This window comes from Ranitomeya variabilis, chromosome 5 (genome assembly GCF_051348905.1).
Source record: "Ranitomeya variabilis isolate aRanVar5 chromosome 5, aRanVar5.hap1, whole genome shotgun sequence".
Lineage (NCBI taxonomy): Eukaryota > Metazoa > Chordata > Amphibia > Anura > Dendrobatidae > Ranitomeya > Ranitomeya variabilis.
The window spans coordinates 14,855,701-14,999,879 of NC_135236.1; the positions used below are offsets into that span (position 1 = coordinate 14,855,701).

The 144,179-nt window shown below is 45.7% G+C and overlaps 1 protein-coding gene across 1 annotated transcript; it reads left to right on the plus strand.

The window, feature by feature from the left end:
- The first annotated feature begins 60,902 nt into the window (after positions 1-60,902).
- Positions 60,903-61,832, plus strand: LOC143774628 (olfactory receptor 11A1-like). Its single transcript, XM_077262381.1, has one exon. It carries the CDS (start codon positions 60,903-60,905, stop codon positions 61,830-61,832), a length of 930 nt encoding a protein of 309 aa, XP_077118496.1.
- The last annotated feature ends 82,347 nt before the right edge of the window (positions 61,833-144,179 follow it).

Sequence of the window (144,179 nt, forward strand, 5' to 3'; positions counted from 1 at the left end):
GCTGTGGACTCTTCTGACCCCTGAGTACAATAAATGGAGGCTATGAAATGAAAACATTTGTGACGTTATGACTTCATATAAGGCATCACCTAAGACTTGCTCCACTCATTGATGTCAGAGGCGTATTCGGTGCTGGAAGCTGAGTGATAATTCACAAAAAGAAGGAAGAAAGAAGAAGCCAGATTATGCCGAATACAAGACTTGCGACTTGGTGGCGGAAGCAAGATGGGTGAGTGACGAGGGCACCATTAATTTGTTTTTAAGACATTTCCCAATCCTCTGAAATTTAACAAAATGTTGAATTCACACAAAACAAATTCAAAAATTAGAATTCAATTTTTTTTTTATTTAAAGGGAATCTGTCACCCCCAGGACATATATGACCTATTAATATGGGTATTCAGGTAATAGAAATGTTACACTAGTTGTACCTGTCTGCCTCATATCAACGGTCTTGTTGCTGAGAAATGTTATATTCTGTCTTTATACTAATGATTTCTTACAGGCTCTGGTCTGTGCTGTTCCTGGAAGAAATCCCCGCCTCCTGTCTTCATTGTATCCACCTCCTATGCATGTCAGTTATGGCCCTGAAATCCCACGCCTGTGCCCTGCACTCCCTTAGAAATACATACCTCATCCTCCCTTCTATGGGCACTGCATTCAAGGATTTTCTGCACCGGCGAGTCACTGTAACCTCTGGTGTGCTCGTTGAAAAGGTGATCTCCCCACTTGCTCCCTTCATAGTCATCTCTAGGAACCATGTGTACATAGTGATGACTATGCAGGGAGGAAATGAGGAGAGCACCACGGAGCAGAAGTCGCCAACGCCTGCACAGAAGATCCCAGGATGCAGTGCCCATAGAAGGGAGGAAGAGGTACGTATTTCTGAGGAAGTGCATGGCGCAGGTGCAAGATTCCAGGGCAACAGCTGATGTGCAGGGGGAAGTGGTAGCATTAAAATGAATGGAGGAGGCAGGGATTTCTTCCAGGCACCGTACACTCAGAAACTTAAAGAAATCATTAGCATACGGAAAGAATACATGTTTTATCAACAACAAAACCACTAACTTGAGGCATACAGCTAGAACTAGTCTAACATTTCTATTACCTGTATGCCCATATTAATAGGTAATATACGTCCCGGGGGGGGGCAGATTTCCTTTAAAACAAATTTAATTTGCTTAATTTTGCTAGTGAATGTACAGCTTGCTTACTGTAACTGATGGGTCAACCAGTAGGTAGCAAACAGAGGGTTGGCCAATATGTCTGAGGGTATGGAGAAATCACGGGAGTTTTGCAAAAATGACAGCGCAGTGTGAACGGATGGTGACACACAGCAAAGGGTGGTGGCTTTTAGGGAAAGAAGCCAAGCACAGCCTAGGGATAGGTGCACAGCAGATTTTAACAATTTAGGGACCTTTCCAAAAGAAGAGTTAGCAATATAAGAGGATGCTTAGCATGATTAAGACTGGAACATTAAAGGGGTTATCCTGGACTTTTACATTGGGGCCATTAGGAAAACTCATCAATATATGATTTGTGGGGTCTCAATATCCTGCACCCTTGCTGATCAGTTGTTCCTGGTGAGTGGAAGTGTTCAGTTGCGAAGCTGCACAGAGTAGCTCCATCAACAGTATAGTGCTGTGCAGTGCCACAACCCCGCATCAGTATAATGGTCACAGTCGAGTACTGCACATCTGCCCCCAACTCAAATCTGGCAGTAGAAAAGCTGATTGGAGAGTGTTCCAGGTGTCACTCCCCCACTAATCAGATATTGATCACCTACACTAAGGATGGTCCATCAATGTAAAAGTCCTGGACAACCTATTTATGTCCTTTTTGTGTACTCAACATCTCTTTTCAGGACCATATCCCTTACAATCAAGTAGCAGATATACAACAAATGATAAAGATGTTCATCAGTTCGTATAGCTCCTGGGTGATCAGAGTGAAGAGAAAATGGCCCACGATAAGATTTTACAGTGGACAGCTTGAGAAAAGAGAACAACCTTTAGGTGGGAATTAGAAGGAGAAGAGATTGTAGCATGGAAATGTTTAGATGTAATTACATGTGAGTGGGCATCTTCAGAAGCATCACATGTTTCAAAGGATCAGGAAAAGGTGCAAGTCCTGCATTTTTTTTCTGTAGGACGGCAGGTGAGGCTGACGTCAAACCATTTAAGAAAAGAGATGATCACACTTGGCGGGGACTCAGCAGAGGGGGTAGTTGAACATTTTCCAGATGTTTGTAGTCAGCATAGATGGTCATTGGGATTTTAGTTCCTTCATCTAGATGTTGCCATTCCTCAAAGCTAATTTTATGGCTAAGAGCTCATAATTAGTGATGAGCGAGTGTACTCGTTGCTCGGGTTTTACTGAGAACGCTCGGGTGGTCTCCGAGTATTTATGACTGCTCGGAGATTTAGATTTACAGCTACTAGACAGTTTGAATACTTGTAGGGATTTCCTAGCAACCAGGCAACCCCCACATGTACTCACGCTGGCTAGTAGCTGTAAATCATTCAGCTGAGGTGATGAAAACTAAATCTCCGAACACTAACAAATACTCGGAGGCCACCCGAGCGTGCTTGGGAAAGCCCGAGCAACGAGTATACTCACTCATTACTACTCATAGTCACTGATGGAATAATTCAATTCTGTTTTTTACAGAAGAATCTTCAGAGATGATTTTGGACTCCAGAGGAATTTCATGAGAGAATTGTTCCACTTCAATGAAGAATGGTCTGCCGACTTCACGATGGTTTAGGGAAGTAGCAGTAGAAAAATGAGATGTAAATTCCTGAAAGGCTTTAGTAGAGGAATTCAACCAGTTTCGAAAATTTGTGCCTTTCCGAGTTAGGGTCATAAGAGGAACAACCTCTTGAGGGTAGCTTTTAATGAACCGGCAGTAACAATTGGCAAAACTGAGGAAGCAGCAGGTTGCAGAGTGAGATGAGTCAATAGATTTTCAGAATATCAGGTTCTAACTAAAGTTCCTGAAATTTTAAGATTTTGAGCGTTTTGAGATTCAATTTGCTGACACAATTTCCCACACCTATAAAGCATCATCAAGTGGACTAATGTTTTTGACGGCAACGTTGGCTTCCCCATAATTCCCTGCAGCTGTGACATACCGTTTACATTATTACTGGCAGTTTATATGGCTGAGTTGAATTGCATATACAGATGTCACAGAGTAGATGGAATATACATGTGGAATAACCTCTCTTTCTTCTTCTCCTATGCAGATATAGATACCGGCGGCTGCTGCTCCAAATGCTGGAATAAACATGCAGCAAATGCAATAGAAGAAAGAGATATATGGATACATTTCTGCTCTGCTGGTCACGAAGATATCCAATGGAAATAATGGAGTTGCACAAAGAACAGTTAAAGCATTTAGCACTTGATGAGTTAACTTTTTTAGACCATGTGGATGTTATCATATAGCTTTCACTATAGGTGTTTACTTCTTCTCCCTGTGTGATAGTGACCAATGATAAGCAGGCAGCAACTCACAGGAGAAAAAAGAACACCCCCACATTAGTTTAGAGCAGGTTTCTCACTGTGTGAGATGCAATAATTAACTGCTGATCTGGTCTTATCTCCTGCATGAGTCAATGTCTGGGGAGGGCAGCACAGCTGAGGTCAGCTGAGTCACATTACAAACCTTTTAATCAGCTCTCCTCGTCTCCTATAAGGGTATGTGCACACGTTGCAGATTTCTTGCAGAAAATTCCTGAAGAAAACCGGAAATTTTCTGCAAGAAATCCGCATTTTTTTTTTTGCGTTTTTTTTCCGTTTTTTTCGCGTTTTTTTAGCATTCTGCAAGCGTAATTAGCTTGCAGAATGCTAAAGTTTTCCCTGCGATCTGTAGCATCGCTTGGAAAACTGACTGACAGGTTGGTCACACTTGTCAAACATAGCGTTTGACAAGTGTGACCAACTTTTTACTATAGATGCTGCCTATGCAGCATCTATAGTAAAAGATAGAATGTTTAAAAATAATAAAAAAAATAAAAAAATGCTTATACTCACCCAGACATCTCACCGGCGTCCGTTCCGTATAGCTGGTCTGTGCGCACAGGACCTCCCGTGACGTCACGGTCACGTGAGCGGTCACATGACCGCTCACGACCAATCACAGGACAGTGACGTCATTCGGCGAGGTCCTTCAGCGCACACCAGGTACAGAAACCGAACGGCAGCGTGCGAGGAGGCGGCAAGACATCGAGGGTGAGTATAGGACTGTTTATTATTTTATTTCTTATTTTTTGACCACTTATATGGTGCCCAGTGCGTGGAGGAGAGTCTCCTCTCCTCCACCCTGGGTACCAACCGCATATAATCTGCTTACTTCCCGCATGGTGTGCACAGCCCCGTGCGGGAAGTAAGCAGATCAATGGACCCCTAGGTGTGCGGAATCCCTGCAATTCCGCATTTTTAATGAACATGTTGCTTTTTTTTCCGCTATGCGATTTTTTCGCGGAAAAAATCGCAACATTTGCACCAAAAATGCGGAATACCCTGTAAATAATAGGAGGCTTATGTAAGCGTTTTTTTTCGCGTTTTTATCACGTTTTTATAGCGAAAAAACGCGAAAAAAACGCTAACAATCCTGAACGTGTGCACATGGCCTAATTGTTGTCTCTCCAGCACACCACATTCGGGAAGATCTGTCACTAATCACATTTAAGTTTGTTGTGCACAACTGTATTTGTTCTGCTATAAGAGCAGAGCAATCTGCCATTACATATCACAAAAGACTATTACAGAACAGACTGCTTATGTGCGAGATGTAATGAAAGTCCAGATCTCTGCAGAGAGATTACAAGTTGCTTGAGCACAGCAGACATGAGTATGATCAGATGTACTATTAATCAAGAAATTGGGATTGATACATGAATTTTGCTATTGTTTTAAACATTGCAAACATAAAGTGCTCAGCGTTTTTAGATCAAAGAGTCTATATGTTTGTCACATAGAGTGCTTGTGCACCTGTATATTAATGTAATACTAAAGGTGTGTGGGATTTATTATTATTATTATTATTACCATTATTATTATTGTTATTATCATTATTTTACTTTTTTAACAAGTATGATTACATTTCACACAATGAGAACCCTGCTGTAAGCTATGGTGGGGGTGTTCTTCTTTCCTTTGGGTGTTGTTGCCTGCTTATGATTGGTCAGCATTATACAGGGAGAAGAAGTACACGCCCTCATGTAAAATCATTTGAAAACTTTCCCTTGGACTTAAAAAAGTCAACTCGTTAGTTTCCAAATACTTTTATTGCTAATTTCTGTACAACGAGAGGCAAATTAAAAAAAAAAAATTTTTAATACATTCTGCAGCCTCTCCTACATCCTGTGCTTTGTGCAGAATGAAAAAATTGTGAAAACTTCTCTTTAAATGCTGTCTTTAATTTGTTGTCCTCTTAATGAGCATGATGATTGTATATATTGAATGTACATATATTGTGTAAGTAATAAAAAATAAAAATGTCACTGTATATATTTTCTGTTTTTTCTAGCGACTATGTGATCAAGACTAGGGTTGAGCGACTTTCATTTTTTTAAGATCGAGTCGGGTTTTGTGAAACCCGACTTTTTTCAGAGTCGAGTCGAGTGCAGTCGGCCGATTATCGCTAAAAGTCGGGGATTGACCGAAACACGAAACCCAATGCAAGTCAATGGGGAAGCATAGTTGGCAGTGAGTGGAGGCCAGTAAAACACCTACAGTGCCCATTTTAATGCCAAAAACATCCATTCTTGTTTCTGAAGCTTGTCAATCTTAATTAACTTTATAATAATAGTTGGGCATTGGAAATTGGGGGTCATTTGGCAAAAGTTGTGGGGGGGTAGGGCTGGTTCAAGGTTTTAGTGGGCCCAGGAAACGTGGACTACGTCACGGCGGTGGAGCAGGGAGAGGTAAGTATTTCAACGTTGCAAGTGCTGTGATCCTGAGCAAGCAGGGGGGGCCCACTCGTTCGCATTGGCACTGGCACAGGGCCCCTCAAAGTACAGCGGTGTGTTTGCACGGCGGGGCGCCTCCCACCGGTAGCGACACTTTTGTGTCTGAGGGGCCTTGTTCCTGTGACGTCGCCAACGAGTATGCCCACTACCTGCTAAAGAAACCTGCACTTTCATCTGCACCTTCCTCTTTGTCCCTGTGTAATGTGGTATAGTATGCGGGAAGGGGAACCTTACTTTCAGCAGGGTCAGATTGTGGCTGTGTAGAGTGCAAGGGGAATGTAGTGGTCTAGGTCAATGTACCAGCAGACTCATCTAGCAGTGGCTGGGCAATGGGCAGGATGAGGAGGAAACACAGATATAGGGCCAAAGAATAAAGTAGGCTAAATGCAGTTCAAAATTGGTAACAGAACTAAACAGGCGGCATTGCTTTGTTCAGTGGAGTAGCAAACCCAGGAGCAGCAGACACTGTTTTAAGGGCCCAACCACACTAGTAGGCCAAATGCAGTTTAATATCTGCTACTATAGGCCAAAAGCCTAAAGACTGAAGCTCAGCTTTATTCAGTGGAGGACAACACCAGGGAGTGGCAGACACCGTTAGTAGGGCCTAACCACCAATTTTTTAAAAAACAGCACTTAATGAGAGCCATAAGGTTGAAGCTCAGCTTTATACAGTGGAGGACTACACCAGGGAGAGGCAGACACCGTTAGTAGGCCCTAACCACCAATTTTTTAAAAAACAGCACTTAATGAGAGCCAGAAGGTTGAAGCTCAGCTTTATACAGTGGAGGACAACACCAGGGAGGGGCAGACACCGTTAGTAGGGCCTAACCACCAATTTTTTTAAAAAACAGCACTTAATGAGAGCCATAAGGTTGAAGCTCAGCTTTATACAGTGGAGGACAAACACCAGGGAGCGGCAGACACTGTTAGTAGGCCGTAACCAAAGTTGAAGGCCAAATGCAGTTTAATATCTGATACTATAGGCCGAAAGCCAGAAGGTTGAAGCTCAGCTTTATACAGTGGAGGACAACACCAGGGAGCGGCAGACACCGTTAGTAGGCCCTAACCACCAATTATTTAAAAAACAGCACTTAATGAGAGCCAGAAGGTTGAAGCTCAGCTTTATACAGTGGAGGACAACACCAGGGAGGGGCAGACACCGTTAGTAGGGCCTAACCACCAATTTTTTAAAAAACAGCACTTAATGAGAGCCATAAGGTTGAAGCTCAGCTTTATACAGTGGAGGACAAACACCAGGGAGCGGCAGACACTGTTAGTAGGCCGTAACCAAAGTTGAAGGCTAAATGCAGTTTAATATCTGATACTCTAGGCCGAAAGCCAGAATGTTGAAGCTCAGCTTTATACAGTGGAGGTCAACACCAGGGAGGGGCAGACACCGTTAGTAGGCCGTAACTACCAATTTTTTAAAAAACAGCACTTAATGAGAGCCAGAAGATTGAAGCTCAGCTTTATACAGTGGAGGACAACACCAGGGAGGGGCAGACACCGTTAGTAGGCCGTAACCACCAATTTTTTAAAAAACAGCACTTAATGAGAGCCAGAAGATTGAAGCTCAGCTTTATACAGTGGAGGTCAACACCAGGGAGCGGCAGACACCGTTAGTAGGCCGTAACCAAAGTTGAAGGCCAAATGCAGTTTAATATCTGATACTATAGGCCGAAAGCCAGAAGGTTGAAGCTCAGCTTTATACAGTGGAGGACAACACCAGGGAGCGGCAGACACCGTTAGTAGGGCCTAACCACCAATTTTTTAAAAAAACAGCACTTAATGAGAGCCATAAGGTTGAAGCTCAGCTTTATACAGTGGAGGACAAACACCAGGGAGCGGCAGACACTGTTAGTAGGCCGTAACCAAAGTTGAAGGCCAAATGCAGTTTAATATCTGATACTATAGGCCGAAAGCCAGAAGGTTGAAGCTCAGCTTTATACAGTGGAGGACAACACCAGGGAGCGGCAGACACCGTTAGTAGGCCCTAACCACCAATTATTTAAAAAACAGCACTTAATGAGAGCCAGAAGGTTGAAGCTCAGCTTTATACAGTGGAGGACAACACCAGGGAGGGGCAGACAACGTTAGTAGGGCCTAACCACCAATTTTTTAAAAAACAGCACTTAATGAGAGCCAGAAGGTTGAAGCTCAGCTTTATACAGTGGAGGACAACACCAGGGAGGGGCAGACACCGTTAGTAGGGCCTAACCACCAATTTTTTAAAAAACAGCACTTAATGAGAGCCATAAGGTTGAAGCTCAGCTTTATACAGTGGAGGACAAACACCAGGGAGCGGCAGACACTCTTAGTAGGCCGTAACCAAAGTTGAAGGCCAAATGCAGTTTAATATCTGATACTCTAGGCCGAAAGCCAGAATGTTGAAGCACAGCTTTATACAGTGGAGGTCAACACCAGGGAGGGGCAGACACCGTTAGTAGGCCGTAACTACCAATTTTTAAAAAAACAGCACTTAATGAGAGCCAGAAGATTGAAGCTCAGCTTTATACAGTGGAGGACAACACCAGGGAGGGGCAGACACCGTTAGTAGGCTGTAACCACCAATTTTTTAAAAAACAGCACTTAATGAGAGCCAGAAGATTGAAGCTCAGCTTTATACAGTGGAGGTCAACACCAGGGAGCGGCAGACACCGTTAGTAGGCCGTAACCAAAGTTGAAGGCCAAATGCAGTTTTATATCTGATACTTTAGGCCAAAAGCCTAAAGACTGAAGCTCAGCTTTATACAGTGGAGGACAAACACCAGGGAACGGCAGACACCGTTAGTAGGCCCTAACCACCAATTTTAAAAAAAACAGCACTTAATGAGAGCCACAAGATTGAAGCTCAGCTTTATACAGTGGAGGTCAACACCAGGGAGGGGCAGACACCGTTAGTAGGCCGTAACCACCAATGTTTTTAAAAACAGCACTTAATGAGAGCCAGAAGATTGAAGCTCAGCTTTATACAGTGGAGGTCAACACCAGGGAGGGGCAGACACCGTTAGTAGGCCGTAACCAAAGTTGAAGTCCAAATGCAGTTTTATATCTGATACTTTAGGCCAAAAGCCTAAAGACTGAAGCTCAGCTTTATACAGTGGAGGACAACACCAGGGACGGGCAGACACCGTTAGTAGGCCCTAACCACCAATTTTTTAAAAAACAGCACTTAATGAGAGCCAGAAGGTTGAAGCTCAGCTTTATACAGTGGAGGTCAACACCAGGGAGGGGCAGACACCGTTAGTAGGCCGTAACCACCAATTTTTTAAAAAACAGCACTTAATGAGAGCAAGAAGATTGAAGCTCAGCTTTATACAGTGGAGGTCAACACCAGGGAGGGGCAGACACCGTTAGTAGGCCATAACGAAAGTTGAAGGCCAAATGCAGTTTAATATCTGATACTATAGGCCGAAAGCCAGAAGGTTGAAGCTCAGCTTTATACAGTGGAGGTCAACACCAGGGAGGGGTAGACACCGTTAGTAGGCCCTAACCACCAATTTTTGGTTAAAAAAGAACTTAATGAGAGCCTGAAGGTTGAAGCTCAGATTTAGACAGTGGAGGACAATTTGAATTAGGGACTGCAGACAGACTTAGTAGGCTGTCCCCTGTGGACCATGCATCCACCACATTAACCCATTGCGCCGTAATGGACACGTAACCTTCCGTGGCCATGCCTACAGGTCCATGCGTCTGTTGTCTGGTGCACCTTTGTACTCACAGATTGCCAGAGTGCATGGACAATGTGGTCTTTTACATGCTGGTGGAGGGTTGGGATGGCTTTTCTCGCAAAAGAAGTGTCGACTGGTTAGCTTGTAGCGTGGTACAGCGTAGTCCATCATGGCTTTATTAATATTAAATAAAATATATAAATAGGCTCAAGGCAGTTTTACATCGGTTACATGGATACATAGGCAGCATTGTGGTCAGCGGAGGAGGATTGCAAGGAGGGACCGCAGACAGGCTAACGAAGGCCTAAAATAACAAAAGATAGGCTCATGGCAGTTTTACATCGGTTACATGGATACACAGGCAGCATTGTGGTCAGCGGAGGAGGTTTGCAAGGAGGGACCGCAGACAGGCTAACAAAGGCCTAAAATAACAAAAGATAGGCTCATGGCAGTTTTACATCGGTTACATGGATACACAGGCAGCATTGTGGTCAGCGGAGGAGGTTTGCAAGGAGGGACCGCAGACAGGCTAACGAAGGCCTAAAATAACAAAAGATAGGCTCATGGCAGTTTTACATCGGTTAAATGGATACACAGGCAGCATTGTGGTCAGCGGAGGAGGTTTGCAAGGAGGGACCGCAGACAGGCTAACGAAGGCCTAAAATAACAAAAGATAGGCTCATGGCAGTTTTACATCGGTTACATGGATACACAGGCAGCATTGTGGTCAGTGGAGGAGGCTTGCAAGGAGGGACCACAGACAGGCTAAGGAAGGCCTAAAATAACAAAATATAGGCTCATGGCAGTTTTACATCGGTTACATGGATACACAGGCAGCATTGTGGTCAGCGGAGGAGGTTTGCAAGGAGGGACCGCAGACAGGCTAACGAAGGCCTAAAATAACAAAAGATAGGCTCATGGCAGTTTTACATCGGTTACATGGATACACAGGCAGCATTGTGGTCAGTGGAGGAGTATTGCAAGGAGGGACCGCAGACAGGCTAACGAAGGCCTAAAATAAGAAAAAATAGGCTAAAGGCAGTTTTACATCCGTTACATGGATACACAGGCAGCATTGTGGTCAGTGGAGGAGGATTGCAAGGAGGGACCGCAGACAGGCTAACGAAGGCCTAAAATAAGAAAAAACAGGCTCAAGGCAGTTTTACATCCGTTACATGGATACACAGGCAGCATTGTGGTCAGTGGAGGAGGATTGCAAGGAGTGTCTGACACAGTTAGTACTCACCAAAAATAAATAGATGTTAATGTCTCGCAAAACAACAAAAAAAAAAAGTGTGGCATACTTAGGTACAGGGGTGGGCTCATCTGCTGATTTTCTGACAAAGTAATTTGCCAGTAAATTAGTATTTACTGGTGTCAATATAGGACACTGACCCAGACTACTTTAGCTAGAATCATAGATGTCAACAAATTGGTATTGTCAGTGCCACACATTGAATGATGTCATCGCATAGACTAAACATTGGTGGAGCTGTGCGAGATAAGTTTGCACGTGGTAGAGCACTGTTTGAGCTGGGGGGGGGAACTCTCTTGAGGCTGGCGGTACCGCCCCAGGGCCCCTCATGTTACAACGGTGTGTCTGACGTTGGGTGCGCACCACCACCGCCAGAGACACTACATTGTACTATGAGGGACCCAGTGGCAGTGCCGTCGACCAAAAGCGGGCACACCCACCTCTTCAGACAAACAGCACTGTAATGGGTGCTTGCGCCAAGTGGCGAGACAACGGCCCCTTGGGGGGGAGTTTTCCCATTGGGGGAGTTGTAAACATGTCGTATGCTGGAAAAACAGCTGCTGCAAATTAAGAGATTGGAATAATTTGAAATCCAGGAGTGGTTCATTTTAATGAAGGTGAGATCATCCACATTTTGGGTAGCCAGACGAGTCCTTTTTTCGGTTAATATTGAACCAGCAGCACTGAATACTCTTTCTGATAGCACACTAGCTGCTGGGCAACCAAGCTCCTGCAATGCATATTCTGCCAATTCAGGCCAGGTGTCTAATTTGGATGCCCAGTAATCAAATGGGAATGACGGTTGAGGGAGAACATCGATAAGGGTCTCCTGTCACTTTGAATAGATGCTGCAGTACCTGTCCTGTCTGCGGTCATTGCGACATCACTCCACAACCTGGTCAGAATCAAACGGTCTACAAGAGTAGCTTGTTTGGTTGCTAATATTTGTTCGAGGTTCTCATGTGGCATAATATTTTGCAATTTGCCTTTATAGCGAGGGTCAAGGATGCAGGCCAACCAGTAATCATCATCGCTCATCATTTTAATAATGCGTGGGTCCCTTTTGAGGATACGGAAGGCATAATCCGCCATGTGGGCCAAAGTTCCAGTTGTCAAATCTGCGTTTGTGCTGGTTGGAGGGGCAGTTGCAGGCAAATCTACGTCACTTGTCTCCCTTAAAAAAAACAGAACCCGGCCTTGCAACGCCACTAATTTCTGTTGGCCCAGGAGAAGCTTCCTCATTCAAAAAGTACTCATCCCCATCATCCTCCTCGTCCTCCTCCTCCTCTTCGCCCGCTACCGCGTCCTCTACACGGCCCTGACCAGACAATGGCTGACTGTCATCAAGGCTTTCCTCTTCCTCGGCTGCAGATGCCTGCTCCTTTATGTGCGTCAAACTTTGCATCAGCAGACGCATTAGGGGGATGCTCATGCTTTTTATGGCGTTGTCTGCACTAACCAGCCGTGTGCATTCCTCAAAACACTGAAGGACTTGACACAGGTCTTGTAGCTTCGACCACTGCACACCTGACAACTCCATGTCTGCCATGCAACTGTCTGCCCGTGTATGTGTCTCCTCCCACAAAAACATAACAGCACGCCTCTGTTCACACAGTCTCTGAAGCATGTGCAGTGTGGAGTTCCACCTTGTTGCAATGTCGATGATTAGGCGATGCTGGGGAAGGTTCAAAGACCGCTGATAGTTCTGCATACGGCTGGAGTGTACAGGCGAATGGCGGATATGCGAGCAAAGTCTGCGCACTTTGAGGAGCAGGTCGGGTAACCCCGGATAACTTTTCAGGAAGCACTGCACCACCAGGTTTAAGGTGTGAGCCAGGCAAGGAATGTGTTTCAGTTGGGAAAGGGCTATGGCAGCCATGAAATTCCTTCCGTTATCACTCACTACCTTGCCTGCCTCAAGATGTACAGTGCCCAGCCATGACTGAGTTTCTTTCTGCAAGAACTCGGACAGAACTTCTGCGGTGTGTCTGTTGTCGCCCAAACACTTCATTGCCAATACAGCCTGCTGACGCTTGCCACTAGCTGTCCCATAATGGCACACCCAGTGTGCACCAGTGGCAGCTGCGGATGGAGTGGATGTTCGACTGCGGTCTGTGGATGAGCTCTCGCTTCTGCAGGAGGAGGAGGAAGAGGAGGAGGGGGGGCGAACGCCTACAGCCAACTCTTTCCTTGACCGTGGGCTAGGCAGAACTGTCCCAATATTCCTGTCCCCTGTGGACCCTGCATCCACCACATTCACCCAGTGTGCCATGATGGACACGTAACGTCCCTGGCCATGCCTACTGGTCCATGCATCTGTTGTCAGGTGCACCTTTGCAGTCACAGACTGCCTGAGTGCATGGACGATGCAGTCTTTAACATGCTGTTGGAGGGCTGGGATGGCTTTCTAGAAAAGAAGTGCCGACTGGGTAGCTCGTAGTGTGGTACAGCGTAGTCCATCAGCGCTTTGAAAGCTTCGCTTTCAACTAACCGGTAGGGCATCATCTCTAATGAGATTAGTCTAGCAATGTGGGCGTTCAAACCCTGTGTACGCGGATGCGCGGATGAGTACTTCCTTTTCCTAACAAGAGTCTCATGTAGGGTGAGCTGGACTGGAGAGCTGGAGATCGTGGAACTAGCGGTGGTGCCGGTGGACATGGGTGAGTGACAGAGGGTTGGAGATGGTATTCTTGCCTGTGCCCTACATGCAGTGTTTCCTACTGCTAACCTGGTGATTCCCTGACTGCTTTGTCCTGGCGACGAAAGCTGCACACATACTGCAGGTGGTGCGGGAAATGGTGGGTTTACAGTGAGGGAAGGGATGTAGCGTTGCAGACTAGCTTCATTGGCCGAGGGTGCTGCAACCTTTAAGGACATTTGGTAGTTAGTCCAGGCTTGCAAATGCATGGTGGATAAATGTCTATGCATATAACTTGTATTTAGACTTTTAAGATTCTGACCTCTGCTTAAGGTAGTTGAACATTTTTGACAGATGACTTTGCGCTGATCATTTGTATGTTGTTTAAAAAAATGCCAGACTGCACTCTTTCTACTATCGGATACCATTTCAGGCATTGCAGACTGAGCTTCTTTAACCGAATGGCTACGCTGTCCTCCAACAGGTTTTGGTTTTGCCACGCGTTTTTGGCCAGATACGTGCCCGGTAGATGGAACCTGTTGTGATGATGTTGATGCCTGCTGCGGCTCCTCCTCCTCCGCTTCAGAACTACTGCCGCCTGCACCCTGTTCCCCCAAAGGCTGCCAATCGGGGTCAACAACTGGGTCATCTATGACCTCCTCTTCTATGTCATGTGAAACTTCGTCTGTGTCACCGTGTAAGCCGGTGGTATAGCGTTCGTGACGGGGCACCATAGTCTCCGCTGGGTTTGATTCTGCCTCAGTACACTGCGAGGGCAATGTTCTGGTCTGAGTCAAAGGAACAGCATAGTAATCTGGCTGTGGCTGTGCATCTGTGCACTCCATGTCCGATTCAACTTCTAATGGGCATGGCCTGTTAACTGTTTCACTGTCTAACCCAGGAACGGTATGTGTAAAGAGCTCCATGGAGTAACCTGTTGTGTCGACTGACGCATCCTTCACTGTTGTTCTGGGTGAAGGACACAAGGAAGCGACTTGTTCCTGACCGGGAGCATCCACTGACGATACACTGCTCTGACATTTGGCACTTTCTGAGGAGGAGGCGAAAGAGCTAGAGGCAGAGTGTGCAATGAAAGCCAATACTTGTTCCTCCTGCTCCGGCTTCAAAAGTGGTTTTCCTACTCCCAGAAAAGGGAGTGTTCGAGGCCTTGTGTAGCCAGACGATGAACCTGGCTCAACAACTCGAGACTTAGGTTCTGTACTGCTTTTACCACGACCACCTGATGCTCCACCACCACTACCATCATTACCAGCTGACAATGACCGCCCACGGCCACGACCTCTTCCACTAGACTTCCTCATTGTTTGCAAAACGCAACCAAAGTAACGTTATTTGTTACTGTAAAACAACTTATAAGGTGAACTCAAACTTCTGTAGGATTTATATATACCTTTATAGGTGCCTGACACTGAAAGGAAAGTCAGGCCCAATGTTACACACTAGGTTTTCTGTGCCCCAATAATTTGAGACAGATGGCACACACAGGACCAGCACTCAAGCAGAAATGCCAATCTTAATCTCCCACTATTATTTTTTTTTTACAGGGAGAATTTACCCCCCCTCCAAAAAAATGGCCAAGTATTACACAGTGGTTTTCGGTGGCACACAATGAGAGACAGATGCCACACACAGGACCTACACAGAGGCAGATTTGCCAATATTTATCTCCCACTAATTATTTTTTTTTTAAAAGGGAGAATTTACCCCCCCAAAAAAAATGGCCAAGTATTACACAGTGGTTTTCGGTGGCACACAATGAGAGACAGATGCCACCCACAGCAATGGCACGGAGGCAGACTTGCCAATATTTATCTCCCACTAATTATTTTTTTTTTAAAAGGGAGAATTTACCCCCCCCCCCAAAAAAATGGCCAAGTATTACACAGTGGTTTTCGGTGGCACACAATGAGAGACAGATGCCACCCACAGCAATGGCACAGAGGCAGACTTGCCAATATTTATCTCCCACTAATTATTTTTTTTTGAAAAGGGAGAATTTACCCCCCCCAAAAAAAATGGCCAAGTATTACACAGTGGTTTTCGGTGGCACACAATGAGAGACAGATGCCACCCACAGCAATGGCACAGAGGCAGACTTGCCAATATTTATCTCCCACTAATTTATTTTTTTTAAAAGGGAGAATTTACCCCCCCCCCAAAAAAATGGCCAAGTATTACACAGTGGTTTTCGGTGGCACACAATGAGAGACAGATGCCACCCACAGCAATGGCACAGAGGCAGACTTGCCAATATTTATCTCCCACTAATTATTTTTTTTTTAAAAAAAGAGAATTTACCCCCCAAAAAATGGTCAAGTATTACACAGTGGTTTTCGGTGGCACACAATGAGAGACAGATGCCACCCACAGCAATGGCACAGAGGCAGACTTGCCAATATTTATCTCCCACTAATTATTTTTTTTTGAAAAGGGAGAATTTACCCCCCCAAAAAATGGCCAAATATTACACAGTGGTTTTCGGTGGCACACAATGAGAGACAGATGCCACCAACAGCAATGGCACAGAGGCAGACTTGCCAATATTTATCTCCCACTAATTTTTTTTTTATAAAAGAGAGAATTTACCCCCCCAAAAAAATGGCCAAGTATTACACAGTGGTTTTCGGTGGCACACAATGAGAGACAGATGCCACACACAGGACCTACACAGAGGCAGACTTGCCAATATTTATCTCCCACTAATTATTTTTTTTTTAAAAGGGAGAATTTACCCCCCCCAAAAAAATGGCCAAGTATTACACAGTGGTTTTCGGTGGCACACAATGAGAGACAGATGCCACCCACAGCAATTGCACAGAGGCAGACTTGCCAATATTTATCTCCCACTAATTATTTTTTTTTGAAAAGGGAGAATTTACCCCCCCCCAAAAAATGGCCAAGTATTACACAGTGGTTTTCGGTGGCACACAATGAGAGACAGATGCCACCCACAGCAATGGCACAGAGGCAGACTTGCCAATATTTATCTCCCACTAATTATTTTTTTTTGAAAAGGGAGAATTTACACCCCCAAAAAAAATGGCCAAGTATTACACAGTGGTTTTTGGTGGCACACAATGAGAGACAGATGCCACCCACAGCAATCGCACAGAGGCAGACTTGCCAATATTTATCTCCCACTAATTATTTTTTTTTTAAAAGGGGGAATTTACCCCCCCCAAAAAAATGGCCAAGTATTACACAGTGGTTTTCGGTGGCACACAATGAGAGACAGATGCCACCCACAGCAATGGCACAGAGGCAGACTTGCCAATATTTATCTGCCACTAATTATTTTTTTTTTTAAAGGGAGAATTTACCCCCCCAAAAAAATGGCCAAGTATTACACAGTCGTTTTCGGTGGCTCACAATGAGAGACAGATGCCACACACAGGACTGGCGCAGAGGCAGACTTACCAATATTTATCTCCCACTAATTCTTTTTTTTTGAAAAGGAGAATTTATCCGCCCCCCCAAAAAGTGGCCAAGTATTACACAGTGGTTTTCGGTGGCACACAATGAGAGACAGATGCCACCCACAGCAATGGCACAGAGGCAGACTTGCCAATATTTATCTCCCACTAAGTTTTATTTTTTTTTTAAAAGGGAGAATTTACCCCCCCCAAAAAAATGGCCAAGTATTACACAGTGGTTTTCGGTGGCACACAATGAGAGACAGATGCCACCCACAGCAATGGCACAGAGGCAGACTTGCCAATATTTATCTCCCACTAATTATTTTTTTTTGAAAAGGGAGAATTTACCCCCCCCCAAAAAAATGGCCAAGTATTACACAGTGGTTTTCGGTGGCACACGATGAGAGACAGATGCCACCCACAGCAATGGCACAGAGGCAGACTTGCCAATATTTATCTCCCACTAATTATTTTTTTTTGAAAAGGGAGAATTTACACCCCCCAAAAAAATGGCCAAGTATTACACAGTGGTTTTCGGTGGCACACAATGAGAGACAGATGCCACCCACAGCAATCGCACAGAGGCAGACTTGCCAATATTTATCTCCCACTAATTATTTTTTTTTTAAAAGGGGGAATTTACCCCCCCCAAAAAAATGGCCAAGTATTACACAGTGGTTTTCGGTGGCACACAATGAGAGACAGATGCCACCCACAGCAATGGCACAGAGGCAGACTTGCCAATATTTATCTCCCACTAATTATTTTTTTTTTAAAAGGAGAATTTACCCCCCAAAAAAATGGTCAAGTATTACACAGTGGTTTTCGGTGGCACACAATGAGAGACAGATGCCACCCACAGCAATGGCACAGAGGCAGACTTGCCAATATTTATCTCCCACTAATTATTTTTTTTTGAAAAGGGAGAATTTACCCCCCAAAAAAATGGCCAAGTATTACACAGTGGTTTTCGGTGGCACACAATGAGAGACAGATGCCACCCACAGCAATGGCACAGAGGCAGACTTGCCAATATTTATCTCCCACTAATTATTTTTTTTTGAAAAGGGAGAATTTACCCCCCCAAAAAATGGCCAAGTATTACACAGTGGTTTTCGGTGGCACACAATGAGAGACAGATGCCACCCACAGCAATGGCACAGAGGCAGACTTGCCAATATTTATCTCCCACTAATTATTTTTTTTTGAAAAGGGAGAATTTACCCCCCCCCAAAAAAAATGGCCAAGTATTACACAGTGGTTTTCGGTGGCACACAATGAGAGACAGATGCCACCCACAGCAATGGCACAGAGGCAGACTTGCCAATATTTATCTCCCACTAATTTTTTTTTTTTTTAAAGGGAGAATTTACCCCCCCAAAAAATGGCCAAGTATGAAACAGTGGTTTTCGGTGGCACACAATGAGAGACAGATGCCACCCACAGCAATGGCACAGAGGCAGACTTGCCAATATTTATCTCCCACTAATTATTTTTTTTTTAAAAGGAGAATTTACCCCCCCAAAAAATGGTCAAGTATTACACAGTGGTTTTCGGTGGCTCACAATGAGAGACAGATGCCACACACAGGACTGGCGCAGAGGCAGACTTACCAATATTTATCTCACACTAATTCTTTTTTTTTGAAAAGGAGAATTTATCCCCCCCCCAAGAAAATGGCCAAGTATTACACAGTGGTTTTCGGTGGCACACAATGAGAGACAGATGCCACCCACAGCAATGGCACAGAGGCAGACTTGCCAATATTTATCTCCCACTAAGTTTTATTTTTTTTTAAAAGGGAGAATTTACCCCCCCCAAAAAATGGCCAAGTATTACACAGTGGTTTTCGGTGGCACACAATGAGAGACAGATGCCACCCACAGCAATGGCACAGAGGCAGACTTGCCAATATTTATCTCCCACTAATTATTTTTTTTTTTAAAGGGAGAATTTACCCCCCCAAAAAATGGCCAAGTATTACACAGTGGTTTTCGGTGGCACACAATGAGAGACAGATGCCACCCACAGCAATGGCACAGAGGCAGACTTGCCAATATATATCTCCCACTAATTATTTTTTTTTTTTAAAAGGAGAATTTACCCCCCAAAAAAATGGTCAAGTATTACACAGTGGTTTTCGGTGGCACACAATGAGAGACAGATGCCACACACAGGACTGGCACAAAGGCAGACTTGCCAATATTTATCTCCCACTAATTATGTTTTTTTGAAAAGGGAGAATTTACCCCCCCCAAAAAAATGGCCAAGTATTACACAGTGGTTTTCGGTGGCACACAATGAGAGACAGATGCCACCCACAGCAATGGCACAGAGGCAGACTTGCCAATATTTATCTCCCACTAAATATTTTTTTTTTTAAAAGGGAGAATTTACCCCCCCCAAAAAAAATGGCCAAGTGTTACACAGTGGTTTTCGGTGGCACACAATGAGAGACAGATGCCACCCACAGCAATGGCACAGAGGCAGACTTGCCAATATTTATCTCCCACTAATTATTTTTTTTTGAAAAGGGAGAATTTACCCCCAAAAAAATATGGCCAAGTATTACACAGTGGTTTTCGGTGGCACACAATGAGAGACAGATGCCACCCACAGCAATGGCACAGAGGCAGACTTGCCAATATTTATCTCCCACTAATTATTTTTTTTGAAAAGGGAAAATTTACCCACCCCCCAAAAAAATGGCCAAGTATTACACAGTGGTTTAAGGTGGCACACAATGAGAGACAGATTCCACCCACAGCAATGGCACAGAGGCAGACTTGCCAATATTTATCTCCCACTAATTATTTTTTTTTTAAAAGGGAGAATTTACCCCCCCCCAAAAAAAAAATGGCCAAGTATTACACAGTGGTTTTCGATGGCACACAATGAGAGACAGATGCCACCCACAGCAATGGCACAGAGGCAGACTTGCCAATATTTATCTCCCACTCATTTTTTTTTATAAAAGGGGGAATTTACCCCCCCAAAAAATGGCCAAGTATTACACAGTGGTTTTTGGTGTCACACAATGAGAGACAGATGCCACACACAGGACTGGCACAGAGGGAGACTTGCCAATATTTATCTCCCACTAATTATTTTTTTTGAAAAGGGAGAATTTACCCCCCCAAAAAAATGGCCAAGTATTACACAGTGGTTTTCGGTGGCACACAATGAGAGACAGATGCCACCCACAGCAATGGCACAGAGGCAGACTTGCCAATAATTATCTCCCACTTATTTTTTTTTTTTTAAAGGGAGAATTTACCCCCCCAAAAAAAATGGCCAAGTATTACACAGTGGTTTTCGGCGGCACACAATGAGAGACAGATGCCACCCACAGCAATGGCACAGAGGCAGACTTGCCAATATATATCTCCCACTAATTATTTTTTTTTAAAAGGAGAATTTACCCCCCCAAAAAATGGTCAAGTATTACACAGTGGTTTTCGGTGGCACACAATGAGAGACAGATGCCACCCACAGCAATGGCACAGAGGCAGACTTGCCAATATTTATCTCCCACTAATTATTTTTTTTTGAAAAGGGAGAATTTACCCCCCAAAAAAATGGCCAAATATTACACAGTGGTTTTCGGTGGCACACAATGAGAGACAGATGCCACCCACAGCAATGGCACAGAGGCAGACTTGCCAATATTTATCTCCCACTAATTTTTTTTTTATAAAAGAGAGAATTTACCCCCCCCAAAAAAATGGCCAAGTATTACACAGTGGTTTTCGGTGGCACACAATGAGAGACAGATGCCACACACAGGACTGGCACAAAGGCAGACTTGCCAATATTTATCTCCCACTAATTATGTTTTTTTGAAAAGGGAGAATTTACCCCCCCCAAAAAAAATGGCCAAGTATTACACAGTGGTTTTCGGTGGCACACAATGAGAGACAGATGCCACCCACAGCAATGGCACAGAGGCAGACTTGCCAATATTTATCTCCCACTAAATATTTTTTTTTTAAAAGGGAGAATTTACCCCCCCCAAAAAAAAATGGCCAAGTGTTACACAGTGGTTTTCGGTGGCACACAATGAGAGACAGATGCCACCCACAGCAATGGCACAGAGGCAGACTTGCCAATATTTATCTCCCACTAATTATTTTTTTTTGAAAAGGGAGAATTTACCCCCCAAAAAATATGGCCAAGTATTACACAGTGGTTTTCGGTGGCACACAATGAGAGACAGATGCCACCCACAGCAATGGCACAGAGGCAGACTTGCCAATATTTATCTCCCACTAATTATTTTTTTTGAAAAGGGAAAATTTACCCACCCCCCCAAAAAATGGCCAAGTATTACACAGTGGTTTAAGGTGGCACACAATGAGAGACAGATTCCACCCACAGCAATGGGCACAGAGGCAGACTTGCCAATATTTATCTCCCACTAATTATTTTTTTTGAAAAGGGAGAATTTACCCCCCCCCAAAAAAAAATGGCCAAGTATTACACAGTGGTTTTCGATGGCACACAATGAGAGACAGATGCCACCCACAGCAATGGCACAGAGGCAGACTTGCCAATATTTATCTCCCACTCATTTTTTTTTATAAAAGGGGGAATTTACCCCCCAAAAAAATGGCCAAGTATTACACAGTGGTTTTTGGTGGCACACAATGAGAGACAGATGCCACACACAGAACTGGCACAGAGGGAGACTTGCCAATATTTATCTCCCACTAATTATTTTTTTTGAAAAGGGAGAATTTACCCCCCCAAAAAAATGGCCAAGTATTACACAGTGGTTTTCGGTGGCACACAATGAGAGACAGATGCCACCCACAGCAATGGCACAGAGGCAGACTTGCCAATATTTATCTCCCACTTATTTTTTTTTTTTAAAGGGAGAATTTACCCCCCCCCAAAAAATGGCCAAGTATTACACAGTGGTTTTCGGCGGCACACAATGAGAGACAGATGCCACCCACAGCAATGGCACAGAGGCAGACTTGCCAATATTTATCTCCCACTAATTATTTTTTTTTGAAAAGGGAGAATTCACCCCCCCCCAAAAAAAAAATGGCCAAGTATTACACAGTGGTTTTTGGTGGCACACAATGAGAGACAGATGCCACCCACAGCAATGGCACAGAGGCAGACATGCCAATATTTATCTCCCACTAATTATTTTTTTTTTTAAAAGTGAGAATTTACAAAAAAAAAAAATGGCCAAGTACTACACAGTGGTTTTCAGTGGCACACAATGAGAGACAGATGCCACCCACAGCAATGGCACAGAGGCAGACTTGCCAATATTTATCTCCCACTAATTATTTTTTTTTGAAAAGGGAGAATTTACCCCCCAAAAAATGGCCAAGTATTACACAGTGGTTTTTGGTGGCACACAATGAGAGACAGATGCCACACACAGGACTGGCACAGAGGCAGACTTGCCAATATTTATCTCCCACTAATTTTTTTTTTTTTTAAAAGGGAGAATTTACCCCCCCAAAAAAATGGCCAAGTATTACACAGTGGTTTTCGGTGGCACACAATGAGAGACAGATGCCACCCACAGCAATGGCACAGAGGCAGACTTGCCAATATTTATTTCCCCCTAATTATTTTTTTTTTGAAATGGGAGAATTTACCCCCCCAAAAAAATGGCCAAGTATTACACAGTGGTTTTTGGTGGCATACAATGAGAGAGAGATGCCACCCACAGCAATGGCACAGAGGCAGACTTGCCAATATTTATCTCCCACTAAGTTTTATTTTTTTTTAAAAGGGAGAATTTACCCCCCCAAAAAAAAAAAAATGGCCAAGTATTACACAGTGGTTTTCGGTGGCACACAATGAGAGACAGATGCCACACACAGGACTGGCACAAAGACAGATTTGCCAATATTTATCTCCCACTAATTATGTTTTTTTGAAAAGGGAGAATTTACCCCCCCAAAAAAAATGGCCAAGTATTACACAGTGGTTTTCGGTGGCACACAATGAGAAACAGATGCCACCCACAGCAATGGCACAGAGGCAGACTTGCCAATATTTATCTCCCACTAATTATTATTTTTTTATAAAAGGGAGAATTTACCCCCCCCCAAAAAAAAATGGCCAAGTATTACACAGTGGTTTTTGGTGGCACACAATGAGAGACAGATGCCACACACAGGACTGGCAAAAAGGCAGACTTGCCAATATTTATCTCCCACTAATTATGTTTTTTTGAAAAGGAGAATTTACCCCCCCCAAAAAATGGCCAAGTATTACACAGTTGTTTTCGGTGGCACACAATGAGAGACAGATGCTACACACAGGACTGGCACAGAGGCAGACTTGCCAATATTTATCTCCCTGCAGTAATCTCAGAAAAGTATGGCAGGCAGCTATAAAAAGGACTACTGCACACAAAAGTGTGGACAAACACACAAGATAGCTGTGCAGAAAGGAAGGAACAACAGGATTTTTGCTTTGAAAAAAGCAGTTGGTTTGCACAGCGGCGTACACACACAGCAACGCAGCTATCAGGGTCAGGGAGCCTTTTAGGGCAGCCCAATGAGCTACAGCGCTGAGGAAAAAAATGTAGCTTCCACTGTCCCTGCAAACAAAAGGTGTTGTTGGACAGTGGAAATCGCTACAGCACAAGCGGTTTGTGGCTTTATGTACCCTGCCTATCACTATCCCTGCTTCTGACGAAGCGGCAGCAACCTCTCCCTATGCTCAGATCAACAGCAATAAGATGGCGGTCGGCGGGAACGCCCCTTTATAGCCCCAGTGACGCGGCAGAAAGGAAGCCAATCACTGCAATGCCCTTCTCTAAGATGGTGGGGACTGAGATCTATGTCATCACGCTGCCCACACTCTGCGTCCACCTTCATTGGCTGAGAAATGGCGCTTTTAGCGTCTTTGAAACGCGACTTTGGCTCGAAAGTCGCGTACCGCATGGCCGACCCCACACATGGATCGGATCGGGTTTCATGAGACGCCGACTTAGCCAAAAGTCGGCGACTTATAAAAAAGGAACGATCCGTTTTGCTCAACCCTAATCAAGACCATTAACTGGCTGAAATGTCATTTGCCTGTCGCTTCACCGATCAGTATAAATAAACTCTCACTTGAAGCATATCTTTCAACTCATACCTGTGCAGTGATTACATGAACTATTGTCTACGGGACCATTGGCTCCCTTCACTAGCACCGTTATACCAATTGGAGTTGAGTGCTAGCCATTTACCTTCCTAGTTGCCGCAGTCGTTGGCACCCTAGAAAGTGATATGGAACCCCCACTATGGCTTACCCTAAATGACCCTAAAGTAACCAATAAATATGACACCAAAGTGTAACAATAAATAAATATGAACCTACTCTATTAGCGTCATACAAATAAAAAAATATAATAATATCCCGCAGGATTTGCGAGATATTCTAGAAAGTACTACTTGACCAAGTAATCCTTTGAATAGCATACAAATAATAAATCACAATATGAGTAAGCTCTTGCACTTTTAAGAAACATAAGTAAGAGCTCGCAATAGAAAACGGATATATCACTTATAGATGATGCCCACATCGATACTCATTGTGCGTTTTTCCGTGCAATTGTACATTCCCCCAATTCCCAGTGTGAATAAATCTTAGCCCTTTAAATGACATACAGTGTAAATAAAAATATTTAAATTGCAAGCTTTTGAGACTACTCAGGTCCCTTCATGAGGCCTGATGAACAGACCTGTGTAGTCTGGAAGGCCTGCAATTTGTTACCATCTTTTCAGTTAGCCATTAAAAGGTATAAACCACTGAGGACTCTCAATTCCAAATATTTTTTCTATCTACTGGCTAACATGGTACCAAGATATTTATCTTTCCTATATAGAGTGTATAAGAACCCATGACAAATAATCAATATATAATGTATAGATAATGCCCCAAATTATACTTATCATGAGTCTTTTATCAGTTCATCCAGGCCATGAGGTCCTTGTTTCTGTGACAGAGGAGGATGTATGTCTGTTGGAATCCTGTCCCCAATAAAAAAGGGGGGAAACACTTTAAATAGGAATGTAAGTCTACATAAAAGATAAGCTCTTACTTATGTTTCTTAAAAGGGCGAGAGCTTACTCATATTGCGATTTCTTATTTGTATACTATGCAAAGGATTATTTGGTCAAGTAGTATTTTCGATTTGTATTATCTCTTAAACGCTGCAATATGTTATTGTATTTTTCAATCTGAATGACGTTAATTGTTTCTATATCAATAGCCAGTGGGTTATATGTGAGGCCTAAGTATTCCAGGCCACAATATTTCATGTAGATTGCCTAAATATTGTTTTTTGTGATCTTTATCATATATACGTTCATATTTATTCAACGTTACACATTGGTGTCATATTTATAGGGTACATTAGGGTAATTTAGGGTAAGCCCGCGGTGAGCAGGAGCACTATATGATTTTCTAGGGTGCCAACCTCCGAGGCAAGGCAGGGTCATTGGCCAAATTAGGGCCACATTCCCTGCCGCACCTGTAGTATAACCCTAATTCAATAATCCCTCTTTTTTAATGTGTTCAAATGAAGTTGTTGTAAATTAGTAGGTGTATTTGGATTGCAGTATTATATTCAGATCCTGATAGTCTACAAGTGGTCTCAGTGACCCTTCATTCTTTTTTATGAAGAAGAAACCTGCATCAGTGGTTTATGAAGATTTTAGGATTCTCTTCAATATAGGCAGACATCGACTCTATCTGTGGGAAAGATGGAGGATAAACTCTCCCTCTTAGTTATGTACCTGGAACAAAGAAAATGTCACAAGTCAGTCACAAGTGTGTCTCTAACTGGACCTTCAAAGGCCGAGTGAGAATTTGTCACTGAGACATTTTGAGGAACTAGCAAATCTGGATGTCAAGCACAGCAAAGGACCATGACCATGAAGGAAAAAAGTTGAGTCTGGCCTAGTGGGACCAGTGCGTAACACTTTAGAAGGTCTTAAAATTAGAGTACAACCTTAGAAGAAGAAAAACTCATGACAAAATACACTGTGTCATTATTAACCAAAAATTAGGCCAATACAAAACTCAAGTTGAGATGTTTTGGTCTAATTCCCTGAATCACGCTTGGAGAAAACCAAACAGAACATGTAAACACAAACTCTTCCTACCAACAGTCCAGCATCGAGGTGCAGTGCTCATGATTTCACATACAGGACATGGTAAACTTCTAGTAATTGTGTACATGAAGATCTTCTTTGCATACCAAAGAATTCTTAAGTCAAATGTGAGGTTAACTATCTAAAAGTTGAAGCTTGTCTGAACATGGGCCATTCAACAGGACAATTGTCCCAAACACATCAGCAAATCTACATCAGAATGGCTCAAAAAGAAAATAGGTGTAACAATCGCTGAATAAAATTCTCGAGCACAACCCAATAAAACTGTTCTGGTGGGACCTCAACCCCTTTCCAACCTTGAATGTACGCAGTACGTCATGTTCAGCTGGTAATTACTGACCTTAGATGTATTGAGTACATCCAGATGATTTTGCGAGAACAGACGCAGTGGGCCCAATCACTGCCGGGTGTCTGCTGATTCTGACAGATGTCACCCGGCATTCCAAATACTGTAATCACAGCATTTAGCAGACGTGAAGAGGGAAAGATCATAGCTGGGGCCCAATCTTTGCCATGGTGAACCAATGTTGTCATGAAAACATCTGGGTCACCAGCCTACGGCAAGTCCCTCAGACCATGCGCAGTGCATGCTCTCAGGGTCGCAGGGATACACAGGCAGCATTGGTGTGGTCAGTGGAGGACAATTGGAAGGAGGGGCCGCAGACAGACTTCCTAGGCCTAAAATAATAAAATAGGCTATATGCAGCTTCCATGATGTTGCAGGGGTACACAGGCAGCATTGGTGTGGTCAGTGGAGGACAATTGGAAGGAGGGACCGCAGACAGACTTCCTAGGCCTAAAATAATAAAATAGGCTCTATGCAGCTTAAATTTGGCAACAGGGGTACACAGGCAGCATTGGTGTGGTCAGTGGAGGACAATTGGAAGGAGTGTCTGACCCAGTAAGTACTCCCAAAAACAAAATAGATGTTAATGTCTCCCCAAAAAAAACACCCCCCCAAAGAAAAGGGTGGCATACTTAAGTACAGGGGTGTGCTCCTATGCTGACTTTCAGACATTGTAATTTTGCACAAAGTATTTACTGGTATAAATGTAGGACAGGGCCCTGCCCTGACTATTTAAACTAGCATCATGCATGTCAACAAATTGTTATTGTCTGTGCCAGGCATGGAAGGATTTCAGCGCATAGACTAAACAGTGGTGGAGCTGTGAGAGATAATTTTGCAAGTGGTAGAGCACAGTTTGACCTGGGTGGGGGAAACTCTCTCCTGGATGGCGGTACAAGCCACGCCACGCCACCACCGCCAGAGACACTTCATTGTACTATGAGGGACCCAGTGCTGTCGACCAAAAGTGGGCACACCCACCTCTTCAGACAAACGGCACTCTGACGGGTGCTTGCGCCAAGTGGCGAGACCACGGCCCCGTGGGGGGAGTTAGGCCATTTAGGGAGGTGTAAGCATGTCGTCTGCTGGACAAACAGCAGCTGCAAATTAAGAGATTGGAACAGTCAGTAACACCAATCCCAAAGCAAGACCTTTTTACAGGAAAGCTAGGTGTCAGCCGGGAAAGGTGGGGCAAAATAATTAGAAATCCATGAGTGGTTCATTTTTATGAAGGTTAGATCATCAATAGTGTTGAGCGATACCGTCCGATACTTGAAAGTATCGGTATCGGATAGTATCGGCCGATACCCGAAAAGTATCGGATATCGCCGATACCGATACCCGATACCAATACAAGTCAATGGGACACCAAGTATTGGAAGGTATCCTGATGGTTCCCAGGGTCTGAAGGAGAGGAAACTCTCCTTCAGTCCCTGAAATCCATATTAATGTGTAAAATAAAGAATTAAAATAAAAAAATATTGATATACTCACCTCTCCGGAGGCCCCTGCACCTAACCGCTGTTAACCGGCAGCCTCCTTTGCTTAAAATGAGCGCGTTTAGGGCCTTCCATGATGTCACGGCTTCTGATTGGTCGCGTGCCGCTCATGTGACCGCCACGCGACCAATCACAAGCCGCGACGTCATTCTCAGGTCCTAAATTCCTAGAATGAGGAGTTTAGGGCCTGAGAATGACGTCGCGGCTTGTGATTGGTCGCGTGGCGGTCACATGAGCGGCACGCGACCAATCAGAAGCCGTGACGTCATGGAAGGCCCTAAACGCGCTCATTTTAAGCAAAGGAGGCTGCCGGTTAACAGCGGTAAGGTCCAGGCTGCATCGGAGAGGTGAGTATATCAATATTTTTTATTTTAATTCTTTATTTTACACATTAGTATGGATCCGATACCGATTCCCAATACCACAAAAGTATCAGAACTCGTTATCGGAATTCCGATACCGCAAGTATCGGCCGATACCCGATACTTGCGGTATGTGAATGCTCAACACTAATCATCAACATTTTGGGTAGCCAGACGAGTCCTTTTTTCGGTCAGTATTGAACCAGCAGCACGGAATACTCTTTCTGATAGCACACTAGCTGCTGGGCAAGCAAGCTCCTGCAATGCATATTCGGCCAATTCAGGCCAGGTGTCTATTTTGGATGCCCAGTAATCAAAGGGGAATGACGGTTGAGGGAGAACATCGGTAATGGAGGAAAAATAGTTAGTAACCATACTGGACAAATGTTGTCTCCTGTCACTTTGAATGGATGCTGCTGTACCTGTCGTGTCTGCGGTCATTGCAAAATCACTCCACAACCTGGTCAGAAAACCCCTCTGTCCTACGCCACTTCTGATCTGTGCACCTCTAACACCTCTGCCCTGTTGCCCCCTGCAGCTCGTGTGAGAACCACCCCCGGCGCTGTGTGCTGGGAATGCCTGAATCAAACGGTCTACAAGAGTAGCTTGTTTGGTTGCCAATATCTGTTCGAGGTTCTCATGTGGCGTGATATTTTGCAATTTGCCTTTATAGCGAGGATTAAGGAGGCAGGCCAGCCAGTAATCGTCATCGGTCATCATTTTTATAATGCGTGGGTCCCTTTTGAGGATACGCAAGGCATAATCCGCCATGTGAGCCAATGTTCCAGTTGTCAAGTCAGTGCATATGCTGGGTTGAGGAGCACTTTCTGGCAAATCAACGTCACTTGTCTCCCTCTAAAACTCAGAACCCGGCCTTGCACCACCAGCAGTTTCTATTGCCCCCTGAGAAGCTTCAGGCCCACTGCTACACAGTAGGCTTTCTGTGGCAGAAAAAAAAGACAGATGACACACACAGGACTGGCACTAATGCAGATTTGCCAATCTTAATCTCCCACTTTTATTTTTTTTTCTGGGAGAATTGTGAAGAAATCAGGCACACTGTTACACAGTAGGTTTTCTGTGGCAGAAAGTGGCTTGAAGAGATATAACAAAAAAAAGGACTGTACTACAATTACTATCTCCCTACAGTTATCTCAGTAATGTGTGACAGGCAGCAGTAAAAAGGACTGCTACACACAAAAGTCAAAAGTTTGGACAAACAAACAAAATAGCTGTGCAGAAAGGAAGGATCAACAGGATTTGTGCTTTGAAAAAAGCAGTTGGTTTGCACAGCGGCGTACACACACAGCAACGCAGCTATCAGGACCCCTTATAACCTACAGAGCTGTTGCACAGAAATCTAGCCTCCACTGTCCCTGCACAGAAAAGGTGGTGTTGGACAGTGGAAATCACTACAGCACAAGCAGTTTGCAGCTTTATGTACCCTGCCTATCACTATCCCTGCTTCTGACGAAGCGGCAGCATCCTCTTCCTATGCTCAGATCAGCAGGAGTAAGAAGGCGGTCAGCGGGAACGCCCCTTTATAGCCCCTGTGATGCCGCAGAAAGCAAGCAAATCACTGCCATGCCCTTCTCTAAGATGGTGGGGACCGAGACCTATGTCATCACGCTGCCCACACTCTGCGTCCACCTTCATTGGCTGAGAAATGGCGCTTTAAGCGTCATATGAAACGCGACTTTGGCGCGAAGATCGTGTACCGCATGGACGAACCCACTCTGGGATCGGGTCGGGTTTCATGAAACCCGACTTTGCCAAAAGTCGGCGACTTATGAAAATGACCGATCCGTTTCGCTCAACCCTAGTGGTAACTGCAGGCACTTGGTGTTAGGAAGAATGGGAAGAATCTCATACTCACAATATAAGTTCACGGAACGAAGAACTGGTAGAAAAAAATGTGTTAAATTAGTTATGAAACAAACTTTTATTCTTTACAGAAAACTTTTTCAAAAGTGATAATTGCATTTGGCAAACAGAAGGCTGAAAATAGACGTCTAGATTCCCCACAGGAGAAAAAGTGATAGAAAAGATGATGAATCATATCAGTATTTGTGTATAAATATGGACAGTCCGTTTCTCTCCATTGGATATGCTCATGTGTCTGATACTATGGAGGTTCTTACGTCTATCTAAAAGCTGAACATTGGAAGGGTGTCCTGGTGACCGGGAGTCTCCTGTGGATGAAGTACTGAATCTGCCGGCAACACGTTCTCATCAATATCTGATCCAAGCATTATACAGAAGTATCAAGTGAGTGTTATGTGTAAGTATTATAGGAAATTGGGAAATTCATTGCCTGGTGTGACACTCAGTTAACTGTGGTGAAAACTTTGAAATTCAAACAAGAGTTATTAGAACAGCAGCCTCATAAATCCCTCCATCAATAGTGGCCAGTAGTTGTTAATAATTGATATTTTTCCATCAATTAGTTTCCTACTTAAATATAGGCGGTAATGAATGCAGCGCCTCATTTATTAGACTAATCCTTCCTATCGTATTAAGGAACCATTGATGGTGACGGGGATTATAAGTTACCAAATTTTAGATTACACAACACTAACATTAATTAGCTTATATATTGAGTTGCAATAAGATAAGAAGGTAAAACTGGACAGAAACAAGACCTATAGCATTCAGCATAAAAATATTTCTGTTCATTCTGCTTTTATATATTCTGGAGGAGATGAGTGAATCGATGAGAGGGAAATCAAATTTGCCTTGCATTATAAAGAAAAAAAGTAGATTTTCCAAAATGCAAACCTAATTGTGATTTGCGGCTGACGAATCCAGCATATAGTGACTGGTAGGGTGTTACAAGGGCCATGACATACACCAGGGTAGAGTGGAGTTATAAAGTGCCCTGCTGAATTAAACTCAATCCAAATGATCTTAGGAGAAAGCGGCTTAATGCCAACGCGATTCTCAGTCCATCTGACTCCTTCTTCAGGACAACCACAAATCATAAATCCATTGTACCCTGTGTCTCTCTGAAAACACTTGTGGATATTGCAGCAGCTGACATTTCCGCCCCAGCAGTGGTTGTGTCCTACACAACTCCTCCAGGTGAGCTTATACTCATTATTCAACTAGAAAAAGACCCGGCATTTTTTATCTATAAGGACCATGATGAGGTTAAAAAAAGCCTCTTATACACACTCTCCTTGGCAATCTCTACTCACCCTGCTGCCACCACAACTCTTCTGGCATTTATATTTTATCTTCTGTCTTCTATCTTCTCTTTGCTCTTACTTTAAGCCATTTCCGGACACGTCTAGCATTCACTATGCACTTGTGGGACACAACAAACATCACTAATGTAAGTGACATGCTTGGTGAATGGGGCCTAGTGTCTAGTCAATGGAAGATCCAGCCGAAGTGGCCAGAAGCTTTGTCTACCCATTTACATTGCTAAGCGTTGGGCTCACATGACACATGTCCTACCTTGCAATACTTTTGTAAGTACCGTAAAGAACTCTGTAACATTACACAAGGCATCATTTTGGTGATGCACTGACCCAATCGGCAGGACATCATAATTTGGTCCTTGTCTAAGTTGCTCACATCCTGACTCTTATCTCCTTTACACCCCAAAGTGGCTTTGCACATTACTGACCAGGCCAATTTTTACAATTCTGACCGCTTTCAATTCATGATGAGATAATAACTCTGAAATTCTTCAATGGATCCCACTGTTCTGTTTGGTGAAAATTTGTAACATTTTGCAATTTTCAAACATTGAATTCATATGCTCTTAAATCAGAGATGTGTCACAAAAAATAGTTAACAAATAACATTTCTCACATGTCTACTTTACATCAGCCACAATTTTTTAAACATTTTTTTTTTTTTAGTTAGGAAATTATAAGGTTTAAAAGTTAACCAGCGATTTCTCCTTTTACCAACAAAATTTACAAAACCATTTTTTTAAAGTCCACCTCACATTTGAAGTGACTTTGATGGGTCCCAATATGTGGGGGGAAACCACTGTTTTGGTGCACGGCAGAGCTTGGAAGAGAAGAAGAGCTATTTGACTTTTTAAATGCAAAATTTGCTGTAACAATTAATGGATGCCATGCTGAGTTTGGAGAGCCCCTGATTTGCCTAAATAGTGAAAATCCCTCACAAATGATACCATTTTGGAAACTAGGGCCCTCAGGGAACTCATCTATATGTCTGGTGAGCACATTGACCCCTCAGATGCTTCACAGAAGTTTATAACGTTGAGCAGTGAAAATAAAAAAAAATTCCCATAAAATTGATTTTAAGCCCTAAATTTTGCATTTTAATAAGGCTAAAAGGAGAAATTGCACCATACAATTTTTAGTGCAATATGTCCCAAGTACATTAATACACTATATGAAGGAGAAAACCACATTTTGGGAGCACAACAGTGCTCAGAAGGGAAGAGGCCAAAAACAAAACGAGACAGCAAAGGCCATATATAATGGGGATCACCAGACAGCATGGATGGATAAAAACTCGACTTTATTACGGTATAACACAGGACATGAACATTAAAAACATTTAAAAACAATTAGAAACAGTGCCTTGCCTGTATACAAATAAGTGGGGAAACAGATGAGATAGAGATATACAGGCAATCATCAGACTCCTATATGGACAGCATATCTAACAATGTATATACCTAATAAATGAACACATGGACCTTATATAAATCTAAAGTACCCAAGTGAAAAGTGCATATAGTATAACGATTTAGGAAGGTTCCAAAGCAGATCTGAAACCAGGCCACAAGGTGCGGCAAACAATAAATGCACATAAATTGGTGGTACTTGAATATAAAGCAGGAAAAAATATTCCAATGCATTAAACAAGCCGATAGACACTCAAAGTGCTATGCTCCAAGTCCCATATGGATAGTATATTTAGCAATGTATATATCATGTAAATAAACACACAAAACCTATGAGTCTGAGGTATACAAATGGAAAGTGCATGCAGTGTAACAACTTTAAATAAGTAACAAAAGGCCTGAAAATCAAGCCACAGAGTGTGACAAGCAATAAATGCACACAGAATAATAGTACTCAAATATATAGCAGGAAAAAAAAAAAATCCTGGATGTTTCAATGCTTAAGACAAGCCATTACACACTCAGAGTGCTGTGCTCCAAATGTGCCAGCCATCCAAATACAAAGTATGCACACCCAACATTTCCCCAAATACAACATCAGAAGGGTGGAATAACCCAATATTAGTAGCAGGCACAAGGCAGAAGCGAATACCCTACGCGTGTCGCCACTAGACTGGCTTCATCAGGGGTGTGGTTTTTCGCTACAGATGCCCATGTATAAATACCTTCAATTGCAGCATGTAAGTTGAGACAGCTGAGTTAATTCTCCTGAATACGGCGGAGCAGTTGTAGACAAGCGGCATTTTTCACTAACCAGCATTATTCATTGCGCAGGCGTCAGCGTGTCACTGCCAGAACCAACCAGCATTTAGTATCAATAGTCACGTGCAGGCTGCAAACGCACAATAACAGAAGCGGCATGCAGTAGGTTACCAATCGCAGCGGCCAGGTCTGCGCAGGCGTCAAAATCCTGGCACGCTATTAGCAAGCTGTAGCCACTGCGCAGGCGCCGGCATGTTGGAGCCAACAAATGACCAGCGAATATCAACAAAGGACGCACATACGCCACACCCCTTCTTTAACAATGGCGGCATGTAATGATATCTTATTTACAACAATTGGATATGCGCAAGCGCTGCGATAGTGAGACCGGAAATAATTGATACCAAGCAACAAAAAATAAAAAATAAATAAATAAATATGAAAAAAAAAAAATTCAATACAGACGCTTAACCTCAGCGCCTGCGTAGTAGCAGCATAAAGATGGACATCAGCACAATGATATATAGAGACAACAGACTATGTTGTAATACCAATATAAGAGCAACCAGTGGACTGCCTTGTATGCAATACAATACATAAAAAACAAACAAACTTAAATGTCAAACTGTCAAACCCACATACAACCATGTGCTCCCCAAAGGTGGGCCAGACCCAGGGGAGACACACAGTGTAGGGGTGGCCGTGCTACAAAAGAGGGGCCCATATACGACATACATAGCATTTTACTGGTATATAAACTGAAACAGAGAAGATGTAAACATGCCCTGCATAATGGTAGTTAAAGAGCACATAGTAAATACGTAGATACCCAACTCTCGCCATGCCATTAGGCACATAAAAATCATTGGTATACAGGAAGGTGAATATATGTTACCAACAAACATGATTTCTAAAGAGCCAAAAATATACCAAAAAAAGTACATATGCTGTCCATATAGTTTAGTCAAATAATGAAGACCCCCCAAAAAAAAAAAAAATATCAGGACATAAAGGATGTCAAATTGAGAGATTCCACCACCCTATATGGGGGCTTGAGTAAGGTAGCTATACAGAATCCTACCCAACACATAGAGTCATATACATTTGTAAAAGCCCGTGAACAGCAAGTCCTCATTTAGGCCCATCGGGGCCACACAGTTCAAGTCAAAAATCCACTTTGATTCACGTCTGAGTAGTTCTGAGGTGATATTACCACCTCTGATGTTTATGGGGACCTTATCCAGGCCCAAGATCCTAGTTCCATTCCAGAGCGAGTTGTGTTCCATCAAATAGTGTGAAGCAACAGACGTAAGGGTCTTTCCTTTCGTTTTGTCTCTCTTTGCCGTAGTAATATTCGAGAAATGTTGCTGGATTCTTTTCCTCAGTTCTTGCGTGGTTTGTCCCACGTAAACCTTTGGACACGGACACACCAAGGCGTAGACAAGATTTTTGGTCTTACAATTAAAATATGCTCTAGGGACAATCTGCAAATGTAAAGAGGGTAGCATAGCATTAGTATCACCAGCTGTAAAGGGGCAGATGTTACAATTACCGCACGGGAAAGTGCCACAAAGGCGGAATCCCCCACCTGTGCTCACCGTGGGACGCTGAAAGTGACTATGGCTGAGGCAATCTTTAAGATTTTTGGCTCTCCTGGCTATCACGTTGGGTCTGGGCGAGATATGTGGTACCAGCTTTGATTCACTCAATAGAAGGCCCCAGTACCTAGACAGGATATTACGTATGTCATGCCATTGGTTATTGAACGATGTTATTATCCCCAATGGTCTACCAGGGGCCCCAACCCGGGGACATAATAGATTGGCTCTGTCTTGGTCTCTAGCCACAATGTAAGCGCGCGAGATTACCTTTTTAGGGTATCCTCTTTCTTTGAACCTCGAGGTCAATTCACGAGATTGTTTCAAAAAGTCCTCTTGTCGGGTGCAGTTTCTTTTGACTCTATAGAACTGGCCTTTCGGTATCCCTTCTTTTAGGTGCTGTGGGTGGAAACTGGAGAAGTGCAACAAGCTATTGGTTGCTGTAGGCTTACGATATAGGCTTGTAGTAATTTTAGACTCCCTCAGGTTAAGTTTAAGATCGAGAAATTCGATCTCAGTTTGTGACATATGCGAGGTGAGGCGAATATTCCAGGGGTTGTCATTCAGGGTCTCGATGAAGTGTTGGCATTCATCCAGGGTGCCTGTCCAGAGGAATAAAACGTCATCAATATAACGTAGCCATTTGATAACATGTAAAGCGAATCCCTCCAGACAGTACACCCTGGTGGTCTTCCACCAACCCAAAAATAGGTTGGCGTACGACGGAGCACACCGGGCACCCATGGCTGTGCCCCTCACTTGCCTGTAATAAGCACGATCAAAAGTGAAGTAGTTTTGGTCCAGAATAAACCTGAGAAGGTCCAATAGAAAAGAGTCATGCCTTCTGTCCCCAGATGTATTCTGATCAAGGAAAAAAGACACGGCTTGCGTCCCCAGATCATGACCTATACAGGTGTAGAATGACTCTACATCGAGAGTCACTAACCAAGTACCAATGGGGACTACCAAATCTTGCACCTGTTGTATCAGGAAAGTAGAGTCTCTGACAAACGATTGAAGCGAGGCTACCAAAGGCTGCAAGAAAAAAATCGACATAAATGCACGGTCTTTCCAACAACCCACCTATCCCAGATATTATAGGCCTGCCTGGGGGAACTGCAAGGGACTTATGCACCTTTGGAAGCATATAAAAGGTGGGAATTTTGGGGTGACTATTAAACATAAAGTCCCTTTCTCGTTTGTTAATGATATTACATGAAAAGGCAGCTTCCAAAAGGCGAAGTAATTTAGCCTGGAACACATCAGAGGGGTCAGAGGGAAGAATCTGATAACAATCTCGATTGAACAATTGACGTCTGGCTTCCTGTAAGTATAAATCTATTGGCCAGATGACCAGATTCCCCCCCTTATCCGCCTCTCGAATTACAAATTCCCGATTAGAGCCCAATCTGGCAATAGCAGCCTGCTCAGCCTTACTGATATTCTTGCCCCTATGTGGGTCCAGTTTCAACTGCTGTACCTCACGTACCACAGCATTAAAAAAGTTATGGATCACTGGAAAAAGTGAAAAGGCAGGAGTGGCTTGTTAAGGCAACCTACCAGTGAACCTTCTCCTAGGACAACTCTCATCTCCCTCCTCAAGCAGGTCCATAAGATCTCTGAGGACCAATCTATCAGCCATGGGATGATCATCCAAAACGGACGGTTGATGGAATAACAGCTTAAAGGTGAGTTGTCTGCAAAACAGATAGATATCTTTTATCACAGTAAATTTATCAAGGGTACTGGTAGGGCAAAAAGACAGGCCTTTTTCCAGAACTCTAATTTCCATTTCAGAAAGAACATATTTGGACAAGTTAAGGATTTGCAGCTTACCAGGATCCACCCCAGATTCCACCGGAGCATCTAGGGCTAGTATTTCTTGTTCGATCGAGTCTCCCGCTTGTGACGAGGGGACCAGGCTCTGTAATTCCGAGAGTACTTTTTTCGGGCCGTGTCTCCTCCTACGGCCCCTCCTGTTGCGCCTTCGATGTCGCTCAGTTCGGAAGATAAAAAATCATCGCTTGATGGTTGATCATGAGTGATAGTGGTGGTTCCTTCAGTGGATACCTTGTTGCCACTCGACCTTTTGTTACCTCTGTGTACCCATTTGAAGGCCCGTCCATGTTTAAAGTCAAGCTGGTCCCTTCTAAATTTTGACTTCTTTCTATTAATAACATCCTTCTCAAAGGCATCAATCGTAGATTTTAGTTGAACCTGAAAAGGTTCCACCACAGTTTTTTTTATCAAATTTATCCAATTTTCCTTCACATGTCTTAATTTTCTCTTTCAGAGAATCCAAGTCCCATATGGATAGTATATTTAGCAATGTATATATCATGTAAATAAACACACAAAACCTATATGAGTCTGAGGTATACAAATGGAAAGTGCATGCAGTGTAACAACTTTAAATAAGTAACAAAAGGCCTGAAAATCAAGCCACAGAGTGTGACAAGCAATAAATGCACACAGAATAATAGTACTCAAATATATAGCAGGAAAAAAAAAAATCCTGGATGTTTCAATGCTTAAGACAAGCCATTACACACTCAGAGTGCTGTGCTCCAAATGTGCCAGCCATCAGCACAGTGATATATAGAGACAACAGACTATGTTGTAATACCAATATAAGAGCAACCAGTGGACTGCCTTGTATGCAATACAATACATAAAAAACAAACAAACTTAAATGTCAAACTGTCAAACCCACATACAACCATGTGCTCCCCAAAGGTGGGCCAGACCCAGGGGAGACACACAGTGTAGGGGTGGCCGTGCTACAAAAGAGGTAGCTTCTGCCTTGTGCCTGCTACTAATATTGGGTTATTCCACCCTTCTGATGTTGTATTTGGGGAAATGTTGGGTGTGTATACTTTGTATTTGGATGGCTGGCACATTTGGAGCACAGCACTCTGAGTGTGTAATGGCTTGTCTTAAGCATTGAAACATCCAGGATTTTTTTTTTTCCTGCTATATATTTGAGTACTATTATTCTGTGTGCATTTATTGCTTGTCACACTCTGTGGCTTGATTTTCAGGCCTTTTGCTACTTATTTAAAGTTGTTACACTGCATGCACTTTCCATTTGTATACCTCAGACTCATATAGGGTTTGTGTGTTTATTTACATGATATATACATTGCTAAATATACTATCCATATGGGACTTGGAGCATAGCACTTTGAGTGTCTATCGGCTTGTTTAATGCATTGGAATATTTTTTCCTGCTTTATATTCAAGTACCACCAATTTATGTGCATTTATTGTTTGCCGCACCTTGTGGCCTGGTTTCAGATCTGCTTTGGAACCTTCCTAAATCGTTATTCTATATGCACTTTTCACTTGGGTACTTTAGATTTATATAAGGTCCATGTGTTCATTTATTAGGTATATACATTGTTAGATATGCTGTCCATATAGGAGTCTGATGATTGCCTGTATATCTCTATCTCATCTGTTTCCCCACTTATTTGTATACAGGCAAGGCACTGTTTCTAAATGTTTTTAATGTTCATGTCCTGTGTTATACCGTAATAAAGTTGAGTGTGTTGCACCAATCCATGCTGTCTGGTGATCCCCATTATATATGGCCTTTGCTGTCTCGTTTTGTTTTTGATATGTTTATCTTCTAAGGTCAAGGTTGGATCCCAGCTCTGTATATTCTGTGGTGCCCCCATATCATATTATTCCAGAAGGGAAGAGGCGTTATTTTACTTTTTTATTGTAATATTTGCTGGAATCATTTAGCAGACGTCACCCCACAATTGACTCCATTTTGGAAACTAGACCACTCAAAGAATGTATTTAGATGTGTGGTGAGCACCTTAATCCCCCAAGTGCTTCACAGAAGTTTATAACATTGAACCGTGAAAATAAAACAAATCAAGTTTTCTGCACAAAAATGTAGTTTTAGCCCCAATTTTGCATTTTCACAGGATAAATTTCACAGTACAATTTGTTGCGCAATTTCTCCTGAGTGCGACGATACCCCATATGTGGATGATGGCACAGTGCAAAACTCAGAAGCAAAGAGGTTCCATATTCGAGTTCAGATTTCGATTGATTTGAGGTTACCATGTCCTATATGTGAACACATTTTACAAACTACACCCCACCAATGAATCCATCAAGGGGTGTAGCGAGCATATTGACACCACATGTGCCTCACAGAGTTTTATGCCATTGAGCAACAACGAACAATGTCCATTTTCTCCTGATTGTGCCATTGTGTAATCGGGAAATATTTTTCAGGTAAAGTGCAAAGCTCAGAAGGGAAGGAGCGCCATATTATTGTGCAGATTTTACTGTTGTGGTTTGTGGGTGCTAGGATTCACTGGGAGAGCCCCTGAGTTGCCAGAACAGCATAACCCCCCTAAATGACCCCATTATATGAAGTACACCTCTCAACAAACTCAACAAGGGGAGCAGGGATCATATTGACGCCATTGCACATGGCACCATTGTGCAGTGAAGAAAAAATAATTACATTTTTACCACCCAAATTTTTGTTTTAGCCCAGATGTTACATTTTCACACACAAAGTGGACAAAAATAGCACCGTAATTTGTCCCACAACTTCTACTGAATGTGGCAAAACCCCATAGGTGGCTGTACAGTACTGCTTAGACATGCGGAGAGACTCGGGAGGAACAGAGCGCTATTTGCCTCCTGGAGAGCAGATTTTCTTAGAATAGTGTGCGGACTACATTTAAAGAGCCCCTAATAGCTAGATGAGAAGAATCACCGCTCAAGTGACCTCATGTTGGATATTAGAACCCTCTGGGAATTTATCTACATGTGTAGTGACGATCTTGACTCTATTGGTGAAAATTGCAAAAAGCCGTTGCAGTGACCAGTATGCTGTAGTGACCAGTACATTTCAGTCATCAGTTTGTTATGCCTACCGCGTGCTTCAGGAGATATGCACTCATAAGTTAGGTCAGTTCTCATCACTTCAGAATTGCCAAACATGTGTTAGGCAGATCCCAAGCTTTGTCTGCCTCGGTACTCTCTCATTCGGGCTCTGCCGCGGCAGGTGCTGCTCAACATAGATGTCGGTCCCAGTATCTAGCTCAGGCTCATGGTATACAGTTGGTTACTACAGGCTCTCCAGCCAATGCCTTTGTAACCAGTGTTATACATGAGCAGCCTGCCACTCTGGAGCCTAAGTCCAGTGTTTTCCTTACTGAGCATGTCCATCATGGGGCAGCTCCGGATTGGCCTGCGAGTGATGTCTCGCCCGTCTGGGTGTAATTGTTTGGGGCGGAGCCTTATGTAGAAAAAGCCCACAGTGGCGCAAGCGGGCATGCTAGTATCATTTGTGTGTGGCTATGGTGGTGTAGAGCCTTCCACTATGTCTGAAAGTGTCATACAGTATGTCTGTCAAAGCTTTGGGACTGTACACATAGGCAGGCAGCTAGAGTCAGTGGGGGCAATTAGCCATTTGGCTTAGCATCTGTTACCTACATGTGTGGGGTTAGCACAGTAGTGTTTCAGAGCAAGCTCAACCCTAATCAAGGTATTATTGCTTAGAGCATGTTTTGCTTCTGTGTGCGAGTGACGCAGCTCAGTTGCAGAGCATCAGTTTTGTTTCTGTATGCGATTGACACAGCTTAGTTGCAGAGCATCAGCTTTGATACTCTGTGTGAGTGACAGACATCAGATGCAGAGCTTCTGTTTAGGTTCTGTGTGTGAGTTCAGTTAATGTGCTTGCCCTGTGCCGTTTTATCAGGACAAAGCACTTAGTACTCATTGGTAGTGTTCCTTCCTGTAGAGTAACAGAGTTTGGAACTCAGCATTCTGTTTACATTGAGTGGTGTTAACCCACTGTGTACAGGCAATCACTCGCCGTGTGTTCTGTCATTGTTTGCTATCAGCAGTTTTCCATCTCTGTACGGTGGACCCTGGGTTGTGATTGCGTTTTATTATTTTTTATTTCATTTAGCCCAATTTGCCAATCCTAACATCATGTGGGTGCCATATGTGGTTTAGGTACATTGTGGGGCTCAGAAGGGAAGGGACATTTGGATTTGGGAGCACAGAATTTGCTGAATTTATTTTGATGGGCGAGGAGTCATTTTGCTTCTCCAGAGTCTTCATTCTACCAGTAACGTGGAAGCCCCCAATATTTCCATTAACAGATTTCAGGCCTGAGTGAGGACTTGCTTTTTTGTAGATTGAGTTGAAGCTTTTTATTGGGAACATTTTACATAGCGTTTAAGATTACATTTATCCAGCTCTCTACGCTGAGCACCTACTTTGGGGTTTCCATCTAAATCCCTGAGTGACGTGATTCAGATGAAACCCCCGAGTGATCCGTTCACTACAGTGAGGCAGCACAGTTACTGTAGGCCTCTGTTCAGCATTGTCCTTTTTTTCAAAAGTGCACAAACCTGTCTCCGACAGCATTTTTATGCAATCCTAAGAAGATGGACACTGCCGGATGAAAGGTTAGACAGCGTCGACAGTTCCTCCATCTTCCAGCGGGGTTTCTATCTGAATTACGTATTTTAGAAATTTACATGGAAACCCCGGTGTAAGCGCTCAGCAAAAAGCACAGGATAAATGTGAGCTGAGCAAAACAGCAGGTGAAGAATTGGTTTTATTTATTTTTTACGTGGTTTAAATGATTAGGCGACTTTATTCTTCGGGTCGGTGCAATTACAGCGATACCAGATTTATATTGGGTTTTTATGTTTGGCTGCTGTCACTCACTAAAATATGCTTTTTATTGCAAAAACTAGTTTTTGCATCACAATATTTTGAGAACTATAATTTTTCCATATTTCGGCCCACAGAGTCATGTGAGGGCTTGTTTTTTTGCAGAACCAGTTGACGTTTTTATTGGTACCATTTTCCGACACATGACATTTTTTATAACTTTCTAGTCAGATGTTTGGGAGGCAGAATGAACAAAAAAAAGCAATTCAGGACTATTTTTATGTTGTTTTGCATGTGGAGGACAACTAGATAAGGCAGTTTTATTCTTCGGGTCAATAGGATTACAGTGATACTCCATTTACCATATTTTCCGGACTATAAGATGCACTGGACCATAAGACCCTCTTAGGCCCTCTTATCCCCATCCTGGCTTGCATGGTCCCATCCTTATCCTGGTATGATTGGCCCCCATCCCCATCGTGATATGCATGGCCCCCTCATCCCTATCCTGTTATGCAGGGACTTCATTTCTGTCCTGGTATGCATGGCCCCGTCCTTATCCTGGTATGATTGTCCCCCATCCCTATCCTGGTATGCAGGCCCCCATCTCTCTCTTGGTATGCATGGCCCCATTCTTGTCCTGGTATGATTGGCCCCATCCCCATTCTGGTATATATGGCCCCCATCAGAAAAACATTTAAGAAACCCCATAAACCATTATATTTACCTTCCTGTGCTTAATCACAGTGTCTTGTTCCGATGCCAGCAGCTGCTTTATGTTTGTAAGCAGCGCATGGCAAGGATGTAATGCGCTGCTTACAAGTCAAGGAAAGCTGCTGGAATACTCACTGCTCTCAACGCCAGGACTATATGCGTGGAGCGCAGTGAGTATTCATTGCTCTTTAGTAGTGAGCACAGTGTTAGCCGCAGCCGCCGGCTTCCTGCAGTGGCCGGGCTTTCACGTGTGCCGCTACTAAAGGGAATGAATATTCACTACATTCCAAGCCTATGGGAGAGGAAAGCAGTGAATATTCATTGCCTTAAGTAGTGAGCACACGCTTGGCAGCTGCAGGAAGCCGGCTGTTGCGGCTATTAAAGAGAAATTAATATTCACTGCTTTCCATGCTCATTGACTAAAGATGCACCACCCATTTTCCTCTACATTTTTTGAGGAAAAATGTGCATCTTATAGACTGAAAAATACGATATATCTTTTTTTATGCTTTGGTGCTTTTACAAAATAAAAACTATTTGATAGAAAAAATAATAATTTTTGCATTGCTTTATGTTGAGAGCTATACTTTTTTTTATTTTTCTGCTGATGGAGCTGTATGTCAGATTGTTTTTAGCGGGACAAGATGTCGTTTGCAGCGGTATCATGTTTATTTATATTCGTCTTTTTGATTGTGTTTTATTCCACTTTTTGTTCGGCTGTATGATGATAAAGCATTGTTTATTGCCCTGCTTTATATTTATTTTTTATAGTGTTCACTAAAGGGATTAACTAGTGGGGCAATTTCGGACGCAGCAATACCAAATATATGTACTGTTATTGTTTATATTTTTTTCATAAAAATATTAATTTTATGGGTACGATAAATTTTGATTTTTGTTTTACTATTTTATTTTTAAATATTAAAAAAGTCTTTTTTATTTTTTTTTTACTTTGTCCCACTATGGGAATTTCATTTTTTCCATGCTGATCACTTGTATAGCATTGGGATGAAGGAGCATCCTTGTACTATGCAAACTGTCAGCGCCGCACTGACAAAGTTGTTGATCATGCTCTGAGCATGATCAAGTAACTTTGCTAGCTCTGTTGACCTGTATGTCACCATGACAACATCGGGCTACCATGACAACGATCGATACCTCGCTATGACGTTGCAAGGTCTCCGATCCAAAGGCAGAGGGGCTGTCTTTCCTCTGCCTGCTCCTGGAATGCTGCCATTGAATTTGATGACAACATTTAGGGATTTAAAGTGCTGGGAGCTGTGCGGGATCGCTCTTCATACTGAGTATCGGGTGTCAGCTTTCAACTGTTGCCAAAACATATCCATACAGTACAAGTCAATAAGGCGCAGGTCACAGGGACGTATGGATACGTCTCAGGTGGGAGAGGGGTTAACCATTTTTCCGGCTTCCATAAAACCAACTTACTGAATGATAAGTGTATTTTAAGTGACTAAATAAAATACAAGAGCGCAATAGGGTCTTATAATAAACAAGTGTGGAGACACGGGGGTCAGTCGGCACTCTCGTCCGCTGGCTCAGCATTGTTTACAAAGACCGCATGGGCCAGGGCTAAGCCCACTGAACACTCGCTCTCTTTTCCTGTGGGCAGAACACTATTCAGACAATACAGGATGAGGGTAAAACAGTGTAACAATAATTTATTGAACCACCAACAAACAATAACATATAGAACATTCCCAGCAAATACCCAAGATGGTACAAATTCCAGAGTTTCACCTTTCCGCTGACTTGCTGAGTTTAGAGTAGCTGCAACTTTGGGGCATCCTGGACCGACTAAGCCCACAAATGACACCCTGCATTTGGTAGGCACCCACAGAGAGAACATTACTACATTCTTAGAGAGGTGACTTAGAGCAGAGAGGTATGTGGCCATGTGATTTGATTGTACCAACCTGGATTCTTCAAGAAGTTTCTTAGGGTTCAATGATGGTCAATAGAGCAGACCTGTGTTCTTTCAGCTGGGGCCATTGTCCCCTTAGCTGACATCCTGTTGAATTTTCCTGTCTATGGTTTTGTAAAGTCTCTCTGATTCTTCTTGCAGAACAATAGAAATACCTTTGTATACCTACATCTGTGGCTCAGGTCATCATGCACAGGTCAGGGGACAAGTGGGATGAGTTTAACTCTCTTTGTTTGAGTATTTAATTAATCTGCGTAGTTCATCCTTCTCTGTTTTGCAGGTCAACAAACTAGTAAACTACTACTACTGAATTTTTTGTCTGCCTTAATAAAGAAGAAATGCTCATGTCATCACATTCCATCCCTTCATAATTAGCCAAGGAGACTGTTGGATCCTATAGTGGATCGCTATTGATGGGGCTGCCAGACATGATAGGCTTCTGATCATCTTTCTCCACTTGTTGGGATAGTCCATTGGCATTTCCATGATATCTGACCATTTTATGGGAGGCAGAAAAATTATAGGACTGTAAGGCCTAACATACATTGTCCCCAGCAGTCCGATTTAGCCAGCTTAAAGGGAACCTGTCACCCCGTTTTTTAGTATGAGATAAAAATACCGTTAAATAGGGCCTGAGCTGTGCTTTACAATAGTGTATTTTTTGTCCCCTGATTCCCCACCTATGCTGACGAAATACCTTACAAAAGTCACCGTTTTCGCCTGTCAATCACGCTGGTCTGGTCAAAAGGGCGTGGTGAAATGGCTGTTTCTCCTCCACCTCTTGCTTATCTTCCCGGCATTGGCATAGTGGTTCTTGCATGCGCAACAGCCAAAAAAGAGCGCAATCTGTGCTATTCCCCTGGTTATCGCGGTGGCCATTTTCCTGAAGCAGAGTATCTCGGCTTCAGGAAAATAGCCGCCGCGATCTCCATCTGAGCACGTGCGGCATCCCGTGGTCATTTTCCTGAAGCCCTGGGAAGCAGAGCACTCCATCTGTGCACGCGCGGCCTCAGGAAGATGGCCACCGCCACGGATAACCAGGGAAATAGCACAGATCGCGCTCTTTTTCGGCTGTTGCACATGCGAGAACCACTAAGCCAACGCCAGGAAGATAAGCAAGAGGTGGGGGAGAAACAGCCATTTCACCACGCCCTTTTGACCAGACCAGCGTGATTGACAGGCGAAATCGGCGACTTTTGTAAGGTATTTCGGCAGCATAGGTGGGGAATCAGGGGACAAAAAAGACACTATTGTAAAGCACAGCTCAGGCCCTATTTAACAGTATTTTTATCTCATACTGAAAAAATGGGGTGACAGGTTCCCTTTAAAGGACAGTGGTCGGTGTTGAATGTAAATTAATTGCCATAGAGGTAGGGCTACAATTTTTTTAGGGCCCAGACTATGACCAAGCATTCTTTTTCTATTGTTGGCGTATGCCCTCTCCTGGTCGAACAGCATCTGGTAGCATAGGCTATCAGATGTTCCTGACCATCGTCCCCCACTTGACTGAGTGTTGTGAATTAGACTTTTTTGGCTCCCTCTAGTGGTTACTAGTGATATGACTCTGGGATTTCCTTCCCTCTGTCTGCACCCAGCTGGGTCGTTACTTCAGGGGTGTTGCTATATAACCTCCTGGAACCCTTAGTCCAGTGCCTGGCATCGGTGTTATCAGACTCATTCTGTTTGCTCCTGTTTGCTGGTCCTGGTTCGTGCTAAATTAAGCTAAGTCTTGCCTCTTTGTTTTTTGGGTTATTTGTTTGCTATCATTTTTGTCCAGCTTGTACTAAATGTGATTCCTGACCTTGCTGGAAGCTCTAGGGGGCTGGTGTTCTCCCCCCGGGCCGTTAGACGGTTCGAGGGTTCTTGAATTTCCAGTGTGGATATTTTTGATAGGATTTTTTGCTGACCATATAAGTTATCTTTCTATATTCTATTAGCTAGTGGGCCTCTCTTTGCTAAATTCCTAGCTCATTCTTATGTTTGTCTTTTCCTCTTACCTCACCGTTATTATTTGTGGGGGCTTCTATCCTACTTTTTGGGGTATTTCCTCTGGAGGCAAGAAAGGTCTTTCTTTTCCCTTCTAGGGGTAGTTAGCTCTCCGGCTGGCGCGAGACGTCTAGGATCAACGTAGGAACGTTCCCCGGCTGCTGGTATTTGTGGTGCTAGGATTAGTTATATGGTCAGCCCAGTTACCACTGCCCTATGAGCTGGTTTTCTGTATTTACTGACTTAGCATTATTCCTGAGACCCTCTGCCATTGGGGTCATAACAGTATGCCAGGCCTATATTGAATGTTTAAAGCATTGCAGAAGTGGGATAATAAGAAAGGAAATTCTGAGTTTTTTTTTTCCTTCCTTCTCTTCCTCCCCTTTACCTTTGAGTGGCGTGTGCTTGCTGCAGACATGAATGTGCAGACCTTGATTACAAGTGTTGACCAGCTGGCAGCTCATGTGCAGGGTATACAAGATTTTGTTACCAGTAGTCCTATGTCTGAACCTAAAATACCTATTCCGGAATTGTTTTCTGGAGATCGATTTAGGTTTAGGAATTTCAAGAATAATTGTAAATTGTTTCTTTCTCTGAGACCCCGTTCATCTGGAGATTCTGCTCAGCAAGTTAAAATTGTTATTTCTTTTTTACGGGGCGACCCTCAGGATTGGGCTTTCTCGCTAGCGCCAGGAGATCCGGCATTGGCGAATATTGATGCGTTTTTTCTGGCGCTCGGATTGCTTTACGAGGAACCCAATCTTGAAATTCAGGCAGAAAAAGCCTTGCTGGCTATTTCTCAGGGTGAGGATGAAGCTGAAGTGTATTGCCAACAATTTCGGAAATGGTCCGTGCTTACTCAGTGGAATGAGTGTGCTCTGGCCGCAAATTTCAGAAATGGCCTTTCTGAAGCCATTAAGAATGTGATGGTGGGTTTCCCCATTCCTACAAGTCTGAATGATTCTATGGCGCTTGCTATTCAAATTGACTGGCGTTTGCGGGAGCGCAAAACCGCTAATCCTCTGGTGGTGTTGTCTGAACAAACACCTGATTTAATGCAATGTGATAGAATTCAGACTAGAAATGAACAGAAAAATCATAGACGTCAGAATGGGTTGTGTTTTTACTGTGGTGATTCTACACATGTTATATCAGCATGCTCTAAACGCCTAACAAGGGTTGTTAGTCCTGTAGCCATTGGTAATTTGCAACCTAAATTTATTTTGTCTGTGACTTTAATTTGCTCTTTGTCTTCTTACCCTGTTATGGCGTTTGTGGATTCAGGTGCCGCCCTGAGTCTTATGGATCTGTCATTTGCCAAGCGCTGTGGTTTTGTTCTTGAACCGTTAGTAAATCCTATTCCTCTTAGAGGTATTGATGCTACGCCATTGGCGGAAAATAAACCGCAGTTTTGGACGCAGGTGACCATGTGCATGACTCCTGAACATCGGGAGGTGATTCGTTTTCTTGTTCTGCATAAAATGCATGATTTGGTCGTTTTGGGTCTGCCATGGTTACAGACCCACAATCCAGTCCTGGATTGGAAGGCAATGTCTGTGTCAAGTTGGGGCTGTCAGGGAATTCATGCGGATTCCCCGCCGGTGTCTATTGCTTCCTCTACTCCTTCGGAAGTTCCTGAGTATTTGTCTGATTATCAGGATGTATTCAGTGAGTCCAGATCCAGTGCTCTGCCTCCTCATAGGGACTGTGACTGCGCCATAGATTTGATTCCAGGTAGTAAATTTCCTAAGGGAAGATTATTTAATCTGTCAGTACCTGAGCATGACGCAATGCGTTCATATATCAAGGAGTCTCTGGAGAAGGGGCATATCCGTCCATCCTCTTCCCCTCTTGGTGCGGGATTCTTTTTTGTGGCTAAGAAGGACGGATCTTTGAGACCTTGTATTGACTATCGGCTACTGAATAAAATCACTGTAAAATTTCAGTATCCTTTGCCTCTCTTGTCGGACTTGTTTGCCCGAATTAAGGGTGCCAAGTGGTTCACCAAGATAGATCTTCGTGGTGCATACAACCTTGTGCACATTAAGCAAGATGATGAATGGAAGACTGCATTTAATACGCCCGAAGGTCATTTTGAGTACTTGGTGATGCCTTTTGGGCTTTCTAATGCTCCCTCAGTATTTCAGTCCTTTATGCATAATATTTTTCGGAAGTATCTGGATAAATTTATGATTGTTTATCTGGACGATATTCTGGTTTTCTCTGAAGATTGGGACTCACATGTGGAGCAGGTCAGGATGGTGTTTCAGGTTTTGCGTGAGAATGCCTTGTTTGTTAAAGGCTCAAAGTGTCTCTTTGGAGTACAGAAAGTTCCCTTTTTGGGGTTTATTTTTTCATCTTCTGCTGTGGAGATGGACCCAGTCAAGGTCCGAGCTATTCATGAGTGGACTCAACCCACGTCAGTTAAGAGTCTTCAGAAGTTCTTGGGTTTTGCTAACTTCTACCGTCGTTTTATCGCTAATTTTTCTAGCGTTGTTAAACCTTTGACGGATATGACCAAGAAAGGTTCTGATGTTGCTAACTGGGCTCCTGCAGCCGTGGAGGCTTTCCAGGAGTTGAGGCGCCGGTTTACTTCGGCGCCTGTTTTGTGCCAGCCTGATGTCTCACTTCCCTTTCAGGTCGAGGTGGATGCTTCTGAGATTGGGGCAGGGGCCGTTTTGTCACAGAGAGGCCCTGGTTGCTCGGTAATGAGACCATGTGCTTTCTTCTCTAGGAAGTTTTCGCCTGCTGAGCGGAATTATGATGTGGGCAATCGGGAATTACTGGCCATGAAGTGGGCATTTTAGGAGTGGCGTCATTGGCTCGAGGGTGCTAAGCATCGTGTGGTGGTCTTGACTGATCACAAAAATTTGATGTATCTCGAGTCTGCTAAACGCTTGAATCCTAGACAGGCCCGCTGGTCATTGTTTTTCTCCCGTTTTGACTTTGTGGTCTCGTATTTACCAGGTTCAAAGAATGTGAAAGCTCATGCTCTTTCAAGGAGCTTTGTGCCTGACTCTCCTGGAGTCACAGAACCTGTTGGTATTCTTAAAGAAGGAGTTATTTTGTCAGCCATTTCTCCTGATTTGCGACGTGTGTTGCAGAGATTTCAAGCTGGTAGACCTGACTCTTGTCCACCTGACAGACTGTTTGTTCCTGATAAGTGGACCAGCAGAGTCATTTCCGAGGTTCATTCCTCGGTGTTGGCAGGTCATCCGGGAATTTTTGGCACCAGAGATCTGGTAGCTAGGTCATTTTGGTGGCCTTCCTTGTCACGGGATGTACGGTCATTTGTGCAGTCCTGTGGGACTTGTGCTCGAGTTAAGCCTTGCTGTTCCCTTGCCAGCGGGTTGCTCTTGCCCTTGCCTGTCCCGAAGAGGCCTTGGACACATATTTCCATGGATTTCATTTCTGATCTCCCGGTGTCTCGGGGTATGTCTGTCATCTGGGTGGTATGTGATCGCTTTTCAAAAATGGTCCATTTGGTGCCTTTGCCTAAGCTGCCTTCCTCTTCCGATCTGGTTCCTGTGTTCCTTCAGAATGTGGTTCGTTTACACGGCATTCCTGAGAATATTGTGTCTGACAGAGGATCCCAGTTTGTTTCCAGGTTCTGGCGATCCTTTTGTGCTAGGATGGGCATTGATTTATCATTCTCGTCTGCCTTTCATCCTCAGACTAATGGACAAACTGAGCGAACTAATCAGACTCTGGAAGCTTACTTGAGGTGTTTTGTTTCGGCAGATCAGGATGATTGGGTGACCTTCTTGCCGTTGGCTGAGTTTGCCCTAAATAATCGGGCTAGTTCCGCTACTTTGGTTTCGCCATTTTTCTGCAACTCTGGTTTCCATCCTCGTTTTTCCTCGGGACATGTGGAGCCTTCTGACTGTCCTGGAGTAGATTCTGTGGTGGATAGGTTGCAGCAGATCTGGAATCATGTGGTGGACAACTTGAAGTTGTCACAGGAGAAGGCTCAGTGTTTTGCCAACCGCCGCAGCGGTGTGGGTCCCCGACTTCGTGTTGGGGATTTGGTGTGGCTGTCTTCTCGATTTGTTCCTATGAAGGTCTCCTCTCCTAAATTTAAGCCTCGCTTCATCGGTCCTTACAAGATATCGGAAATCCTTAATCCTGTGTCCTTTCGCTTGGATCTTTCGGTTTAGTTTGCCATTCACAACGTGTTCCATAGGTCTTTGTTACGACGCTACGTTGTGCCTGTGGTTCCTTCTGCTGAGCCTCCTGCTCCGGTGTTGGTTGAGGGCGAGTTGGAGTAAGATCTTGGATTCTCGTCTCTCCAGGTAGAGGCTTCAGTATTTGGTCAAGTGGAAGGGTTATGGTCAGGAGGATAATCCCTGGGTGGTTGCCTCTGATGTGCATGCGGCCGATTTGGTTTGTGCCTTTCACGCTGCTCATCCTGATCGCCCTGGTGGTCTTGGTGAGGGTTCGGTGACCCCTCCTTAAGGGGGGGGTACTGTTGTGAATTAGACTTTTTTGGCTCTCTCTAGTGGTTACTAGTGATATGACTCTGGGATTTCCTTCCCTCTGTCTGCACCCAGCTGGGTCGTTACTTCAGGGGTGTTGCTATATAACCTCCTGGAACCCTTAGTCCAGTGCCTGGCATCGGTGTTATCAGACTCATTCTGTTTGCTCCTGTTTGCTGGTCCTGGTTCGTGCTAAATTAAGCTAAGTCTTGCCTCTTTGTTTTTTTGGGTTATTTGTTTGCTATCATTTTTGTCCAGCTTGTACTAAATGTGATTCCTGACCTTGCTGGAAGCTCTAGGGGGCTGGTGTTCTCCCCCCGGGCCGTTAGACGGTTCGGGGGTTCTTGAATTTCCAGTGTGGATATTTTTGATAGGATTTTTTGCTGACCATATAAGTTATCTTTCTATATTCTGCTATTAGCTAGTGGGCCTCTCTTTGCTAAATTCCTAGCTCATTCTTATGTTTGTCTTTTCCTCTTACCTCACCGTTATTATTTGTGGGGGGCTTCTATCCTACTTTTTGGGGTATTTCCTCTGGAGGCAAGAAAGGTCTTTCTTTTCCCTTCTAGGGGTAGTTAGCTCTCCGGCTGGCGCGAGACGTCTAGGATCAACGTAGGAACGTTCCCCGGGTGCTGGTATTTGTGGTGCTAGGATTAGTTATATGGTCAGCCCAGTTACCACTGCCCTATGAGCTGGTTTTCTGTATTTACTGACTTAGCATTATTCCTGAGACCCTCTGCCATTGGGGTCATAACACTGAGTACAGCTCCCAATGCGGTATCCAATGTGTCTGTTTGGACAATAAACAAGCAGCGGAAGTGAGGAGCAGTCAGGACTGATTTTTGAGCTAGCTGGGTTTTCAACTTGAGGAATGCGGACTCGCTTTCTGTGATCCAGATGAGATTGTGTGCATATATTTTGATGGTAAGGTCAGTGAGAGGATTTTCTGCTTTGCTGTAATTGGGGATAGATTTTTGATAATAGTTTGCGGTCCCTATGATTTTGGATGGGTGATGATGACTTCTACTTTTGCAGATTTGGGACAAATGCACCCACTCCCACCTGATGTAACAGGCATAGTACCTCGTCCATCCCCATCTGGCACTTGTTAGGTCAGATGGTAAGCTATGCTTTGGCTACCCTCTGCAGCAGCTGAGGAAAGCTAAAGATGCTCTTCCCAGGAGTTGCTGAAGATAGCAATATCAGACAGGTAGGCCTGGGCAATACCCCTGAGATTCCTCTAGCAACTGATCCACCATCGTTTGGAAGGTAGCCTGGGCGTTCTTTATCCCAAATGGCATGCTGGCAAATTTATACAGGCCAAAAGGGATGTTGAATGCAGATTTCTCTTGGGACTCTTTTGTAAGTGGGATCTGCCAGTATACCTTTCTCAGATTGTTGGTAGATATGAATCAAGATCTTCCTAATCTGTCTAGCAGTTCATCCACCCGAGGCATGGGGTAAGCGTCTGTAATGGTGACCTCATTGATTCGCCTATAGTCCACACAGAAGAGAATACTCTTGTCTTTCTTGGGCACCAACACTACACTGACTGCCCATGGTGTTGTGATTTTGCTTTTTGCTCCCTCTAGTGGTCATTAGTGATTTGACTCTGGAGCTTCTGTCTTTTCCTATATCCTCACCTGGGCCGTTAGTTCAGGGGCGTTGCTATATAAGCTCCCTGGACCTTCAGTTCAATGCCTGGCATCGTTGAAATCAGAGCTAATCTGTTGTGCTCTTGTCCTATGATCCGGGTTCCTGTATTTCAAGCTAAGTCTGCTTCCTTGCTTTTTGCTTTTGTTTTGTTTGGTATTTTTGTCCAGCTTGTTCCAATCTGTATCCTGACCTTTGCTGGAAGCTCTAGGGGGCTGGTGTTCTCCCCCCGGACCGTTAGACGGTTCGGGGGTTCTTGAATCTCCAGCGTGGATTTTTATAGGGTTTTTGTTGACCAGATAAGTTATCTTGCTATATTCTGCTATTAGTAAGCTGGCCTCTCTTTGCTGAACCTGGTTCATTTCTGTGTTTGTCATTTCCTCTTACCTCACCGTTATTATTTGTGGGGGGCTTGTATCTTGCTTTGGGGTCCCTTTCTCTGGAGGCAAGAGAGGTCTTTGTTTTCTTCTCCTAGGGGTAGTTAGATTCTCCGGCTGGCGCGAGTCATCTAGCGATCACCGTAGGCATGATCCCCGGCTACTTCTAGTGTTGGCGTTAGGAGTAGCTATTTGGTCAACCCAGTTACCACAGCCCTATGAGCTGGATTTTTGAATCTCGCAGACTTACACGTTCCTCTGAGACCCTGTCCACTGGGGTCATAACAGTATGCCAGGCCAGTATTAAATGTTTAATGCATTGCAGAAGTGGGATTATAAGAAAGAAAATTTTGAGGTTTTTTTTTCCCTCTCTCATTTTTTTTTTTTCTTTTCCCCTTTACCTCAGAGTGGCTTAAGCTTGCTGCAGACATGAATGTCCAGACCTTGATTACAAGTGTGGACCAGCTTGCCGCTCGTGTGCAGGGTATACAAGATTATGTTACCAGAAATCCTAGGTCTGAACCCAAGATTCCGATTCCTGAACTGTTTTCAGGAGACCGATTTAAGTTTAGGAATTTCAGGAATAATTGTAAATTGTTTTTGTCCCTGAAACCTTGTTCGTCTGGAGACTCTGCTCAACAAGTAAAAATTGTTATTTCATTCTTACGGGGTGACCCTCAAGATTGGGCTTTTTCGTTGGCGCCAGGAGATCCGGCATTGGCTGATATTGATGCGTTTTTTCTGGCGCTCGGTTTACTTTATGAGGAACCCAATCTTGAGATTCAGGCAGAGAAAGCCTTGCTGGCTATGTCTCAGGGCCAGGACGAGGCTGAGGTGTATTGCCAAAAATTTCGGAAATGGTCCGTGCTGACACATTGGAACGAGTGTGCACTGGCCGCTAATTTTAGAAATGGCCTTTCTGAGGCCATTAAGAATGTTATGGTGGGTTTTCCCATTCCCACAGGTCTGAATGATACCATGTCCCTGGCTATTCAAATTGACCGGCGGTTGCGGGAGCGCAAAACCGCAAATTCCCTCATGTTGTTGTCTGAACAGACACCTGATGTGATGCAATGTGATAGAAAAACCGCAAATTCCCTCATGGTGTTGTCTGAACGGACACCTGATTTGATGCAATGTGATAGAATCCTGACTAGAAATGAGAGGAAAATTCATAGACGCCGGAATGGCTTGTGCTACTACTGTGGTGATTCTACACATGTTATCTCAGCATGCTCTAAACGTATATCTAAGGTTGTTAGTCCTGTCACCGTTGGTAATTTGCATCCTAAGTTTATTCTGTCTGTAACTTTGATTTGCTCACTGTCATCTTATCCTGTCATGGCGTTTGTAGATTCAGGTGCTGCCCTGAGTCTTATGGATCTCTCATTTGCTAAGCGCTGTGGTTTTATTCTTGAACCATTAGAAAATCCTATTCCTCTTAGGGGTATTGATGCTACGCCATTAGCAGAAAATAAACCGCAGTATTGGACACAGGTTACCATGTGCATGACTCCTGAACACCGCGAGGTGATACGTTTTCTCGTTCTACATAAAATGCATGATTTGGTTGTTTTGGGGCTGCCATGGTTACAGACCCATAATCCAGTCCTTGACTGGAAGGCTATGTCAGTGTCTAGTTGGGGCTGTCGTGGTATTCATGAGGATTCCCTGCCTGTGTCTATTGCTTCTTCTACGCCTTCGGAAGTTCCGGCGTATTTGTCTGATTATCAGGATGTCTTTAGCGAGTCCAGGTCCAGTGCATTGCCTCCTCATAGGGAATGTGACTGTGCAATAGATTTGATTCCAGGCAGTAAATTTCCTAAGGGAAGACTGTTTAATCTGTCGATACCTGAACATACCGCTATGCGTTCATATATCAAGGAGTCTCTGGAGAAAGGACACATCCGTCCGTCTTCTTCCCCTCTTGGTGCGGGATTCTTTTTTGTGGCTAAAAAGGACGGATCTTTGAGGCCTTGTATTGACTATCGGCTTTTAAATAAGATCACTGTCAAATTTCAGTATCCTTTGCCGCTGTTGTCTGACTTGTTTGCCCGGATTAAAGGTGCCAAGTGGTTTACCAAGATAGACCTTCGTGGTGCGTACAACCTTGTGCGCATTAAGCAAGGGGATGAATGGAAAACCGCATTCAATACGCCCGAAGGTCATTTTGAGTACTTGGTGATGCCTTTTGGGCTCTCTAATGCCCCTTCAGTTTTTCAGTCCTTTATGCATGACATTTTCCGGAACTATCTGGATAAATTTTTGATCGTTTATCTGGATGATATTCTGTTTTTTTCTGATAATTGGGACTCGCATGTGGAGCAGGTCAGGATGGTCTTTAAAATTTTGCGTGAAAATTCTTTGTTTGTCAAGGGCTCAAAGTGTCTTTTTGGTGTACAGAAGGTTCCCTTTTTGGGGTTCATTTTTTCCCCTTCTGCTGTGGAGATGGACCCAGTCAAGGTCCGAGCTATTCTTGATTGGACTCAGCCCTCGTCAGTTAAGAGTCTTCAGAAGTTCTTGGGTTTCGCTAACTTCTACCGTCGTTTTATCGCTAACTTTTCTAGCATTGTGAAACCTTTGACGGATATGACCAAGAAGGGCTCCGATGTGGTTAATTGGGCTCCTGCTGCCGTGGAGGCTTTCCAGGAGTTGAAACGTCGGTTTACTTCGGCGCCTGTTTTGTGCCAGCCTGATGTCTCGCTTCCCTTTCAGGTTGAGGTGGATGCTTCAGAGATTGGAGCAGGGGCCGTTTTGTCGCAGAGAGGCCCTGGTTGCTCTGTTATGAGACCTTGCGCCTTTTTCTCTAGGAAGTTTTCGCCTGCGGAGCGAAATTATGATGTGGGCAATCGGGAGTTGTTGGCCATGAAATGGGCATTTGAGGAGTGGCGTCATTGGCTCGAGGGTGCTAAGCATCGTGTGGTGGTCTTGACTGATCACAAAAATCTGATGTATCTCGAGTCTGCTAAACGCCTGAATCCTAGACAGGCCCGCTGGTCATTGTTTTTCTCCCGTTTTGACTTTGTTGTCTCGTATTTACCAGGTTCAAAAAATGTGAAGGCCGATGCTCTTTCCAGGAGCTTTGTGCCTGATGCTCCTGGAGTCGCTGAACCTGTTGGTATTCTTAAGGATGGTATTATCTTGTCAGCTATTTCTCCAGATCTGCGACGTGTGTTGCAGAGATTTCAGGCTGATAGGCCTGATTCTTGTCCACCTGACAGACTGTTTGTGCCTGATAAGTGGACCAGCAGAGGTTCATTCCTCGGTGTTGGCAGGTCACCCGGGAATTTTTGGCACCAGAGATCTGGTGGCCAGATCCTTTTGGTGGCCTTCCTTGTCTAGGGATGTGCGGTCATTTGTACAGTCCTGTGGGACTGTGCTCGAGCTAAGCCTTGCTGTTCTCGTGCCAGCGGGTTGCTCTTGCCCTTGCCTGTCCCTAAGAGACCTTGGACACATATCTCCATGGATTTCATTTCTGATCTTCCGGTGTCTCAAGGCATGTCTGTTATCTGGGTGATATGTGATCGCTTCTCCAAGATGGTCCATTTGGTTCCTTTGCCTAAGCTGCCTTCCTCTTCCGATCTGGTTCCTGTGTTTTTCCAGAACGTGGTTCGTTTGCATGGCATCCCTGAGAATATTGTGTCAGACAGAGGATCCCAGTTCGTTTCCAGATTCTGGCGATCCTTTTGTAGTAGGATGGGCATTGACTTGTCGTTTTCGTCTGCTTTCCATCCTCAGACTAATGGACAGACGGAGCGAACTAATCAGACTTTGGAGGCTTATTTGAGGTGTTTTGTCTCTGCTGATCAGGACGATTGGGTGACCTTCTTGCCGTTGGCTGAGTTTGCCCTTAATAATCGGGCTAGTTCCGCCACCTTGGTTTCGCCGTTTTTCTGCAACTCTGGTTTCCACCCTCGTTTTTCTTCGGGTCATGTGGAACCTTCTGACTGCCCTGGGGTGGATTCTGTGGTGGATAGGTTGCAGCGGATCTGGAATCTTGTGGTGGACAACTTGAAGTTGTCACAGGAGAGGGCTCAGCGCTTTGCCAACCGCCGCCGCGGTGTGGGTCCCCGACTACGTGTTGGGGATTTGGTGTGGCTTTCTTCCCGCTTTGTTCCTATGAAGGTTTCCTCTCCCAAATTTAGACCTCGTTTTATTGGTCCTTACAAGATATTGGAAATCCTTAATCCTGTATCCTTTCGCCTGGATCTTCCTGTGTCGTTTGCTATCCACAACGTGTTTCATAGGTCCTTGTTGCGGCGGTACGTTGTGCCTGTGGTTCCTCCTGCTGAGCCTCCTGCTCCGGTGTTGGTTGAGGGCGAGTTGGAGTACGTGGTGGAGAAGATCTTGGATTCTCGTCTCTCCAGGCGGAGGCTTCAGTACCTGGTCAAGTGGAAGGGCTATGGTCAGGAAGATAATTCATGGGTGGTCGCCTCTGATGTTCATGCGGCCGATTTAGTTCGTGCCTTTCACGCCGCTCGTCCTGATCGCCCTGGTGGTCGTGGTGAGGGTTCGGTGACCCCTCACTAAGGGGGGGGTACTGTTGTGATTTTGCTTTTTGCTCCCTCTAGTGGTCATTAGTGATTTGACTCTGGAGCTTCTGTCTTTTCCTATATCCTCACCTGGGCCGTTAGTTCAGGGGCGTTGCTATATAAGCTCCCTGGACCTTCAGTTCAATGCCTGGCATCGTTGAAATCAGAGCTAATCTGTTGTGCTCTTGTCCTATGATCCGGGTTCCTGTATTTCAAGCTAAGTCTGCTTCCTTGCTTTTTGCTTTTGTTTTGTTTGGTATTTTTGTCCAGCTTGTTCCAATCTGTATCCTGACCTTTGCTGGAAGCTCTAGGGGGCTGGTGTTCTCCCCCCGGACCGTTAGACGGTTCGGGGGTTCTTGAATCTCCAGCGTGGATTTTTATAGGGTTTTTGTTGACCAGATAAGTTATCTTGCTATATTCTGCTATTAGTAAGCTGGCCTCTCTTTGCTGAACCTGGTTCATTTCTGTGTTTGTCATTTCCTCTTACCTCACCGTTATTATTTGTGGGGGGCTTGTATCTTGCTTTGGGGTCCCTTTCTCTGGAGGCAAGAGAGGTCTTTGTTTTCTTCTCCTAGGGGTAGTTAGATTCTCCGGCTGGCGCGAGTCATCTAGCGATCACCGTAGGCATGATCCCCGGCTACTTCTAGTGTTGGCGTTAGGAGTAGCTATTTGGTCAACCCAGTTACCACAGCCCTATGAGCTGGATTTTTGAATCTCGCAGACTTACACGTTCCTCTGAGACCCTGTCCACTGGGGTCATAACACCATGGGCTATGGGGAAGAACTATGACCCTCATATTCAACATGTCTTTCTCCTCAGCCTCATCATTGCCAAAACTGGACGTGTCATCCAGTACATGGGTTTTCTGAGTGGAGTGGATACCCCTGTGTTGACATGATACTGGACCAGTGGTGTTTGACCAGGATTATTCATGAACAGGGAGACATATTTTCAAAGCAGTTTTGTTAACTGCTGCTTCTGTGATGAACCAAGCTGCTACCCCAATGGAACATCTGTTACCACCATTCACATTTTGGATTCCACCAATAAGTCAAAGATCTAGTCCGTATCTGAGTCATCTAAAGGGGGACAAAAAACTGCTAAGTTGGTTACTTCCCTTTTGTTATAAGCTTTTAGCCTGTTGACATGATAGGATTGTTCACGTATACCTGCTTGATCCAAGGCCATGGTGTAATCAGTCTCCCCACATTTCCTGGTGATGGTGAACGGACCCACCCACATTGCTTGAAGCTTGTTTTTGTGCACTAGTACTATAGTACTAGAAACTTCTTTCCACAGGTAAATTCTTAGAGTCTGGCAGCATGGTTGTAACACCGCTGTTGCCTTTCCTGATCTACTTCTAAATACCCATGGACTATGGCTATAAGGTACCTCATCTTTTCCCTAAATTTTTGGACATTCTCCAGAATGGGAACCTCTTTTGTGGGGAAAGTGCCCTTCCAACTCTCTCATACTAGCCACAATGTCCCTTTTAGTTTTTGCCTGTACAGCAATTCAAAGCTAGTGAACCAGGTAGAATCCTGCAGAACCTCCCGGTAGGTGAACATGAGCTGCTGCATATTTTTCTCGCAGTGCCCCCCATCGGACTCCACATACTAATAGCTGATTGAGCATTCCTTTGAAATGCTCACACAACCTATTAATTTTGGGATGGTAGGGAATAGTGGAACTCCCAATACTGATTCCATAACACAAGACCTTTCCCCATTTGAGACTCCAGATCCAAAATCAACCAACAACTCCTTGATTCGAGCTGTAAGTGACTAGGTTGATTTCAGACAGCCACTTGATCCTTGCTTTGGCAACTCCTCTTGGTCCATCTCAGCTGAATTTTCGTGGCCAGGTATTCAATCTATCCAAGCTGCTACAGCTCCTGTAGTTGCCATTTCTCATTGCAGCTATACATCCACTCCGATCCTCTTCCCAAGGCCAAGCTGGTGGGATTGGACATGGTGGAGTCGAAAACCTGCTGTGTATGCCTCCAATATGGTCTTCTTGGTCTGTCTATATGCCTCCCTGGTTGTGGAGCCCATGAATCTGCCAGGCTGAGTAGTGTCCCATTGCTATCAACAAGTGTGGAGACATGTCGGTAAGTGTGTGTGCTCTCCCTATGCCCTCCCTATGTCTTTAGAAAGTCCATATGGGCCAGGGCTCATCCCACTGTACACCTGCTATCTTTTCCGTGGGCAGAACACTACTTAGACAACATTGGGTGAGGGTAAAATAGTGTGGCGATAATTTATTGAACCACCAACAAACAATAACACATAGAACAGTTTCAGCAAATACCTAAGATGTTGCAAATTGCAGAGTCTCACCCTTTGGCTGACTCGCCAGGATTAGAGCAGCTGAAAATTCGGAGCTTCCAGGGCTGACTACTCCCATCAATGGCACCGGGCTTTTGACATGTACCCACAGAGAAAAGATGGCAAAAAGCTTTGGAAGCTGACCAAGAGTAGTGAGGTAGGTGACCTGATTGTCTCAACCTGGATTATGGAAATTATGCCATGCATGCATTGTGATATCTCAGGTCGCAGCCAGAGGTCCTGGACTAGCATGCAGAGTCCTGGAATTTCAGCTTCTTACCATCAAGCATTGGACAGGGAACAATGAGCTGTCATGGTGGCTAGAAATGTGAATAATGTGGTATTAGTTTTTTTTTCTTTTCATAAATAACCTTTTCACGTCCCTCTAGAGTTTAGCAAAGTTGCATTTAACTGACTGCCACTTTGCTCAATTCACATTAAAAGAATTAAAAAAAAAATAATTCTGGAGAATATTGATTCTTGTAGAATTAAAGATAAATTCAATTCCACTCTAATAAATGTGCCAATCTCTAGCTGTAATAACTAATATTAAAAGTCCAATGAAGATTTAGACTGATGAGCGAAAGGGGAACAATGTTTTGAACTTTTGACTTTCAGGCTCCATATGTCACCATCCACTACTGCCACAACATACATAAATTTAGGAGGAGGGCCACATGGGAAATAAGAAAATTAAGGCCCTTATATTTGATGTTTGATCCTGTTCTTAATAACTTGAAACAAGTCTGGTGTCCCTCATATTAGTTATGGAACTCATGTTTTACTTTATTTTTCTTCATATTCTAGCAATCGTGAAGACCTATTCACTGCCTGGATTCTTCACAGAAGTAGAAATGAGGATTAGATGAGTCTGGACTGGGCCCTCTTTCTCCAGGGTCCCATAACAGCCACATGAGCTGTCCCAATAATAAATATGCCCTTGGAGAAGGACAATATGACGGTAGTAACAGAGTTTGTCCTTACAGGATTCAATGCAAGCCAGAATAGTAGATTTCTAATGTTCTTTTTGTTCATTGTGATTTATGGGTTTACGATTTTTTTTAATCTCCTGATCATCACCCTGGTTTCCTCCAGCAAGAACCTCCACACTCCAATGTACTTCTTCATCTCACAACTGTCCATCAGTGACATCTTGTTGACTTCAGATATTGTCCCCAAAATGCTCCAGATTATGCTACTTTCTAAAGTAACTATTACTTTTACTGACTGTATGACTCAGATGTATGTTTTCGGGGCCTCAGAAACATTTGAATGTTTTCTTCTCACAGTGATGTCCTATGACAGATATGTGGCCATCTGTGTTCCCCTCCGTTACACCATCATCATGACAAGTACATACTGTGTGACGTTAGCTATTGTCTCTTGGTTGCTCACTTTTGCCATTATGGCGGTTATTATCACAACAATATTGTTGCTGAACTTTTGTGGACCAAATATCATTGATCATTTCTTCTGTGATTTCCTTCCAATAATGGAACGTTCCTGTTCAGATACCTCCATTGTTCAGCTAGAAGTTTATTTACTAAGTGTTCCAATAATTTTCATCCCCCTGATAGTAATAATTTTTTCATATGCTAGAATTATTGTCATCACCTTAAGAATCCCATCCAGTACCGGTAGACAGAAAGCCTTCTCAACCTGTAGCTCCCACCTCACGGTGGTCTCCATATTCTACTGGACTTTATTCGGAGTTTACATTTTCCCAACGAAAGGGAAATCATTGATCATCAGTAAGATCCTATCACTGCTATATACTGTGTTTACCCCTCTGATCAACCCCATCATATACTGTTTAAAGAACAATGAAATAAAGAAGGCTTTTCATAAATATTTCAGGTGCTAAAGCGAATTGTAAAAAGATATTCACATGACTGTGTCCCATCTTGCTTTAAAAACAAAGCAAAAACAAATGAATGGCATACAGGAGGACAAAAAAGGTTTCAATGATATTTTTCTCACTCCTGTAGGCTTAAACACCTGCGTATGATCTGCAAAAAAGGAACAGAATGAGATAATTTTCCAACAAAAGAAAAAAAAAGTGAACGACACTAGTGGCACATATATATCACACTTAAAGATGGTTGATCCTGTTTTACTGATGCGAGGCGGACAACATCAATCGGTTTGCAGTGCTCAGCATGAACAAATCACAAGTGCATGAAGAGTTATCCATAGAAATATGTGGCTCTCAATGGATTGAGTAAATATTCTAAAGTCCTTTACTTCACCATTTGCGGCTTGGACAGTGAGTCGGACATGCAGGTCAGAGAGGCAAAATACAAATTGCTTATAATAAATTCAGTAATTTCATTCTCTTGCTGGTAACCATTAAATATTATTAGAGGAATTCTGATAGATCGAGTCTACCATTTAGTACAAGGGGGCCTTGCGCTTTTGCTTTGTGATCCACTAAGCTTCATGCCTAAGTAAAATTTTATTGTGGTTTCCACCTTTTGGTGGATGTTTAACCACTTCGAGACCTGTAAATCTCAGAGTCTCGGGATTGGATTCATGTTTTTGCTGTATATGCCTTACAAGTCTTAAAGAACCCTTTCCAGAAGTAATTGAAGCTTATTGGCTCATGAATGCACAAGGTCCCCTTGGACTAAATGATAGACTCAATGTAATTACTGAATTTATATAATAAGCAATATGTATTTTGCACTTTATTTCACTACTGTTCACTGCATTTTCTTAGAATGGTCCAACTCCTCATAAAGGAAATGACCTCATGTAATTACTCACCTGGACCCGTTGAAGCGATCACACACAAAATGGCCGTAGTCCATTTTCTCTCTCCCCGAATGCCTCCCTGGCCTGCATGTCCGACTCACTGTCCAAGCCGCAAATGGTGAAATAAAGGACTTTTGAATATTTACTCAATCCGGTGAGTGCCAAATCTTTCTTTGGATATCCCAGAATGAGATAATGTTTGAGCTCTCCTCATATCAGTCACAAGCATCTGGGACAAAAATAGATGTGTTAAAAGTAGCATTGAGCAAAATTGACAAAATCTGACTTGGATCCATTCACTCAATACAGGGTGAAGGCAATTATGATCAAATCAAATGTATTGAGAAGGGATTAAAATAAAAAATATGCTCTTATATACACCTGAATTTCAATACCTGTCTCACCACCACATGGCCCACCAGTCCTCAGATTCCTTCTCTTCCACTCTATGGCAATTTACATCTTCTGAGTATTCGTTTGGTGCCACCATTGACAAGGTAAGACATAGCAGACATAATTGAAGAGAGTCACAACTAAAGCAAACTTGTTCGGAAAATGTTCGCCAATCTCAAATTCGGCACAAACATAGCACATTCGGATTTGTGTTCGCTTTCACGAGTATTTTTACTCAAAGTCGGCAAAATTTGGTCACAGTTTGGTAAATCATCACGTTTCTACTAATGCTTTTGTAATAACTTTGGCTAGGATAGTGGTACTTTCTGATGTGGTACTTTCTACTAACCTACCTTTGCCTGACATTGCCATCTCCATGTGCGGTTCAATCATTACTCCAAAGCAACATGCCCGCTGCCTTGGGGTTATCCTTGATTCCGAGCTTTCATTCACCCCCCACATCCGATCACTGGCTCACTCTTCTTATCTGCATCTCAAAAACATTTCTAGAATTCGCCCTTTTCTTACTTTCGACTCTGCAAAAACTCTTACTGTTTCTCTTATTCATTCCCATCTGGACTATTGTAACTCTCTACTAATCGGCCTCCCTCTTACCAAACTCTCCCCGCTCTAATCTGTCCTGAATGCTGCTGCCAGGATCATATTCCTCACCAACCGTTACACTGATGCCTCTACCTTGTGCCAGTCATTACACTGGCTACCCATCCACTCCAGAATCCAGTACAAAACTACTACCCTCATCCACAAAGCACTCCATGGCTCAGCACCACCCTACATCTCCTCCCTGTTCTCCGTCTACCACCCTACCCGTGCCCTCTGCTCCGCTAATGACCTCAGGTTAGCATCCTCAATATTCAGAACCTCCCACTCCCGTCTCCAAGACTTTACACGTGCTGCGCCGATTCTTTGGAATGCACTACCTAGGTTAATACGATTAATCCCCAATCCCCACAGTTTTAAGCGTGCCCTAAAAACGCATTTGTTCAGACTGGCCTACCGCCTCAGCGCATTAACCTAACTATCCCTGTGTGGCCTATTAAAAATAGAAAAAAAAACAAAAAAAAAACCACATAATCACGTTCCTCCATCATGTTCTCATACACTTTATGCAGTTAATAGCCCTCTGTGTCTGTACTGTTACATACTTAGGCTGATAACTGGTTCATGCAGCTTTACATGAACACCCGAGACTTACACTATGGCTGGTCCAAATAACTAAAGCAATTGTTACCATCCACCTCTCATGTCTCCCCTTTTCCTCATAGTTTGTAAGCTTGCGAGCAGGGCCCTCATTCCTCCTGGTATCTATTTTGAACTGTGATTTCTGTTATGCTGTAATGTCTATTGTCTGTACAAGTCCCCTCTATAAGTTGTAAAGCGCTGCGGAATATGTTGGCGCTATATAAATAAAAATTATTATTATTATTATTATGAGCAGGAGGATGGGGGAATGTCTTTGATGAGTGGAAGGGATGTGGAGAGGTTAGAGGAGCATGTGAGCATGCGGAGAGTTTTCCGGAGCGGGGCACTCTGTTTTCTTCCTTTAACTTTGTGTGTTGATTCTGGCAGCCAATCTATAACATCATGACACAAGGACTTCTGTGATTGGCTGCCAAAATCACATGTCCCTGTCCATATAAAAAGTGGACATCTACTTTGCTCCTGCGCTAGTGCTGCTGCTAAAAGTGAACTTGTCAGTTAACTGGATAGGATCCTGTCCTGTGTGAAATTGATCATCTAGCATAGAAATAGATTGTGCAAAAACTGTGTGGCAGTCTCTGGAAGCCCCATTATCTACCCCAAAGCATTTGTGTTAAAACTGTGTTTCAGTGGCAAATCAGAAGGTCAAATTTCCAATTAAAAATTATTAGGACTATAATTGGGGTGCAGCCACAATGCCCAATTAGCTAATCCAAATAGTTTGTGATAAAATTGTATTTCAGAGACAAATCAGACAGCCAGATGTTAGTGGTCAAGTTCCTACCTCTGCACAGGGGGAATCTTGAACCATCTCCGCTGCAGTCTCCCATTCTTCTCCAGCCGCAGAGGAGCCTGCTCAGCGGAGATGTCGATCCCAGCATCTGGCTCAGCCTGATACGGTGCAGATGGTTACTGCTGCCTTTCCAGACTCAGCCATTGTAGCCACTAGCCAGTACTGGTCAGCAGTGAGCAGACGTCTCTGGGACTAAGTCTTGCTTTTCCCCTTCTGAGCATGCCCAGGGTAAGACCTCTTATTGGAGGTCAGGGGTCACATGCTAAGGTACTGCAGCAGCTCCCATTGGTCCTCTAGGAAGGTCCTGAAGTTGCTGCAGCTATAAAAGGTTTGCATGGCCGTATGGCCATGCGCTAGTATCAACTAAGTTATGTGTTCAGCGCCAGTGTGGTCATGTGTATGTGGCTTCAGGGTTCGGCTGAAATAAGACCTAGAATACCGGCACCTCTGGTGAGGAGTTTTGTCTGTGTGGATTCAGGGCCCAGCTGAAATAAGCCCCTAGAATTCCGGCACCTCCGGTGAGTAGTTTTGCGTGTGCTATTCTGACTGTATGACCACAGTTCGCTCTATTTGGTAGCTGTGTTCCTCTGTGAGGTTAACAGGGCACAGCATTCTCTTGTCTTAAGTGACTCTGTGAAGTAACAGAGTTAACATATACCGCCATATAGTACCGTCACTTACTAGCAGCGGGTTTTACTCCTGCACGGTGGACCCTGGGTTGCGAATGCACCTATTTCTCTATAAATATATATTTGGTGCATTCCGCCAAACCCTAACATAATACTAGCACCAGGGTCTGGCTAGTAAATGGCAGATAAACAGCAATCTTTGCAGTGCATCCAGCAGCTAGATGGTAGGTTGGCGGCTCTCGAGCGCTCAACCTCAGTAGCGGATGTTACCGCAGTTGCTGTTCAGGCTGCTAGCATGGCTGCAGCAACCTTGTCCACTGCCACCATTTGTTTCGACTCTTTCTCGCCTCCCGCTGCCAGAGAAATTTTCTGGAGATAGTAAATCTTGAATGGGTTTCGTGAGCCAGTGCTCTATACACCTCGAGCTTCTGGCAGCATGCTTCCCCACAGAGCGGGCAAAGGTGGTATTTATAGTGTCTCTCCTGTCGGAAAGGGCATTGGAGTGGGCTACACCGCTGTGGGAGCGTGGTAATCATGTGGTGCAGAGTGCACCGCTGTTCCTGAGCACTCTTGAACAGGTCTTTTTAGAACTTCAAGTCACCCATGATACGGCGCTTCAACTGTTGGAATTGACTCATGGCTCGTCCTTGGTCAGCCATTTTGCCATCCACTTCCGTACTCTAGCATCTGAGCTGGAGTGGTCGGATGAAGCCCTTATCCCTATATTTTGGAGGGGGCTGGCTGACCACTTGAAGGACGCTCTGGCCACTAGGGAGATACCCGACACACTGGAGGAGTTAATAACTGTGTCCACTCGTATTGACCTCCGTTTTTACGAGCGGAGGTTAGAGCGAGCCCAGTGTAGGCAGAGGTTTTGGCTGGCTCCCACCTTCGCAAAACCTTTGGAATCTCCGTTCCAGCTCATGGTCTGTCATGTTTGCCAGCAGTCAGGACATCTTGCCACCAGATGTCCCCAGCGGTCGAGGAAACATCAGCGTCTAGTGGTAGTAAGTGGAGGTACACTAGACATGGAGACGTTTGCCTCCAAATTGTCCTTTAAGGGGACAATTACTATAGGCTCATTCTCCCACTCGGTAGAGCTCTGCGTGGATTCTGGGGTGGAAGGCAAAATTTCATGTCTTCTGCCTTCATCCAACGTCACACAATTCCCCTGGTAATGCTAGCTCAACCAGTTACTGTATGAGTGGTGAATGGTCAACACTGCCCTCTCAGATAACACACCAGACCATCCCTTTCACTATGTCCATGTCGCCATCTCATCAGGAAATTATATCTCTGCTCGTCATTCCTGAGGGAATTGGTGAGGTCCTGTTAGGATACCTTGGCTACGGTACCACTCTCCTCATATTGAGTGGTACACAGGCAGAATTTTGGGATGGGGTGAATCTTGTGGGGGTAGATGTCAGAGGGAATGTCTCTTCTGTTGGTGCTGGAGCAGTCCTCTTTCAAAAGGATGCTCAAGGTCGGAAGCATCCTTGCTTCTTCTTTTTCAAGACCTTCATACCAGCGAAGAGGAATTATTCCATCAGGGACAGGGAGTTGCTAGCAATGAAGTTGGCCTTCTCTGAGTGGAGACATCTTTTGGAGGGGGCTCACTTTTCTTTCCAAGTATTCACAGACCGCAAGAATTTGGTTTACCTACAGACAGCCCAGCATTTAAATTCTCGCCAAACCAGATGGTCCTTTGTTGTGAATTCCGTTCTGGAGCTCCCTCCTGTGGTTGCTAATGGTATTTTTGTGAGTTCTGCACTTGGGCTCCGTCTGGTGGTTTCGAGTGGAACTGCTGCTCCTTTAGGTAGCTGTAGCAGCTGCCTTCACTAATCGCCTTGCCTGGGTTTGTTATTTAAACCTTCTCTGGGCTTTAGTTCATGCCAGCTGTCAATGTTCTTGGTTGGATTTGGTTCTCTCCTTGGATTTCTCATATGGCCTGTCCTTGTCAGCAAAAGATAAGTTTTTGCTAGTTCTTGTTTGTCCATTTGCTTGGACTCTATTGCTCTGCAAATATGTCTCTTTTTGTCCAGCTTGTCATTATGTAATATTCAGGCTAGCTGGAAGCTCTGGGAAAGCAGATTTGCCCCTCCACACCGTGAGTCGGTGTGGAGTTCATTTTTGTAAACTCTGCGTGGATTTTGTAGTTTTTAATACTGACCGCACAGTATCCTTTTCTCTCTGTCTATCAAGTTTAGTATTGGCCTCCTTTACTGAAATCTGATTTCATTTCTGTGTACGTCATTTCCCTCTCCACTCACAGTCAATATTTGTGGGGGGCTGTCTTTCCTTTTGGGGTTTTCTCTGAGGCAAGATAGCTTTCTATTTCCTTCTTTAGGGGTAGTTAGTTCTTAGGCTGTGAAGAGGTGTCTAGGGAGAGTTAGGAACATCCCACGGCTATTACTAGTGTTGTTGTTAGGATTAGGGACTGCGGTCAGTAGAGATACCACCTTCTCAGAGCTCGTTCCATGTTGCGTTTTAGCCACCAGGTCATATCAGTGTGGCCTCTTAACCACCAGGTCATAACAGTCTTTGTTCTTCTCCCGGTTCCAGTTCTCCCTCCATTTACTTTCCAGGAGAAGAACATCCATGCCGACGCTCTTTCTCGCTCTGTTGTGTCATCTGAGGAGGAGGAAGAGGAGCCTCAGCTTATTGTACCTACCGAGAGTCTGAGAACTGTGGCCCTGGTTTCGCTGGAGTCTGTGCCTCCTGGCAAGACTTTTGTACCATCCAGTCTGCATCCAGAGGTTCTCTCTTGGGCTCACTTGCCCAGGGTAGGTGGACATTTTGGGTCCAAAAGGACATCTGAGCTACTGGCGAGGACATATTGGTGGCCGCATATGGCCCGTGACATCGCAGACTATGTTCGGGAGTGTGTCTCCTGCGCCAAGAACAAGTCTCCTTGTCAACGGCCAGCTGGGTTACTTCATGCTCTGCCGGTGGCGTACAGGCACTGGGAGATGGTCAGGATGGATTTTGTGGTGGGCTTACCCAAGTCTCATAGCTGCATTATTATTTGGGTAAGCACTGACCATTTTTGCAAAATGGTGCACTTGGTGCCTCTTCCATGGCTACTTTCTGCATGGGCACTGGCAGCGTTGTTTATCAAACATCTTTTGCCTACATGGTATGCCGGACAAAATTGTCAGTGACCGGGGTCCCCAGTTTAAGTCTCGATTCTGGAGAGAGCTTTGTCGTCCACTTAGCATTGAGTTGAATCTCTCCTCGGCATATCATCCCTGGATGAATGGGTTGGTAGGGAGGACCAACCAGACTCTGGTCACATACCTACGTCATTTTGTTTCTGCCAGGCAGGATGACTGGGCATCCTTGCTACAGGGGGCAGAGTTTGCGCTTAACAACGCTGTAGCCGAATCCACCGGTCAGACTCCATTCCTCCTTAATGGGCCAGCATCCGCGTGTCCCTGTGCCCATGCCCGTGTCTTCTGCTGACTCCAGGGTGGCAGAAAGGCTGTGGAGGCACGGGACATTTGAGACCACACTCACGATGCTATTCGGGCCTCCAAGGAGAGAATGAGGTCCTCCGCCGATGCTCAACAGCGCCCCACTCCAACCTTTGCTCCTGGCGACTTAGTTTGGCTCTCCGCCCGTTACATCAGGCTGCGTGTTGTGTCCACTTAGTTTGCACCTCACTACTTGGGTCCCTTCAAGGTCCTCAAATAGGTTAACCTTGTGGTGTATCGTCTGTCCCTTCCTCCATGCCTAGGTATCACTGACACCTTTCATGTGTCCCTCTTGAAGCCCGTATACATGTCCCGGTTTTCTAAGTCATCTGCCGGGACATCAGGTTTATCTACAGACAATTACGAGGTGAATAATATTTTGGGGTGCAAGGTGGTATGTGGTAAGAAATTTTATTTGGTGGACTGGAAGGGTTATGGCCCAGAGGACAGGTCTTGGGAACCTGCTGAGCACATTCGAGCTCCGCAGCTCATTGCGGTCTTTGAGCATAGCGAGGTCCAAGGAGGGGGGCCCTAGGAGAGGGGGTAATGCTAGGGGTCGAGTTCCCACCTCTGCACAGGGGGAATCTCGAACTATCTCCACTGTGGTCTCCCATTCTTCTCCAGCCGCAGTGGAGCCTGCTCAGCGGAGACATCAGTCCCAGCATCTGGCTCAGCCTGATATGTTGTGGATAGTTACTGCTGCCTTTCCAGCAGGACTAAGTCCTGCATTCTGAGCATGCCCAGGGTAAGACCTCTCATTGGAGGTCGGGGGTCACATGCTCAGGTACTGCAGCAGCTCCCATTGGTCCTCTAGGAAGGTTCTGAAGTTGCTCAGGTCCTGTAGCAGCTCCCATTTGTCCTCTAGGAAGGTCCTGAAGTTGCTGCAGCTATAAAAGTTTTGCATGGCTGCACGGCCATGCGCTAGTATCTACTTAGTTATGTGTTCAGCGCCAGTGTGGTCATGTGTATGTGGTTTCAGGGTTCGGCTGAAATAAGCCCTAGAATACCGGCACCTCCGGTGAGGAGCTTTGTGTGTGTGAATTCAGGGCCCGGCTGAAATAAGCCCCTAGAATACCGGCACCTCTGGTGAGGAGTTTTGCGTGTGCTAGTCTGACTGCATAACCAATGTTCGCTCTATTTGGTAGCTGTGTTCCTCTGTGAGGTTAACAGGGCACAGCGTTCTCTTGTCTTAAGTGACTCTGTGAAGTAACAGAGTTAACTTATACCGCCATATAGTACGATCACTTACGAGCAGCAGGTTTTTCTCCTGCACGGTGGACCCCAGTTTGCGAACACACCTTTTTCTCTATAAATATATATTTGGTGCATTCCGCCAAACACCAGATTTCCACATAAAAATTGTTAGACCTTATATTGTTGTGTAGCCTGGAGGTTCAGTTAGCTAATCCAAGTTGTTTGTGCTAAAACTGTGTTTCAGTGGGAAATCAGAAGGCCAGATTTCCACTTAAAAATCATTATGCCTAATATTGGGGTGCAGCCTAGAGGGCCAACTAGCTAATCTATATCATTTGTGATAAAACTGTGTTTTAATGGCAAATCAGAAGGCCAGATTTCACCTTAAAAATCATTAGGTATAACAGTGTTGTTTAGACACACTATCTAAGAAAATAAAAAGTGATTGTTCATTTAGTGACAGGTGACTGACAGCTATTGGCCTAAGGTTGTGAAGCCGCAGGGTACAAGAGGGGAATGGTACTTACAACATGAGTAGGAAAAAGCAAGGTTGTGGTGGAAGGGGTAATATGCTTGGTATTCAACGTGTACATGGGACAATATTGCCTTGCGCAGGCGTGTACTGCGGAGGACAGAGAATGAACTTCAATCCATTATTGCGGCCAGCATGCAGCCAGCAGGTAAGGAAAGGGTGAATCAAACACCCAAAAACCCCGCCCATATGACCCAAAACTGGTCGCGCCAAATTCAGGTGACAGGTTCCCTTTAAGTTCAGGCCTCAGGACTGCAAGCTGTTATAAAAGCCAGAGGTGGTACAACAAAATACTAGTGATGCTTTGGAGTGTTGTTTTGTTTGTTTTTCATGATTCCATAATTTTTTCCTCGGAATTTAGTGAGTCCATAGTTTTTTCCCTATGCTTGTTTAAAAAAAGGAACAAATACTGACTACCACATTTTTTTCTTGATTTCTTTTAGTGTTTCTTAAAGCCAGAAAGTTGCCATGTGAAATGACTTTAGTTTTGTGCCATGTCTGTGATCTGCTTTTTTTCTGCAAAATGAAACAACTGAATGAACATCCTCCAAGGCCGGTGATTCCATCATTTTTGTCAGGGGGTGTATATGTGTGTTATGATGCATTCACACTGTGAGGCTGGGAATCTAGCGCCTGTGCAGTGGAGCGGGTCACTGTGCTCCATTGAAGATAGTGCCAAAGTCTCACGAGACTTCACAATTCTCGCGACACTTCAGCAGTATCTTCAATGGAGCACAGTGACCAGCTCCACTGCGCAGGAGCCAGATTCCCAGCGCAGTGTGATTACATCATAGCACACTGTGGGGCTGGATCTGGGGCCTCCGCTGTGCGCAGGTGTGATATCCTGATGTAAGATCCTGGGCAGCGCGCACTGCGCATGCCCTAGAAATAATTGCAGAGCGCAGGTGCCGGGCATGTATTTTAAACACAGGAGGTGGCGCCTGGAGGACACAGGGGGATGATTGACAGCTCTGAGGCAGTTAACAAGCATTCGGTCAGTCAATTGAGATTTAGGGTCATAGACAGTGTACCACCACTCAGCAGGGGAGGAGATCGAGTCAAGATGTTAAAACAGAAAGAATTGTAATGGATTTCTAGGTTGGGTTTGTTAAAACCTAGGGATCTTAATGTAGACTACAATCTACAAATATGTGTCTCGTGAAATTTCCTGGGATTATTCTGTGGTCTTTGTTGGGTATAAGAGTGATTTTAATTGTTTTTTTTAATCTTTTTTGCTTAATTTATATTAAAAAAAGTTTTGCTTGTTTTCTTTTTTAGGTTTTTATATACATAGACGACCAAGGAACAATGGGACCATGTGTCCTGAATCTTTCTATGGTGACCTGGCCCCCCTGCTATCTGTTCGCCCCCCATTTTGCTGTGATTGAATGTGCAGTTTTATGCTATAATATTGATTCCTATGAAGTGTGTTGTATTAAGAGATTACATACAGTTGTGGCCAAACGTATTGACACTCCTGCAATTCTGTCAGATAACACTCAGTTTCTTCCTGAAAATGATTGCAAACACAAATTCTTTGGTATTATTATCTTCATTTAATTTGTCTTAAATGAAAAAAAAAACACAAAAGAGAATGAATCAAAAAGCAAAACATTGATCATTTCACACAAAACTCCAAAAATGGGCCAGACAAAAGTATTGGCACCCTCAGCCTAATACTTAGTTGCACAACCTTTAGCCAAAATAACTGCGACCAACTGCTTCCCGTAACCATCATTGAGTTTCTTACAATGCTCTGCTGGAATTTTAGACCATTCTTCTTTGGCAAACTGCTCCAGGTCCCTGATAGTTGAAGGGCGCCTTCTCCAAACTGCCATTTTTAGATCTCTCCACAGGTGTTCTATGGGATTCAGGGCTGGACTCATTGCTGGCCACCTTAGAAGTCTCCAGTGTTTTCTCTCAAACCATTTTCTAGTGCTTTTTGAAGTGTGTTTTGGGTCATTGTCCTGCTGGAAGACCCATGACCTCTGAGGGAGACCCAGCTTTCTCACACTGGGCCCTACATTATGCTGCAAAATTTGTTGGTAGTCTTCAGACGTCATAATGCCATGCCCATGGTCAAGCAGTCCAGTGCCAGAGGCAGCAAAGCAACCCCAAAACATCAGGGAACCTCCGCCATGTTTGACTGTAGGGACCGTGTTCTTTTCTTTGAATGCCTCTTTTTTTCTCCTGTAAACTCTATGTTGATGCCTTTGCCCAAAAAGCTCTAATTTTGTCTCATCTGACCAAAGAACATTCTTCCAAAATGTTTTAGACTTTTTCAGGTAAGTTTTGGCAAACTCCAGCCTGGCTTTTTTATGTCTCGTGGTAAGAATTGGCGTCTTCCTGGGTCTCCTACCATACAGTCCCTTTTCATTCAGACGCCGACGGATAGTACGGGTTGACACTGTTGTACCCTCGGACTGCAGGGCAGCTTGAACCTGTTTGGATGTTAGTCGAGTTCTTTATCCAACATCCGCACAATCTTGCGTTGAAATCTATTGTCAATTTTCCTTTTCCATCCACATCTAGGGAGGTTAGCCACAGTGCCATGGGCTTTACACTTCTTGGTGACACTGCGCACGGCAGACACAGGAACATTCAGGTCTTTGGAGATGGACTTGTAGCCTTGAGATTGCTCATGCTTCCTCACAATTTGGTTTCTCAAGTCCTCAGACAGTTCTTTGGTCTTCTTTCTTTTCTCCATGCTCAATGTGGTTCACACAAGGGCACAGGACAGAGGTTGAGTCAACTTTAATCCATGTTAACTGGCTGCAGGTGTGATTTAGTTATTGCCAACACCTGTTAGGTGCCACAGGGAAGTTACAGGTGCTGTTAATTACACAAATTAGAGAAGCAGCACAGGATTTTCCAAACAGTGCCAATACTTTTGTCCACCCCCTTTTTTATGTTTGGTGTGGAATTACATCCAATTTGGCTTTAGGACAATTCTTTTTGTGTATTTTTTATTTAAGACAAATTAAATGAAGATAATAATACCAAAAAATTTGTGTTTGCAATTATTTTCAGGAAGAAACTGAGTACTATCTGACAGGGGTGTCAATACTTTTGGCCACAACTGTATGTTTATCACATGTATTTCCCCTGTATAGAGCCATTATGTATATCTATAGTGGGCTGATCATTGGTTAGTGATAATGCTGCTTCCTCCTTGTGTGAACTGTGTAGTATCTATGTGTAAAATTTGTTTGCTGATTCAGTTCGGTGATGTGTGCTTGTTGCCATGGATACTGCCAAGCATGAGCAGCGTCCAGGCTCGGTGACGTGTGGGTGCGCATGCGCGCTCCTCCTCGTAGAGTCGGCGTCAGTATGCAGCGTTGTTTGCTTTGGGAGGCCGGGCTGTCGCGCACCTGAGCGCATGCGCCGAGGACTGCACGCCGAGTCTGGATGGCACTTATCCATGTAAGTAATGTTCATTGGTGGTTTAACATGTGCTTATTTTGGCACTCATGTCTGGCAGCTCATCCATTGGCTCTTTAGTGGTGTTTACTAAGCAACACATAAGACATCGGAAGGGATTGGTGTGTTTAGATTATGTGACATCACGAGTAAAACGTGATTGGTGGTAATCCATGTAGCACACATTGGTGCGAGTTAAGCATGTGAGGTGTTAATAAGGAAAGCTGAACCTCATTGGCAGAGAAGCGGTGTTTGCACGAGATGTTCATGGGGATTGGTAGATGGTCTCCATGGTTATGGATATGCGACTGGGGGCTGGTTTAACTACGCAGGGTTGCACTATTTATTTGTATACCACTAATGCATTATTTGTTGGCATTAATATGTGGGCTATGTATATATTGTAAACTGTATATTAGAGTATTTAAATGTTGTTTTTTGTTATATGTATTATATGGGCGGCCATTAGATGGTGGTTGGTGGATGTGAATCTCCACTCCCTATATAAGTCCGCCATTACCAGTGTATTGAATGCTTGAAAAAAACCTTATATGGTTGAAATGTCGCATCTGGCAAAATAAAGAATCTTTGGTATTTCACCTGGATTGGATGCTGTCCTTCATTGCTTTTTTGACCAGTGCGGAGTAGTCTGCAAACCAGAGGAGAATGATTGTGTCCATGGCAGGTATTCCAAACGGTACCCCCTGTCTAATAGATACCTCAGGACACTCACCACCCACCTTCGGAAACCTCCTATGGAATTCAGTGACAAGGCGATTGGCATGAATTCTCTTTCTCAGGACCCAGGACCCCTACTTTGGATTGTACCCTTTCCAGAGTAGATTAAATGTTGGCCAGAGTTCTGAATCTTCCTAAAGTCCTCAATACTCTCTACCTCATACTCTTCATCAATGTTGTCTACCACAATAGGAGTAGGAGGGTCCTGGGTAGTGTTGAGCGATACCGTCCGATACTTGAAAGTATCGGTATCGGAAAGTATCGGCCGATACCGGCAAAGTATCGGATCCAATCCGATACCGATACCCGATACCAATACAAGTCAATGGGACTCATGTATCGGACGGTATTCCTGATGGTTCCCAGGGTCTGAAGGAGAGGAAACTCTCCTTCAGGCCCTGGGAACCATATAAATGTGTAAAAGAAAGAATTAAAATAAAAAATATCGCTATACTCACCTGTCCGACGCAGCCGGGACCTCAGCGAGGGAACCGGCAGCGTTGTTTGTTTAAAATTCGCGCTATTACTTGGTTACGTGAATTCCCGGCTTGTGATTGGTCAGGTCGGCCATGTTGCCGGGACGCGGACCAATCACAGCAAGCCGTGACGAAATTACGTCACGGCTTGCTGTGATTGGTCCGCGTCCCGGCAATATGGCCGCCCTGACCAATCACAAGCCGTGACGTCACGGGAGGCTGGACACGCGCTCATTTTAAAATGGGCGCGTGTCCAGCCTCCCGTGATGTCACGGCTTGTGATTGGTTGCGCCGCGGTCAACCAATCACAAGCCGGGAGGCTGGACGCGCTCATTTTAAAATGGGCGCGTGTCCAGCCTCCCGTGACGTCACGGCTTGTGATTGGTCAGGGCGGCCATATTGCCGGGACGCGGACCAATCACAGCAAGCCGTGACGTAATTTCGTCACGGCTTGCTGTGATTGGTCCGCGTCCCGGCAACGTGGCCGACCTGACCAATCACAAGCCGGGAATTCACGTAACCAAGTAATAGCGCGAATTTTAAACAAACAACGCTGCCGGTTCCCTCGCTGAAGTCCCGGCTGCGTCGGAGAGGTGAGTATAGCGATATTTTTTATTTTAATTCTCTCTTTTACACATTTTAACATTAATGTTGTTGCGATACCCGATACCCGATACCACAAGAGTATCGGAATCCCGGTATCGGAATTCCGATACAGCAAGTATCGGCCGATACCCGATACTTGCAGCATCGGAATGCTCAACACTAGTCCTGGGTCTCCAACAGAATAACTACCTTCTTAAGCAACCTCTTATGAAAAACATTGGTAAAATCCAGGGAGGTAGAAAGATTGACCCTGAAGGCCATGTCATTGGATATTTTAGTAATAAGGAAAGGTTCAATTAACCTGGGTGCCAGATTGTGAAAAGGCACCTTAATCTTAAGGTTCTCAGTTGGCACCTAGACCCTATCCCCAACCCTAAATTTGAGCCCTTGTTGATGGTGTTTATAGGCCTGCCTCTTCATGCTCTCCACTGCTCTCCTAAAATGTTGCCAAGCCTCCCCTCAGACATTCCTGAGATGATGGTGTGCATCAGAGACTGCCAGAAGTGTTCCAAAGCCCCCTCAAAGCATGGTGACCTAGGATAGAAACTTAGATTACAGAAGAAAGAGAATTTATCAATGGTCTAATGGTGCATATTATTTAAAGTAAATTCTTCCAAGGCCAGGTAAGCACGACATTCTATTTGGTTATGGGAGTAAAACTCCTTACATATGAATACCAAATACTGATTGGTTCACTTTAGTCTGCCCGTTAGTATGATGGAGATACAAGGTTGAAAGTGACAGCTTCGTTCCGAGTCACTTACAGAATGCTCTCCAAAACCTAGAAATAAATTGGGAGCCTCAATGAGAAACAATATTCATAGGAAAACCATGCAGTTGTACCACCTGAGTGAGAAATGGATCTATCATGTCCTCATCATTGGCCAGCTTGATGAAAGAAATCAAATTACATTGTTTAGAAAAGCTGTCAACAATTACCCAAGCAATGGTCAAACCTTTGGACCTTGGAAGATCGGATATGAAATCTATAGATATTTGAAACCAAAGACGTAGAGGGATAGGCAGGGGTAAGAGCTTCCCTGCCAGGATGGTGTGAGGAACTTTGCTTCTGGTACAAATTTCAAATGCCTTAACATAAGCCTCTACATCCTTACTCAAGAATGGCCACCAATACCCTCTGACTAAAGGATGTCATGTACCCTTGATGCCTGGGTGACCCACAGTGACAGTCATGGCACTCCCTAAGCAACCCCAACCTTAGGTGCACAGGAACAAACACCTTGTCTTGGAGTATACAAGACAGAGCCAATCGTATGCCTTTTCCACCTCCCAAGTCACATTGACTGAGTTCACCACAACCCGCTTAGGAAGAATGAATTCAGGCTCAGGGACCTCAGACTGGGTGAAACAGACTCCAAGCGAGAGCATCCGCCTGTACGTCCTAGGCCCTTTGAAGGTAAGAAATAGAAAAATTTTATCTGGTAAAGAACATGGCCTATCTTGTGTGACTAGAGTTTAATCTCTTTATGTTTATCAAATAAATCAAGTTCTTATGGTCTGAAAGTACAGTAAAAAGATGTTTAGCTCCCTAAAGGAAATGTTGCCGCTCCTTCTGAGCTAACTTAATGGCTAGGAGTTATTGGTTACCAATATCATAGTTCAGCTCTGGCAGAGAAGATTTACGAGAGAAAAAGGAGCATGGCCTAAACCTAGTTAGGGTAGGAGATCCTTTAGAGAGCACCACCCCCTCCCCTACCTCGGAGGCATCCACCTCCACCACAAAAGTCCTATTAACATCTGCCTGAGCTAGAAAGGAAGCAGAGGAAAAGGACTTCTTGAGAGTGTTAAATGCATTGAGAGCAGAAGGATCCCAGTTTGAGACATCTGACCCTTTATGAGTAAGATCTGTAAGGGGTTTCACCACCTTGGAGAACCATCTAATAAACCTCCTGTAATAATTAGCAAAAAAATCAAGAAATGCTGTAAAGCATTGCGGTTGCATGGTTGGGGACCAATCGAGCACAATCTTTACCTTTGTGGGGCCCATACGAAACCCTTCGGGGAAGATGATAACTTTCAGGAACACCAACTCTGCATTTCAAATACATTTTTCTCTAGTTTAACATATAAGATTATTGCAGCCCGGGAAGGTCACGCAGAACCACCAGCTGAGATCTTTCTGTTGAACAGCTCTCTGATGCCCCCTATCAGCAGAACAATTACACGATTGGCCGATGATTAACAGAAGAGACTGCCGGCTAATATCAGGTGGGTTATCGGGAAGCTAACAGTGAGCAAATGCTATTTAAGCCTCTGATTCCAATGAATGGATTATGTATATACCCCCATACAATCACCACTAACTCTGCGATAACCTAAGACTACTCGCTGCTGCCACCAGTCATTTTTTTATATTCAGGTTGACTGGAGGCCTGATATTTAGCATATGGCTTTGAGGTACGGTTTACAGAATAAAAGGAACAGAAACAAAACATTTTATATTTAATCTAAAAGGAGGCAGTGTTTATAAAAATATACAAAGCAGTTTACAAACGGAACAAAACAATACAGCAAATACAATTACAAAAAATATAAGGGATTAATAAAATAATTTACAAGGCCCCTCATAGAGATTAGTCAACTTAGTGAATGGAAGCAATTTGTTGAAACCGTCAGATTAACGGAATCAAGCATACATCAAAATGTATCTTCCTTTGCCTTGATCTTTATGAGCACCTCAGTTACACCCACATCTTCCCCTGTGATGACCTCAAGTGGGCCGGGTTGTGGGCTGTCCTCAGTCCTTCAGGATTTTATGAAAATCCCAGCATATGCGATAACTGTTCGCTGGATGATCGTAGAGGTTGGAGATCATAACCATATTTTCAATTGGGATATTACAGTTACCACAAAACCAAACATGAACTGGCTGTAGTCAGCAGCCTTCCCACTATTAATTAGTCAGTTATTATAGTCTTGAGAAAATATGCATATTCTTCTTTGCCCTGATGCTGAAAATGTATATCTGGTCCCTATCAAATTCATGCAAATTCCAATATTCATACTTTTCTATCGGTGCCTCAGCATCTAGAAAAGGTTTTTGGATGAAAAGAATGTGCACCTGTGAAGGACAATAGCTGTCTCTAAAGCGTGTAAGGTATCTGCTTTAATCCTTTCAAAACTTGAAAGCCTTTTCCTGTCTTAACTATTTGTCCAATCTTTTATGCTTTGTCCATACACAATAGACCACCTCATTAGAATGATAGGGTCTATTGGCACAAAAGGAGCTCCAGTATGTATTATATTTAGGATTGTCACTCCTCTTTGTCTCTAATCTATACAATGCAATCTTACACATTTCTCATGTGTTAAACTGTGTAACTCACATAAAAGCACCTTTGATTGGTAGCTCTCATCTTACTGCAAAAAAGGAGAGAGGAGGGCAGTAAGGTGAATGAATGTGGCTTGGTGTCAGTCTGGATCTGACAGACAGCTATTTTTGCCACTGCAATTCCGTGTGGCCTAGTGATTTAAATATTTTTTGTGACAGTGATGATCCTCTAATCTTTTCATAACTGCGTGCACATGGACCCGATGTGTCGCAAGGTCCTTGGAGACAATGAGGACATCATCAACGTAAATGATGACACAGAATACCCAGAAGGTCCTGAAAAACATCATTGACCAGTTCCTGAATTACAGCTGGTGTGTTGTAAAGTCCAAAAAGCTTGACATGATATTTATTGTGCCCTTCTGGGGTAATGAAGGCCGTTTTCCACTCATCTCCCCTCTTGATCTCTTGATGTGGACATGGTTATTGGTTCCCCTGAGATCCAGCTTGGTGAACCAATTATCCCCAATATAATAGTTAAACAGATCGGGAATGAGTGGAAAGGGGTACTGATTATGTGCAGTAATATGATTAAGCATTCAATAATCAATACAAGGACAGAAACCCCCATCCTTTTTAAAAATGAAAAAAAATACCACTCCCAGAAGGGATTTGGAGGTGAAAACAAACCCATTACCAAATTCTCCTTAACATAATCTCTGATGACGAGCCTCTCAGGTTCTGACATATTAAAAATTTTACCCTTAGGCAATTTTGCCTCATTATTAAGTCGGATGGAGTAATGATACTTCCTATGATGTGGAAACACATGTGGAAACTCCACCAAGTACTAAGGAACGCGCAAAGTGCAGGCTGCCACCCGGGATATCATGGGCATACAGTGAGCCCTACATCTGGAGGATCACCTACAATATCATCTCCCTTCCAGTCAATAATAGGATTGTGAGCACAAAGACATAGAATATCCAAAACAACTGAAGTAGGGAGGTCCTGCAGAATGAAAAAGGATATCTCAGCATTGTTAAAACAGTCAATAGCGAGGGACACGGGCTCTGCAGTAGAGAACCCAACAATCTGATAAAGAGGAGAATTATCCATGGAGAATAGATTTATAGAAACATCTAGGAAGATTAGGGGAATCCCCAATTTCTTAGCTACAGCAGCATCCAAAAATCTTATCTCAATCCCACAATCCAGAAAAGCATAATCCTCAAGATATTTATCAGCAAAATAATTTGACAATTGGCAACATTATTTTTTTCATATCTAGGCTTACCCGAGTGCTTAGCCTCATAGCCCCTGTCCCGACTAGGCGTGGTGATTTACCGCCGATTCCAGGCATGGACACTCATGGACTAGATGATGTGGGGAGTCACAGAGAAAACATTGCAGCTGATGACATCATTGTTGTTTTAACTTTCGACAGGTACTCACTCTGCTAATCTGCATAGGTTCACTGGTGAATTCAGAGGGAGAGGGTAGGTCCCGCCCAGAAGATAATTTTTCCGAAGGCATTCTCTTCTTCTCCTGTCCAAATGGGCTACTAAAGTCATGGCAAATTCTGGAGAACTTAGGAGAGAGTGATTGACCAGCATATCTTTAACCTGATCATTCAAACCAGTAAGGGATATACTTCGGAAAGTGGTATCATGCCACCACATTTATATAGACAATCTCTGAAATTGAGAGCAATAATCCTCCTCATTGAGGTCTCCCTGGTATAGAGCCCTGAGGTTGGACTCAGCTTAAGCTGCACATTCTGGTTCATCATATATCTACCCCATAGTCTCAAAAAATGAATTAATCAATGAATGAGTGAGCGAGTCTGGCGATAATGAAAAGGCCCATGACTGAGGGTCACCTCCCACAAGAGAAATTATGAGGCCAACACAAGTATTTTCAACCCCAGAGAACACTGGATGAAGTTGGAAATAGAACTTACAACTCTCCTTAAAAGTAGCAAATTGCTTACGATTCCCCCCAACAAAAAAAAGCAGGAAGGGGGACCTTAGATTTCCCCTATGGCAGAAATAGAATCAGGAAACTGCTCCGCAGTGGGGTCTTACTATGATGTCCCATGGTATTAGCCATATCCTGGAACATTCCCAAGAGACCTTGCAAGTGGTCAGCAAGCTTTTCTTTTTTTAGAGGCTGCTTATTATGTTATGTGCAGGAGTAACTATTCTGCAGCGTCTCACATTGGACAAGCAAAAGCGCAGTCACAGACACACTTTGCACAAGCCACCACTGCTATGCTAGTCTTTAAGGGCCGGCATATTCGCCCACTCAAAGAGGGGAAGAGGGCTTTACAGGACCCTTCCCAGACTGCAGTTGCAAGTTAGTTGTATTCTGGTGATGCAGAAGATATACATGCAGGAAACAAGAGTAAATCCAAAGCTTGCAGCATAAAGCCCAAAAGAAAACAAAAAGGAAACCCTGAGATAATAGCTAATAAAGAAGGACCAGTAAAGAGCATTGACAACTGCTGAGAACTAACCAGAATCCAACCAGCAAGCACTCACCATACCAATATGCAAGAAGACCAAATAAACAGCACTGGAATGGAGTAGTGGAAAGCCTAAAATTGCCAGTACAAATTTAAAGATCAAAAAAGAAGAGAATGTCCAGCTTCACAAAATCCATAAAAAAGAGTTTTCTTTATTCACAAACTTTAAACATAGAGGATACAGACTTCAGCACAAACCATATGGGTAAGAATCATAAGAATTGAGATTCTTACCCATATGGTTCGTACTGAAGTCTGTATCCTCTATGTTTAAAGTTTGTGAATAAAGAAAACTCTTTTTTATGGATTCAGTGAAGCTGGACATTCTCTTCTTTTTTGGACTTTAGGCTACTTTCACACTAGCGTCGGGCTCGGCCCGTCGCAGTGCGTCGGGCTGAGGTTACCGACGCAAGCGTTCTCTGCGCCGCACAGCGGATGCATTTTTCCAGCGCATCCGCCGCCCCATTGTGAGGTGCGAGGAAGTGCGGGGAGGTGGGGGGGAGTTCCGGCCGCGCATGCGCGGTCGGAAAAAGCGGACCGTCGGCGGCAAAAAACGTTACATGTATTGTTTTTTTTGTGCCGACAGTCCGCCACAACACGGCGCAACCGTCGCACGACGGTTGCGACGTGTGTCAATCCGTCGCAATACGTGGCTTAATGTTAGTCTATGGGGAAAAAACGCATCCTGCAAGCACTTTTGCAGGATGTGTTTTTTCGGCCAAACGACGCATTGTGACGGAATGCAGTTAACGCTAGTGTGAAAGTAGCCTTATACGCCTGGACACAGCGGGTCCGTGCTCCCAAGGTTTGATTTATGCATCACGGGTGAGCTGGTTTATATTCCTTCTTTCCAAATTTAAAGATAACAATCATGTGATGCATTCCTCCCAGTCATGTTCAATTAGCGACTCCCTACTCACCTGTACAGCAGAGAGCACACATTCTCACTAGGGTTGAGCGAAACGGATCGGTCAATTTCATAAATCGCCGACTTTCGGCAAAGTCGGGTTTCGTGAAACCCGAGCCGATCACACTGTGGGATCGGCCATGCGGTCGGCAATCTTCGAGCCAAAGTCACGTTTCATATGACGCGTTCAGCGCCATTTCTCAGCCAATGAAGGTGGACGCAGAGTGTGGGCAGCGTGATGACATAGGTCTCGGTCCCCACCATCTTAGAGAAGGGCATGGCAGTGATTGGCTTGCTTTCTGCGGCATTACAGGGGCTATAAAGGGGCGTGCACGCCAACCGCCATCTTACTTCTGCCGATCTGAGCATAGGGAAAGGATGCTGCAGCTTCGTCAGAAGCAGGGATATTGTTAGGGAGGAAAGATTAACCCCCAAACCGCTTGTGCTGTAGCGATTTCCACTGTCCAACACCACCTTTTCTTTGCAGGGACAGTGTTTTTTTTTTGCTCCCTGATAGCTGCATTGCTGTTTGTACGCCGCTGTGCAAACCAACTGCTTTTTTCAAAGCAAAAATCCTGTTGCTTCTTTCTGCATAGTTCTATTGTTTTTTTGTCCACACTCTTGTGTGCAGCAGTCCTTTTTATTGCTGCCATACTTGTCCTTTGATCATTGTAGGGAGATTGAAATTCTACTACCTTGTATTTTTTTATTTATCTGCCATCCACTTTCTGACACTCAAACTGTGTAGTGCAATACAGTGGGCCTGATTTTTTCTGCATTCTCCCACACATAAAAAAGGGAGATTTATATTGCCACTGAGTGCATCTGCGTCAGTCCTGTTTGTGGCATATCTGTCAGCCACTTTCTGACACTGAAACTGTGTAGTGTAATACAGTGGGCCTGATTTTCCCAGCAGTCTCCCACACCTATAAAGGGAGATTTAAATTCACAACAAGTTTACATACACCTTCTACATGGTTTAACAGTACAATATAACGGTTGTTAGTTTGGTTAAATTTTTCCAAGAATGAGGAAGTCTGGTGGAAGAGGTCGTGGCTGTGGGCGGTCATTGCAACCTGGTAATGATGGTAGTGGTGGTGGTCATGGAGCATCAGGTGTTCATGGAAAAGCAATATAGCACTGTCTCGAGTTGGTGAGCCAGCGTCATCGTCTGGCTATGCAAGGCCTCAAACGCTCCCTTTTCTGGGAGTAGGAAAACCGCTTTTAAAGCCAGAGCAGCAGGAAAAAGTTTTGGCTTTCATTGCTGACTCTGCCTCTAGCTCTTTTGCCTCCTCTTCGGAAAGTGCAAAATTTAAAAGCAGCACATCGTCAGTGGATGCTCCCGGTCAGGAACAAGTCGCTTCCTTGTGTCCTTCACCCAGAACAACAGTAAAGGATGCGTCAGGCGACACAACAGGTTACTCCATGGAGGTCTTTACACATACCGTGCCTGGGTTAGAAAGGGAAATTGTTAACAGGCCATGCCCATTACAAGATGAATCGGACATGGAGTGCACAGATGCACAGCCCTAGCTAGCTTATTATCCTTTTCCATTGACTCAGATCACAACATTGCCCTCGCAGTGTACTGAGCCAGAATCTGACCCTGATGAGACTATGGTGCCCCGTCCCGAACGCTATAGCACCGGCTTACACGGTGACACAGAGGAAGGTGCACAGGACATAGAAGAGGAGGTGATAGATGACCCAGTTGTTGACCTCGATCGGCAGCCATTGGGGGAACAGGGTGCCGCTGGCAGTAGCTCTGAAGCGGAGGAGGAGGAGCCGCAGCAGGCATCAACATCGCAACAGCTTTCATCTGGCAGGCCCGTATCTGGCCAAAAACGTGTGTCAAAACAAAAAACAGTTGTAGGACAGTGTGGCCATCCGGTTAAAGTAGGACAGCGTGCAATGCCTTGAAAGGTATTCGATAGTAGGAAGAGTGCAGTCTGGCAATTTTTTAACCAAGATCCAAATGATCAGTGCAAAGTGATCTGTAAGAAATGCTCAAGGACCTTTAGCAGAGGTCAGAATGTCAAAAATTTAAATACAACTTGCATGCGTAGACATTTCACCACCATGCACTTGCAAACCTGGACTAACTACCAAACATCCCGTAACGTTGTTGCACTCGCTCACAATTAAGCTAGTCAGCAACGCTACATTCCTTCCCTTACTGTAAGCCCACCGTTTATGACACCACCTGGAGCAAATGTGGAGGTATCGTCGCAAGGCCAAAGAAGTCAGGAAATCACCAGGTTCTTGGTAGGAAACACTGTATGTAGGCCAACAGCAAGAATACCATCACCAACCCTATCTCTGTTTGCCATGTCCACCACCACCATCCCCACTAGTTCCACCATATGCAGCTCTCCAGTCCAGCTCACCCTACAAGAGACTCTCATTAGGAAAAGAAAGTACTCATTCTCTCATCCGCGTACACAGGGTTTGAATGCCCACATTGCTATACTAATATCGTTAGAGATGATGCCCTACTGGTTGGTTGAAAGCGAAGCTTTCAAAGCCCTGATGGCCTACGCAGTGCCATGCTATGACCTACCCAGTCGACACTTGTTTGTGAGAAAAGCCATCCCAGCCCTCCACCAGCATGTCAAAGACTGCATTTTCCATGCACTCAGGAAATCTGTCAGCAGAAAGGTGCACCTCACAACAGATGCATGGACCAGTAGGCATGGCCAGGGACGTTACGTGTCCATTACGGCATACTGGGTTAATGTGGTGGATGCAGGGTCCGCAGGGGACAGCCATATTGGGACAGTTCTGCCTAGCCCACGGTCTAGGAAACAGTTGGCTGTAGGCGTTCGCCACCCCTCCTCCTCCTCCTCCTCGTCCTCCAGCTGAAGCGAGAGCTCGTCCACAGACCGCAGACGCACAACCACTCTATCCGCAGCTGCCAGTGTTGCACACGAGGTGTCCCATTATGGAACAGCTAGTGGTAAGCGTCAGCAGGCTGTGTTGGAAATGAAGTGTTTGGGCTACAACACGCACACGCACTGTGGAAGTTCTGTCCGAGTTCTTGCAGCAAGAAACTCAGTCATGGCTGGGCAGTGTACATCTTGAGGCAGGCAAGGTAGTCAGTGATAACGGAAGGAATTTTATGGCTGCCATAGCCCTTTCACAACTGAAACACATTCCTTGCCTGGCTCACACCTTGAACCTGGTGATGCAGTGCTTCCTGAAAAGTTATCCGGGGTTACCTGTTGTGAATTCTGCTCTTGGGCTCCCTCCGGTGGTTGCTAGTGGTAGTGTAGTGGTCTCTGGATTGTAATCTGGGCAGGTGTTTCTGCTTATTGCAGTTCTATTAGGTATTTAGGTTTGTAGGATCCATCAATCCCTGCCAGTTGTCCATTGTATCTTGGAGGGATTGCCTCTCTTTCTGGCTCCACTTGCCCTGCTGTCATTTCATCTAAGATAAGTGTCTGTTTTTGTTCTCTGTAGCACGCATGCAGTGTGTTTTTATGTGCAGTGCAATCTATTGTGTTTTTGTCCAGCTTAGACTTTAGTTTGGATTTTTCTGTCATGCTGGATTCTTTGGAGATGCAGATATGCATCCTATGTCTTTAGTAAGATGTAGTAGTTAGTATATTCTGCTGTGCATTTTTCTAGAGTTTTAATACTGACCGCTTAGTACTCTGTCCTATCCTTTTCTATTTTAGCTAGTAGTGCCTCTTTTGCTAAACTCTGTCTTTTCTGCCTGTGTACGTATTTCCTCTTAGACTCAGTCAATATTTGTGGGGGGCTGCCTATCCTTTGGGAATCTGCTCTGAGGCAAGATAGGATTTCCCATTTCCATCTTTAGGGGTATTTAGTCCTCCGGCTGTGTCGAGGTGTCTAGGCCTTGTCAGGTACATCCCACGGCTACTTCTAGTTGCGGTGTCAGTATTAGGATTGCGGTTAGTACAGGTACCACTAACTACAGAGATAGTCACATGCGGCTCCAGGGTCACCAGATCACAACAGTTACCCGCCTTGCTCCTGAAGCTGCGAAGACTTTGCTCGCACATCCGCCGTTCGCCCGTACACTCCAGCCATATGCAGAACCATCAGCGATCTTTGAAGCTTCCCCAGCACCGCCTAATAATCGACGTTGTAACAAGGTGGAACTCCACAGTGCACATGCTTCAGTGGCTGTGCGAACAGAGGCGTGTTGTTATGTATTTGTGGGAGGATACGCATACACGGGCAGGCAGTTGGATGGCAGAAATGGAGCTGTCAGGTGTGCAGTGGTCGAAGCTACAAGACCTGTGTCAAGTCCTTCAGTGTTTTGAGGAATGCACATGCCTGGTTAGTGCAGACGACGCCATCATAAGCATGAGCATCCCTCTAATGCGTTTGCTGATGCAAAGTTTGACGCACATAAAGGAGCAGGCGTCTGCAGCCGAGGACGAGGGAAGCCTTGATGATAGTCAGCCTTTGTCTACTCAGGGAAGTCTCCTGGACGAGGTGGCGGACGAAGAGGAGGAGGACGAGGCGGATGATGGGGATGAATATTTATGGGAGGAGGAAGCTTCTCAGGGGGCAAAAGAAACTGGTGGTGTTGCAAGGTCAGGTACAGGGTTTTTGAGGGAGACAAGTGATGTTGATTTGCCAGAAAGTGCTCCTCAACCCAGCAAAAGCAGTGAATTGACACCTGGAACATTGGCCCACATGGCAGATTATGCCTTGCGTATCCTAAAAAGGGACCCCCGCATTATCAAAATTATTACCGATGACAATTACTGGTTGGCCTGCCTCCTGGATCCACGCTATAAAGGGAAATTGCAAAATATCATGCCACATGAGAACCTTGAGCAAATATTGGCTACCAAACAAGCAACTCTTGTAGACCGCTTGGTTCAGGCATTCCCAGCACACAGCGGCGGTGATGGTTCTCACACGAGCTGCAGGGGGCGACATGGCAGAGGTGTTGCAGGTGCACAAATCAGAAGTGGCGTTGGACAGAGGGGTTTTATGACCAGGTTGTGGAGTGATTTCGCAATGACCGCAGACACAACAGGTACTGCAGCATCAATTCAAAGTGACAGGAGACAGCATTTGTCCAGTATGGTCACTAACTATTTTTCCGCCCTTATCGATGTTCTCCCTCACATGTTATTCCCATTTGAATACTGGGCATCCAAAATAGACACTTGGCCTGAATTGGCAGAATATGCTTTACAGGAGCTTGCTTGCCCAGCTGCTAGTGTGCTATCAGAAAGAGTATTCAGTGCTACTGGTTCAATACTGACCGAAAAAAGGACTCGTCTGGCTACCCAAAATGTTGATGATCTAACCTTCATTAAAATGAACCAATCATGGATTTCTAATTATTTTGCCCCACCTTTCCCTGCTGACACCTAGCTTTCCTGTAAAAAGGTCTTGCTTTTGGACTCGCCTTACTGACTGCTCCAATTTCTCCATTTGCAGTTGCTGTATGTCCACCATAGGCCATTTTTACACCTCCCTAAATGGGCTGACTCCCCCCACGGGGCCGTGGACACCACTTGGCGCAAGCACCCGTGCGAGTGCTGTTTGGCTGAACAGGTGGGTGTGCCCACTCTTGGGCGACGGCACTGGCACAGGGTCCCTCATAGTACAATGAAGTGTCTCTGGCGGTGGTGGTGCACACCCAACGTCAGACACACCGTCGTAACATGAGGGGCCCTGGGTCAGTACCGCCGCCCACGAGAGAGTGTTCCCCCCCAGCTCAAACAGTGCTCTACCACTTGCAAAATTACCTCTCACTGCTCCACCACTGTTTAGTCTGTGCTGTTAAATCCTTCAATGGCACTGCCAATACCAATTTGTTGACATGATTGATGCTAGTAAAAATATTCAGGGGCCCTGTCCTACATTTACACCAGTTAATACTTTGCTCCAACTACCACTGTCTGCAAGTCAGCAGAGGAGCCCACACATGTACCTAGGTGTGCCACCTGTTTATTTGTGAAATTTTTTTTTGCCCAGACATTAACCTTACTTTATTATTTTGGCCTACTAACAGTGTCAGACACTCCTTACAGTTGTCCTCCACTGAACAAAGCTAGGCTGCCTGCGTACTCCTGTAACCTATTTTTATCTCCATTTTGCCTATTACTTTTTTGGCCCTACTAACTGTGTCTGCCCCTCGGTGCAATCGTCCTCTGCTGACCACACCAGTGCTGCCTGTGTACCCCTGTAACCTATTTAATCCTGCATAGAGCCTACTTTTTTTATTTTAGGCCTGTAAGTCTGTCTGCGGTCCCTCCTTGCAATCGTCCTCCGCTGACCACACCAATGCTGCCTGTGTACCCCTGTAACCTATTTAAACCGGCATAGAGCCTATTTTTTTTCATTTTATGCCTAGTAAGTCTACGCCACTCCTTCCAATTGTCCTCCACTGACCACACCAATGCTGCCTGTGTACCCCTGTAACCTATTTAAACCTATATAAAGCCTACTTTTTTATTTTAGGCCTAGTAAGTCTGTCTGCGGTCCCTCCTTGCAATCGTCCTCCGCTGACCACACCAATGCTGCCTGTGTACCCCTGAAACCTTTTTTAAACTGCAGTGAGCCAACTTTTTTGTTTAAGGCCTACTACCTGTGTCTGTCTGTGCCACTCAATACAGCTGTCCTCCTCTGAAAAAAGCTGAGCTTCAATTGTGAGGTTTTCAGCCTATGGGAATTTGAAAACTGCATTGGGGCTGCTAGTTTGGTTGGGCCTACTAACTGGTGTCTGCCGCTCCTTGGTGTTCTCCAAGTTTTTTTTCCTGAGCTTCAATCTTCAGGCTTTCGGCCTACATTTTTAATATGAAACTGCATTTGGGATACTAGTTTGGTTGGGCCTACTAATGGTGTCTGCCACTCCTTGGTGTTCTCCTCCACTGAAAAGAGCTGAGCTTCAATCTTCAGGCTTTCAGGCTATATTTACAAATTTTAAACTGCATTTAGCCTACTAGTTTGGTTGGGCCTACTAACGGTGTCTGCCGCTCCTTGGTGTTCTCCTCCACTGTACAAAGCTGAGCTTCAATCTTCAGGCTTTTGGCCTATATCAGATATTAAACTGCATTTGGCCTACTAGTTTGGTTGGGCCCTACTAACGGTGTCTGCCACTCCTTGGTGTTCTCCTCCACTGAACAGAGCTGAGCTTCAATCTTCAGGCTTTCGGCCTATATCAGAAATTAAACTGCATTTGGCCTACTAGTTTGGTTGGGGCCTACTAACGGTGTCTGCCGCTCCTTGGTCTTCTCCTCCACTGTACAAAGCTGAGATTCAATCTTCAGGCTTTCGGCCTATATCAGATATTAAACTGCATTTGGCGTACTAGTTTGGTTGGGCCCTACGAACGGTGTCTGCCACTCCTTTGTGTTCTCCTCCACTGAACAGAGTTGAGCTTCAATCTTCAGGCTTTTGGCCTATATCAGATATTAAACTGCATTTGGCCTACTAGTTTGGTTGGGGCCTACTAACTGTGTCTGCCGCTCCTTGGTGTTCTCCTCCACTGAAGAAAGCAGTGTCGCCTGTTTACTCTTGTTACCAATTTTGAACTTTATTTGGCCAACTTTATTATTTGGGCCTACTAACTGTGTCTGCCTCTCATTACAGCTGTCCTCCACTGAACAAAGCAATGCAGTGAGGGCATACTCATTGGCGATGTCACTGTCACAGGGCCCCTCATAGTATGCAAAAGTGTCTCTGCCGGTGGGAGGTGCCCCCGCCATCAAACACAACTCTGTACTTTGAGGGGCCCTGTGCCAGTGCCAATGCGAATGAGTGGGCCCCCCCTGCTTGCTCAGGATCACAGCACTTGCAAAGTTGAAATACTGACCTCTCCCTGCTCCACCGCCGTGATGTAGTCCACGTTTCCTGGGCCCACGAAAAACTTGAGCCAGCCCTACCCCCCACAACTTTAGCCAAATGACCCCCAATTTTCAATGCCTAACTATTATTATAAGGTCAATTAAGATTCACAAGCTTAAGTGACACGAAATGATGTTTTTGACATTAAAATGGGCACTGTAGGTGTTTTCCTGTCCTCCACTCACTGCTGACTTTGTTCCCCCATTGACTTACATTGGGTTTCGTGTTTCGGATGATCCCCAAATTTGCGCGATAATTGGCCGATTTCACTCAACTCGACTTTTGACAAAGTCGGGTTTCACGAAACCCGACTCGATCCTAAAAAAGTAAAAGTCGCTCAGCCCTAATTCTCACATTTGGCCTAACACCAATCTAGGCAGCTTCCTGGGTTACCTGGGAACTGGGAGAAATAGTATTCCATGACTCTGGGGTTGCAAAACAAGTAAGAAGCATATTCCCATATCGCTAACCACTTTCACACAAGAGGCACCACCATGTGTAGTCGCACCACCCAGTGAGGACAAACCTATGGTGCAATCTGGAATCTGAAGGGGGACAATTGCGTTCATGGCAGGTATAACTAACAAAGTAAATCTGCCAAAGTTTAAATTCATAAAATTGCTTTGGTATAATTTTACCTGAAGCAGAGATATTCTCCCTGAATTGAATGTCCCTTATTATGCTTTGGGGGTCTCTTCAGATCACAAAGCACATAAAACACAAGATGTAAAAAATGTAAAACAACTGAAACTTACCTTACTTCTCATCTGTCCAGACCTTTCACTGCTAAGCCAACTCTTCTTTCACCCATCGCAAGCAGCATCTCCATTAGCCCATAACCAAGCCTGTTAGCTCGACACTGAGAACAGGCCAGAGCTGAGACGGCAGAAAAGAAGAAGCTTCAACATTCAGTCCTATTATTTCCACTTTCACATCCTAGACCTGTTTACTCTAAGCCAGTACTTTCGGATTCGACCTGGCCAGAAATGTCACTGCAATTCACACATATGTGATCCAGATGTGCAGTGGGCAGTGACCGCCAACACCTAGTGCAGTCAAAAGTCCTGGCCTACGATGAACAAGCCAGGAGATGTGGCTTGTTTTTAGGAAAGAAGCGGTGGCTTCGAGGACTGGGCAGCAAGCAGCAAGCGGTTGTCAAGTGAGTGTTGTATGTAGAGTAAAAGTTTTTTTTATTTTTAAACTTTTGCTGGCCATCTACAGTTCAGCAAAATGGTGGCCAATTGGCAGCCATTTTGCTCAATGTGCTGTAAGCAAATTTAAAATATCCAAAAATATTTACTTTCAAAATGAGGATTTTTTGTTTTGCATATTCGATCATAAATCAATTCCTCTTGAATAAGTTTGCTCTTGTCTAGTTAACAGTTTTCGTCACTTCTATTTCTCTAAAACTTCTCTCTGTGAGTAAATCTATCTCTTCTGTTCTCACAAACGTTCCTCATTATAAAATGTCTGCCTGACTAAGCCGAATTCCTCTCTCCTATGCTAATTGCCCACAAAATGGCAGCAGCATATCTTGTTTGGGCACTTGCACTGGTTCTGAGTGATCTAACACCTAGAATCCATCATGATTGGCTGTCATAGGGTGTTGTAAATGTGAAGCATTGTGTGGAAGCCCGCTATCCATCACCTGAGGTCAAATTATTCTTCCTGTTCTTTGTATTTTGCTATCTATAACATGGCAGAGGGCATTTTAGACCATGAAGAATTTTTTTTGTTTTCAGAAAATTTGACAAGTTCTAAAACATTTGTACAGAATTAAATTTGGACAAAATCTATTTGTTTCCTCTTATTTACAATGTATCGGCAGCTGTTAAGTATAAACAGTTAATATTGACAATCTTTTCTTCAATGAATAATTTTGGCAGAAAAGTAATGAAACAGAAGACATAGCATATACAGTGGGGAAAAAAGTATTTAGTCAGCGATGAATTGTGCAAGTTCTCCCACTTAAAAAGATGAGAGAGGCCTGTAATTGACATCATAGGTAGACCACAACTGTGAGAGTCAACATGAGAAAACAAATCCAGGAAATCACCTTGTCTGATTAGACAAATTTTATTTTGCAAATTATGTTGGAAAATAAGTATTTGGTCATTATCAAAAGTTCATTTCAACATTTTGTTATAGATCCTTTGTTGCAATGACAGTGGCCAAATGTTTTCTGTAAGTAATCGCAAGGTTGGCACACACTGTTGGTGGTATGTTGGCATATTTCCTCTAGAGCAGTGATGTTTTGGGCCTGTCGATGGGCAACATGGACTTTCAACTCCCTCCAAAGGTTCAATGGGATCATTATTATGCTGAAAGACCCATCCACGTTTCATCTTCAATGCCCCTGCTGATGGAAGGAGGTTTTCACTCAAAATCTCACGATACATGGCCCCATTCTTTCTTTCATGTACAAGGATCAGATAAACAGCCCCAATGCATGATGTTGCCACCCCCATGCTTCACGGTAAATTTGGTGTTCTTTGAATGCAACTCAGCATTCTGTCTCCTCCAAACATGATGAGTTTTGTTTCTACCAAAGAGTTCTACTTTGGTTTCATTAGACCATATGACATTCTTCCAACACTCTTCTGGATAATCCAAATGCTCTCTAGCAAACTTCAGATGGGTCTGAACATGTCCTGGCTTGAGCAGGGCACATGTTTGGCACTGCAGGATCTGAGTCCCTGGCAGCATAGTGTGTTACTGATGGTAGCCTTTGTTACAGTGGTCCCAGCTCTATGCAGGTCATTCACTAGGTCCCCCCATGTGGTTCTGGGATTTTTGCTCCCCGTTCTTGTGATCATTTTGATCCCAGAGGGTGAGATCTTGCGTGGATCCCCAGATTGAGGGAGATTATCAGTGGGCTTGTATGTTTTCCATTTTCCTATTATTGCTCCAACAGTTGATGTGAAGCTGCTTGCCTATTGCAGATTCAGTCTTCCCTGCCTGGTGCAGGGCTACAATTTTGCTTCTGGTGTCCTTCGACAGCTCTTTGCTCTTCACCAAAGTGTAGTTTGGAATGTGACTGTTTGAGGTTGGGGACAGGTGTCTTGTATACTCCTTGGGATGGTTCTACTCCTTCAAAGGAGTCTAGCTGTGTTTAATAAAACTGATACTATTTGATTTGGAAAGGCGCACACTTGTCTATATAAGATCTCACAGCTTATAGTGCACATCAGACCAAATGAGAATCATGAGGTCAAAGGATCTGACCAAGGAGCTCAGAGTCAGAATTGTGGCAAGGCACAGATCTGGCCAAGGTTACAACATTTACAACAGAATTTCTTCAGTACTCAAGGTTCTTAAGAGCACAGTGGCCTCCATACTTTTTAAATGGAAGAAGTTTGGGACCACCAGAAGTTTTCCTAGACCTGGCTGTCCAGCCAAACTGAGCAATTGTGGGAGAATAGCCTTAGGGAGAAGGGTAAAGCTCACTGTGGCTGAGCTACAGAGATGCAGTAGGGAGATTGGATAGTTCCAGAAAGTAATCTTCACTGCAGCCTTCCACCAGTCAGGCCTTTATAGCAGAGTGGCTGACAGAAGCCTCCACAGTACAAGACATATAAAAGCCCACAAAGTGTTTGCAAAAAAAGCACAAGAAGGACTCCCAGACTCTAAGAAATAAGACTCTCTGGTCTGAAGAGAGGAAGATAGACCTTTTTTGGTGATAATTCTAAGTGATATGTGTGGAGAAACCCAGGCATTGCTCACATGCCCAATACAATCCCAACAGTGAAACATGGTGGAGGCAGCATCATGCTATGGGGGTGTTTTTCAGCTGTAGGGACAGGATGACTGGTTGTCATTGAAGGAAACATGAATGCAACCATGTACGGAGATATCCTGGATGAAAACCTCTTTCAAAGTGCTCTGGACCTCAGACTTGGCCAAACGTTCACCTTCCAACAAGACAATGACCCTAAGCACACAGCTAAAATAACAAAGGAGCGGCTTCATAGCAACTCTGTGACCATTCTTGACTGGCCCAGCCAGAGCCATGACCTAAACCCAATTGAGCATATCTGGAGAGATCTGAAAATGGTTGTCCACCAACGTTCACCATCCAACCTGACAGAACTGGAGAGGATCTGCACAGAAGAATGGCCGAGGATCCCCAAATCCAGGGGTGAAAACTTGTTGCATCATTCCCAAGAAGACTCATGGCTGTACTAGCTCAAGAAATGCGTCTACTCAATGCTGAGCAAAGGGTCTGAAGACTTATGACCATGTGATAGTTCAGTTTTTCTTTTTTTTCAGTCAACATGGGGTGCAGAGTGCAAATTAATGAGAAAAAAATGAACTTTTTTGAATTTACCAAATGGCTGCAATGAAACAAAGAGTGAAAAATGTAAAGGGGTCTGAATACTTTCCGTACCCACTGTATATGAACACTAGACTTAGTCCATTATATGGAAAAAAACAGAGAGAGACATAAAGATTGAATACCTTGCAGTAAATAAATAAAAAGCATAGTGCATGAAAATATACAGTACTAAGTTAACATGTTTTTTGATAGAAAAAAATGTAAAAGTCATCCGCCACTTCACTGTGACCTTAATAGGAATAGTCCTAACTCCTATGTTAAAATCCTTACCGTTTGTGACATGCATGTTGATAAGTGCTGAGGAGAACTTAGCCAAGCTAGTGGACACACATCCATGGGAAACCCCATCAATACAATGCCCAGGTCAGTGGACAGTGGGAATGTGCGCTTACATGCTGCATGCACACCCGTTTATATCCCAGTTCATACCTTGGATTTTTTTCAGTCTAGTTGCATCCCGTGCATATAAAGGTGTGGCTGCCTTTTATTTGAGCTGGACGTTATATTGGTGTGATTCCCTATGGCAGCGTGTCCACGAGTTGGGCCCAGTCCTTCTCAGCCCTTATCCACATGCACGTCACTTGACAAACGGTAAGGTTTTAATATTAGAGTTAGGACTGTCCCAGTTATTGTCACCGTGAAGTGGTGGGATGGCTTTTTTTTTTTTTTTTTAGCAAAAAACATGGTAACTAAGTACACTATATTATTTTTATGCACTATCGCTGTTTATTTATTTACTGCAGGGTGTTCAATCGTTATGTTTCTGTATTTGTTTTTTTTCTGTTCAGTGGCCAGTGTGAACATGTGTTTATACGCTGCATGTACACCAGTTTAGATCCCAGTTCATTCCTTTTGCTTTTTTTTTGTGTGGCAGCAACTGAACCATTGACTAAACCAAAAATAGTTGCTCTTTCAAACATAAACCAATTCCACCAATGTTGATTGTTTTCTTGAGTTTAATTCCACATATATGGTGAATTGTCAGTTTAAGTGCAGTTTTCTACTTAAATCCCATCCACAATGTGTATACAATGGGGGAAGCAGACTAGGTCAAATAGACAGTAAAGTAGAATCCTATTAAAGCAATAATGTCGGGTGAACTCACAGGGGCTTTATATTGTTGACTTTTTTATTGATAATTGTTTATCCTCTACATTTTCCCCATCGGCATCTTAGTAACACATTTATCTCTTCAGAGGACGACGATCTTCAGGGATTTATGCAGCAGCTAATATAAAAGTAGAACATCAGCCGTTGTGTCTTATTGTACATCGCTTCATCATCGTGAGCTCAATATTTACTCATTTGGGAACCAGTGAGAATAGACATATACATTTTCCTTTATATTAATGATCACTTGACCGAAACGTCTTCATTCTTGGATTGTCTGCATATTTTCAGACTTACTACTACAAGTTTTTTTCACTATTTCACAAGGGATTGGATTCTACTTGTGCACCGTTAATAGGAATGCCATGGCAACTCTTTTACGGATAGAAGCTGGTGACAAATAATTATGCTTAATTTAAAAAATGCTAATAGCATTGTTTCTCCTCTTTAAATAAATGCCATCATTCCTTCTACACTTGGCTTTCAAAACCTACAGGTGGAATACATCTTTGGATCACTTGATCACACATTCTGTAAAATATTGGCCGTATGAGACACAACATCACCTTAACTTTGAGCATTGGAGAATACACACAAGGAGGGTGTCCTGGGTAATCTTAAAAACTACCCCCATAGTTTTATTATGACTTTATGAATCAGATCCTTCTAAAAAAAAATCAGTAAATGCCTGTAAAACCTTCAAAGTTGCTTGAAAAACTCATATTCTTTTCAATTCTAAGCCCACTTTTTTGCTCATATGGTCAGGTTTTCAGAAATGCATAGTGGGAGGAAAAAAAACTATTAGTAACTTGTTTGAAGCATCGCCAAATAGAAAATAATACCCCAAACCACACTACTAAGCACTGTCTAATTAAAAGGCAGCAAAAAACACTTCAGAAGAAACTTCTTGCAAAATCTCCCCAAAAAAGTAACATTTCCTGAAGCAGCTTCTGTTAGAAAACTCATCATTTTAATTGACTCCAAGAACTCTGTGTGACTACCCTTGGAACACCCTTATGGGGCCCATCTCTACCTAATGCTTAGTGGTATCACTCACTTACCGAATTTTCATTTGCTATTAAATTGAGGCACGAGTCTCCTGAAGAAAGAAACACATGTCATTACTCCAAGGAAGGTGGGAAGCTAAAAGACTTTAGGTAGAGTTGAGAGAAATTGTTCCTGACTAGTTAAATTTGTTTTGTATTTCCTGAATACCAAAGGATTTACCAAAGTTTTGGGATTCGATTAGCTTGAGTTCAGTAAAGTGGCCTCCAAATGGCCACCATTTTGATGGATTCTGAGGGTCATGAAAGGTTTAAAAATCAACATATATTCGTCACTCCTTGATCCTCCTCATAGTTGTTCTGCCTTAGACTGGTCTCCAGTAAGTTCATCTTTGGCCTTCTCCTTCCAGCTGCTTTTGAGTCTTCTCTCTTCTTGGGCAAAAGACCCTAGTGGCAGCACAGGAGGAGAGATCGATGCCTTGCCTGTAGACTCAACAATATAAGCATGAGATATTTATTATTTCACAAATAGTAGTTTTTGCAGGGTTGAAAAAGTCACTTTTATCTTTTAGGTTTTTCTGCCGATGGTTGTGTTAATTTCAGTGTATAGCTATGGATGAAAAGGGCAATATTACCACATTCCTTCTCCTTGGATTTCCCGGCCTCCATAGTTTTAGGATTCTGGTATTTCTAGCCATCATGATTATTTACTTTACAACTATTTGTGGGAACCTCTTGGTTGTCACGCTAGTGGTCTACAGCAGAAGCCTCCACTGTCCCATGTACTTCTTCTTGACACAACTCACCGTATCCGACCTTATGATCAGCTCAGATATTGCTCCGAATATGCTTCCTATGATCCTGCACAATGGATCCTTCATATCCATTTCACAATGTATGACTCAGTTGTATTTCTTTGGTGCTTCTGAAGCTTCAGAATGTCTTCTGTTGACTACAATGTCTTATGATAGATATTTGGCCATATGTAACCCTCTCCACTATAGCTCTATAATGAGTCCTATGCTTTGCCTGAAATTAATCATCATCTCTTGGATATTAAGCTTTTCTGTAGCTTTAGTTATAACAGGGAATGTATCTAAGCTTCAGTTCTGCCAGTCGGAAGTCATCGATCACTTCTTTTGTGATTTGGATCCTGTAATGAAGATGTCTTGCTCAAATATATTGAAGGGTAAGTTATTATCAACCATTCTGAGCTTCCCAGTAATCACGTGTCCATTCATAATAGTGGTCATCTCTTATGTGTATATTGTTCGCACAATTCTGAGAATCCAGTCCATCAACCATAGGAAAAAAGCTTTTTCCACCTGTGGTTCCCACCTGACAGTAGTGTCCATTTTTTATGGCACCCTCATTACTATTTATTTAATACCTGAAACTGAAAAGTCTATTACTTTACAAAAAATTCTGTCTCTTGCATACACTGTGTTTACTCCATTATCCAACCCTGTGATATACTGCTTAAAAAATAAGGACTTCAAGAAAGCCTTCAAGAAGATCCATTGATAAAAGGCTCTTAGCTCCGGAAAGACTTGGTTTCTTGGGTGCCACCATCATCTTGTGCAGGACTGATGAAGCTGATTCATCTACAATACTTGTGGGACTCATCTTACCCATATGGACCACCCTTGGAACTGTAATTCATATTACGTGCATCAATCTGGCTGAGTATTTTTATCACTCTACTTGATGTTGCAATAGACTGAGGTTTATTTTTTTATGATTAGGTCAGGTTAGTAGCAGAGGCATAGAATAAATCAAACAAAAAAGAGCTCATAATGTTAGTACATCACAAACAAAAGATTTAGAGACACTCAACCTAGTGTGTTGTACTAATATAGTTAAAACACTATTGGAAAACATTAGGTCGGACAAATGCAGCCAATGTCCAGGTTTTGAACCCAAGTTACAAAAGTCAATCAAGGATGGCCACAGAATGATGTTGGACTTTACATGAAAGCACAAAAGTATCTCAGATTAGGAATGATAGTACCGGAAAAATCTTTATTAAAACATAGTCTCAAAATAGAACAAGTATACAGGCATTAAAATAGAAATTGATTCAATTCACCCTCATGCACAGGAGCAGTGCCGGAGATTTGGCACCGCAAGCCAACGTTCCAGCACTCTGATAACTTCCATTAAAATCAATATTACTTATTCAAAAATTAGATAAAAACATTTGTCAATGGAAAATATGATCAGAATAACAAGGAAAGTGGGAATGTTATGCGTTTCAAAACTGATACTCCCTGGTTCTCTATTGAGAGACATGACATTGTTGTATTTCCAGACTTTTTTTAGATTTTATTCTTATATTCATTTTACAAAGATTTGTAATTTTCCTGGCTGCTATGATCCTCCATCTGGGATTCTGTTGCAGGAAACGTCAGTGGCTGGATGAAAGATGCAAGAGTCTGTCTGGATCCCAGAAACTCACTCAGCTTTTATACACACACACTGATTACAAGCAAACAGGTCACAGATGAGGATATTACCTTTAGCCATTCAAACCCATTTGTGACAACTTCTGTGCATGTTACCAGGCCAAAATAACCAGGGGATGTGAACTACTGATCAGAGTCATTTGGATGTTTTGAGTTGTCATTATGATTAACCCCTTAAGCCCGTATGACGTACTATACCGTCGAGGTGGGGTGGGCCTTAATTCCCGGTGACGGGATAGTACGTCATACGCGATCGGCCGCGCTCACGGGGGGAGCGCGGCCGATCGCGGCCGGGTGTCGGCTGCATATCGCAGCTGACATCCGGCACTATGTGCCAGGAGCGGTCACGGACCGCCCCCGGCACATTAACCCCCGGCACACCGCGATCAAACATGATTGCGGTGTACCGGCGGTACAGGGAAGCATCGCGCAGGGAGGGGGCTCCCTGCGTGCTTCCCTGAGACGATCGGTACAAGGTGATGTACTCCCCTCGTACCGAACGTCTTCTCCCTGCAGGCCCCGGATCCAAAATGGCCGAGGGGCTGTATCCGGGTCCTGCAGGGAGCACTTCCGGGTCGGAGCAGGCTGCAGATGAAAGCTGCAGCCTGCTCCGATGAAAGTTTGATCGCGGATCTGATAGAGTGCTGTGCACACTATCAGATCTGCGATCTGTGATGTCCCCCCCTGGGACAAAGTAAAAAAGTAAAAAAAAAATTTCCACATGTGTAAAAAAAAAAAAAAAATTCCTAAATAAATAATAATAAAAAAAAAATATTATTCCCATAAATACATTTCTTTATCTAAAAAAAACAAACAAAAACAATAAAAGTACACATATTTAGTATTGCCGCGTCCGTAACGACCCAACCTATAAAACTGGCCCACTAGTTAACCCCTTCAGTAAACACCGTAAGAAAAAAAAAAAAAAATGAGGCAAAAAACAACGCTTTATTACCATACCGCCGAACAAAAAGTGGAATAACACGCGATCAAAAAGACGGATATAAATAACCATGTTACCGCTGAAAATGTCATCTTGTCCCGCAAAAAACGAGCCGCCATACAGCATCATCAGCAAAAAAATAAAAAAGTTATAGTCCTCAGAATAAAGCGATGCCAAAATAATTATTTTTTCTATAAAATAGTTTTTATCGTATAAAAGCGTCAAAACATAAAAAAATGATATAAATGAGGTATCGCTGTAATCGTACTGACCCAACGAATAAAACTGCTTTATCAATTTTACCAAGCGCAGAACGGTATAAACGCCTCTCCCAAAAGAAATTCATGAATAGCTGGTTTTTGGTTATTCTGCCTCACAAAAATCGGAATAAAAAGTGATAAAAAATGGTCACGTGTCCGAAAATGTTACCAATAAAAACGTCAACTCGTCCCGCAAAAAACAAGACCTCACATGACTCTGTGGACCAAAATGTGGAAAAATTATAGGTCTCAAAATGTGGAGACGCAAAAACTTTTTTGCTATAAAAAGCGTCTTTTAGTCTGGTTTCACACTTGCGTTTTTATCTGCATGCGTTTTTTAAAAAAACCGCATGTGTGAAAAAATGCATGTAAACGCGGTAAAACGCATGCGTTTTTATAGAAAAACACAAGAAAACAAGAAAAAAACAAAAAACCCTAACCCTACCCCTAACCCTACCCCTAACCTGAAATACGTGGCACTGAAATACGTGGCACTGAAATATACGTTTATATACGTATATACGTATATAAGTGCCACGATATTTCAGTGGCCACGTATATAAGTGCCACGTATTTAAGTGCCACGTATTTAAGTGCCACGTATTTAAGTGCCACGTATTTACGTGCCACGTATTTACGTGCCACGTATTTACGTGCCACGTATTTTTCAGTGCCTGAAATACGTGGCACTGAAATACGTGGCACTGAAATACGTGGCACTGAAATATCGTGGCACTGAAATACGTGGCACTTAAATACGTGGCACTTAAATACGTGGCACTTAAATACGTGGCTCTTAAATACGTGGCACTTATATACGTGGCACTTATGACTGTCAGAAAATGTTCAGTAAACGGTTAGGCGTGAGGTTAGGGGTAGGGTTTCAGGTAGAATTGGGGAGTTTCCACTGTTCAGGCACATCAGGGGCTCTCCAAACGCGACATGGCGTCCAATCTCAATTCCAGCCAATTCTGCGTTGAAAAAGTAAAACAGTGCTCCTTCCCTTCCGAGCTCTCCCGTGCGTCCAAAAAGGGGTTTACCCCAACATATGGGGTATCAGCGTACTAGGGACAAATTGAACAACAACTTCTGGGGTCCAAGTTCTCTTGTTATCCTTGGGAAAATAAAAATTTGGGGGGCTAAAAATCATTATTGTGGGAAAAAAATATGTTTTATTTTCACGGCTCTGCATTGTAAACTGTAGTGAAACACTTGGGGGTTCAAAGTTCTCACAACACATCTAGATAAGTTCCTTGGGGGGTCTAGTTTCCAATATGGGGTCACTTGTGGGGGGTTTGTACTGTTTGGGTACATCAGGGGCTCTGCAAATGCAACGTGACGCCTGCAGACCAATCCATTTAAGTCTGCATTCCAAATGGCGCTCCTTCCCTTCCGAGCTCTGTCATGCGCCCAAACAGTGGTTCCCCCCCACATAGGGGGTATCAGCGTACTCAGGACAAATTGGACAACAACTTTTAGGGTCCAATTTATCCTGATACCCTTGTGAAAATACAAAACTGGGGGCTAAATTTCATTTTTGTGAAAAAAAAATAAATTATTTTCACGGCTCTGCGTTATAAACTGTAGTGAAACACTTGGGGGTTCAAAGTTCTCACAACACATCTAGATAAGTTCCTTGGGGGGTCTAGTTTCCAATATGGGGTCACTTGTGGGGGGTTTGTACTGTTTGGGTACATCAGGGGCTCTGCAAATGCAACGTGACGCCTGCAGACCAATCCATTTAAGTCTGCATTCCAAATGGCGCTCCTTCCCTTCCGAGCTCTGTCATGCGCCCAAACAGTGGTCCCCCCCACAAATGGGGTATCAGCGTACTCCAGACAAATTGGACAACAACTTTTGGGGTCCAATTTATCCTGATACCCTTGTGAAAATACAAAACTGGGGGCTAAAAAATCATTTTTGTGAAAAAAAAAAATAATTTTTATTTTCACGGCTCTGCGTTATAAACTGTAGTGAAACACTTGGGGGTTCAAAGCTCTCAAAACACATCTAGATAAGTTCCTTAGGGGGTCTTCTTTCCAAAATGGTGTCAATTGTGGGGGGGTTTAATGTTTAGGCACATCAGGGGCTCTCCAAACGCAACATGGCATCCCATCTTAATTCCAGTCAATTTTGCATTGAAAAGTAAAATAGCGCTTCTTCCCTTCTGAGCTCTGCTATGCGCCCAAACAATGGTTTACACCCACATATGGGGTATTGTCGTACTCAGGACAAATTGCACAACAACTTTTGTGGTCTAATTTCTTCTCTTACCCTTGGGGAAATAAAATATGGGGGTGAAAAGATCATTTTTGTGAAAAAATATGATTTTTTATTTTTACGGCTCTGCATTATAAACTTCTGTGAAGCACTTGTTGGGTCAAAGTGCTCAACACACATCTAGATAAGTTCCTTAAGGGGTCTACTTTCCAAAATGGTGTCACTCGTGGGGGGTTTCAATGTTTAGGCACATTAGGGGCTCTCCAAACGCAACATGGCGTCCCATCTCAATTCCAGTCAATTTTGCATTGAAAAGTCAAATGGCGCTCCTTCCCTTCTGAGCTCTGCCCTGCGCCCAAACAATGGTTTACACCCACATATGGGGTATCAGTGTACTCAGGACAAATTGCACAACAATTTTTGGGGTCCAATTTCTTCTCTTACCCTTGGGAAAATAAAAAATTGGGGGTGAAAAGATCATTTTTGTGAAAAAATATGATTTTTTATTTTTACGGCTCTGCATTATAAACTTCTGTAAAACACTTGTTGGGTCAAAGTGCTCACCACACATCTAGATAAGTTCCTTAGGGGGTCTACTTTCCAAAATGGTGTCACTTGTTAGGGGTTTCAATGTTTAGGCACATCAAGGGCTCTCTAAATGCAACATGGCGTCCCATTTCAATTCCAGTCAATTTTGCATTGAAAAGTCAAATGGCGCTCCTTCCCTTCCGAGCTCTGCCCTGCGCCCAAACAATGGTTTACACCCACATATAGGGTATCAGCGTACTCAGGACAAATTGCACAACAATTTTTGGGGTCCAATTTCTTCTCTCACCATTGGGGAAATAAAAAATTGGGGGTGAAAAATCATTTTTGTGAAAAAATATGATTTTTTATTTTTATGGCTCTGCATTATAAACTTCTGTAAAGCACTTGTTGGGTCAAAGTGCTCACCACACATCTAGATAAGTTCCTTAGGGGGTCTACTTTCCAAAATGGTGTCACTTGTTAGGGGTTTCAATGTTTAGGCACATCAGGGGCTCTCCAAATGCAACATGGCGTCCCATCTCAATTCCAGTCAATTTTGCATTGAAAAGTCAAATGGCGCTCCTTTGCTTCCAAGCTCTGCCATGCGCCCAAACTGTGGTTTACCCCCACATATGGGGTATCAGCGTACTCAGGACAAATTGTACAACAACTTTTGGGGTCTATTTTCTCCTGTTACCCTTGGTAAAATAAAACAAATTGGAGCTGAAATAAATTTTGTGTGAAAAAAAGTTAAATGTTCATTTTTATTTAAACATTCCAAAAATTCCTGTGAAACACCTGAAGGGTTAATAAACTTCTTGAAAGTGGTTTTGAGTACCTTGAGGGGTGCAGTTTTTAGAATGGTGTCACACTTGGGTATTTTCTATCATATAGACCCGTCAAAATGACTTCAAATGAGATGTGGTCCCTAAAAAAAAATGGTGTTGTAAAAATGAGAAATTGCTGGTCAACTTTTTACCCTTATAACTCCGTCACAAAAAAAAATTTTGGTTCCAAAATTGTGCTGATGTAAAGTAGACATGTGGGAAATGTTATTTATTAAGTATTTTGTGTGACATATGTCTGTGATTTAAGGGCATAAAAATTCAAAGTTGGAAAATTGCGAAATTTTCCAAATTTTCGCCAAATATTCGTTTTTTTCACAAATAAACGCAAGTTATATCGAATAAATTTTACCACTAACATGAAGTACAATATGTCACGAGAAAACAATGTCAGAATCGCCAAGATCCGTTGAAGCGTTCCAGAGTTATAACCTCATAAATGGACAGTGGTCAGAATTGTAAAAATTGGCCTGGTCATTAACGTGCAAACCACCCTCGGGGCTTAAGGGGTTAATAAAAAGAAAACACTGTAGTCTGACAATAAATGGCTTCACCCAACTACTAATCATGTGTAGAGAAAAAGTTTTGATGTTATCATTCATATTCTCAGAAAAAAAGGCCAAGAAAGCAAAAATTCTTCCGGGGTATGTAAACTTTTTAGCACAACTGTATATGATAGATAAATAAAAATTATTTAAGGGAATAAATTGCACTGAATAAATGAAAAAGGTATGATTTCAGGGTGTACCATGATTATGAATATAATAACAATATCAGGAATATTTTTTATAAGTGCACAATTACTTTAATGTTCATAGAATGATATTATATATACACAGGTTACAATATACAAAGTGACTCCAGATATAAACATTCAAAAGAAAGTTACTTGAGCATAAACTGCATGAACGGCAACGAGGTGACAATGTGGCCAGAAGCTAACTGTAAAGGATAAAGTCATAGGTGCAAATGCACAGTACATAGTTACAAGTTCATTATACAGTAATGTAGGAATAAAAATTACCAGCGTAAGAAAATATGAGAGGAACACTGAATGCATAAAGTGGGAACTGACCCCTGTGCAGAGATGTGTCCATTTGTGAACAGTGATAGGCGGTGTACACTCACTGGCCACTTTATTAGGTACACCTGTCCAACTTCTTGTTAACACTTAATTTCTAATCAGCCAATCACATGGCGGCAACTCAGTGCATTTAGGCATGTAGACATGGTCAAGACAATCTCCTGCAGTTCAAACCGAGCATCAGTATGGGGAAGAAAGGTGATTTGAGTGCCTTTGAACGTGGCATGGTTGTTGGTGCCAGAAGGGCTGGTCTGAGTATTTCAGAAACTGCTGATCTACTGGGATTTTCACGCACAACCATCTCTAGGGTTTACAGAGAATGGTCCGAAAAAGAAAAAAAATCCAGTGAGCGGCAGTTCTGTGGGCGGAAATGCCTTGTTGATGCCAGAGGTCAGAGGAGAATGGGCAGACTGGTTCGAGCTGATAGAAAGGCAACAGTGACTCAAATCGCCACCCGTTACAACCAAGGTAGGCCTAAGAGCATCTCTGAACGCACAGTGCGTCGAACTTTGAGGCAGATGGGCTACAGCAGCAGAAGACCACACCGGGTACCACTCCTTTCAGCTAAGAACAGGAAACTGAGGCTACAATTTGTACAAGCTCATCGAAATTGGACAGTAGAAGATTGGAAAAACGTTGCTTGGTCTGATGAGTCTTGATTTCTGCTGTGACATTCGGATGGTAGGGTCAGAATTTGGCGTAAACAACATGAAAGCATGGATCCATCCTGCCTTGTATGGAGCATCTTTGGGATGTGCAGCCGACAAATCTGCGGCAACTGTGTGATGCCATCATGTCAAAATCTCTGAGGAATGCTTCCAGCACCTTGTTGAATCTATGCCACGAAGAATTGAGGCAGTTCTGAAGGCAAAAGGGGTCCAACCCGTTACTAGCATGGTGTACCTAATAAAGTGGCCGGTGAGTGTATATACAAAATGTAACTGCAAAGGGACAATGTGAAACACAATAAAAGTTTAAGGGCATGAAAAAGGAGTTAGTGGACAATATTCCTTGCTGAAGACAGAATGGAGACGTATATCCCAGTATGGTGAGTAAGGTGGTGGTTTAGTTCAACGTGTTTTGAAGTATTTAACCTTAAGAAGAAGTTATATACTTCAAAATGCTTTGAAATTAACCACCTCCTTACTGTCATGTCGGACGCTGTTCAGACCAGGTCGTCCGACAGACAGCGGTAATTCCGCTTTTGTCCACTATGCGCTCATTGGCGTCGGCTAGATTTTATCTAGCTGGTCCGGGGTTAATTTACCTGGTGCTCGGATTGGAAGCTGGGCCATGCCCACTGCCTTTAAATAGTTCTCCTGAACATTGGGCGTCGCCGATTATAGCTTCTGTCTTGTGCGTGGTTATCTTGGTCTGGAGTGGTGAGCTAGTAGTTGGAGTATCGTTGCTGGTGGTGTATTTCCCTTTGTCTTATTTTCTCCTTCCCATATTTGTATTTGTTTTGCCCTTTGCATTTATAGTGTATTCCTGAGTGACTGCGGCGTGGTGCTTATTTTTCCGTTATCCTTGTCTGTGCTAACTGTGGGTATTGGAGTGTGGTCTCTTCACTGGTGGGGGGGTGGTGGTTTCAGCCTAGGGTTGAAACAGGAGATAGGGCGAGGGTGGAGGCTCAGACATGCACACCATCAGTATAAACTCTGGGAGAGGGTCAGTCAGGGTTTCCCTAGTCTGAGGGAAATTGCAGGGGCCCGGGTTATTAGCTCTTTTCTACCTAGGTCTCCCGTGACATTATAATCGGCTAACATTATTTCCATGGATCCCATGATTTCCATAACCCGCCAGTTGGAGGCGCTGTCCCTACAGGTCACTGAGTTGAGGGGGGCAGTGCAGCAACAGGGATTAGCAGTATCTAATGTGCAAGCCGGTATTACAGGTAAAATTGCTGAGCCTAAGTTTCCTTTGCCTGAAAAGTTTGCTAGGGAACGCAGTAAATTTGTTTCTTTTCGTGAAGCTTAAGAACAGGAAAGAAGAACCTCAGGCAGTCATGAATCCAAATATAAAAATTACTTTATTATTACAAACAATCGTTAAAACACCAAACCAAAAGTGCATAGAAGGGCCAAACAGATGGAAAGAAGCATCACCGACATCACGCTGAGCCCAAGGTACGGAGTAACCCTACCCAGATAATACATTCATACAGGAGAGTTCTACGGTGTCAAATTGCAAGGAACAATGCCAAACATCGCAATTTAAAAGGACACCAAGCCAATTAGAAATAGTAATAGCATATTATAGCTATTTGTAAAGTGTACACATCACCTGATGACGATGGTGGATAGCGTAGGGACACCCGTCCACCCCTCGTGAAGCTTGCAAACTGTATTTCCGTATGCGCCCGATCTCCTCCGGTAATGAGGCTCAGCATGTGGGCCTGGTGTTGTCATTATTAAGCGGGGATCCCCAAGAATGGGTGTTTTCTTTGCCGTCTGATTCTGCTACATTTAACTCAGTGGAGAGTTTTTTTTCTGCTCTAGGACACATTTACGACGATCCGGACAGAATGGCTCTAGCAGAATCTAAGATACGCACTATTCACCAGGGGGAGCGTGTTGCAGAGGATTACTGCTCTGAATTTCGCCGCTGGGCAGTCGACACACAGTGGAATGATCCCGCGCTGCGGAGTCACTTTATTCATGGAGTTTCTGATAGGGTTAAAAAAGCCCTCCTGATGTACGAGACTCCTGCTTCACTAGATTCCGCTATGAGTCTTGTTGTCCGCATTGATCGCCGTTTGCGTCAGGGGGATCATGAGACACTGCCTGTGGGAGAAGGTTTAGGTTCACGTGAGGTTGCAGCAGGTGAGCCCACGGAACCTATGCAAATCGCAGGGGTATCACATGTTAAGCATCGAGCCCCTGTACTCAGGAAGCAGGGAGCCTGTTTTTACTGCGGTAAAACTGCTCATTTTATTAATATCTGTCCTCTGCTGGCAAAGAAAAACGCAACAGCAGAAAACTTCTAAGCTCAGAGGGTGTGGAGGAGTCAAATCTGAGCTTATGTATATCCTCCATGATGGTTTCTCAGTGCTCCCTGCCAAAGTTGTTGTCGCTGGCAGAGAGCTGCAAATCACTGTTTTTGTGGATAGTGGTTCTGCCACAAATCTCATTGATGAGGAGTTTGTGCGCACTGCTGGTTTTAGGATCGAAAAACTGCCTCATCATATCCGCGTGCTCACCATCAATTTTGCTCCTCTCCCACAGGGGGAGATTACTGAGTTTGTGGCTGAGGTTAAACTCCACATTGGGGTTCTTCATTTCGAGCAGGTTACATGTAAGGTGCTCAAGAGTCTTCCGGCACAATTGGTTCTGGGTTTTCCATGGTTGTCTACACACAACCCGGTTATTGACTGGAAAACTCAGGACATAATTCAGTGGAGTGATTTCTGTCAGGAGAATTGCTTGGCCACATGTGTTTCTGCTGTGACTTCAAGCGTTCCTGAGTCACTTCTGGATTTTGTGGATGTGTTCTCTGAGAAGGGTTGTTCAGAGTTGCCACCACATCGCTCCTATGACTGTACTATCAGGTTTAAACCAGGGGCCAAATTGCCTAAAGCAAGGATGTTTAACATCTCCGGTCCGGAGAGACAAGCGCTAAATGATGTGTTCTCGCATGTTTTGGGGAAATTCGTTATTGTTTACCTAGATGACATCCTCATATATTCTTGCGACCGTTATACTCATTTAGATCATGTCAGGCAGGTGTTACAGCTTCTCAGAGAGAATAAGCTATATGCAAAACTGGAGAAATGTGTATTTTCGGTACAGGAGTTGCCTTTCTTGGGCTATATTGTGTCTGCTTCTGGTTTTAAAATGGACGTCGCTAATGTGCAAGCGGTGTTGCATTGGGAACGGCCTGATAACCTAAAAGCACTTCAGCGGTTCCTTGGGTTTTCTAACTACTATAGGAAGTTTATCAAGGATTTTTCTATCATTGCTAAACCGCTAACTGACATGACTAAAAAGGGTACCAATTTCTCCGTTTGGCCTGAGGCTGCTGTGTGCGCATTTGAATCTCTTAAGAACAGTTTTGTTTCAGCTCCCATTCTTGTGCAGCCAGATGTATCGAAACCTTTTGTTGTAGAAGTCGATGCGTCTGAGGTTGGTGTGGGGGCGGTGCTGTCACAAGGCTCATCCTTGAGCGGTTTGCGTCCATGCGCCTATTTTTCCAAGAAACTGTCGCCCACCGAACATAACTACGATATTGGCAACAGAGAGTTGTTGGCAATCAAATTGGCCTTTGAGGAATGGCGACACTTCTTGGAGGGGTCGGTTCATCAGGTTACTGTTATTACCGATCATAAGAATTTGCTGTATTTGGAGTCAGCCAAGCGTCTGTCCCCCAGGCAGGCTCGCTGGGCATTGTTTTTCACGTGGTTCAACTTTGTTGTCACTTACAGACCTGGTTCTGCACTAAGGCGGATGCCCTGTCCAGGTGTTTTCCGGGGGGAGAGCCTCGGGAAGATCCAGTACCCATCCTCCAAAAGGGTGTTGTGGTTTCGGCTCTCACTACCGAGGTTGAGGCTGAGATTGCCGAGGCCCAGGAGGAGGTACCATCTGAGCTTCCCATCAACAAAACGTTTGTACCGCTTCATCTCCGCTTAAAGGTTTTGGCGGAGTATCATGATGCTGTCCTGGCTGGCCATCCAGGGGTTAGGGGTACCTTGGAGTTGGTGTCACGTCGGTTTTGGTGGCCCAAGATCCGACTGGACGTGGTCTCATACGTGTCAGCTTGCACCACGTGCGCTAGGACTAAGACGCCCCGCTCCCGTCCTGTTGGCACACCACTTCCTCTCGAGGTACCTAGTAAGCCATGGACGGAAATCTCCATGGATTTTATCACTAACTTGCCCTCCTCAGCTGGGAACACGGTCATCTTGGTGATTGTTGATCGGTTCTCAAAAATGTCGCACTTTGTGTCTTTGCCTTCGTTGCCTAACGCTAAGACTCTGGCTCAGGTATTTGAGCAGGAGGTGGTCAGACTTCATGGGGTTCCGTCTGACATCGTTTCTGATAGGGGGTCTCAGTTTGTGGCAAAATTTTGGAAAGTATTTTGTTCACGGCTGGGGATCAAGTTGTCTCATTCTTCGGCGTTTAATCCTCAGTCAAATGGTCAGACCAAGCGTATGAACCAAAATTTGGAACAGTACTTACGCTGCTTTGTTTCGGATAACCAGGAGGAGTGGTCGAAGTTCCTTCCTTTGGCTGAGTTTGCCATCAATAATCACCGCCAGGAGTCATCTGGGGAGTCTCCGTTTTTTTGTGTTTACGGGCTTCATCCTCAATTTTGTACTTTGAGTCAGGGGGGCTCTTGCGGCATCCCGGAGGAAGACCAGTTAGGAGCACAATTATCATCAGTCTGGAGGAGAGTTAAACAGCACCTGTTGAGTGTGTGTGCTAGGTACAAACGTGTGGCTGACAGTAGGCGTGTGCCAGGTCCGGACCTGAGTGTGGATGACTGGGTGTGGTTATCCACAAAAAACATAAGACTCAAAATACCATCCCTTAAATTGGGTCCTTGGTTTATTGGGCCATTTAGGGTCGCCGCTGTCATTAACCCAGTAGCGTACCGGTTGGAGCTTCCTACGGTGTATAAAATACACAAAGTGTTCCACAGATCGTTGTTAAAGAAGGTTGTGGGTCTTGTGGATGCGACACCAATGCCTTCTCCAGTCTTGGTGGATGGTAATTTCGAATTTGAAGTCTCCAAGGTGGTTGACTCTCGTGTAGTGCGCCGCACTTTACAGTACTTGGTACACTGGCGTGGTTATGGGCCTGAGGAGAGGTCCTGGGTACCAGCCTCGGACATTCATGCGGATCGGCTGGTCAGGTTGTTTCACCGCCGCCATCCGGACAAGCCGGGTCCTATCAGCCGTGAGGGCCCTGGGGTCCCTCGTAGAAGGCTGGGTACTGTCATGTCGGACGCTGTTCAGACCAGGTCGTCCGACAGACAGCGGTAATTCCGCTTTTGTCCACTATGCGCTCATTGGCGTCAGCTAGATTTTATCTAGCTGGTCCGGGGTTAATTTACCTGGGGCTCGGATTGGAAGCTGGGCCATGCCCACTGCCTTTAAATAGTTCTCCTGAACATTGGGCGTCGCCGATTATAGCTTCTGTCTTGTGCGTGGTTTTCTCGGTCTGGAGTGGTGAGCTAAGTAGTTGGAGTATCGTTGCTGGTGGTGTATTTCCCTTTGTCTTATTTTCTCCTTCCCATATTTGTATTTGTGTTGCCCTTTGCATTTATAGTGTATTCCTGAGTGACTGCGGCGTGGTGCTTATTTTTCCGTTATCCTTGTCTGTGCTAACTGTGGGTATTGGAGTGTGGTCTCTTCACTGGTGGGGGGGTGGTGGTTTCAGCATAGGGTTGAAACAGGAGATAGGGCGAGGGTGGAGGCCCAGACATGCACATCATCAGTGTAAACTGGGAGAGGGTCAGTCAGGGTTTCCCTAGAGGGAAATCGCAGGGGCCCGGGTTATTAGCTCTTTCCTACCTAGGTCTCCCATGACACTTACTCACCATACTGGGAGATACGTCTCCATTCTGTCGGCAGCGAGGAATATTGTCCACTAGCTCCCGTCACAGTCTGATGGTCCCTTGCTGACCCATGGATCCCCTGCGGCTGATTTTCTACATTATATGTGTCTCTAACAGACTGAACAGGTGAGTTTAATTTGAGTGCTGAACTAATTGTATTTCTCGGAAAAGAACCTATTTGCGCTGATTTCTCCTACAGTTTGAAGACATGAAAAAGGGAGAATAAGTGTGTGAGCTATTACTGTATATAGGTAAATATGTGAGAATTTATACAAAATACAAGTGAGAATTAGTGATGAGCGAATATACTCGTTACTCGAGATTTCCCGAGCACGCTCGGGGGTCCTCCAAGTATTTTTTAGTGCTCGGAGATTTAGTTTTTCTTGCCGCAGCTGAATGATTTACATCTGTTAGCCAGCATAAGTACATGTGGGGGTTGCCTGGTTGCTAGGGAATCCCCACATGTACTTATGCTAGCTAACAGATGTAAATCATTCAGCTGCGGCAAGAAAAACTAAATCTCCGAGCACTAAAAATACTCGGAGGTCACCCGAGCGTGCTCAACAAATCTTGAGTAACGAGTAGTGTTGAGCGATACTTTCCGATATCGGAAAGTATCGGTATCGGAAAGTATCGGCCGATACCGTCAAAATATCGGATCTAATCCGATACCGATACCCGATCCCAATGCAAGTCAATGGGACGAAAATATCAGAATTAAAAAAAACCCTTTATAAACTTGTAGGTTCATTCTACATGAAGGAAAACAACTAAGAATAATGTAGGATGTATTGGGGGACGTGGCGGAGACATTAAAGGCACAGAGGTTTAGCCCAATGTAATAGAATAGCAGGATTTTGTTTTTTTTTATGACGTTCGGCGGTAGAAAGATTTTGACTATGTTATTTTTTTTTTTATTTTGTCAGATATTGATGTTTCACTACTTCCACGCCCTTCACCTTCTTTTTTACTTCTCCCACACTTTCTTCTTCATTATCCTCATCATCAGCTTCTTTGACATCAACTATCTTCACCTTATTCATCTTCTTCTTCATCTTCTACCTATTATTTTTTTTGGTTACATTGTTCATATTCTTTTTATTTTACTATTATCTTCATCATTTTCTACTTCTTCATCATATTCTTATTTGTGACAGGCATTCCCGTAGTTGTTATCTATAAAAGTTTGAAGATTACACCTTCCGTTCTGCCTGTCACAAAAGAGTTACATTTGTCCGCGTTCAGTTTGGCCTGCAGCATCAGGCTTTATCCAGGGGCACCACGAGGAGGAACGGACTCACCCCCATACACTGCTTAGTCTTCTTCTGCTTATAATTTAGATAATATTTTTTGCTCTGATATTTAGTGTTATGCTTAATGTTCTTCTGCTCTTTGTTCTGCAGCCTCTTGTTCTTCTGCTTCTCGGTCTTCCAGGTCGTCGTCGTCTCCAGGGTCGTCGTCTCCTGGGTCGTCGTCATCGGGGTGGTCTTCAGGGTCATCATCTCCAGGGTCGTCGTCATCACAATGGTTGTCGTCTCTGGTGTCGTCGTCATCTTAGGGATGGTCTTCCGGGTCATCGTGTTTAGTCTCTTGAACTTGGAAATGTAGCAGAAGGTACAAGAAGGCTGAGAAAATGCCGAGAACCAGCTGATGGAACTGGAACTCGGATGGCTACCCGAAGGTCCAAGAGCCAATGGAACTACCGAGGACCAGCTGACGTTACTGGAACCCGGTTACTAAGCAGGAGGTACCCGTGCCTGAAAGCACTACCAAGGACCACCTGACGTTGGTGGAACTCGGAAACCCAGAGGGAGGCACCTAAGCCAAAGGCTCTGCCCGGAACCAGCTGACGGTACTGGAACCAGGATGGGGAGCAGAAGGTACAAGAGCAAAAGACACTGCCGAGAACCAGCTGATGGTACTGGAACCCGGATGGGTAGCCGAAGGTCCAAGAGCCAATGGAACTACCGAGGACCAGCTGACGTTACTGGAACCCGGTTACTAAGCAGGAGGTACCCGTGCCTGAAAGCACTACCAAGGACCACCTGACGTTGGTGGAACTCGGATACCCAGAGGGAGGCACCTAAGCCAAAGGCTCTGCCCAGAACCAGCTGACGGTACTGGAACCAGGATGGGGAGCAGAAGGTACAAGAGCAAGTGTCTGCATGGCTTTTGCAGGACACGATGCCGGCTGCACAGCAGGGGAACAGCTGGCGGTGCTGGACCCCACTGACACATTGGCTGGTGTTTTTCTCTGTGCAGCTAGCAGTACCGGGCCCCAACTGGCGGTGTTAGAGCCCGGGGTCAGCAGGAGGAGGAGCAGGAGGAGGAGCAAGGGGGAGGGGAGTGTAGGCCGAAGCCTGCAGTGGCGGCAGCTTTGGGTCTGTTGTGCCTGCGTGGCGGTCGCAGGACACGTTGCCGGCTACACAGCAGGGGAACAGCTGGCGGTGCTGGACCCCACTGACACATTGGCGAGGTGTTTGGCTCTGTGCAGCCAGCACTTCCGGACAGCAACTAGCGTTGTTGGAGCCCGGGCTCTGCCGGTGGAGCAGAGTGTAGGCCGAAGCCTAATTGAACCGATTTCAAAGGTAACCTTTAACCCCCCCTCAGGGGTTACAAACTAGAAGAGCCACAGCTTAGGCAGCAGTAGTGCCGCACAAGTCAAAGGTTGCTCTTTTAATTTTTCTCCTTGCACACGCCGAATGAAACACGTATAACATTTAGCCCTTTATACAGTCAAACTGTGTTGGAGGCACGAGTTCCCTTCGTAATGAGACGCAGCACAGATGTCAAGAATCCCACCTTGGTGCTGGGTGCAGCCTCCTGAGCGTTGTTATTTGCTGTACAGGAGTCTGCGCTGTCGTGTTATCCCCCGGCCTAGCGCTGTTAGCGCTGCCCATCTTCTGACCTCATTTAATGTCGGCCGGTGCGGTTCGCGATGACCATGAATCCCAGCCCCGCAGTGTCTTAACATTGTTAAAACACTGCGGGGCTGGGATTCATGGCCTGGCGCAGCACATATGTTCGCCTCTCGCACTCGGGTCCTTACACCCGCTTCAGACTGTGCGGCGTCAGCTGATCCTTTATCGCATGCCACGGCCATGAAGCCGCACAGTCTGAAGAAGGCGGAAGGAGATGAGTGACAACAGGCGAAGATATGCACCGCTCATGCCCATCAATCACACCCTCGCAGTCCCAATAAATAAGACACCGAGGGGCGTTGTGTGGGTCAGGGCGGCCGCAGAGGCGCAGGCAGCCAAAGAATGATGCCAGGAGACGGGCAGCGCTACCAAGGGGGTTGCAGCGTGTCATTACAAAGGAAAGTCACACCACCGGGACGGTTAAATGGTCACACAGAGGACACATTTTAGACGTGTTTTCAGTTCCACATGTGCGAGGAGAATACGTTTATGAGCCACCTTGCACACATGCAGCATTACCGCTGTACGAGGTGGCTGTAAAACGTACAAACGCCTGGGGGAGGGGGGACAGGTTCCCTTCAATTTCAGTTCTTGTGTCTGCGTGGCTTTTGCAGGACACGTTGCCGGCTACACAGCAGGGGAACAGCTGGCGGTGCTGGACCCCACTGACACATTGGCTGGTGTTTTTCTCTGTGCAGCTAGCAGTACCGGGCCCCAACTGGCGGTGTTAGAGCCTGGGGTCAGCAGGAGGAGGAGCAGGAGGAGGAGCAAGGGGGAGGGGAGTGTAGGCCGAAGCCTGCAGTGGCGGCAGCTTTGGGTCTGTTGTGCCTGCGTGGCGGTCGCAGGACACGTTGCCGGCTACACAGCAGGGGAACAGCTGGCGGTGCTGGACCCCACTGACACATTGGCGAGGTGTTTGGCTCTGTGCAGCCAGCACTTCCGGACAGCAACTAGCATTGTTGGAGCCCGGGCTCTGCCGGTGGAGCAGAGTGTAGGCCGAAGCCTAATTGAACCGATTTCAAAGGTAACCTTTAACCCCACCTCAGGGGTTACAAACTAGAAGAGCCACAGCTTAGGCAGCAGTAGTGCCGCACAAGTCAAAGGTTGCTCTTTTAATTTTTCTCCTTGCACACGCCGAATGAAACACGTATAACATTTAGCCCTTTATACAGTCAAACTGTGTTGGAGGCGCGAGTTCCCTTCGTAATGAGACGCAGCACAGATGTCAAGAATCCCACCTTGGTGCTGGGTGCAGCCTCCTGAGCGTTGTTATTTGCTGTACAGGAGTCTGCGCTGTCGTGTTATCCCCCGGCCTAGCGCTGTTAGCGCTGCCCATCTTCTGACCTCATTTAATGTCGGCCGGTGCGGTTCGCGATGACCATGAATCCCAGCCCCGCAGTGTCTTAACATTGTTAAAACACTGCGGGGCTGGGATTCATGGCCTGGCGCAGCACATATGTTCGCCTCTCGCACTCGGGTCCTTACACCCGCTTCAGACTGTGCGGCGTCAGCTGATCCCTTATCGCATGCCACGGCCATGAAGCCGCACAGTCTGAAGAAGGCGGAAGGAAATGAGTGATAACAGGCGAAGATATGCACCGCTCATGCCCATCAATCACACCCTCGCAGTCCCAATAAATAAGACACCGAGGGGCGTTGTGTGGGTCAGGGCGGCCGCAGAGGCGCAGGCAGCCAAAGAATGATGCCAGGAGACGGGCAGCGCTACCAAGGGGGTTGCAGCGTGTCATTACAAAGGAAAGTCACACCACCGGGACGGTTAAATGGTCACACAGAGGACACATTTTAGACGTGTTTTCAGTTCCACATGTGCGAGGAGAATACGTTTATGAGCCACCTTGCACACATGCAGCATTACCGCTGTACGAGGTGGCTGTAAAACGTACAAACGCCTGGGGGAGGGGGGACAGGTTCCCTTCAATTTCAGTTCTTGTGTCTGCGTGGCTTTTGCAGGACACGTTGCCGGCTACACAGCAGGGGAACAGCTGGCGGTGCTGGACCCCACTGACACATTGGCTGGTGTTTTTCTCTGTGCAGCTAGCAGTACCGGGCCCCAACTGGCGGTGTTAGAGCCTGGGGTCAGCAGGAGGAGGAGCAGGAGGAGGAGCAAGGGGGAGGGGAGTGTAGGCCGAAGCCTGCAGTGGCGGCAGCTTTGGGTCTGTTGTGCCTGCGTGGCGGTCGCAGGACACGTTGCCGGCTACACAGCAGGGGAACAGCTGGCGGTGCTGGACCCCACTGACACATTGGCGAGGTGTTTGGCTCTGTGCAGCCAGCACTTCCGGACAGCAACTAGCATTGTTGGAGCCCGGGCTCTGCCGGTGGAGCAGAGTGTAGGCCGAAGCCTAATTGAACCGATTTCAAAGGTAACCTTTAACCCCACCTCAGGGGTTACAAACTAGAAGAGCCACAGCTTAGGCAGCAGTAGTGCCGCACAAGTCAAAGGTTGCTCTTTTAATTTTTCTCCTTGCACACGCCGAATGAAACACGTATAACATTTAGCCCTTTATACAGTCAAACTGTGTTGGAGGCGCGAGTTCCCTTCGTAATGAGACGCAGCACAGATGTCAAGAATCCCACCTTGGTGCTGGGTGCAGCCTCCTGAGCGTTGTTATTTGCTGTACAGGAGTCTGCGCTGTCGTGTTATCCCCCGGCCTAGCGCTGTTAGCGCTGCCCATCTTCTGACCTCATTTAATGTCGGCCGGTGCGGTTCGCGATGACCATGAATCCCAGCCCCGCAGTGTCTTAACATTGTTAAAACACTGCGGGGCTGGGATTCATGGCCTGGCGCAGCACATATGTTCGCCTCTCGCACTCGGGTCCTTACACCCGCTTCAGACTGTGCGGCGTCAGCTGATCCCTTATCGCATGCCACGGCCATGAAGCCGCACAGTCTGAAGAAGGCGGAAGGAGATGAGTGATAACAGGCGAAGATATGCACCGCTCATGCCCATCAATCACACCCTCGCAGTCCCAATAAATAAGACACCGAGGGGCGTTGTGTGGGTCAGGGCGGCCGCAGAGGCGCAGGCAGCCAAAGAATGATGCCAGGAGACGGGCAGCGCTACCAAGGGGGTTGCAGCGTGTCATTACAAAGGAAAGTCACACCACCGGGACGGTTAAATGGTCACACAGAGGACACATTTTAGACGTGTTTTCAGTTCCACATGTGCGAGGAGAATACGTTTATGAGCCACCTTGCACACATGCAGCATTACCGCTGTACGAGGTGGCTGTAAAACGTACAAACGCCTGGGGGAGGGGGGACAGGTTCCCTTCAATTTCAGTTCTTGTGTCTGCGTGGCTTTTGCAGGACACGTTGCCGGCTACACAGCAGGGGAACAGCTGGCGGTGCTGGACCCCACTGACACATTGGCTGGTGTTTTTCTCTGTGCAGCTAGCAGTACCGGGCCCCAACTGGCGGTGTTGGAGCCCGGGGTCAGCAGGAGGAGGAGCAGGTGGAGGAGCAAGGGGGAGGGGAGTGTAGGCCGAAGCCTGCAGTGGCGGCAGCTTTGGGTCTGTTGTGCCTGCGTGGCGGTCGCAGGACACGTTGCCGGCTACACAGCAGGGGAACAGCTGGCGGTGCTGGACCCCACTGACACATTGGAGAGGTGTTTGGCTCTGTGCAGCCAGCACTTCCGGACAGCAACTAGCGTTGTTGGAGCCCGGGCTCTGCCGGTGGAGCAGAGTGTAGGCCGAAGCCTAATTGAACCGATTTCAAAGGTAACCTTTAACCCCACCTCAGGGGTTACAAACTAGAAGAGCCACAGCTTAGGCAGCAGTAGTGCCGCACAAGTCAAAGGTTGCTCTTTTAATTTTTCTCCTTGCACACGCCGAATGAAACACGTATAACATTTAGCCCTTTATACAGTCAAACTGTGTTGGAGGCGCGAGTTCCCTTCGTAATGAGACGCAGCACAGATGTCAAGAATCCCACCTTGGTGCTGGGTGCAGCCTCCTGAGCGTTGTTATTTGCTGTACAGGAGTCTGCGCTGTCGTGTTATCCCCCGGCCTAGCGCTGTTAGCGCTGCCCATCTTCTGACCTCATTTAATGTCGGCCGGTGCGGTTCGCGATGACCATGAATCCCAGCCCCGCAGTGTCTTAACATTGTTAAAACACTGCGGGGCTGGGATTCATGGCCTGGCGCAGCACATATGTTCGCCTCTCGCACTCGGGTCCTTACACCCGTCTCAGACTGTGCGGCGTCAGCTGATCCCTTATCGCATGCCACGGCCATGAAGCCGCACAGTCTGAAGAAGGCGGAAGGAGATGAGTGATAACAGGCGAAGATATGCACCGCTCATGCCCATCAATCACACCCTCGCAGTCCCAATAAATAAGACACCGAGGGGCGTTGTGTGGGTCAGGGCGGCCGCAGAGGCGCAGGCAGCCAAAGAATGATGCCAGGAGACGGGCAGCGCTACCAAGGGGGTTGCAGCGTGTCATTACAAAGGAAAGTCACACCACCGGGACGGTTAAATGGTCACACAGAGGACACATTTTAGACGTGTTTTCAGGTCCACATGTGCGAGGAGAATACGTTTATGAGCCACCTTGCACACATGCAGCATTACCGCTGTACGAGGTGGCTGTAAAACGTACAAACGCCTGGGGGAGGGGGGACAGGTTCCCTTCAATTTCAGTTCTTGTGTCTGCGTGGCTTTTGCAGGACACGTTGCCGGCTACACAGCAGGGGAACAGCTGGCGGTGCTGGACCCCACTGACACATTGGCTGGTGTTTTTCTCTGTGCAGCTAGCAGTACCGGGCCCCAACTGGCGGTGTTAGAGCCCGGGGTCAGCAGGAGGAGGAGCAGGAGGAGGAGCAAGGGGGAGGGGAGTGTAGGCCGAAGCCTGCAGTGGCGGCAGCTTTGGGTCTGTTGTGCCTGCGTGGCGGTCGCAGGACACGATGCCGGCTGCACAGCAGGGGAACAGCTGGCGGTGCTGGACCCCACTGACACATTGGCTGGTGTTTTTCTCTGTGCAGCTAGCAGTACCGGGCCCCAACTGGCGGTGTTGGAGCCAGGGCTCTGCAGGGGGAGCAGAGTGTAGGCCGAAGCCTAATTGAACCAATTTTAAAGTAAACCTTTAACCCCCACTCAGGTGTTACAAAGTAGAAGAGCCACAGCTTAGGCAGCAGTAATGCTGCACAAGTCAAAGGTTGCTCTTTTAATTTTGCTCCTTGCACACGCTGAAAGGAACACGTATAACATTTAGGCCCTTACACAGTCAAACTGATTTTGAGGCGTGAGTTCCCTTCGTAAAGAGACGCAGTACAGCTGGCAAAAATGCCACCTTGGTGCTTGGCGCGGCCTCCTGAGCATCGTTATTTGTTGCACAGGAGTCTGCGCTGTCGTGTTATCCCTTGGCCTTGCGCTGTTAGCGCTGCCCATCCTCTGACATCATGTAATGTCGGCCGGTGCGGTTTGCGATGACCATGAATCCCAGCCCCGCAGTGTCTTAACATTGTTAAAACACTGCGGGGCTGGGATTCATGGCCTGGTGCAGTACATATGTTCGCCTCTCGCTTGGTTTCTTACACCCGCTTCAGACTATGCGGCGTCAGCTGATCCCTTATCGCATGCCACGGCCATGAAGCCGCACAGTCCGAAGAAGGCGGAAGGAGATGAGGGACAGGCGAAGTAATGCACCGTTCATGCCCATCAATCACACCCTCGCAGTCCAAATAAATAAGACACCGAGGGGCGTTGTGTGGGGCAAGGCGGCCGCAGAGGCGCAGGCAGCCAAACAATGATGCCAGAAGACGGGCAGCGCTACCAAGGAGCTTGTTGCGTGTCAATAAAAAGGAAAATCACACCTGAGGGACGTTTTAATGGTCGCAGAGGACTCATTTTAGACGTGTTCAGTTCCCCATGGGCAAGGAGACTAAGTTTCTGAGCCACCTTGCACACATGCAGCATTACTGTCGTACAAGGTGGCTGTAAAACGTAGAAACACCTGGGGGAGGGGGGACAGGTTTCCTTCAATTTCAGTTCTTGTGTCTGCGTGGCTTTTGCAGGACACGATGCCGGCTACACAGCAGGGGAACAGCTGGCGGTGCTGAACCCCACTGACACATTGGCTGGTGTTTTTCTCTGTGCAGCTAGCAGTACCGGGCCCTAACTGGCGGTGTTGGAGCCCAGGGTCAGCAGGAGGAGGAGAGGGAGCAGAGTGTAGGCCGAAGCCTGCACTGGAGCAAGTTGAAAGGGAAACTTTAACCCCCCCCCAGGCGTTTGTAGCTGAAAGAGCCATCGTGTACAGCACTAATGCTGGAAAAGGTAAACTTAGCTCTTTTAATTATGGTCCTTGCACATGCTGAACCTAACACTTATGAAAAGTGTCCCCTCCTACCGTGATACCGTCCGGTAGGTGGAACTTTCCTTTGTGATGTGACGCAGCACAGCCGTCATTCTTACCCCCTTGGCGCCGTGCGCCGCCTCCTCAGCGTTGTTTGAATCAGTCCCGGAGCCTGCGCTGTTAGGTTACCCCTTGGCCATGCACACATTTTGCGCTGCCCGTCTTCTGACATCATTTGGTGTCAGGCTGGCTGCGCCTGTGCGGCCGCGCTGGCCGAGATCCCGCCTCGCAGTGTCTTCTGATTTTATCCCACTGGGGGCCTGGGATCCATGGCCATGCGCAGTGCATATCCTCGCCTCTCACTCCCCTCCCTACGGCTTCTTCAGACTGTGCGGTGTCACGGCCGTGGCATGCTATTATGGACCAGCTGACACCGAACAGTCTGAAGAAGCCATAGGGAGATGAGTGAGAGGTGGAGGTTCAGATATGCACTGCGCATGTCCATGGATCTCAGGCCCCCAGTGGGATTAAATCAGAAGACAGTACGAGGCGGGCTCTCGGCCAGCGCGGCCGCACAGGCGCAGCCAGCCTGACACCAAATGATGTCAGAAGACGGGCAGCGCAAAATGTGTGCATGGCCAAGGGCTAACCTAACAGCGCAGGCTCCGGGACTGATTCAAACAACGCTGAGGAGGCGGCGCACGGCTCCAAGGGGGTAAGAATGACGGCTGTGCTGCGTCACATCACAAAGGAAAGTTCCACCAACCGTACGGTATCACGGTAGGAGGGGGCACTTTTCATAAGTGTTTGGATCAGCATGTGCAAGGAGCACCACGAAAAGAGGCACTTTTGTCCCTTTGCATCATTACTGCTGCACAAGGTGGCTCCTTCAGTAACAAACGCCTGGGGGGGGGGCAGGTTCCCTTAAATTTAACTTTTTGTGCCTGCGTGGCGGTCGCAGTACACGTTGCCGGCTGCACAGCAGGGGAACAGCTGGCGGTGCTGAACCCCACTAACACATTGGCGAGGTGTTTGGCTCTGTGCGGACAGCACTTCTGGACGGCAACTGGCGGTGTTGGAGCCCAGGGACAGGTGGAGGAGGAGGAGGTAGGAGGAGGTAGGAGGGATTGCCACACACACAGCAGGGGAACAGCTGACGTTACTGAACCCCAATAACAGAGGAGGGACTGTTGGGACTGTGCGGACAGCACTTCTGGACGGCAACTGGCGGTGTTGGAGCCCAGGGACAGGTGGAGGAGGAGAAGGTAGGAGGGATTGCCACACACACAGCAGGGGAACAGCTGACGTTACTGAACCCCAATAACAGAGGAGGGACTGTTGACTGTGCGTACAGCACTACCAGGCAACAACTAGCGGTGTTGGAGCCCAGGGACAGGTGGAGGAGGAGGAGGTAGGAGGAGGTAGGAGGGATTGCCACACACACAGCAGGGGAACAGCTGACGTTACTGAACCCCAATAACAGAGGAGGGACTGTTGGGACTGTGCGGACAGCACTTCTGGATGGCAACTGGCGGTGTTGGAGCCCAGGGACAGGTGGAGGAGGAGGAGGTAGGAGGAGGTAGGAGGGATTGCCACACACACAGCAGGGGAACAGCTGACGTTACTGAACCCCAATAACAGAGGAGGGACTGTTGGGACTGTGCGGACAGCACTTCTGGACGGCAACTGGCGGTGTTGGAGCCCAGGGACAGGTGGAGGAGGAGGAGGTAGGAGGGATTGCCACACACACAGCAGGGGAACAGCTGACGTTACTGAACCCCAATAACAGAGGAGGGACTGTGCGGACAGCACTTCTGGACGGCAACTGGCGGTGTTGGAGCCCAGGGACAGGTGGAGGAGGAGGAGGTAGGAGGAGGTAGGAGGGATTGCCACACACACAGCAGGGGAACAGCTGACGTTACTGAACCCCAATAACAGAGGAGGGACTGTTGACTGTGCGTACAGCACTACCAGGCAACAACTAGCGGTGTTGGAGCCCAGGGACAGGTGGAGGAGGAGGAGGTAGGAGGAGGTAGGAGGGATTGCCACACACACAGCAGGGGAACAGCTGACGTTACTGAACCCCAATAACTGAGGAGGGACTGTTGGGACTGTGCGGACAGCACTTCTGGACGGCAACTGGCGGTGTTGGAGCCCAGGGACAGGTGGAGGAGGAGGAGGTAGGAGGAGGTAGGAGGGATTGCCACACACACAGCAGGGGAACAGCTGACGTTACTGAACCCCAATAACAGAGGAGGGACTGTTGGGACTGTGCGGACAGCACTTCTGGACGGCAACTGGCGGTGTTGGAGCCCAGGGACAGGTGGAGGAGGAGGAGGTAGGAGGGATTGCCACACACACAGCAGGGGAACAGCTGACGTTACTGAACCCCAATAACAGAGGAGGGACTGTTGACTGTGCGTACAGCACTACCAGGCAACAACTAGCGGTGTTGGAGCCCAGGGACAGGTGGAGGAGGAGGAGGTAGGAGGAGGTAGGAGGGATTGCCACACACACAGCAGGGGAACAGCTGACGTTACTGAACCCCAATAACAGAGGAGGGACTGTTGGGACTGTGCGGACAGCACTTCTGGACGGCAACTGGCGGTGTTGGAGCCCAGGGACAGGTGGAGGAGGAGGAGGTAGGAGGAGGTAGGAGGGATTGCCACACACACAGCAGGGGAACAGCTGACGTTACTGAACCCCAATAACAGAGGTGGGACTGTTGACTGTGCGTACAGCACTACCAGGCAACAACTAGCGGTGTTGGAGCCCAGGGACAGGTGGAGGAGGAGGAGGTAGGAGGAGGTAGGAGGGATTGCCACACACACAGCAGGGGAACAGCTGACGTTACTGAACCCCAATAACAGAGGAGGGACTGTTGGGACTGTGCGGACAGCACTTCTGGACGGCAACTGGCGGTGTTGGAGCCCAGGGACAGGTGGAGGAGGAGGAGGTAGGAGGAGGTAGGAGGGATTGCCACACACAGCAGGGGAACAGCTGACGTTACTGAACCCCAATAACAGAGGAGGGACTGTTGGGACTGTGCGGACAGCACTTCTGGACGGCAACTGGCGGTGTTGGAGCCCAGGGACAGGTGGAGGAGGAGGAGGTAGGAGGAGGTAGGAGGGATTGCCACACACACAGCAGGGGAACAGCTGACGTTACTGAACCCCAATAACAGAGGAGGGACTGTTGACTGTGCGTACAGCACTACCAGGCAACAACTAGCGGTGTTGGAGCCCAGGGACAGGTGGAGGAGGAGGAGGTAGGAGGAGGTAGGAGGGATTGCCACACACACAGCAGGGGAACAGCTGACGTTACTGAACCCCAATAACAGAGGAGGGACTGTTGGGACTGTGCGGACAGCACTTCTGGACGGCAACTGGCGGTGTTGGAGCCCAGGGACAGGTGGAGGAGGAGGAGGTAGGAGGGATTGCCACACACACAGCAGGGGAACAGCTGGCGGTGCTGAACCCCACTAACACATTGGTGAGGTGTTTGGCTCTGTGCGGACAGCACTTCTGGACGGCAACTAGCGGTGTTGGAGCCCAGGGACAGGTGGAGGAGGAGGAGGTAGGAGGAGGTAGGAGGGATTGCCACACACACAGCAGGGGAACAGCTGACGTTACTGAACCCCAATAACAGAGGAGGGACTGTTGACTGTGCGTACAGCACTACCAGGCAACAACTAGCGGTGTTGGAGCCCAGGGACAGGTGGAGGAGGAGGAGGTAGGAGGAGGTAGGAGGGATTGCCACACACACAGCAGGGGAACAGCTGACGTTACTGAACCTCAATAACAGAGGAGGGACTGTTGACTGTGCGTACAGCACTACCAGGCAACAACTAGCGGTGTTGGAGCCCAGGGACAGGTGGAGGAGGAGGAGGTAGGAGGAGGTAGGAGGGATTGCCACACACACAGCAGGGGAACAGCTGACGTTACTGAACCCCAATAACAGAGGAGGGACTGTTGGGACTGTGCGGACAGCACTTCTGGACGGCAACTGGCGGTGTTGGAGCCCAGGGACAGGTGGAGGAGGAGGAGGTAGGAGGAGGTAGGAGGGATTGCCACACACACAGCAGGGGAACAGCTGACGTTACTGAACCCCAATAACAGAGGAGGGACTGTTGGGACTGTGCGGACAGCACTTCTGGATGGCAACTGGCGGTGTTGGAGCCCAGGGACAGGTGGAAAAGCAGAGGAACACAATGTAGGCCGAAGCCTGAGAAAGTCGAAAGGGAACCTTTAACCCCCCCCCAAGGCGTTTGTAGCTGAAAGCCAGCTTGTGCAGCACAAAAGATGCAAAAGGAAAAGGTGGCTCTTTTCATCATGCTCCTTGCAAACACAGAACTAAACACTTATAAAATGTGTCCCCTGAAACCGTGAAACCGTCCCGGAGGTGGGACTTTCCTTCGTAATATGACGCAGCACAGCCGTCATTCCTCCCCCCCGGGCGCCGCGCCCCGGCTCCTCAGCGTAGTTTGATTCCGTCCCGGAGCCTGTGCTGTTATGTTATCCCTTGGCCAGGCACACTTAGCGCTGCCCATCTTCTGACATCATTTGGTGTCAGGCTGGCTGCGCCTGTGCGGCCGCGCGGGCCGAGAGCCCGCCTCGCAGTGTCTTCTGATTTTATCCCACTGGGGGCCTGGGATCCATGGCCATGCGCAGAGCATATCCTCGCCTCTCACTCCCCTCCCTACGGCTTCTTAAGACTGTGCGGTGTCACGGCCGTGGCATGCTATTATGGACCAGCTGACACCGAACAGTCTGAAGAAGCCATAGGGAGATGAGTGAGAGGTGGAGGTTCAGATATGCACTGCGCATGTCCATGGATCCCAGGCCCCCAGTGGGATTAAATCAGAAGACACTGCGAGGCGGGCTCTCGGCCAGCGCGGCCGCACAGGCGCAGCCATCCTGACACCAAATGATGCCAGAAGACGGGCAGCGCTAAGTGTGCCTGGCCACGGGATAACATAACAGCGCAGGCTCCGGGACGGAATCAAACAACGCTGAGGAGCCGGGGCGCGGCGCCGGGGGGGGGAGGAATGACGGCTGTGCTGCGTCATATTACGAAGGAAAGTCCCACCTCCGGGACGGTTTTACGGTATCAGTGGACACATTTTATAAGTGTTAAGTTCTGCGTGTGCAAGGAGCTAAACCAAAATAGCTACCTTTTCCTTGTGCAGCATTACTGCTGCACAAGGAGGCTCTTTCAGTAACAAACGCCTTGGGGGGGGGACAGATTCCCTTACATTTCAGTTGTTGTGTCAGCGTGGCGGTCGCATGACACATTGCCGGCTACACAGCTGGGGATCAGCTGACGTTACTGAAACCCAATAACACTGGGTCGTATGTTTTGACTGTGCAGACGGCACTTCTGAGCCTCAACTGGCGGTGTTGGAGCCCAGGAATTTAAGTTCAGGTGGTAGAAAGATGAACACAACAGGAGACCTGGATAACGTATACAGTGACCTAATTATTTAATCAGGAGGAGGAGTGGCAAATTCCTGCGAGATCCAGGCCTTGTTCATTTTCAGGAAAGTAAGCCGGTCAACGTTATCGGAGGATAGTCGCATGCGACGGTCAGTTAGTACACCACCTGCAGCACTAAAGACACGTTCCGATAATACACTGGCCGCAGGGCAAGACAGCACCTCCAATGCATACTGGCTTAGCTCTGGCCATGTATCCAGCTTTGAGACCCAAAACTTGAAAGGGGAAGAGCCGTCTGGGAGTACAGCAAGAGGGCAAGACATGTAGTCTGTCACCATCTGACGGAACCGTTGCCTCCTGATGACTGGAGCCGTCTGTGATGGTGTAGACTTTTGTGGGGGGCACAGAAAACTGTGCCACAGTTGGGCCATACTGGTCTTGCCTTGGGCAGAGGCACTGCTTCTGCTCCCTCTTTGTGCAGAGCCTCCACCACTGCCTGGACGCACTGAGCTGCTTTGGAATGCACTAGCAGCACTTCTCTCAGTTGGAATGGAGAAGATGATGGAATTCACCAGTGTGTCTTGGTACTCCCGCATTTTTCGCTCCCGGTTCAACGGTGTGATGAGGCTTTCTACGTTGTCCCGGTAGCGAGGATCGAGGAGGGTGAACACCCAATAATCAGACATGTTGAGAATGTGGGCGATGCGGCGGTCGTTTCTCAGGCACTGCAGCATGTAATCCACCATGTGCTGCAGACTGCCAACTGCCCAAGAAACGCTGTCCCCTGCTGGAGGCGTGATCTCTGCCCGCTCGTCATCACCCCACCCTCGCTGTACACAGTGAGTACTGGACAATTGTGTAACTCCCTCCTCGGGACGGATGTCTTCCTCCTCCATTGACTCCTCCTCATCCTCCTCACAAACTGTCCCCTGCCTACGCGTTTGTGAGGAACCACGTGGCGCTGACTGTCCAGAAGATGATGGAAATGGTGAATCCTCATCCTCCACCTCTTCCACAACATCATCCCTTAGCGCTTGCAGTGATTTTTCAAGCAGGCAGATAAGGGGGACAGTCATGCTGACTAGTGCATCATCTGCACTCGCCATCCGCGTGGAATAATCAAAGGGACGCAAAACCTGGCAGACGTCATTCATAGTGGCCCACTCTGTGGTTGTGAAGTCTGTACGGCGCTGAGTGCGACTTCTTTGCGCCTGAAGCAGCTGGTACTCCATTACAGCTTGCTGCTGCTCACACAACCGCTCCAACATATGTAACGTGGAATTCCACCTGGTAGGTAGGTCACATATGATGCGATGTTCCGGCAGGCGGTGTCGGCGCTGCAGAGCCGCAATGCGCGCTTTTGCCGTGCTGGAATGCCGCAAGTGAGCACACTCTAGGCGGACCTTGTGCAGCAGTGCATCAAGATCCGGATAGTCCCTCAAAAAGCTCTGCACGACCAAATTGAGCACATGTGCCAGACATGGGATGTGAGTGAGGTTGCCGAGGCCCAGAGCTGCCACCAGATTTCGGCCATTATCACACACTACCATGCCTGGCTGGAGATTCGCTGGCACAAACCACACATCGCTCTCCTGCTTGATGGCATTCCAGAGCTCCTGCGCTGTGTGGCTACGATTCCCCAAAAAAATTAATTTCAAGATGGCCTGTTGACGTTTGGCCACGGCTGTGCTCATGTCGGTCGTAACAGGTACACGTTCATCACGGGTCCATGTGGAGGTGGACTGTGACAGCTCCTGCAGCGATGATTCTGAGGAACTGGTGTAAGAGGAGGAGTCAATGCGTACAGAATGGATTCCTGCAATCCTTGGAGTGGGCAGGACACGTCCTGCGCCACTCGCACGGTCTGTACCCGGCTCAACGACATTAACCCAATGGGCAGTGAGGGAAAGGTATCGCCCCTGTCCATGTTGACTGGTCCACGCATCGGTGGTGAGGTGGACCTTGCTACTGATGGCGTTCAGTAGCGCGTGTTTTATGTGTCCCTCCACATGCTTGTGCAGGGCAGGGACGGCTTGCCTGCTGAAGTAAAAGCGGCTAGGCACATTGTACTGTGGGACTGCCAATGACATCAAGTCACAGAAGCTGTCAGTCTCCACCAGCCTGAATGACAGCATTTCCAGTGACAGAAGTTTGGCAATGCCTGCAGTCAGAGCCTGTGTGTTATGACCCCAATGGCGAGGGTCTCAGAGGTACGTGGAAGTCTGCAGAATACAAAAATCCAGCTCATAGGGCAGTGGTAGCTGGGTTGACCATATATCTACTCCTAACGCCAACACTAGAAGTAGCCGGGGATCATTCCTACGTTGATTCTAGATGACACGCTCCAGCCGGAGAATCTAGCTACCCCTAGTAGAGGAAAACAAAAGACCTTTCTTGCCTCCAGAGAAGGGGACCCCAAAGCTGGATAGAAGCCCCCCACAAATAATAACGGTGAGGTAAGAGGAAATGACAAACACAGAAATGAACCAGATTTAGCACAGAGAGGCCCGCTTACTGATAGCAGAATAAAGAAAGGTAACTTATATGGTCAACAAAAACCCTATCAAAATCCACACTGGAAATTCAAGAACCCCCGAACCGTCTAACGGTCCGGGGGGAGAACACCAGCCCCCTAGAGCTTCCAGCAAAGGTCAGGATATAGATTTAGAACAAGCTGGACAAAAATACAAAACCAAAACAAATAGCAAAAAGCAAAAGGCAGACTTAGCTGATATAACTGGAACCAGGATCAGTAGAGAAGAGCACAGCAGACTAGCTCTGATAACTACGTTGCCAGGCATTGAACTGAAGGTCCAGGGAGCTTATATAGCAACACCCCTAACTAACGACCCAGGTGCGGATAAAAGGAATGACAGAAAAACCAGAGTCAAAAAACTAGTAACCACTAGAGGGAGCAAAAAGCAAATTCACAACAGTACCCCCCCCTTAGTGAGGGGTCACCGAACCCTCACCACGACCACCAGGGCGATCAGGATGAGCGGCATGAAAGGCACGAACTAAATCGGCCGCATGAACATCAGAGGCGACCACCCAGGAATTATCCTCCTGACCATAGCCCTTCCACTTGACCAGGTACTGAAGCCTCCGCCTGGAGAGGCGAGAATCCAAGATCTTCTCCACCACGTACTCCAACTCGCCCTCAACCAACACCGGAGCAGGAGGCTCAGCAGAAGGAACTACAGGCACAATGTACCGCCGCAACAAGGACCTATGAAATACATTGTGAATAGCAAACGACACAGGAAGATCCAGACGAAAAGATACAGGATTAAGGATTTCCAATATCTTGTAAGGCCCAATAAAACGAGGTTTAAATTTGGGAGAGGAGACCTTCATAGGAACAAAGCGGGAAGAAAGCCATACCAAATCCCCAACGCGTAGTCGGGGACCCACACCGCGGCGGCGGTTGGCAAAGCGCTGAGCCCTCTCCTGTGACAACTTCAAGTTGTCCACCACATGATTCCAGATCCGCTGCAACCTATCCACCACAGAATCCACCCCAGGACAGTCAGAAGGCTCCACATGACCCGAAGAAAAGCGAGGATGGAAACCAGAGTTGCAGAAAAAAGGCGAAACCAAGGTGGCGGAACTAGCCCGATTATTAAGGGCAAACTCAGCCAACGGCAAGAATGTCACCCAATCGTCCTGATCAGCAGAGACAAAACACCTCAAATAAGCCTCCAAAGTCTGATTGGTTCGCTCCGTCTGTCCATTAGTCTGAGGATGGAAAGCAGACGAAAACGACAAATCAATGCCCATCCTACTACAAAAGGATCGCCAGAACCTGGAAACGAACTGGGATCCTCTGTCTGACACAATATTCTCAGGGATGCCGTGCAAACGAACCACGTTCTGGAAAAACACAGGAACCAGATCGGAAGAGGAAGGCAGCTTAGGCAAAGGAACCAAATGGACCATCTTTGAGAAGCGATCACATATCACCCAGATAACGGACATACCCTGAGATAGCGGAAGATCAGAAATGAAATCCATGGAGATATGTGTCCAAGGTCTCTTCGGGACAGGCAAGGGCAAGAGCAAACCGCTGGCACGAGAACAGCAAGGCTTAGCTCGAGCACAAGTCCCACAGGACTGCACAAATGACCGCACATCCCTTGACAAGGAAGGCCACCAAAAGGACCTGGCCACCAGATCTCTGGTGCCAAAAATTCCCGGGTGACCTGCCAACGCCGAGGAATGAACCTCGGAAATGACTCTGCTGGTCCACTTATCCGGGACAAACAGTCTGTCAGGTGGACAAGACTCAGGCCTATCAGCCTGAAATCTCTGCAACACACGTCGCAGATCCGGAGAAATAGCTGACAAGATAACTCCATCTTTAAGAATACCAACAGGATCAGCGACTCCAGGAGCATCAGGCACAAAGCTCCTAGAAAGAGCATCGGCCTTCACATTCTTTGAACCCGGTAAATACGAGACAACAAAATCAAAGCGGGAGAAAAACAATGACCAGCGGGCCTGTCTCGGATTCAGGCATTTAGCAGACTCGAGATACATCAGATTTTTGTGATCAGTCAAGACCACCACACGATGCTTAGCACCCTCGAGCCAATGACGCCACTCCTCAAATGCCCATTTCATGGCCAACAACTCCCGATTGCCCACATCATAATTTCGCTCGGCAGGCAAAAACTTCCTAGAGAAAAAGGCACAAGGTTTCATAACAGAGCAACCAGGGCCTCTCTGCGACAAAACGGCCCCTGCTCCAATCTCTGAAGCATCCACCTCAACCTGAAAGGGAAGTGAGACATCGGGCTGGCACAAAACAGGCGCCGAAGTAAACCGGCGTTTCAACTCCTGGAAAGCCTCCACGGCAGCAGGAGCCCAGTTAGCTACATCGGAGCCCTTCTTGGTCATATCCGTCAAAGGTTTCACAATGCTAGAAAAATTAGCGATAAAACGACGGTAGAAGTTAGCGAAACCCAAGAACTTCTGAAGACTCTTAACTGACGAGGGCTGAGTCCAATCAAGAATAGCTCGGACCTTGACTGGGTCCATCTCCACAGCAGAAGGGGAAAAAATGAACCCCAAAAAGGGAACCTTCTGTACACCAAAGAGACACTTTGAGCCCTTGATAAACAAAGAATTTTCACGCAAAATTTTAAAGACCAACCTGACCTGCTCCACATGCGAATCCCAATTATCAGAAAAAACCAAAATATCATCCAGATAAACAATCAAAAATTTATCCAGATACTTCCGGAAAATGTCATGCATAAAGGACTGAAAAACTGAAGGCGCATTGGAGAGCCCAAAAGGCATCACCAAGTACTCAAAATGACCTTCGGGCGTATTGAATGCGGTTTTCCATTCATCACCTTGCTTAATGCGCACAAGGTTGTACGCACCACGAAGGTCTATCTTGGTGAACCACTTGGCACCTTTAATCCGGGCAAACAAGTCAGACAACAGCGGCAAAGGATACTGAAATTTGACAGTGATCTTATTGAAAAGCCGATAGTCAATACAAGGCCTCAAAGATCCGTCCTTTTTAGCCACAAAAAAGAATCCCGCACCAAGAGGGGAAGAAGACGGACGAATATGTCCTTTCTCCAGAGACTCCTTGATATATGAACGCATAGCGGTATGTTCAGGTACCGACAGATTAAACAGTCTTCCCTTAGGAAATTTACTGCCTGGGATCAAATCTATAGCACAGTCACAGTCCCTATGAGGAGGCAGTGCACTGGACTCAGACTCACTGAAGACATCCTGATAATCAGACAAATACTCCGGAACTTCCGAAGGCGTAGAAGAAGCAATAGACACAGGCAGGGAATCCCCATGAATACCCCGACAGCCCCAACTTGAGACTGACATAGCCTTCCAGTCCAGGACTGGATTATGGGTCTGTAACCATGGCAGCCCTAAAACAACCAAATCATGCATTTTATGTAAAACCAGGAAACGTATCACCTCGCGGTGTTCAGGAGTCATGCACATGGTAACCTGTGTCCAATACTGCGGTTTATTTGCTGCCAATGGCGTAGCATCAATACCCCTAAGAGGAATAGGATTTTCTAATGGTTCAAGAGTAAAACCACAGTGCTTAGCAAATGACAGATCCATAAGACTCAGGGCAGCACCTGAATCTACAAACGCCATGACAGGATAAGACGACAGTGAGCAAATCAAAGTTACAGACAGAATAAATTTAGGTTGCAAATTACCAACGGTGACAGGACTAACAACCTTAGCTATACGTTTAGAGCATGCTGAGATAACATGTGTAGAATCACCACAGTAGTAGCACAAGCCATTCCGGCGTCTATGAATTTTCCGCTCATTTCTAGTCAGGATTCTATCACATTGCATTAAATCAGGTGTCTGTTCAGACAACACCATGAGGGAATTTGCGGTTTTGCGCTCCCGCAACCGCCGGTCAATTTGAATAGCCAGTGCCATAGTATCATTCAGACCTGTGGGAATGGGAAAACCCACCATAACATTCTTAATGGCTTCAGAAAGGCCATTTCTAAAATTAGCGGCCAGTGCCCACTCGTTCCAATGTGTCAGCACGGACCATTTCCGAAATTTTTGGCAATACACTTCAGCCTCGTCCTGCCCCTGAGACATAGCCAGCAAGGCCTTTTCTGCCTGAATCTCAAGATTGGGTTCCTCATAAAGTAAACCGAGCGCCAGAAAAAACGCATTAATATCAGCCAATGCCGGATCTCCTGGCGCCAGCGAAAAAGCCCAATCCTGAGGGTCGCCCCGTAAGAACGAAATAACAATTTTTACTTGCTGAGCAGAGTCTCCAGATGAACAGGGTCTCAGGGACAAAAACAATTTACAATTATTCATGAAATTCCTAAACTTAAACCTGTCTCCGGAAAACAGTTCAGGAATCGGTATTTTAGGTTCTGACCTAGGATTTCTGATAACATAGTCTTGTATGCCCTGCACACGAGTAGCCAGCTGGTCCACACTTGTAATCAAGGTCTGGACATTCATGTCTGCAGCAAGCATAGCCACTCTGAGGTAAAGGGGAAGAAGAAAAAAAAAAAAACTCAGAATCTTCTTTCTTATAATCCCTCTTCTGCAATGCATTAAACATTTAATACTGGCCTGGCAAACTGTTATGACCCCAATGGCGAGGGTCTCAGAGGTACGTGGAAGTCTGCAGAATACAAAAATCCAGCTCATAGGGCAGTGGTAGCTGGGTTGACCATATATCTACTCCTAACGCCAACACTAGAAGTAGCCGGGGATCATTCCTACGTTGATTCTAGATGACACGCTCCAGCCGGAGAATCTAGCTACCCCTAGTAGAGGAAAACAAAAGACCTTTCTTGCCTCCAGAGAAGGGGACCCCAAAGCTGGATAGAAGCCCCCCACAAATAATAACGGTGAGGTAAGAGGAAATGACAAACACAGAAATGAACCAGATTTAGCACAGAGAGGCCCGCTTACTGATAGCAGAATAAAGAAAGGTAACTTATATGGTCAACAAAAACCCTATCAAAATCCACACTGGAAATTCAAGAACCCCCGAACCGTCTAACGGTCCGGGGGGAGAACACCAGCCCCCTAGAGCTTCCAGCAAAGGTCAGGATATAGATTTAGAACAAGCTGGACAAAAATACAAAACCAAAACAAATAGCAAAAAGCAAAAGGCAGACTTAGCTGATATAACTGGAACCAGGATCAGTAGACAAGAGCACAGCAGACTAGCTCTGATAACTACGTTGCCAGGCATTGAACTGAAGGTCCAGGGAGCTTATATAGCAACACCCCTAACTAACGACCCAGGTGCGGATAAAAGGAATGACAGAAAAACCAGAGTCAAAAAACTAGTAACCACTAGAGGGAGCAAAAAGCAAATTCACAACACCTGTGCTCGTGGGTGGTTTGACGAGAAAGGCCGCCTTTTCTCCCATGCCTGTACTACCGATGGCTGTAGACTGGGCTGGGAGTGTGTGGATGACTGGGAAAGTGGTGCTGCGGGTGGAATTACAGCGGGTCTCTGGACAACAGGGCCAGAGGTTCTTCCACGGCGATCCTGGGAGGAAGCCGAACCAGCTGCGTGTGAGCTAGAGGAAGAGGCAACACGAGCTGAAGAGGTGGTAGCTGCCGCTGTTGGTTGGCCTAGCTCTTCAGTGTGTTTTTCTAACTCCGCCGGGTGCCTGTTGCGCACATGTTTCCACATGTTGGAGGTATTGAGGTTGCTGACATTTCGACCTCTTTTGACTTTTTGATGACACACCTTGCATCTGACATAGCAAATGTCATCTGCAACTGTGTCAAAAAAGGACCAGGCACTGCAAGTCTTGGGAGCGCCCTTTTTGGCTTTTGGAAGAGACATGCTCCTAACGGGTGCCAAAGCGGAGGCTGCAGGATCCGCAGTCTTCCCCCTCCCTCTCCCTCTTTGGGCCGTACGGGGAATCTCTTCCTCAGAGCTGCTCCCACCACCTTCCTGTCCCTCACGCCAAGATGGGTCAAGGACCTCATCATCTACACTACCCTCTGCCCCCAACTGCTCCTCCTGGGTAGTCTCAGCAGCAGAGCACGCACCAGTAAGTGGCACCTGAGTGTCATCATCAGCTGATGCGGCCTGCAATGTGGTGACCGGAGCCACTGGCCCACCCGCCTCTTCAGAGGAAGAGAGAAAAAGCTGTTGGGCATCACTGCACCCTGCCTCTTCTTCCATTTCTCCAATGCTGCTTGGCTGGCCCCCTGTTTCCAAGCCAAGAGATTCAGAGAACAGAAGTAGAGACGGCTCCTGTCCTGGGCTCTCTGTCTGCCTGGGCAATTTGGCAGGTGGTGAAGAGACAGATGGCTGCTCTCCAGTGCTCTATGTCTGAGAGGATGTGGCACTAATTGAAGTTGATGCATTAGCTGCCATCCATCCGACAACGGCTTCAATTTGGTCTTCACGCAGCAGCGGTGTACGGCGCTCTGACACAAAGCTGCGCATGAACGACTGTTGCCTGGTGAAAGTGGGTGCTGATGAGTCACCGGTGCCCGCAGCAGGCACAGAATCCCCACGTCCCCTCCCTGCTCCGCGCCCACGCCCACGCCCACGTGCCTTACTCACTGCCTTCTTCATCTTGGTTGACTGATAAAGATAAGCAGAAAAGTACTAACGGCTTTGTGTGCTTATTCCTGAGCAACTCCTCCTAACAGGTATAAGAAACACTAATTTTCTAAAGTGTGGACTAGACTTTAATATGAGCTAATGTGGCCTACACAAATGTAAAGTGGTGTAACTGGTGTGTTTGGTGAACTTTATTATTTATTTATTTTTTGGGGGCTGAACTGACAACGGATAGAGCTGCAGTCACACGGAGACCGTGCAGACAGACGTAAACGGCGCTGCAAGGCCCAAAAACCCTCCTCTACGTTATCCTATGTAGTGTTTTTCCACAAGTTAGCTGGAGACGGGTGGAAAGACACTAATAGGATTTTTTTGAAAAAATGTGCAGCAGCCTGCACTACTTAAAACTAAATGAAAATTGATTTGGCGGTATGACGCAGTGAACAACCCTGAGCTGGAGACAACCAGGCTATGGCTGCTCACAGACTACAGGGCGAGCTGCAGTCACACGGAGACCGTGCAGACAGCCGTAAACGGCGCTGCAAGGCCCAAAAACCCTCCTCTACGTTATCCTATGTAGTGTTTTTCCACAAATTAGCTGGAGACGGGTGGAAAGACACTAATAGGAATTTTTGGAAAAAATGTGCAGCAGCCTGCACTACTTAAAACTAAATGAAAATTGATTTGGCGGTATGACGCAGTGAACAACCCTGAGCTGGAGAATACCAGGCTATGGCTGCTCACAGACTACAGGGCGAGCTGCAGTCACACGGAGACCGTGCAGACAGCCGTAAACGGCGCTGCAAGGCCCAAAAACCCTCCTCTACGTTATCCTATGTAGTGTTTTTCCACAAATTAGCTGGAGACGGGTGGAAAGACACTAATAGGATTTTTTTGAATAAATTAGCAGCAGACTACACTACTTGAAAAAAAAAAAAAAAAAGAACAGTATGAGGCAATGAACCACCCTCCCTGAACTGAATACAACCAGCTATGGATGGCCTATGTGGCTGCACTCAGACTAGAGAGTGGGCTGCACTCACACACACACACACACAGACCTTGCAGATCGCTGTGAAAACAGCGCTACAAGGCAAAAGCAAGGTGAATAGTAGGTGAACACAGCGGTTGCTAAATTAGCCTTTGGAAAGCACAAAGAAGCAAATCGCTATCTCTAAACTGTCCCTCAGTCAGCAAACAGCGTCCTGTCACTAACTGAATTCACAGCAGAGTGATCGCAAAATGGCGCCAGCGACTTTTAAACTGCATCATGACATCATTTCAGCAGCCAATCACAGCCTTGCCAGTAGTTTCATGCCCTCCATGCTAAACAGGATGTGCCCACACTTGGAATCATTCTCATTGGCTGAATTTCTGCATTTTGAATCTTGGAACTTCCGATTCCGGTATCCGATACGCGGCAAGTATCGGAATCCCGGTATCGGAATTCCGATACCGCAAGTATCGGCCGATACCCGATACTTGCGGTATCGGAATGCTCAACACTAGTAACGAGTATATTCGCTCATCACTAGTAAGAATACATGACACTGGGAAGATAGTGACAGTGATTAATAATATAGAGAAAGGAGAATAAAAATGTGTGTGGCGAAAGACATAATAATATTATGGGGCGAGATATAGAGAATATAAATATATTGAGCTTTCCCTCTGCTATATTTCTGCCTGTATGTATGACCTCTAGTTATCTTCTTCAAGCTCAATTTTTATCTTTATAAGCTTGCGGATGAGCGATCTTCGCTACTGTGCCAGTAGTATGTCACCTTGCTTTTTTGCTTATTGGTAAAGCTGCTATTTCAGCCAGAAACATTGTTATTTCATTTAGGCTAGGACATGTATTGCTCTTTTTGTTCTATAATGTATTATGTGGCTTAATTACTTCATTATTTTTTCAAATACTGCATATGTGGAGACACAGGGGTCACTGGGTGTGCTCGCCGCTGACCTGTTAGTGTTTAGAAAGACCAGACTGGTTGGGGCTCATCCCACTGAACTCCAGTACTCCTTCCCCGAGGGCAGAACACTTCTCAGACAACACAGGTTGAGGGTACCACACTCTGGTAAGATATTATTGGGTCACCAACAGCAAATATTACATTCCCAGCAAGGACACAAGCTGGTGCAGATGACAAAGTCTCACGATTCCGCTGTCTTGCTTGGGTTTAGAAGCTCAGTGATTTCGGTGCTTGGGTTAGAAAGGGAAATTGTTAACTGCCCATTACAAGATGAATCGGACATGGAGTGCACTGATGCACAGCCACAGCTAGATTATTATGCTGTTCCATTGACTCAGATCACTACATTGCCCTTGCAGTGTACTGAGCCAGAACCTTACCCTGATGAGACTATGGTGCCCCGTCCCGAACGCTATAGCACCTTACACAGTGACACAGAGGAAGGTGCACATGAAATTGAAGAGGAGTTGATAGATGACCCAGTTGTTGACCCAGATTGGCAGCCATTGGGGGAAGAGGGTGCTGCTGCCTGTAGCTCAGAAGCGGAGGAGGATGATCCGCAGCAGCCATCTACATCGCAACAGCTGTCATCTGGCAGGCCCGTATCAGGCCAAAAACATTTGTCAAAAACAAAAACAATTTTAGGACAGCGTGGCCATCTGGTGAAAGTAGCACAGTGTGCAATGCCTGAAAAGGTATGCCATAGTAGGAAGAGTGTAGTGTGGCAATTTTTAACCAAGATCCGAATGATCAGTGCAAAGTAATCTGTAAGAAATGCTCAAAGACCTTTAGCAGAAGGAAGAATCTTCAAAATTTAAATACAACGTGCATGCTTAGACATTTAACCAGCATGCACTTGCAAGCCTGGACAAACTACCAAATGTCCCGTACCGTTGGTGCACCTGCTCAGAATGAAGGTAGTCAGCAACGCTACATTGCTTCCCTCACTGTAAGCCCACCGGTTAGGACACCACCAGCAGCAAATGTGGAGGTATCTTCACAAGGCCAAAGCAGTCAGGGAATTACAAGGTCATTGGTAGGAAACACTGTATGTAGGCCAACATCAAGAATACGATCACCAACTCTCTCTCAATCCGCCATGTGCACCACCACCACCGCTAGTTCCACCATATGCAGCTCTCCAGTCCAGTTCACCCTACAAGAGACTCTCGTTAGGAAAATAAAGTACTCATCCTCTCATCCGCGTACACAGGGTTTGAATGCCCACATTGCTATACTAATCTCGTTAGAGATGATGCCCTACCAGTTGGTTGAATGCGAAGCTTTCAAAGACCTGATGGCCTACGCAGTACCACGCTATGACCTACCCAGTCGGGACTTCTTTGCGAGAAAAGCCATCCCAGCCCTCCACCAGCATGTCAAAGACTGCATTGTCCATGCACTGAGGCAATCAGTCAGTGGAAAGGTGCACCTCACAACAGATGCATGGACCAGTAGGCATGGCCAGCGACATTACGTGTCCATCATGGCGCACTGGGTTAATGTGGTGGATGCAGGGTCCACAGGGGACAGCCATAGTGAAACAGTTCTGCCTAGCCCATGGTCTAGGAAACAGTTGGCTGTAGGCGTACGCCACCCCTCTTCCTCCTCCTCCAGAAGCGAAAGCTTGTCCATAGAGCGCCGTCGCACGACCACTCCATCCGCAGCTGCCAGTGTTGCAGACGAGATGTCCCATTATCGAAGAGCTAGTGGTAAGCGTCAGCAGGCTGTGTTACAAATGAAGTGTTTGGGCGACAAGAGACACACCGCGGAAGGACTGGCCGAGTACTTGCAGCAACAAACTCAGTCATGGCTGGGCAGTGTACATCTTGAGGCAGGCAAGGTAGTAAGTGATAACGGAAGGAATTTTATGGCTGCCATAGCCCTTTCAGAACTGAAACACATACCTTGCCTGGCTCACACTTTGAACCTGGTGGTGCAGTGCTTCCTCAAAAATTATCCTGAGTTACCAGCCCTGCTCCTGAAGGTGCGAAGACTTTGCTCACACATCCGCCAGTCGCCCGTACACTCCAGCCGTATGCTGAACCATCAGCGATCGCTGAATCTTCCCCAGCACCGCCTAATAATGGACGTTGCAACAAGGTGGAACTCCACACTGCACATGCTTCAGAGGCTGTGCGAACAGAAGCGTGCTGTAATTAATTTGTTGGAGGATACACATACACGGGCAGGCACTTGGATGGCAGACATGGAGTTGTCTGGTGTGCAGTGGTTGAAGCTACAAGACCTCTGTCAAGTCCTTCAGTGTTTTGAGGAATGCACACGGCTGGTAAGTGCAGATGACGCCATCATAAGCATGAGCATCCCCCTAATGCGTCTGCTGATGCAAAGTTTGACGCACATTAAGGAGCAGGCGTCTGCAGCCGAGGAGGAGGGAAGCCTTGATGAAAGTCAGCCATTGTCTGCTCAGGGAACTCTCCTGGATGAGGTGGCAGACGAAGAGTAGGAGGAGGAGGATGATGGGGATGAATATTTATGTGAGGAGGATGCTTCTCAGGGGGCAATAGTAACTGGTGGTGTTGCAAGGTCAGGTACAGGGTTTTTGCGGGACAAAAGTGATGTTGATTTGCAAGAAAGTTCTCCTCAACCCAGCACAAGCAGTGAATTGGCCCACATGGCTGAGAAAGCCTTGCGTGTCCTAAAAAAGGACCCCCGCATTATCAAAATGATGACCGATGACGATTACTGGTTGGCCTGCCTCCTGGATCCACGATATAAAGGAAAATTACAAAATATCATGCTACATGAGAACCTTGAGCAAATATTGGCTACCAAACAAGCAACTCTTGTAGACCGTTTGGTTCAGGCATTCCCAGCACACAGCGGCGGTGATGGTTCTCACACGAGCCGTAGGGGGCAACATGGCAGAGGTGTTAGAGGTGCACAAATCCGAAGTGGCGTTGGACAGAGTGGTTTTATGACCAGGTTGTGGAGTGATTTCGCAATGACCGCTGACATGACAGGTACTGCTGCATCGATTCAAAGTGACAGGAGACAGCATTTGTCCAGTATGGTTATGAACTACTTTTCCTTCCTTATCAATGTTCTCCCTCAAAGGTCATTCCCCTTTGATTACTGGGCATCTAAAATAGACACCTGGCCTGAATTGGCAGAATTTGCACTACAGGAGCTCGCATGCTCTGCTGCTAGTGTGTTATCAGAAAGAGTCTTCAGTGCTGCTGGTTCAATACTGGCCGAAAAAAGGACACGTCTGGCTGCCCAAAATGTTGATGATCTAACCTTCATTAAAATGAACCAATCATGGATTTCAAATTATTTTGCCCCACCTTCCCCTGCTGACTCGTAGGTTGCCTGAAAAATGTCTTGCTTTTGGCCTCCTCTTACTGACTTCTCCAATTCCTCCATTTGCAGCTGCTGTATGTCCACCATAGGCTAATTTTATACCTTCTAAATGGGCTGACTCCCCCCACAGGGCCGTGTTCACCACCTGGCGCAAGCACCCGTGAGAGTGCTGTTTGCCTGGACAGGTCGGTGGGCCCACTCTTGGGTGACGGCACTGGCACAGGGTCCCTCATAGTACAATGAAGTGTCTCTGACGGTGGTGGTGCACAACCAACGTCAGACACACTGTCGTAATATGAGGGGCCCTGTGGCAGTACCGCCGCCCACGAGAGAGTGTTCCCCCCAGCTCAAACAGTACTCTACCACTTGCAATACTTACCTCTCCCTGCTCCACCACTGTGTAGTCTGTGCTGTTAAATTCTTCAATGGCACTGCCAATACAAATTTGTTGAAATGATAGATGATAGTTAAAATATACAGGGGCCCTGGCCTCCATTTAGACCAGTTAATACTTTGCGCCTACTACCACTGTCTGCTACTCAGCAGAGGAGCCCACCCCTGTACCTAGCTATACCACCAGTTTATTTATGAACAATTTTTTGGCAGACATTTAGCCCACTTTATTATTTGGGCCTACTAACTTAGTCTGCTACTCATTACAATTTTCCGACACTGAGCAAAGCAATGTCGCCTGTTTATTTATGAACAATTTTTTGGCAGACATTTAGCACATTTTATTCTCTGGGCCTACTGTGTCTGCCACTCATTACAGTTTTCCTCCACTGAACAAAGCAATGCCGCCTGTTTAGTCCTGTTACCACATTTGAACTGCATTTAGCCTACTTTATTATTTGGGCCTACTAACTGTGTCTGCCACTCATTACAGTTTTCCTCCACTGAACAAAGCAATGCCACCTGTTTAGTGCTGTTACCACATTTGAACTGCATTTAGCCTACTTTAGTATTTTGGCCTTCTAACTGTGTCTGCCACTCATTACAGTTTTCCTCCACTGAAAAAAGCAATGCCGCCTGTTTAGTCCTGTTACCACTAGTGTTGAGCATTCCGATACCGCAAGTATCGGGTATCGGCCGATACTTGCGGGTATCGGAATTCCGATACCGAGATCCGATACTTTTGTGGTATCGGGTATCGGTATCGAAACAACATTAATGTGTAAAAGAAAGAATTAAAATAAAAAATATTGGTATACTCACCTCTCCGACGCAGCCTGGACCTCACCGAGGGAACCGGCAGCGTTGTTTGATTAAAATGCGCACTTTTCCTTCCTTCCGTGACGTCACGGCTTCTGATTGGTCGCGTGCCGCCCATGTGGCCGCGACGCGACCAATCACAGCAAGCCGTGACGTAATTTTCAGGTCCTTCTAGGCATTCAGTATTCTAAAATTACGTCCCGGCTTTGTGATTGGTCGCGTCGCGGTCACATGGGCGACGCGACCAATCACAAGCCGTGACGTCACGGGAGGCAGGAGACGCGCGCATTTTAAAATGCGCGCGTGTCCAGCCTCCCGTGACGTCACGGCTTGTGATTGGTCGCGTCGCCCATGTGACCGCGATGCGACCAATCACAAAGCCGGGACGTAATTTTAGAATACTGAATGCCTAGAAGGACCTGAAAATTACGTCACGGCTTGCTGTGATTGGTCGCGTCACGGCCACATGGGCGGCACGCGACCAATCAGAAGCCGTGACGTCACGGAAGGAAGGAAAAGCGCGCATTTTAAGCAAACAATGCTGCCGGTTCCCTCGGTGAGGTGAGTATAGCAATATTTTTTATTTTAATTCTTTATTTTACACATTAATATGGTTCCCAGGGCCTGAAGGAGAGTTTCCTCTCCTTCAGACCCTGGGAACCATCAGGGATACCGTCCGATACTTGAGTCCCATTGACTTGTATTGGTATCGGGTATCGGTATCGGATTAGATCCGATACTTTGCCGGTATCGGCCGATACTTTCCGATACCGATACTTTCAAGTATCGGACGGTATCGCTCAACACTAGTTACCACATTTGAACAGCATTTAGCCTACTTTATTATTTGGGCCTATATCTGTGTTTCCTCCTCATCCTGCCCATTGCCCAGCCACTGCTAGATGAGTCTGCTGTTACATTGACCCAGACCACTATATTCCCCTTGCACTCTACACAGCCAGAATCTGACCCTGCTGAAAGTTAGGTTCCCCTTCCCGCATACTATACCACCTTACACAGGGACAAAGAGGAAGGTGCAGATGAAAGTGCAGGTTCCTTCATCAGGTGGGGGGGCATACTCATTGGCGACGTCACTGGCACAGGGCCCCTCATAGTACGCAAAAGTGTCTCTGCCAGTGGGAGGCGCCACCCGCCACCGAAAAAAACGCTGTATTATGAAGGGCCCTGTGCCAGTACCAACGAGTGGGCCCCCCTACTTCCTCAAGATCACAGCACTTGCAAAATTTAAATACTTACCTCTCCCTGCTCCACCACCGTGATGTATTCCGCGTTTCCTGGGCCCACGAAAATCTTGAGCCAGCCCTACCCCCCAACAACTTTAGCCAAATGACCTCCAGTTTTCAATGCCTAACTATTATTATAAAGTAAATTAAGATTGACAAGCTTAAGTAATAAGAATTTATATTTTTGGCATTAAAATGGGCACTGTAGGTGTTTTCCTGTCCTCCACTCACTGCCGACTTTGATTCCCCGTTGACTTGCATTGGGTTTCGTGTTTCAGTCGGCCCCTGACTTTTTGCAATAATCGGCCGATTTCACCCAACCTGACTTTTGACAAAGTCTCGATCCGAAAAAAGTAAAAGTTGCACAACTCTACTCCTCAGAGAGGTCTTCCTGGTATAGAGCCCTGAGGTTGGACTCAGCTTAAGCTGCATGTTCTGGTTCATCATATATTTACCCCATAGTCTCAAAAAATGAATTTTACCAATGAATGAGTGAGCGAGTATGGCGATAATGAAAAGGCCCATAGAAAATATGAGGCGAACACAAGTATTTTCATCCCAGGAGA

Coding starts and splice junctions, on each gene's coding strand:
- LOC143774628 (XM_077262381.1), top strand. CDS start 60,903: ATGCCCTTGGAGAAGGACAATATGACGGTAGTAACAGAGTTTGTCCTT.